This window comes from Simochromis diagramma, unplaced genomic scaffold, assembly GCF_900408965.1.
Source record: "Simochromis diagramma unplaced genomic scaffold, fSimDia1.1 OVJJ01000333.1, whole genome shotgun sequence".
Classification (NCBI taxonomy): Eukaryota; Metazoa; Chordata; class Actinopteri; order Cichliformes; family Cichlidae; genus Simochromis; species Simochromis diagramma.
The window spans coordinates 3,075,368-3,177,767 of NW_024386765.1; the positions used below are offsets into that span (position 1 = coordinate 3,075,368).

Below are 102,400 nucleotides of genomic sequence, written 5' to 3' on the forward strand. Positions count from 1 at the left end.
AATGAGGTGTCCACATATAATAAAACATAATATGTAGTTGCACGGGTTGTGTTTTTTAAAAAACCCCGAAAGAACAACCTGTTACACATTTGTAGTAATGCTACGTCTGTGCCATTAATGCTAGCGAACTGAAGGGGAAATGCTTGACAGATTGATGGACTCCATGCAGGAACAGCAACAGCTGGGGCAAACCACTAAAAAGACAAGCAAGCACAGGCTTGACATTTAGGCTAATTTAACATTATCAGAGGCTTGAAGTTAATGCTGCTTTGTGTTGGTTTAACGTTACAGACCGAATGGAGCAGGATTTATGAAGGCTAGTCACTCTAAATCTTCATAACTTTAAAAGAACAAGTATTGGGATTAAACTTCTTTGGCTTTCTATTATGCACAAAGCCCCAGAGGGCTTATCCTGACCTCACTTTTAGGAACCACTGCCCTAACCAGAAAAAAAAAATCTTTGTGTCTCTGTGAGATCTTCGAATGCGGCAGACAGCCGCCTCTGCCTCATAAAGGAGTTGTTGTTTACTACTAAGCTCTGCCTATCTCAGGTTTCATCCCCTCGGGCTCTGCTGGACTGTCATCTCCCTAGAGGGAGGGGCTGTGACATAAAACAAACACAGATATGCCAGGGTCGCAGCCTCCGGAACACCTACTGCAACCCGACACCACGGCCAAGCCAGGCAAGCCAGCAGACAAGCATTCCACATGGCAGCATGTCTGTGTTTGTGTGCACAGGAACAAATTCTCCCATACACACCCAGCCACACAGCTGATTCACATGTGGACCGTACACAGTGTGTTTCTGAGACATCTTAGAGGAGGCGTGTGTGGCTCATTCCCAGACTCAGAACAATGCAAACACAGGAGCAGCTAGTAAAACCATTCAGCTCGGTGACCTAAAGGTCAACCGTCTGACCTCTGATCTGACCTCACCTGGTTTCCTGATGTTTTATTAACGCTCTGTGTGCCCGGAGTCCTGCATCTTCTTCACGCCTGCGTACAGAAGTGACGGTCTGCTGCACATTTGTTATTTAAAGAACACATAATAATATGCACGGAGCTGCTTCTTCTCTCATCAAAAGATTAAAATCACAGCTCAGATCTTGTCAACCAGAAAATCCGAATAGATCATGGTGCCACTCCCTAGAAACTTGCTTTGAGGTGCTAAAAATAATTTTGTGGAGAGGCAAATTGGTCCCGCTCGCTGTACTTTGAGCAGCACAGATCGAACTGGAGCTCTCTCTGTGCTTGTCCTTTAGGCTTCGGTGCAGCACTGGATACTCTTCATCATAACATTTACCTTTTTTTATTAAAGTAAATGCTCTGTAATGGTTTGAATCTGTACACAGAAAAGTTAGACACAGAGTTCCACAGGGTTCTGTGCTTGGACCAACACGATTTACATTATACCAGCTTCCCTTAGGCAGTATTATTAGAAAATAATACCCAGTTATACCCAGTTATATATATCTATAAAGCCAAATGACAGAATGGCACGTCTGAAAGACATAAAGGCCTGGATAGCCCACAATTTGCTTCTAAATTCAGGACATTGTTATACTTGGGCCTAAAAATCTTAGAAACATTGTGTCTAACCAGATATGTGCTCTGGATGGCTTTACTGTAGCTTCCAGCAACACTGTGAAGAACCTGGGAGTCATTTTAAAATATGTCCTCCAACGCACACATGAAACTAACATGTAGGACTGCTTTTTTCTACATTCTCACAGTATCAATAAATCTGGAAACACTGTGTCTCAGAGTGATGCTAAAAACGAGTTCATGTATTAATTGCTTGTAATCTTGACTACTGTAATTCATTTTTTATCAGCTTGTTCTAAAAGCTCCCTCAAAAGCCTCGAGTTAATCCAGAATCCTGCTGTGAGAGCGCTAACAGTGACAAGAAAGACAGAGCGTATTTCTCCATGTTAGATTCTCTTCACTGGCTCACTGTTGAATCCAGAATTGAAACTCAAATCCTTCGTCTCACATGAAAATTCTTGAATAAGTCCCATCATATTTTAAAGACCTCATCAGTACCATGTTATGCTAACAGAGCACCAGACTCTCAGACTGCAGGCTTACAGGTGATGACCCTGAACCATCCCTTAGTTACGCAGCTATAGGCTCAGACTGCTGCCAGGCTTCACGTTGTGTACTAAACACTTCTCCACTCGGCTTTTTTCAGTCCACGCAGGTTTATTCACCACAGCAACATGTCATTACATTCTTGTCTTCTCTCTCCCTTAGTCTGCCTTCATATGCTCTGTGTTTTTACCTCTTAACCTCTCCAACCAGTCGCAGCAGATGGCTGCGCCTCCCTGAGCCTGGTCCTGCCAGAGGTTTCTTCCTGTTAAAAGAGTTTTTTCTTCCCACAATTGCAAAGTGATTGCTTATAGGGAGTTACTTGATTGTAGTTTTTTCCCCCTGAATACTGCAGGGTTTTTACCTCACACTTTAAAGCATCTCGAGGTGTCTGTTAATCCTGAACTGAGCATCCATGTGAATAAACCTGTCTCTATTTTTGGTTTTCTTTGCACTCGAAATGACAGCAAGAAAATAAAGACTGATTGCAGCCACAGCTCTAAAAGATGTAAGAGCCCCTTTTGTGGTCTGTGGGTGGCAGCGTAAACAATAAAGGTGTGGAGTCTCAGGTATATGTAAGGTGAGTTCCACCTCATCTACATCCATGAAACTTCCACTAATCCATTTTTAACGGCTTTCATGAGCCCTGTCTCTACCTCACAGTTTATTCTTGACCTTATTTTGAAGGTTAGATCCACGTGTGGCTTCCTGTTTTTTCCCTCTACAATTATTGTGTCGATTGAGTTTATTATTTATTTGGTGTGTATTTAATCTTCTCTCTCAGTCTTTGTTAGTTGTTTCTACGCCTTGTTCCTGAGTCTCCTCTGCTGTTTCCTAACGCAGCAGCTTGTTCCAGAAAGCAGGTTAAAGAAATTCAGGGTGTAACCTTAAACTCTGAGGTTGGCAATTCCTTTTTAATCAAGTTGACTGGAATCCAGTTTACATTTAAAAGAGAGAAGAGAATAAAAAGCTTATCAAAAGGTATAGGCTTGCACAAAATTTAGTGTTTTGTATTTAAATCAAATCTTAAGCTGGCAGGGACAAAACTTATGCGATGATAAAAATGTGGATCAGACGGATAAGCGACTGTTTACCTGGGCGATTTTAGGCCTAGTGAGACTTATTTGGGGGATTTGCAGTGTAACAGATGCTGAGGTTAAAACAGGGTAATTGTTTCAATGCAGGGGAGCTGGCTGACAACCTGGCAGGTGCCTTCATGTCTACAGAGTCGCGCTGTCCAGTGATTCCTGTCTCTCTATGAGTATAAAAACTAATGAACTGACATGTAAATGGTATTTCATTGTTTTAAAAGACGTAAACTTTTGCAAATGCATGCGCCTCGATATTTACTACGCTATTAACTATATGAATGAGGAAATGAAACAGAGTATCAGGCAGCTGGTTCAGGTGTTCAGGAGGGGAGGAGTCAGAGTTTATTGAAGAAGCTTGAAGACCTGCCAGGATAGCAAGTTAGGTTCAGAGTCTGTTATCACGGTAACCGGCTCTGGGTTCAAGTTAACCTTCCTATTGGAACAGAAAAGCCAAAGTCTCTTTCATCTGAGAAACATAACAATACATTTTCTGCTCTGGGGAAAAAAAACAATCCTTACAATTTGTTCATATTATATTCCTTTTTTTCAGCCCTACCCAAGAGTACAGTAGATTGAAAAAACCAAAACTTGTCCTAAAAGAGATACGATAAGCTTTGTATGCTTTGATCACAAAATAAGTTATTTAACAGAACAAATCGAATCTTTTTTAAAAAGGCAGATTGAACTTTTATTAATCTTTAAACCGATGCATTGTATCCACCAGTGTGTGAATGTGAGAGTGAATGAATAGTGGCATTGTAAAGCGCTTTGGGTGCCTTGAAAAGCGCTATATAAATCCAATCCATTATTATTATTTTTTTTTTTATTATTAATGGTTCTATTTTTCACTCAAATCCTTAAATCTGCACAAAAATATAGAAAATCTAAGGAGTAACGATCAAAACATCCATCTGTAAATTCAATGGAGCCCAACATAATTCCATCATTCTGTAAAAGCCTTCAAATCACTTGCTGCTTTGAAACACCTTTGGACACTTATTTGTGCAGCTGTTTTCGTGGAGTACCTAAATTAACTGATTTCAATGGTCACCAGGACATAACACCAAACGCCGAAATACAAAATCAGCACCACCAGCGGTTTAACCAGCAAAAGATTAAATCTTATTTTCTTTCCTTGTTTTTATGGAAATTCATATATGACTCTTTTAGAAGGAAATCAGGCTACTGTCTGAAGCAAATTTACATTTCCACTGGTCAGCACTAACAGCCGCATAAAACTGTGTGATTTTTACGGTCATTGGTCACAGCTAAGACCTTTGGACTTTATCTGTTGAAAAATTATATATATATATATATATATATACACATACTTACAGTGTTTTTACATATAAACAAATAAGATGTTCTTATGTAAAGAAGAAAAGCGTGGCACACCGCTGCTCAGTGTCTACGGTCAGTGTTACATTTTATTATGATGTTTTTGCAGATGTGTTAGAATATCCAGAATCACAGTGCAATTTTTTCTATAGAGAGCCTCAGATGCAAAGCAGAATATGCATGTATCTTTGCAGGTATAAGAGCACAAGCATGTATATGAGCAAAGGGAGAAGGAAGTTGATAATCCTCTTTGCATGTTTTGTGCAGATCTGGAACCGAACCATAAAAACATGTTCACCGATCCTGGTGCACGAGTTGTTGGCTTATTGAATACTAAACCCTGTAGCCGTGTTTTCACATCAAAAGCTGTGCTTGCGTGACATTGCACTTATTAGAAGAGGACTTAATCAAGGAGTTTTCTGCTGTTTGTGTTTCCATATGAATTAGGTTGCAAATATTTTTGGAACTTAAATGTGATTAAAGCCCTAACTTTGGCCTTGACATGTTCCCATTACTGAAGCATGCCAATCTGAATGGAGAAGAAATAAAAGTAACACTTGAGTGCAAAAATTAATCAAATGTTCAACTGATGGAATTTATTCTATTGCACTAGATGAGCCTCAAACATAAAAAGAAGCATAAAGTGCAGTAGCATTCATTACTATACAGCAACTTTTTCCTGCACTGAACTGCAGCCTTGAGCCTTCAGACTGTCACTCACCTGCACATTAGCAGCTATGATCCAAGGGGAGGGGTGTAGGTTTGGATTCAACCTTCACTAAAGTGTGTGTGCGTGCACTTTACAAGCCTTCTCAGACAAAGACCACGGTGAATACACCCACAGGCTCCAAGGCTTTATAGGATGATAATTTCTATATGGAATGTCACTACTTTTTACATTTCTTCTGGCAGCATAAAAATTCCACAAATGTCTGAAAAGCAGTTCATTTAAGCTTTTCTTTTTGTTTTTTATGTATGTATTGCTTTTTAAAACGAGTTATTTCATCAATAACAGCCTTGAAGCAGTCTGACAAGCTAAGACCACAAAGTTACCGCCAATAAATAATAGCGTTTTAAAGCTGCCTCACCGCACAGGCCACGCTGTCCTAAACACTAAGTAAGAGTGTAGATAGTGTTAATGTTGTCAAATTTAGCTGCTGGGTTTCCTGCCATTTCCAGATTTATGTTTTGAAACTTGGTAATCGTGTCGAATAGAATAAAAATGACAATATCAAGGGAGCTGGGACACAATGAGCGCAAACCTGTTTTACCTTATTGACACTATTTTACTCAACAAGGAAAATCAGCCTAATCAAGCCAGCGGTAATGATCAAATGACGGCCTTGGAAAATGATTAGCTGGTCCTGCCCATTGGCTATCAGAGCTGTTCTCAGTCCACGTATAGATCTGAAGCATATAGATAATGCAATCCTATAAGCCTGCTGTCTACACTTTGAATTTTTAAAAAGTTTTTGTTTAATATGTATAAAAGTCGCTACTAGTCCGTGTAGTGAGTGTGTTGTGTTGATCACACATTTTTCATTTGGTTTACATTAAAATTGTAAACTGCACCTTTCAATCATTTTATATTAATAGCTGTATAACAATGTATAATATGAAAACAGGTGCTCACGTTGTTCTGTCATTTATGAAACTTCAGAAATATTAAACTTCTTAAACATCTTAAACCAACGCGAATAAAGCACATTTTTGTGTTTTTAGCACAACTAATCAAACCAAATGACTCACAGAAAAACTGTACTGACATGCACTGCATGCCACCCACAACATGCTGATATCCTTCATTTTCCTTTCATTTCCTTCATCCGCCCCTCCCTGAGCCTGGTTCTGCTGGAGGTGTCTTCCTGTTAAAAGGGAGTTTTTCCTTCCCACTGTCGCCAAAGTGGTTGCTCATAGGGGGTCATATGATTGTTGGGTTTTTCTCTGTATGTGTTATTGTAGGGTCTACCTTACAATATAAAGCACCTTGAGGCGACTGTTGTTGGGATTTGGCGCTGTATAAATAAAATTGAATTGAATCTCAATCTAAATGCTTCTTTTAGTCTGCAGACGGAGACTCTTGTGGTTTAACAATAAAAGTTGAACTGTACAAAACGACCCTACATCTCACTTTGTTCTGTGACCTCAATAAACACTTTTCTAATGATTTTATGGGCTAAATCACTAGTTTAGTGATTATTGATTGATTACTGATTTGATTATTGATTTCAACATGATGGTCATTTAATAAATTATGGTCCACATTAGCTTCACAAAGGAGAATAAACGGGTTTACTCATTAAGTCCTGCTGCAAAATGCAAAAAGCACAGCTTAGGTTCCATCTGAACAAAACAAAAGACTTCTAGAACAATGTCCTTTGTACAGGAAGTCTGTATGACATGAGGTGAAGCTTTCTGTTTTCTCCGCAGGGCTCGGTTTTAATCGGATCTACTTTCTGAGGGCCAAGGTGACTCTTCCTTATGGGAAGCTGGCCAGGCTCCACTTTTTTTTACTTGAGCACAATAAATTCACAATGAACCCTCAACAGAGTGTCCTGCAGTAAAAAAGAGAAAATGGCAGATGGATTGTGCCAGTGGAACATTGGGATTCAGGTAGACCGAGCCTCCTCTCCTTTTGTGTTTTTAAACGCTCCTTTTTATACAAAGGGGGTGCAGAGCAGCCTCCTTTTGAATTTTTGACATTTATTTGATGCGTGGATAGCGAGAGCCATGCAGACATGAAAGATAGCAGTTACAGGATCGAGGTTTATGGGGCTCAATTTCCATGATCGGCATTGATCAGGCTGCTCGGAGAGGGACAGAGGATGAATGAACGAGTCAGAGGAGGTCCCAAGCGCCTTTGCTCTTCTGCTGATCTAATCAGTTTACCTTTTGTGTCATTATGTGCATGATAAGTGGTCAGGGACAACATTTCAAATAGAAACCAGCCTGTACTTTCCTGTCCTGGTGGGTTACAGCTGCAGGAGAGATGTTCCAGGGATGAACAACTGATTATTCACGAGATACTAGAAGGTTAACTATGATACAGCATATCTTACTTAGGATTTAATCTTTTAAGATAACAGACTGTCCAGCACGCTCATATCACGGTTATTGCTATCCCAGTCATACAGTGTATATATAGCTTGTTTAAACATCACAATATTGCATTGTTGCTGAAACCTGGACAACCTTATCTTTGCACTGAGGGAGCGAAATATGCTAGTAGGAGTACTTTGTTAGAAACATGGGTACTGTGGCATGTTAATAACGTATCTAGGCTTTTTTTAATTTGCTATTAGTGCGGCTCCATGGCAACACTAGCCTCTCGGCCCACTGTTTCAGAGCAAACTGAAATAGCTCAACAACTACTGGAAGCATTGCCTTTAAATTTTATAGAGACATTCCTGGTCCTGAGAGGATGAATCCAGCTAGTGCTAGTTTTCAATATGAAGTCTCAACAGTGGGTCCAGAAAGCAGCAGTCAGTCGAGGGGCTTCTTCAGGAAAAATCAACTATGCTGACCAGTCAAGCCAAGAGAAGCTTGCAGTAACATGTATCAAGAAGGCCATAATACAGATATTATACACTTTATGATGTCATCCATTGGTTTGGGGACCTCTTCTGAAGAAGTTTGACAGTTTGGTTGTTTGATCTGTTTTGTTTGGTGCTGGATGTGAATGTATTTGAGTAAAAAGCTTGAGAGGGGAAGTTATCAGTGATATTAAATAGGATGATAATTCTAGTTAGCAAACAACACTTTCCAATACAACCAAATGCTGAACGTGACAAAATTGCCCTGACCTAATGGTGATTTTCTAAAAGCCATAGATCATTGACTATACCAGTCCACACACACCAAAAACTAAAGAAGCTTTTTTGATGGGAGGTGAGATGCTCTGAAGAACCTAAAAAAAAGTTCAGTTGCTATCAACTCGAGTGTATAAGATTAGTGACCTGGTTCTCTTGGCAGCCATTAATTCTCTTCTGGTTTTCTTTTTTAGATGTTTTCTGACAAAGTCTAAATTGGAACTTCCTGCTTTTAATTGTAATCATTGGTTTGGTCATTTTTATTGTCAAGGTCCTTTTAGACCTCGACAATAAAAAGCCGACCTCGTCAAGAGTGTTCTTGTCTTGGTTAGATGTTGTGTTGTTTTTCAAGGAAATAACTCTTCGATCATCCACTCATAATGTGGATCATAATAATCCACTTTATTCAGTTTACTTGTCTTCTTTTTAAAAATGTATCAGATTCTTGATTTGGCCATTTCTTAATTTGTTGTTATCTTTACAATAAGCTGATGTTGGGTGTTGATTTACTTGCTTAACATCTCCTTGGAGCTCATAATGAGATTTTCACTGAACAGGTTTTAAATCAAGTACAAATCTTTTAGTGGCTTCGTTTGATATGAAATAATGAGGGAATGCCTAGTCAGGTTACTGTCCAATTACTTTTGACCCTCTGAAAAGGAGAGATTGTGTATAAAATGGCTTTAATGCATAAATAGTTAATGCAGTTATTTTGTTAAAGTCCCTAAATAAAAGCTGCAAGTCTGCACTTTAATCACATCTCGATTGCATGATTTAAAATCCAGATTTAAAAATTTACAGAGGCAAAATTACCCCCCAAAAAAGTATAATTATTCAAATACTTATGGACCTAGTTGTACAATCCCACCTCTCCAGTGCTGCAGTGCTTCATAGGTACTCTGTGTTTTATAACTCTTTGGAAATATAGATAATTTAGAGTGACCTACTTGCATTACATGTTAGTTCCCCATGTATAATAAGCAGCCTTTGTCTGCTGGCCTTTATCATGATATCCAAGAGCTCTTTCTGCGAGAGTACTTCACACTAGTACCAGGGACTGCATATACACAGAAACACATAATGGGATATACTGTACTATAGGAGTGTCATCTGATAATCTCTGATCATCTCCTGTTTCTCTGCCTCTTCACTGTGATATTGTCAGACAGCTGCAGCCGACATTCGTCCAGAAGACTGGACGTGAGCCTCGAGGAAATAAGAAGGGAAGCCAAGTCAGGGCATGAACATATAACATCAATACATTTATTACTGATGAAGCAATCCTGCTCTGCTTTGTAACATTACCTAAGCGGTAATGTTTAGTGCCAGCAAAACATCATTGGACTATATGGCTGACCCTTTCATCTAATGTCACATAATATAATAATGTGATACTTTATTGATCCTCGCTAGCAAAATAGGCTCATGTCTTGACCCAGTTCATAAAAAGGTCAGACGTCAATGGCAGCTGCAGAGGATTGTGGTGCCTCACTTGATGACAAAAATATGTCATGGAAAATGTCAAAAACGGATAAGAAAACTGTTTTAAAAGATTTATGACAAGCTTCAATATGAATCATGCCGCTGTGCAGCACCTTGCATTGTGCATTATCAACATTACACGTTATACTCCAGCCAATGCAGAAGAAAAACACTTAAACTGATGATATGATACGAAAACGTAACTATGACAGATGTTCACGTATTACTAAAATATGACAACTTAACACCTGAAAAACGAATAAATTGTGACTGAAAGGTGTGGGATGACTGACAAAGTACAAAAGAACTACAGAACTACAGCAATTCATGTTTGCAGCATTCAAACGTTTGTCAGAGAAACATTTTAAAACATTTGGATCCTTTTCATGGTCACTGTATCCAGACTGTCTCAGAGAGAAGATCAAAAAAGGCAAGATATTTACCCCAGCTCGCTTCCCTGGGATGAACCACAAGACCCTTTCCTCAGGTTTCTTCCTTGGGATGGACAAGTAGAACTAGAGGAGAAACGCTTGAAAGAAATGCAGAATGAGAGGAGAGAGAAGATTATGTTCCTGATGCAAGAAAATGAGAGAAAGAGCGCTGAATTTAAAAAAAATTGTCTGACCAGGTTCAAGAAAAGGAAGGTATTATTGAGGAGAAACAAAGGAATCTCCAAGGCATGGACAAAAAGAACCAGGAGCTCCAAGGAAAGCTTGATGAAGCTCTGGAAAAATCAAGAAATCCAAGAGAAGAAACAACAGGACATAAAACTGAGAGATTCAGGTGTGTCAGTACAAGGATGCATCTAAAAGCTGCAGGACAGTAGCTCACCTTGCTCCAGATCTTACTGTGTGACAGCAAAAAAAAAAAAAAAAACAGGTCAAAAAATTAACTCAGGATCACAGAGCAGAATAGTTTAGAAATGTAAAATAAATGAATTAACAAGTTATACAAAGTTAAACTAAAAATGAGCATGTGCTTTTTTTTTTCCTTCACTTGTCTCTTTGGACGATTTATTAAAAATCGAAAATAATTCAGGGTAAATTCATCCAAACTCAAAAAGCAAAGTGAAAACTACACACACACAAAGAAAAAGAATAAAACACAAGTCGGTGTAGCCATAGCCTGATGTTAAATAAGCTTGCTAGCGAGCAGCCTCCTGATCAAACTGTGTAATAACACAGTTTAACTACATTCATGCTCCAACTCTCGTAACAAATTAAACTTTTTAAACCAACATTCTCATTTCAAGGACTCCCCTATTTCTCCATTACTGCGGTGCCTTCAATCAAAGGAATGCGTCCGTTGTCCCCATGTGACCCCCGCACAGAGCGACAATGTAACGATAATACAATAACAATAATGTAACTAGGTAATAACTAGAGCAGCTGAATTGTTCCCTGGGCGAGGCAGCGGGGAGGAAATGATTCTAACATGCTTTCAGATCCCTCAGGATCTGTTGCAGACAGCATGAGAGCATCTGAGAGGGAAAGCATCACCGGATAATGTTACTTGTACCGAACGTCACGTCATGCTCGACGCACAATTACTTTATATGAGTTTGTAGCTTATTTTTCACGTCAATTACCAAAATGCAGAGGTTTTAAAAGCTTTTTGAAGGTGAAATACTATGCTCCATATAAAACAACAAAAACAACACACACATACAAAAAACAACAACATGCTGCTCAGGCTCTGTCTCAGAAGCCTTTTCTTACAAACTCTCAGCTGAGGATTAAATTAGAGCCAGCACAGGGCTCCCTCTAACAGTGTGCAAAAGGATTACTTGCGCAGTGTTTTAGGGACTACACACAATCACACAGGAGCTCACAAAATACAGTTTGTGGTCCAAAGTCTACATAGAGTATTCATAATAGACACAAATGTCATGGTAATTTTGGGCTTCTAATGATTTCTTTAAGAACAAGATTGGGATGTAGAGGTTTGAACTTTCTCTAACCCACTCATACACACAAGCTCAAATATATAAATACACCTCGTAAATCTTTTAATAAGTATGCTGAAGGTTCTACGCTGTCTTTTAACTTGACAAGGCCAAGGCCTATTAACTTCCCGTTAGTGATCATGACTGACTATAACTGTTGCCACCATAAAAAGGATTTGTTATACAGCACACACTGGACAGACCAATACTTACAATGGGATATTTCAGGGAACTCAGCGAAGGTCTAAAAAGAATTATAGAAGTTGTATATAGAAGTAGCAGTTGTGTAGAATTGGCTCCTGGAGCCATTTCTAAACAACTGCAGATCCCAAGATCATCAGTTCAAGCAGTTGTGCGTGAGTACACATTATTCAGGTGTGTCAACACTTTGCTAAAGTCTGGAAGAAGACCTTGGTAAAAAACTTTCCCCCCTCGGAGGAGAGGAAATTGGTCAGGATGTTCGGGAACACTAAACGAAACACCAAGGCTCAAGCTTGCCATGAACTGGAAATGTCACTGTCGAAATTGAAGCAACGTCACCATGAGTCGCAACCAGTGTTCCAGCACCGACACCTTTAAATTCGGCTGAAATTTGCAGCTGAAAAGTTTTATGGTCAGACGAGAAAAGGATTGAGCTTTTTCGCCACAAAGACACGAGCTATGTTTGGTGCAATAAAGGTGAGGCTTTAAAACCTAAGAACTCTGTACCAAGTGTCAAGCATGGTAGTGGTAGCATCATTGCTATAGGGCTGTTTTGCTACCAGTGGTACTGATATGCTGCACAAAGTTAATGTAATAGTAAAAAAGGGTTAGATTAATTAAAATTGGGTGTTCCCAGTGATCCCAAGTACATTAGAGGGTGTTGGAATGGATAAAACAGGCTAACTTTAAGCATTAACGAATGAACTGCCCACAGACCCAACCTCGTCTATGCTGCAGCGTCTGTGCCCAGAAACCAACCAGTTTAAATTTGCTCTAGCAATCCTGCCAAGAACAGCGGTTAAATATTCACCCAGAAACTTGCTGACGGCTATCAAGCAGTATTAGTAGGGCTGTGCGTATGTATACTTTTGATCCTGTGTGGATTAGACAAATCCAAACTTGTGCACACAATTCCTCTTTTCTAAAGTCATTAAATATGTAAGCTGTAAATAATTCCACCCTGTAAAAGGAATAGTTCAAAGAAATCAGTAAAAGCCCCAAAATACTGTGACGTTTGTGACCAAAATGAGTGTATTTGGACTTCTGATCACAACATAAACACAGAATAGTGAACCGAGATTGCCAGCAACACGTCTGCATCTACAGGATGAATACTGCAGTGCCTCAGTATTATCAATAATAACGTCAACACATACGCGGCATACACACACCCATCCCCACCCCCTCCCTTTCTTTTTAAAGGCTATTGTGGAATGTGTGAGGGAAAATGAACCTTTTCATCCATTCAGTAACTGTCCTATCTGTTTCAGTCTATGTTGGGGTCAGCCGCAATTCAGAAAGCTTTTACACAGCTTTTCTAACAGTCCATCTCAATTTAGAGGAAAGAAAATTGTTGTGGAGGTTCACTTGTCTTTCTGTGCGGACAAAATTGGAACCAATCTGACCCCAATTTTTGTTTTGTTGGAAAAGCTTTCCTTTTGCTTCCTTTGAGGGACATAAAAAAACGCCATTGCATTTAGGGATTGAAGTATTTATTGAATTTAATGCACTAAAAACATAAACAGATGCATTATAGAGAGCGTGTCTGCACAGATGTGACATTGGCTTGAAAGTAGAATACAACATACATTTAATATATTCAGTCAAATTTAACTGGTCTTATAGAAAGATGTGAAAACTTAAAAAGTGTGATTAATGCATATGCAATTTATACTAAGATAAATTTAACAATATAAAATACAGTAAAGCGAGCAGCTGCTGAGCAAAACAGAGCTTTGGTCAAAATGTTTTGAAAGGAAATCTGGAGCATTAAGACCACTGCGTAGCTGGTTAGCACAGTATCAACGTATTAAGAGCTGACAGTGTTCGCATGTTTAAATAAAGGCACTTTCCACATTTCATAAAAAGGAATATGAATGAAATAACGAAAGAAAAAACTGGAAAACCAAGTAGTGTATCAAAATGTACAATAAATACAATTAAACATTTTATTTTCTGAATTAAAAACGTACAAATCCGCCTCACAGGATTACCTCTGTGTCGTAGTCAAACACCAACAACGGCTGTTATTTAGTTCAATGTTCAATTCATATTGTAGAGTCAGAAATTTCAAAAATAAACAAGACAGACTTGTGTTTGATTTACTATCCAACAAGCAAAATGTGAAGCATGCACTGAGTTAAAAATAGTTTTTCATAGCAATACAAGGAAAAAGGTTTTAAGCTTCAGAACGTGGTCCATGTTATATAGTGTTCCCTGCTGATGCACGTCACGCTCAGTCTACGTTTCTGTACCTGGAGAAGAGGTTATAGAGGACGCGCAGTGTTGATTTGAGGTCACAGTTCACAATATCTGAAGGACAAAGGAAGGAGAGTTACACATGGGTACATATATTCAACAAGGGTTCAACCTTTTAAAAGCAGTCAGCAGTAGTGTGGCTGGATTTCAGTCGAGGTGTATGACTGTCCCTTTTTCTGCACAGCAGCAGCGTAATTAGAAGGAAAAGCAGCACTACGGATGATGGTTTAAGTGAGCTTAAGCCACTGGCACAGTTGGAGATGTTGTGGCACCACAAACTTATAAGTCACTACTTTGCACATGGGCAGCAACAGATACCTGGATGACATGATGATGATTTTCATCATTCTGGTCTGAAAGTATGGTTCAGTTATTGTGATTCATATGCGATTATAGACGAGGCACATACAATCCTTTATGAGGGATGCTGGAACTAACTTGGCTGTGTTTTAGCGACTCACCTGCCAAACAACCACATTTCAAACAAGTATCATACGTGCACGTTGGGTTTAAGCTCAGTGACAAAAAGATCAAGTTAAGCTCGAGACATTTAATCTCAAAAAAGTCTCAACATTATTACCTTCTTGCCATCACCATCTTTTTCTGCTTTTATGATTTTTTTTGGGTACTTTACTTTGTATTCTCATTATGATAATTCTGTGTTTTTGTTGTACTAAACAAATGATAGGACCTAAAAATGAATGACAACTGTTTATACTTTTTTATAAACAGTTGTCATCCAAAACAAAAAAAGCATAACAAATGTCAAGTGGAGGAAAAAATATCGATTAGCATGTTTGGAGCTACTTAGAGCTGTAAATGATATTTTGAGTCATGGGTTTGTGCAAACGAATGAAAAGTGGCCTACTTGAAAAAGAAATTTAAAAATAGCAGTTTAGTAGCTTTACAAATGATAAAATATTATAGAAAATATTTTAAAAATGTAGCAGCGGGTTTAGGATATGATGTACTTGTTTACACATTGTACACTCAGTAATGTAAAGAATTATAAAGACATAATAAATACAATTTAAATAATTAAAATTAAAATAAGACTTGTTCATATTTATTTATTTATTTTGGTCAAAGCCAAAGGAACATGGCAAAGGTTCGTAACCCCAACTCTAAGCTGGAGGGATCGTTATCTGCTTGTATGTCATTATAAGCAATCTGATCCTTGGCTAATAAAAGATGATTGATTACTGCAGCTAAAAAGTGAACAAAAACTAGTGGACCCTGGTGTGTCACCACATACAGCAGTGTATAAAGAAGCAAAGGTTCAAAAGCACAAATATGTTGAATGAACATCCTACCCTCAGGTCGGGGCTTTGGTCTCTCCAAACCTCCATCCTGCATCAGCTCAAAGGAGAAGGACACATTGTGAACCTGCAGACAGAGTGAGGAGGCTGCTGAAGGAAACACGTCGCATACACGCAGAAACACAAATCGTACAAACTGCACACAGGTCCTCGTTGATAAGGGAACATCCTCTGTGGGCCGACGCGGCAAACACAGCACGGCTCTGTTCTGTAAGATCATGAGCCTTCAGCAGCTGCACAAACAATCTGCTCCCTCATTTATCAGTGGATACATTACACCAGTGTCACTCAAAAAAACCCTCCTAATGCTGGGAAAGCGATACAGTCACTGAAAGCCACATTCTTCATGCTATCAAAGGTGAATGAGTAACAAAGTATAACAATATATTTCAAATAGCTGCTTGGATTTCTTTCCTGTTTGTTTACTATGATTTTGTTCTTATTAACTCTTCTAGGTGCCCCAAAGGAAACAAAAGAATCTTTAATGGCGGCTTTAAAGTCTTTCAGCTCATCTTTACGCTGCCTTTGTACATTTACCGAGCAATGTATGCCAGTGCAAAGTGGAGACATGGGATTTCTCCAGAAAACTGATAATTATGAAGCCGGGAAGCTGAGCTGATATTAATGTGGGTAGGACCGGACTTGTGTCCAGGTAAACTGCTTAAAGGCGGTTAAGATTTTTCACATATAGTGCATTTAGACGAGCAGATGTGCTCTCCTGTTGAGGAAAGACTTCTCAGCCAGTCTGACTCAAAAAATGGGAATCCAATCACAGGGAAGAGATGGCTGAAAGATGTTTTCCATTCTCCGCACATTGTGTCTGTCGGTGTATGCTCTCCCTGCTGTGAAGTACTAAAAGCTTTGCCCAACAAGGGCTTATTGTGTGAAAAGCGTGACCTTAGCCCATCTAATAGAAAAAAGAAAGGAAGAGCCTGGAGTAGAGATCCACTGAGCAGAAGCAGGAGTGCTTTCTTGATGCCTCGTGCTACTTTGCACAGCCCACCCCTGGTGTATCGCCCACAGGCCTCTGGGGCCTAAAAACACACACACACACACTCACACACCGAGTAAGAGCTGAGCCCCTAAGCCACTCCAGTGTTTCCCTGTGCAATAGGAGATTACAGATGCTGTGGGGCTGGTGCCTGTTCTTCCGGGCCAGGAATGTCTGTGTGTGTGTGTGTGCGAACGAGCAGTTGTGTACATTGAAGCACCCGATGCCCATTTTGCTTCGCAGCTTGGCAAGGGCAGCTGGCCAAAACCCAAACAAAAGGCTACTGTGGTGTCTCCGCAGATTGCCTGCTCAGAATACCGTAGTACTACAGAGGCCAATGGAGAGGAGAGATGGCTCTGCAGTGAATGGGCTCCGGGGAAAACGGATGGCATTTATCAAGCTATTGAGAGGAGAGAGTCTTGGCTCCAAGTATGTGAGGCTCCTCAGAAATGGAGTATCGATTTAGGCGTGTTCCCTAAACTATAGGTCAGGACTAAAGATTGGTGTCGGCCATGTTTCTCACAGATCTCTGAAAGAAAAATATTAGACGGCGGAGCTCACAACAACAAGTTTACTATCCTGCTTCAAAAACAAGCTAACAGTGCTGCATTTGTGTATTCTGTGACGTCTGTGCTGTTTTACGGGTGAACGACTCATCAAATGTCACGACAGCCTTTTTATTCAGCAACAAATACAAAATAAGTGAACTTTTCTGCATAAATATGAACCGACCCCATACAGATATGCACGCACATCTCTAGACACTGCACTACAGGGGGGCACCAACCATGCATACCTCTTCTAGTCTGACGCTTAAGCCCCGTACCTCTCTGCCTTATAGCTACAAAGGTAAAGTCCTTGGAAAATAGCGATCATATTGAGGTACCGTGTTTTTGGTGAGACATTTCTTTAACCACCGTTTACCTTTTGGTCAAAATTCTCTGGTGTGAGAAAAAAGTTGTAGAGCGGCACAAAGTATCCTTCCAGCAGCCCCATCAGCAGCACCAGATAAACACCATCTGCAAACTGAAACAGCAGCACAATAGCGGGGGCGTGTAAGATAATTGTTCAAACGAGTCGAACTGGTTTATAGACATGTGACACTGAGCACGGTGTTTACAGACTTAACAAAAGAGATGTGACATCATCAAATGGCTATTAAAACCTACAAATATCATTAAACAGTGAGCCTGCGTGTGTGTCAGCGTGACAGCTTTTAATCATCCAAACGAGGTAACAGTTGTCGTTGAAAATATCATCTGTCAACCTGAAAACCGATCACATCGTTTCTGTGTGTATTTAGGTGTGTGACGTACCTGCGTGTCCAGTTCAGACACCTCCAGGTTGAGCTTGTTCAGGTGTTTGTTCACAAATGTGATCAGTGTCTGAGAAGAGACAAAGGAAGGTGTCAGACACAAAAAACAAGTGCTTCAAAGATGAAGAGGAAATAGTCCCAAGAAACAACAAGACCCTGCAGGGTGTTCCAGACGGACCGGCAACAATACGCAAGGTTTTCACAACTGACACTAAAATATCCTCAAGCTTCCTAATTTTACAGCTTCTGAGCAAAAGATAGCTTTAGATATTACTATAGAATTTGTTGTCAAAGGAGCAAAAGCGTCTGGACTTCTTTAAGTTGCTAGAAGACGTTTCACCTCTCATCCGAGAAGCTTCTTCAGTTCTAAGGTCAAATGGCGGAGAGTCCATTTCACAATGAGCTCACCCGAAACTCTGGCTGATTGGGACCCACACCCGTTTTCACACCTTGGCTCATGTGATTAGAGGACTATCAGGGGGTCCTTTTGTCCCTCTTTGGGGGGATACTCCCACTGGGTTTAAATCTGGGACTCTCCGCCATTTGACCTTAGAGCTGAAGAAGCTTCTCGGATGAGAGGTGAAATGTCTTCTAGCAACTTAAAGAAGTCCAGACGCCTTTCTTTCCAAGCTCCTTTGACTACGATGACCTGGATGGTTGTGTCACGGTTTGCAGCTGCATTTCAACCAGCGGTGTTCACATCTTATCAGATTTGAACACAGAAAAGTACCATCAGATTCTTAACCACCATGTAATACCATCTGGAAAGCATCTGATTGGCAACATCTTCATCGTTCAGCATGACAATGGTCAGAAACACACTGTCAATGCAGTTAAAACAAACAAAACTACCTGGATAGAAAAGCACACAATCATGGATTGGCCTGCCCAGAGGCAGTGTGGGATCACCTTAACATAGAATGTAACAAAAGGACACAGACATCCAAAGAAGAGCTTCGAATGTCCTTCATGAAGCCTGGAGAACTATGAAGACTACTTCAAGAAATTGCTAGAAAGCTTCCTAAGAGAGTTAAGACTGTGTTGAAGAATAAAGGCAGTCACTTTCAAGCTCGTATCTCCCCAGACTCAGTTTTTGCTTCATCTACCGTGTTTCTATCTATGTTTTGCATGTTTAAATAAATGACTGCCCTTTTCACCATTTTGCCAGGAAAATAGAAAAAAATAAAGGGGTGGCTCGAGACTTGCACAGTACTGTATTTAGATTTTTTTGTAAAAATTCCAGTCTTCCATAGTCCCACATAGTACAATGCTACTGCAGAGCCTCAGTACCTTCTTCACAACACTCAGCTTATCAGGAGCGTGGTCAAACAGGGTGTCGAAAGCATCACGCTCTGTGGAGAATAAAAATAGATCACCATAAATAAATCTGGGGAAAAAAGTGTTACATAAATCACTTCTTTCAAGAAAACCTACCATGTCTGCCGGAGAAGGCCCTGAGAAAGAAAAAAGGGAAACAAAATGTGTCAGGTAAACTGATTTTTACATCATCAATTTTGCAATATTTACACCACACAAGAGGGAAAAAACAAAACGAAACACAAACGCTTCCAGTTCAATCGCAGAGGAATGCAAAAGGATTATGTCACAGACATAACAACACAATAATGTAGCTGCGGTCTCATAATTTGATTAACAATAGGCACATGTACACTTTGGGTATTCAAATAACCTGGGCATCATCAGTGGCATGGTCACACTGAGCACATACTGCAGCACAATACAATAATCTCAATAGGACAACAATGCAGGGAATTAATACAACGAATGAAGATGTGCAGGTTTTCTATGGGAATGGAGGGCCTCTTGTCTGTTATTACAATGTTAGCACTTTGGAGGACGTTGCTGTTGTTGGAAAGGGTCAGGTGGTTTTGGAGGGTAGGGAGCAAGTGCAGCACGAGTGTCCCGGAGGAAGAGATATCGCAGCGGGCAGGCCAGCAAGAAATGGCAGACACACACACACACACACACACACCCAGAAGCACTCCCACACACGTTTATGGTGTAATCTGTGATGGCAAAGGCAGGCAGGTCTGGGCAATGGTCCTGGTGGTGTGGTAATAACCGTATATCCACTGTGACCATGTGAGTGTGTGTAAGCCTCAGTGCATGTGTGAGTGCGTGTGTTTTATTAGCAGCCTCCATCTACCATGACAAAATGTGTGTGTTGGCCTGCCGTTATCACCCTCGTTGCTGCTGTCAGGCTGCAGGACAGCCTCACAGGGAGACAAACAGTGTGTGTGTGACAGAGTGTATGTGTGCGATTTAAATAGTCTAATTCTTCGGCTAAGGGTGCCATCACATCTCTTGTTCAGATACAATGGTTGCCTGCTCACCAGCGCACAATATTTCTTCTGAAAGCCCTCATAAAACACAGGAGGCTACTCAGATTCTGGTTTTTGGGTCTACAGTGCTGTTATCATTGGGACCGGTGTGACAAAGATACACAAATTCATCCATTCGCAGTCTTGTTTACTTCTTTGTAATTATATTCGGACATCCAGTATATCCATGGTTACTAACCTGGCTAGACTATGACAATCGACCAAAAATAGACAAGGGAAAGGATTTCTGTCGAGGTCTTTAGTCGGGCAGTGTGCTCCTTTTTATTAATGTGGATAATGTTTTAATGCAAAGAATCACATCGAGCTGGTTCCTTTTTATCGCCAGCACTAACATGTGTCAGGCTGAGTGCAGCACATGTGTTGTGAGGTGTAAAAACTGAGTCACACAGTGGAGCGTACTTACTCTGTGTTGCCTGTGATTTCCTCTTGAATTTGCCTTGATTGAAGGATGCCCTCTCTTTTCTGGAAAAGATAAAGGGAGGATAGTAAGTTCATGTGCAATACATTGTTTAGCTTAATACAAGTAGAACCTACTTTGAGCCGTTCACAAAGTGACACCACAGCAGGTAGCCCTACATGTTTGACTGATATGCGTCTCCTGCTGGGATCGAACCAGGAATCATTCACTTGTCAGCCTAATGTAAAAACCACAAGGATTACAATATACATCTTATGATGTACCTTTTTTTTATTGTTTCTTAATCCAATTAATCTATTTTTATTTTTAATTGTTCTCAAATTTCAGTGGATGTGCCTCAGGGTTAATTTTATTTTAATTACTTTCCTTTGTTTTGTCTTTTTAATTGATTCGAAATTGGTTATTTGTTACTTTTTCTTTTATTACTTTGTGCTCCGTCTTATAATCTGCTTGTCAGTCATCTGTGTACATGAAAGGCGCTATGCAAGCTAGTTTCACTGACTGACTGATTGACAGATATTATGCTAACTAATGCTACCTCAATGCTGGGGATAATTTAAACTAAATAATCTATAAAAACCACTGTAGAGTCACGTATGTAAATGTCTCCATCGTGCAGGCTGTCTGATGCAGCAGGTTTTTAATATACGAGAAAATGCTGACAGCAACTGTTACCTCAGGAAGTCAGTCAATGTTTGTGGAGTTTATATAGTTCGATATAACGATATATATCGGATGACGATATAAAAACGTCTATCGTTTCATTTTACGCTACCGTTTGTTTCGTGGTGTCGCAAAATAAACTATTTACGGCAATATTTTTTCATTGTTTTGATGGTCACCATAGTGGCTATATTAATTTCTTAAAGTTCTCTTATATTTAATATAACCACACTACAGACGGACAAGCGCCTGTGTTTATGTGTTGTCGTTAGCAGCAACGACAGTAAAACCATCGCGTGTCCGCTTGTTTATTTTCCACATAAACCCTTCACAATAAAGCTCAAGATCCTGTTGAGACTTTTCAAAATAAACTGAATCATGTGAAAAAGTATGAAGAGTATTTATGGATGAGAAGCAAAAAAAGAGCTGTCAGGTGCTAAAAAATAAACCTTAGACTCAAATGTTAGAACAGGCTTTTCCCCGCAGCGCGCCGTGTAATAAATACTCAAAGAAAACTGCGGCCGTTACAACTTATGTCTAAAAATGTGTAGTTTCATGCATCAGTTAAAACACTCGACTCCAGGTACACGACACGCAGCTGGAAACACTTCAGCTACCCAAGATTCACAGAATTTACAGAAAATGTTAAATGTGATTTATATCGTTATCGGGACGATATATGTTTTATATCAGGATATGAGATTTTGGTCATATCGCACAGCCCTATAAGATGCCATCTCTCCTTCTTTCTAATGATTTATTCCAAGTGTTGATTGGTTGTGGAAAGGATTAGTCCAGGAATATAAACCCAAAGGAGGCGGGGCATGTGATCGGGTCTTCGTCCTTCTCTCCTCCTACCTGATCTCCATAAGCACCAGCTTTATTCATTTATTGCTGCTATAGCTTTGTATATTAAGTACAGGCTGTGTGGGAGTTACTGGCAGTGTTGCTTATTTTTATTTTAGTTTTTCTGGACTAGGTTGAGGGAGAAGCTGGAATGTGACGGCCCATTATGTGGCTGGTTCATGGTCTTCTTCCTCTTTTGTTTGTTCTAGCGCCCGTGTTCTTTTGTTTCTTTCTGTCCTTTTGTGAGTAACTATGTTCCTGTTATTAAAAGCTTGATGAATGGCAGCAGCATCTCACATGTTGGGTTCCTTTGAGCCATAGATTTAGGGAGCGTAACATCAACAACCTAATTTCTACATCAATCTATCCTGTCACTGACTCCATCTTCATTGTGGTAAAGCCTTTATTGAAAAATTGTCTTCTACAGACATTTCAATCTTTACTAGATGTCAGATTTTACAGCTAAACTCAGTAAACATTAACGGTGCTGAGACTTTAGTGTGTCCCTGACAATTAATGGTGGAGAAAAAAAAAATTGATGTTCAGACCTCGTCTGAACATCATCGAGGTCTGAACCTCGTTGATGTGTGTGCAGAACAAAGCCCAGAAAACACAATCACGTATTTTAAAGTGCTAACTCGCTCGTAAACATGCAGGAGAGACACAATACGCCGTGTCTTGTTAATGTGCCCGTATGCTGCATGCATTCAGACTTATCCAGTGTTTAAAATAATACACAAATACTGCTCAGTAAAACCTGGTGCTCGTGCCGAATTAAGGAGAACATGCCTGATTTTTTTTATAAGCAGCAGATAAAAAAAAAAGAACGTTCACCAACCTGGACGACGACTACTTGAATCGAGACGTGGTCCGGCAATCTGATCGGTGCTCTGAAGTGTTGTGACAGCGCCACCAGCAGGTGCAAGATGGCAACTATGCTCTTAGCATGAACCGCTAATGTAAGAAAACAGAAATAATAGTCAGAAACAATAACTAGCAGATCTGTGAGATCAGGATTTTGCTTCACACGGGGGTTTCTGATAACGGTGAGGTAAGTCTGTAAGCATAACTGTAGCATAAAATGAGAACAATTAGTGTTTTATTTACATCATTATAGTTACATTATTATTATTTAAATGTTAAATATATCAAAAATCATCCCACAGATCATACTGTGGTGGCCCTGGAAGCAAGCACTCAAAAAAATGTGAACCAGAATTAGCACCTTTATATTTCTATTACAAACTTTCTCTGTCATATCTTCTATTTTTGTGGCATTTGATAGAGTTAAGTATTAGTATTTACAGTACAAAAGAGTTTTGTATTTGTGTTGTGCGCTACCGATTTAGTCAACAATTTCAAATGTCACATAATGTCGTCATTCTTCAACTAATGTCACCGACACACAGCTCTTTCTACACCATTTCTTTCCCCAATCTTTAGCCTTTGTATTTTTTAAATGTGAATACCTCACCCAAGGCATTGGGATGCCAAATAACAAGGCACATATTTTCAATGTTTTTGTTTTTTTTTAATATCGTTCAAGGAATTTAGAATGAAAAGTTTTACGTGGCAAGGTCGTGTACATACAAACACAAGATGCCAAAAGTTGCCTTGAAGCGATATTATAAAAGCTACAAAATACGAGCTTCAGTGAGGAGGGAGAAAGCACAGAAAAACAGAGTGAGAATGGCTGCAGTGATCAGTCAGAAACACTCAAGAGATGTGCAGTTAGCCATCCAAACAAAGATTTACCTTTGGATACATCAATCAATCAGGATCAATTAATTGTCTAAAGCAAGCCTTTGGTTGTTCCACATGGTATTGGCAAATAAGAGAGGAAGCTAAAAGCATTCATAAAACCTTAGATCCCTGCTGCATGAGGACCTAAATAGGCAGCATCAGGAAGGGTTTTCTACGGCCTCTGGATGTGAGATGAAAGCGGGCAAAAACAAAATTGATTAAAAGAAAGCTCCTCAAATAAAAGGACAGCCAAATCAATTACATTCTGTGCTATTAACTGTGCTCTTTAGCATATTTGAAGACATCTCGTACTTAATATCTTTTCAAGGACACAGTTTCTACAAGAGGCGCATTTAGGAAAGCCTGATTTTTCAGTTTTAAAAGAACACAACAAAATCAGTTGTGTTCGTTATCCTAAAGATTTTCTCTGTGTGTTATTACATCATTTTTTATCTTTCTTTTGTATTTCATACCACATAGCTGCTTTCGGAGGTTTCTGGGTACTTAAGTACTCACTGGGTAACCCAAGAGCCTGAAACATTTTTACTGCTGCAGTCTCATATTTTTCTTTTAGTCTTGTTACAATTTGTTATAGTTCCTTTGTAGCATACTGGAAAGCCTGGACTCTGTGCGTCCTGTGGTGGACCAATCAATGTACACAGTTCATCTAAAGACTAGAAAGTACTCCATTGGCGACTCCATTGGTTGCAAAAGACACAGCTCTCAGTAATCCTATTCCTGATCATTTTATGGGCTCAATCTCTCGTTTCAGAACATACAAAATGAACCTCATTCAGTAAATTATTGTCATTATTAGGATCAGAAAGAAGTTTTATTCAGGGTATGCTCATGTTCGAACAACTAGCTGTTAGCCAATGAGCCTGCGGTGTCCTCAGCTTCACAGTCAGACCCACATCTAGTTTCAAAACACCAAGTCTGATCTCAGTACTAGGGAGCCTCACTGTGCAAGTTCTCCTTGCTGCTTGGGGAAAACACAATCTGCCAAGTACCTTAAAAATCTGTAAGTATTCTCTGTTGCACTCGTGTGTGAAGTTAGCTGATGAACAGACTCCGTTGATGGCATTATTTCTGGGCTCATTCACACTTCATTGTCAACGTCCGACTTCCAGTACTATATGCTGCAGCTAATGACGAAAGTAAAAAGGCAGTGTGCAGGGAGCTCAACAGTAATTATTGTTACTCACTCTGTCAGATCAAAGAGTGCCATCAAAGGACAGATGGAGAGCTCTCTTAACATGCGCGGCTACACGGTTACATCTCAGCAGGAAGCATATTAATCCAATGGACAGATGAGTACATTCAGACACAAATCCTTCAAATACCGTTTTCCACACAGGAAGGAAACAATGAGGGTCATGACAAGCGCCAGATTTATACAGTTTTTCTGTATAAATAAATAATAATTCACAGAATAACAAAACCACCACTCCACCTTGTCAGTGGAGACAATGCGTGGTAGTGGCTGATCGATGGGTCAGTATTAGTTATCTGCTTATCTATCAACCCCAGCATTTATACTTGATGATGAAATTTAAAAGTAAAGAAGAGACAGGAGAAACACCTTTCTCCTGCTATACGTGCTGATTTGACATCGTTTATCCAACACAGAGGACTCTGCAACTCGTGTTTGGAAAGTCACAAACACAACAACCAGAGGGGTGTACTACAAAGCCAGATTAACGATTTGTGTCGATGTTAAAGCCCAAACTTATCCTGAACACATGACCTGGTTGATAGCCGGTTATGTTACAGTTTCAGTTCAAAGCTAGAAGATGGAAGCGGCGTGTTTTCGCTGGTTCTTTTATTTGCAGCTTGTTCTAAACTGCAAATAAAACCCCTGGATCGAGTGCAAACTGTCGATGCACTGTAACTGTATTGTGCATGCATTTGTTTGGTGATGCAGAAAATAACAATATACTGTGAAATAACACAGTATATAGTACATTACAGTGCAGTATAGCATAGTAAAAAAATCTGTGTAAACCAGTGTGGTTGTTCTTTTTAAAAAAAAATTTTTTTGCGTAATATTAGATTCTAGTAGAGTAACTTTGTATGTCACAGTTCAATATAAGCCTTATTTATCTGATATTGGGTGGTGTTGCAGCCCGTCAATTCAGCCTCTAATTGAAACAAGCTGCTTTAGCCGACCTCCCTTTAATTCGACTTTCTTCTGAAGAAACACGTCATTTTGGATTTGTTGGCAGTAACACGTCTTTTCCTCTTCTTTTAACAACAGTCTGTAAATGTCCATGAACTGAGGAGGACACAAGTCCTGGGACTTTTGGGAGAGAAATGCTGTCCCATTGTTGTCTGATATAAAATTCTATCACTCGACAATCCTGGGAATCTTTCGTCATATTTTACGTTTCATATGTTTTCAGTTGGTGAAAGTCACCCAGACTGCAGCCAGACTCTTCTACTGCAAACTCGTGCTATTAGAATAGACGCAGTATGCCGTTTATCATTGTCTGCTGAAACTTGCAACACTTTTCCTGAAAAAGACGGCCTCGGGACACTGATGCGGAACGAAATTAGCGCTGATACCAAGCACGGCAGTCGATTTCCTGTTTAGTCTGTTTAGTTTAGTTGTTTTTTTTAGACATGTTGCTGCAATCAAAAACAAAAAAGTACTGGCAGCGACCAGTGCTACCCCTCAGCCTCCTAGCAATTGCAGCTATGCTATCAATTTAAAACTCTCGAGTCGCCTCATTCTCAAGTTATCACATTCACAAACTCCGGGGTACAATTCACCTCATTAAAACTTTGTTTGATATGAGCATTCACTATTATAATCGTATATACATGACAGAAGATAAGAAAAAGCAGAAAAGAGCCACAATCTATTTTTGTTAGGGTTGGGTCACTAGATGATGGATATGAGTGAAAGATTTCTACTATGCTGTATCTGCTGTGTGTGAAAATATTTAGTTTTTTAAATTTTATTTATTTTTTGCCATCTATCCTTCGGCTGTTTTCCTCTTGTAGATGCAAACATCATTTTCCCCACAGGGATTCATTAGGTCCTGTCATATCATTACAAGTGTTACATAACAGCATATTGTGTTTCACAACAGTTGTTCAAATGACTGGAGGACAGATGGCTCACCATCTTAAAAGAAATTTCAATTTCATCAAATTAAACTAATACATGGAGATAGCGGTGCAAGGACTTCACACAGCACAAATACAAAATGCAGCGCATCTCACTGTAGTGTTTGCACTGCATTCTCAAGGCTAAATAACTGAAAGTGCACGACAACAAGACCAAAACCAAAAGCTGCCTTTGGCGAGACGACATTACTGCAGGAATTAATGAAGAAATAATGAAACTTTCTTACAGTCAACATTCCAGCGGATGTTTCTGGTGGAGAGTTTGAGAGACTCGTTGATCCGCTCTAAAACCGTCTGCAGCTTCTGTTTCTGGGCGATCTCTGATTGGGTCACCTCTGCCACGTTCAGTTTCTCGCCTTCAAGCTTTTCTAAAAGAAGAATTTACAGTAAATTTTAAACTCAGAATTTCAGCTATCAACTACTAATCTACTACTTATCAGATCGACCATCTGCCACCATCTTACTCTATCCCTAGCATGTTATCTTCATTATATCCAAGAATCTTTTCTTTTCTCCTGACTGGCAGCATCGTCTACAACATCCTTTGTCCAGTATATCCCATCCCCTCCTCTGCGCATGTCACCCTTGACTGCTGTCTTCAAACCGCTCAACCTGAGCTGCCCCTCTGATGTACTAATCTTGTCCATTCTGGTCATTCCCAGTGAAAATCTAAGGATCTTCATCTCTGCCACCTCCAGTTTGGCCTCCTGTCCTTTTCTTAGTGGCACCATCTCCAAACCACACATCACAGGAGGAGTCACAACTAGGGCTGGGCCATATCTTACCGTTCACGGTAATACCGGTATAATGTCAGGCAATGATAATGAAATATCGCAATAGAATATGGCATCCGCAGTGCCTTTGTTTTCATACGCACAGGGCTGAAAAAACATGGCAGTGACGGAGAATGAGAAGGGTGAAAACGGATCGTTGAATGAAACAGATGAACCAGGATTGGTTTGTAAAAATGCTGCAACTTCAGTGATGTGGAACTGGTTTAGCTTTCGTCCATCAGATACACACCAAAGCACATGCTAGCGGTAGAGCATGCTAGTGGGCCGTCGTTATTACCGTGCTTTTCAGAAAATACGGCACACTTAAAATCAGCCTTTGATTTTCTGAAAATCGACAGCGCCCCTTATAATCCCGTGTGCCTTATGTATGAATTCTGGTTGTGTTTACTGACCTCGAAACGATTTTATGTACACGGCGCTCGAAAATCTGTCAAATGTTTTAGTGCGACTTTCGTAAGCTACGAAGCCGCACCGCTTGATGGATTGTCGGAGCATTACGGCTATCGTAGGCAGGAGCCTGGCGGAGTGATACGTACTGTGCTTCAACATAATATTACCTTATTGTGTGTGTATAACCTCTTTTTAAGTTTTGTGGATATTATACATGGTTATGCTGAGGATATGTCGGCCAGTTTCCACTGGAAATGCCTTTTGGTTAAACTGTCAGCGAGGAATTTGCATTTTCACTTTTATATTTCTATATAACTTTAATGCACATAAAAAAAAAAACAGCTGCTTGTTTAACCTCCTAAGACCCGAACTCTTTCATGACATGCATTTTTAATTTTTCTTTGTTATTTGGGTTGATTGGGACCTAAAGAATGTAAAAACAAAGAATTACCTAAAATGAGATCCACATAAGAGGACATTTGTTTCAAACAGTGGCAGAATAATGTCCTCGTAAGTGGATATTTGGTGGAGGATTTTTGCACTAATAAAGTTGTGGAGTTGTACAGTATTTTGTCTCGTGTCAGTTATATCGTTATCGCAAATTTTCAAATGTATATCGTGATAAATATTTTTGACCATATTGCCCTGCCCTAGTCACAACCATCATGTAAACCTTCCCCTTCAATCTCGTCGCCATCCTTCTGTCACAAATCTCCAACAACTCCACCCTCCCTGCACTCTCTTCTTCACCTCTCTTGAGCACCGTCCTCTGTTTTGAATGGTTGAGTGACCTACACTACCTTTACTCCCTGCATGTTCACCTTTCACCTGTCTCCCTGTTATTCACACACATGTATTCTTTCTTGTTTCTAATGACTTTCATTCTTCAGCTCTCTAGTTCATACCTCCACCTCTCAAGGTTCTTTTCCCACCTGCTTCCTGCTCTCATCTGCAAACTCCCATCTGCAAACTCTTTGTCAAACCACAACAATGTGCGAAGGTTAAGTTACCAAACAGCTTCTGCAGAACTTGACCATCATACAGATCCTCAGCCAGATCTTTAACAATGATCCTCTCGCCCACCAGAACGTCATTTATCCAGTCGATCAACACCTACGCAGGCAGAAGAAGAAACAGGTGCTTCATTGGGGGCTTACAATGTTTTATTTTTTATGATACAGCTCAGCTACCTTTAAATATACCTGAATATATCCTTTAAAGAAACACAAAAAACAAATAAAACGTAGAAATTATTTTCAAAGCTTTACTCGGGCCCTTAGTCTAAGTTGTTAGGAGATGTAGCAATATAGAAATTCTTAAATGGTAGGTCAAAAAGAAAAACCTTCATGAGCTCCTGCAGTTTGCGGTCATTCTTGGAGTTTGGGTCCACCATGGTGCGCACCTCGTTCTCCTCTGTTGGATGAGAAAAAGTTGGCAAAATAAACCAAACAACAGTACAAAGCAATGGAGCATTAAAGTATCTCAAACTGTGGATCCCAAAATGCTTTGGGTTAGCTAAAAATACATTTATATCCTTCATTTATCCAGGTACAAGTTGGAAAAAATCTCTTTTCCAGGAGGCCCAGCCGAGAGGGCAGCAGAAATTACAACAAATATAACACGATTAAAGAAACAAATACAAGTGACATTCAGCACATTGAGTGATTTAAGCTGATTACCGAGCATGGTGTCCTCAGGGTCCAGCTCATAGTGTGAAGGGCTGAGAGGAAGGTTGATGGCATTTATCCCCTCCTCCTGAAGCTCAGACACTAGAAGAAATAAGTTACAATCACAACATCAGACTAAAACAATCACATAAACAATCAAGATATAAGACATGCTGAATTTTTGTTAGCCTGTTCTTTAAAAAACATGTATTTACATCTCATGTGTCAATAAACATCTAAATTATAAGAGGAGTGAAATTTTACAGGGTTTTTAAATGTTAGCCAATTGTAGAAGAATAACCAATAATTCAGAAGTGCTTCAGACTTTCACAAGCAGCTGAGCACTCTCATTTTAACAAATAATTATTAAGTAATAGAAAAATCATTTCCATTAACCATTTCTGCCATGAACAGACATACACGGACACAGATAGGCAGACACATACACAAACACACCCACTGGTCTACAAAAAAAGGTTTTTGTTTCTAATCACTGACATTTTGACACTTTTGAATATCAATGTATCAACAAAATGTCTGGAATTTCAACTCTTGCCCACCAAAAGTGTTTTAATGTCATTCTAAAAACAGGCCAGAACGCAATATCAGAGACATGCAAAAGATGTGTAGTTCTGTCAATTTAGCTCAAAATAAAACAAGCCCAGTATGCTCAAAAATCTTTGAGGCACCTGATTTTGTGCTTGTTCTGAACCAACAACATTTACTCATCGTGCTCGGATTCAATTTTCTCTGATATCAGTTTTTCACTTTTATACCTTGATGAAATCTTGCCCTATGCTCATCGCTGTCATCCAGATTTAGTGGGAATACAATACATGAGGATACAAAAACTGCATCTTCAGTAACACTCTGATACACTTTCAGAAAGTTATCCACAACCTCAGCATAATTCTCTGCTCCGGGACTGCCCCCCCCCCCCCCCAAAAAAAAACCAAAACAAAACTGTTGACAACCTGCACGAATGCTGCTGATGTAGTTGGCTTCAGTTTTCCTTTGAACCCATCGTCAAGCATCAACACCTTCCTTAATTTTAGCTCCACTTTTTTCTTAAATGCTGAAACGTGACGTCTTTTCTGTCCAGTCACACTAGCTGTCCAATACTTGGAACACCATAACTAAAAAAAACAGGACGTGCTAGACGAAAATAGTCACCAAGTGAAATTTATTAGAGGTGAAAGAATCCCAGCAGCACTGGCTTGTTGGCCAGTGTTATCAAAAGCACCAGGAGAAGAAATGAAACCAGCTTTACTTCAAAAGATAAACAGTAAAAAGCTGTGTGACACATCTTTGAAATGCCAATCAATCTGATAACTCTACATGCAGGGCACACCAGCTAAGACAAAGACCAGAATTATAATCATTTGAGGTGTTCAGCAGTAGTTCGGACGTCCCCCCGATTCCACGAATAAGTGTTGGGAGCCACTTGACGTCAACCAAACACAGAGCAGTGCTGCTTCCTGCTTCTCAGTGGGCTTTAAAGCAGCCCAGCATGCCCTCCTTCACAGCATGTCAGATACCTGAGGAGGTTTGATCGCTGCTGATCTGTGTGTGTGTGTGTGTGTGTGTGTGTGCACGCAGTGGAGTGAACATCCCGTGCATTACTCTGCCTTCACTGGAAAAACATCCTCTTAATCAACACCATCCACAAGTGCCTGGATGTACACTGTGTCTCCGTGAGCAGACATCACATCACACAGAGGTGTATGAGAATATTCCTACAGAGCAACACACACCTCACCCTTTTCAATCCGTAAATTACCACCCACTTACCCACTTTTGTTTCCCCTGGGACAACGTGTGAGTGTTGTGGAAAAACGTCACGCTTCAATGAGAAGGTACAGTCAGTGATGCAAGTGGTAATACCCTCCACCTAATTCCCCTCAAGAAAGTATTCAAGATTGACAAGTCGTTTGCCAGCGAGCATATCTTGAATCTTATAATGACCAGAAGTCAAAATGACCCCAATTTTCTTTTCAGTATGACCCCAAACAAACGACTGATCCCATAAACACATCAATGTTACCCACAGACTTACATATAACTCTTTTTGCAAACTTTGCAACTGTATTTTGTAGATAAAAGTGGTTGGAAATCAGGTGACAACGAGCTAGTCACCAAGGCTGGTGAACTTTTTTCCAGTCCTAGAGACTCGGGATGGGATAACCTATAAGTAAGCTTGAAGTTACTTAATTTGAATGCAGTCCAGCTAATATCTGCTGCTTGATTTACAAGGTAACACAAAAGAAAATACCCCCAAACTGAAAAATGTTCTCAGTTTGCTCATCTACAATGATTTAACATGAAGTTATAGCAGGCATACACCGGCCTGTTTTAATAGATAACAAATAGCTGCATTGCTGAGGGGGGCATGCTGTTGTATGTTTACACAAGATCTATCAGACAACCCCGTATGTATGCAGTGGTAAGACTACGAGAGAGGCTTTTTAGCCCTTTATCTCAGCCAGAATCATTTTAAATCATTTAAACCTTTGTAACCTGAAGTACACAGCAAGAGTACACTCACAAGGTATGCGTGCTTTCTTGTATTTTTCTGCCCACTGCAGATCTGCTGACAAAGATGCAGAAAGTCGAATGGTCATCAGGCCAATTAGGTCTGATTGTAATCTGGAAAACCCATCAGCTACTCTGCTCACTAAGTCTCTGTGGACAGAGGCCAATATTTCCGGGCTCTTGGTATAACCGGCGGATATCCGGGCAAGTACTTCCTGTACCATGTCCTAATCATTGTTTACAAATATGGCCTTAATTTTAAAAAAGCTAACAAAGAGGAACGTCATTCCCAGATGTACAGCTACACCAGGGAACAGCTAAAGCACCCACCCATTATTGGCCTGAGTAAGTTGATTATTTAGTGTTTTGTTTGTGTGATTTTTATTTCTTTTTTATGATGGCAGTTATTCTTATTTATATTTTCAATCCTCCAGGAAGAACAATGTTTCACTGTAAACCTATACAAAGAGACACTCATTCAAATGTATTTTAAATTATCATAAAAGTGCGATATTACAATTTTTGGTCATACTGCCCAGTCGGCCTGCACAATAAATCGAATATTTATTGTCATCGCGATATCAGCCTGCGCGATGGGCCCATCGCAAAAGACGACGTAAACTGCGATAATAGGGTACCTTAAAATGTTTACACACGTGTTTTAAAGAAACCCCTTTACACATTTGACCAGTCGAATAGAGCCCTTCACGGAATTAACCAATCAAATGGATTAGAGGCCCGCTTCCTACGCAGGTGGGGAGCGAACAACGCTGCAGCAACGAGTCACAGTTGTAAAGGCTGAGAGCGAGACGCATGACGAGAACGCTACTGACTATGAACTCGTGCCTAAAAATAAATAAATAAATAGTATCTCGCTTATTTGGAGGTACTTTGGATTTGATAAAGACGACGTTCTCCAAACACAGGTACTCTGCAAAACTTGCCGAACACTCGTGGCAACCACCAGAGGAAACACGACTAATCTCCACCATCATCTTCAATACAACCACAGAGAACTGTTTGAAGAGTTACAGAAGGACAGGGCTAGCCAAACAAAGGTTGCTAATGTTAAGACACAGAGCACAGCAGTCCAACAGCCGTCTCTGTATCAGAGTTTTTCAAGTGGAACAACTTATGAGAAAACGTCGAAGCGCTACAAAGAAATAACAGAGGCCATTACACATTTTTTCGACAAAGACATGATGCCTATAAATACAGTTAGCAGAGAGGGCTTCACCGGTCTGATACATAAAGTGGACCGGAGATCCCCTCACGAAACTACTTTTCCCACGTCGCCATTCCACAAATGTACGAAACATGCCGCAAGACCGTCACGTTTGAACTGAGCCAAGCTGAAAACTACGCAAGCACTACAGTAAAGTTTCCTCTCCAGTTTTGACTTACATCATAAGTACTTGGTGAGTGGTAAAATGATGAACAACTGCATTGAGATGATTTGCAGTATAATTATGTTTATTTAAAACTAATTATAGAGACCGGGAAGGATGTCTTTCAGAATTCAAGCCTCAGAAATTTTTTTTATGGGGGGAATGTTTCAATGTTAAAGTGCATTTTGTTGTTACACTGATAATACAGCAGCTTTCATTAAATAAAACTGTTGCAGTAAAATGGAAATTATGTATTCGTTGTTTTTTTTTTGCTATTTATTTTATCGCAAGTCATATCGTTATCGCAGTATTGATTACAGTTATCGCACATCGCAGGTTTTCCTAATATCGTGCAGCCCTACTGCCCAGTCCTACGACAAGCAATGCCTTTGGGACTCACAAATGCAAGATCTCTTTTGCTCTTTACATGGGCTCCTTACCTTTATACATCGAAAGCCTGCTCAAACGCTATTGGTCAGTATTGCTAAGAATACCGACAGATACCAGTACCAAAAAACTTGTCTCGTGCCTTTGGGTTCTACATATTTATTAGAATTAGATAATTAGATAATTAGAAGAGATGACCACGTTTTGAATCAGGTTATCAAACCCACCTTCAAACCAGGTTTCTCTCACATTATTATTATTATTTTTTTTGCAAAACAAAAGTGTATACTGGGTTAGTAACATGCGCCACTAGGCTACTAATCATCGCTATCATCACTGGTTGGTACCAAATTTACTAGTCGTTTAATCTAATCATTTAACATTTTAACTAACGCTCAATGCCAGTAAATTATTGTGTCCTAAACATTACGCAGCCTTCTGCCACCAGGTGGCGCATCGTTGTTGAGAAACATTAAAAATCTGTTAATCTAGGCCTCATCTTTTTGCTAACACTATTAGAATGACATCGCGGATACAAGCAACAGAAATTAGCTTTCTCCAAAAGGCAGACGGGCTCTCGCTTAGCAACAGTGGGAGGAGTTCGGTCTGCCTTCTGAATAAGGCGTTCCAGCGACCTCCTACCAGGAGTAGGCCCAGTTTATTCGTTTTTCATATGTTATTATTTCTTTTTGTAATATTTTAGTAATACGTGAACATCTTTTGTAGTAACATGTCTTCATATAATATTTAACATCAGGTTGTTTTAAGTGTTTTTCTTCTTTGTTGCCTGTTTGGAGTATAACGTGTAACGTGGATAACGCAGGATACGAGGCGCTGCACATTTAAGTGGCATGATTCATTATTGAAGAATGTGATTAATGGTTTCAATTATCTTTATTACTTGTTTTTGACATTTCCTATTAAACAGTTCTTAAATTTAACTTAACACCTGAGTGATTCTTAGTTTCAGATTAGTCGGTTAGTCTAGTTTTATTTTCCTTATTTAGTCGACTAAGAAACTAGTCGCCAGGAACATCCCTTATGGGGCTAGTTCCTCTATTCTTCTATTTCAATCACAGTTCAACAAAGACACATATGGAAAAAGGGAATAATTTTTGCTTTCTGTGGTCTACTCTACATTTTGTAACTTACAAATAACCTGAAGACCTGTGAAAGCCACCCTCAGCGGCTGAAACTACACAGTCTCATGTGGGGGTACAGCTGCGGTACAATAACACCATACTAATTAGCACAATGTGATATTACTGTTAACCACCACTTGTGCTATTTAAGGTAGAGCGACTTTGTTTAACCCTGGCTAGGTGCTGAGGAAGTATGGCGGGTAGATTCATCTGAATATGGCATTAATTCACTCCCCTGCTGGGATTCTGCATCGAGCAAGATTTTGCTCACCCCTTTTTGCACAACAGATTTCATTTAGTGACATTACGAGCGCACTGAAAGGGATTAAAAGGCATCCCGAATCTTCTCACCACACATCACTCCACTCCACCCCCTCCTCAGTCCACTGTCATAAAATGAGGAAACGTATCCATCCGCTTGGTTAAATAAGGGTAACACAATAAATAGCTGCATGCCTCCTGTCCAGTGCTACATATGGGGGAAAGATTGCATGCTGATGTCCTACCTGGAGGGCATAACGCTCCACAGCCCATGTCTGTCTGTCTCCGTCCCCCAGTCACAAGCATCCTCTCCTGGCTAGCAGGACCAGCTCTGTCCCCTGCGTCTCATTCTCCACAGGCTGAGCTCTCTAATAGCTTTAATACACCGACTGACCCCAAGATAAATATTAAAATTGTTTGATTTTTCACAGAGGATATAAAATTACCTCCCCTGATTCATGTATTGTATTTGCTCCATACTCAGTGTACACAGTTCTGCAGAGCCCTCGCTAATGCTCTGAAACCTCCTGACCTTCTCCTCTCTTTTCATACCACCTCGTCCACATCACATAGCTCTCCTTCCCTTCCTTCACATCCCCTCCAACCTGTTCCCTTTCTTCCTCTCATCCAGTCATTACTCCCGTTCCAGTCGGCGGCCCCTCTCTCTCCCCGGCACATGCAGTGACAGCCATAAATGTCACATGGACCTAAATTTATTCACTGATCAGTACGAGAGCGATCAGCCCACGTTTTCCATCAAATCATAGAACACACTGCAGACGTCCTACACACTGCTCTGTGCATTTATACTCTGTGTGTGTGTCTGTGTGTGTGTAGGGGACATGAGCCCGTATTGATATAATGAGATTGCATGCATGTCCTATGGGCAAAGCAAACATAAAATGGGGCTCAGCTGTGCAACAGTATCCTGACTGACAGAAAGTAATCATCCGACTGAAGGGGACCTTTCTCATTCCATGATAAAACCTGGCCTTCAACAATGAATGTCATCTGTGGAGCCTGTTGTATTTCCAGTGCAAGCCGGCATGGTAATAAACTGAATTGAGCATTTAAAAGAAGCCTTTTGGAAGACATTTATTTAAAGCACGTTCCTGGTAGTTAAAATAGAGCGGTGTTAAAGAACTATTACAGAGGAAGATGAAGCGGGCAGAGGTGTCCATGAGAAGTCGAGTGAATCGCTATGAGCTCCACAGCTGCTATTCTGTACCTGATCCTGACCTCTGACCATGTGGAGCAAAGCGAGTAAGACCGAGTGCATTACAGATAACTGCTGGTCAACCAAATAATCAGTGTCTTCACCAGCTTTTATGACAAATGTTTCCAAAGATATGCTGATGCTACCGAGACATCATTCATCGCTCACAAGCTGACTGATCTTAGTGTTTTGAAACCAGACGTGCTCTGCTATCTATTAAACCATTGTAGGATTCTACTAGAGCATCTTTAAAGGATTCACAGGTCGAAACAAGCTGTTTTACCTCTCCTTCCTTCAAGCCAACTTTCATCTGTAGCCCCTCACAAACAAAACTTTGGCCAGCAGGAGGGTGGTGCTTCTGTGTTACAAGAGCTGAGTTCCTGGACCTTACCATATCAATAAGCTTGAATTCCTTGTACATACTCAATATTTGGAACTTTGCCCATGTTTAATATGATCATCCACAGCTGAAATAGTGCATATATGACAGAAAGGTTCACTTTAAATAAATACAGACTGAGGCAAATTAAAACAAGCGAATGACGCACACTCTGTTAGACTTTTGCAAAGTGTCCTGACATCATAAAGGCTTGCATGGCTCTCCAGTTTTTAGAAGAAGCGGTTTTTGGCAGCACCACTCGCACCACCCCTATAGATCTGGATTCCTTGGCCCAGTATATCAAGCCAACTATCACAAAGCTAGGGGTCAAAGTGGACGCTGACCTCTAGCTTGACGTCAGGGCAGCTGGCTAAAATAAAAGCCAATTCTTTCTAGGCAACACTTTGACACAGTAATCCACACCGTTGTCACCACTCGGCTGGAGTAATGTAATGCACTTTATATGGGCGTTGGTGGTTCCTCCATCGCTCGTCTCCAGATGGTACAAAATGCTACTGCCGGTCTTTTAATTGGCACATGTGAATATGAGCACGTCTCCCTCCATTGGCTGCCCATTCCTTTTAGAATGAATTTATTTGCTAATAAAGCCCTCAGTGGTCTTGCCTCACCCTACTTCTCTGAGCTACTATGTCCCTATGTCTCTTATCTAGTCTTCTGTACAGCACTTTGGTTCCTTGTGGGTCGTTTTTAAAGTGGTTTACAAATAAAGCTAATATTGTATGGTAGTAAGGCATTACTCAGTCCTCCCTGGAAATAATTCTCCATGTTTTTGGAAATATACTGAAAGGAGAGTGGAGAGCTTGGCCTAATATATCAGACCAGAATGAATGAATGAATGAATGAACTAGGTTGCCAAAGGATCCACTGGACATGCAGAATATAATTTTTAAAACGGAGGACAAAACTGACATTTTTGGACTTTCAGCACCAGGAAGCTTTAAGCTGCAAGTCATTGATAATGAGCCCATGAGAGTGGTAACACAACAGTTAATTTCATCCAAGCCAGAGGTCTGAACTACAGATGTTTCCAAAGTAAGCTGGTTATGCCAAGCAGCTCTGCTGGTCTGTTTCTTTGTAATGACAGTCGACTAACTGAATGTGGAAAAACTGAGATGAAGTGTTGAAACTGACCGTATTTTATATTAACACATCTCAGCCTGTTTATCGTCTATTTAGTAAACAAATGATTCATCAAATGTGAACGTTTGTGGGATATATTAATATTTCCCTTCAGTAAAAGAAAGGGATATATTATTTTTTTAATTGTTTTCAGGATTCTACCTGTTAGTGACGAACTCAGCTGCCGCGTCCTTTCCACGGGCTATGTGTCTGTTTTCTTTATGAGTAATGCATGCCAACACATCTGTGTTTGTTACATAACAATCATCCTTTCCTCTGCATACCCAAAGACCAGGCGGACACAGACGTGAGGCTGTAAATTCCAATTTACACCAGACAGGTGGCCAATGACCTGCTGGATGTTAAGAGGTTAACACATCTCAATAGTTCAAATCAAAAGTTTTGTAAGTGGATGTTTGATTACATATAACAATAATCCAATAGTTTGGAAAAAAACATTTTTTTGTTACTATTTAACTGTTTTTACTGTTCTTGCCCACCTGAGATCAAATTTAGTGTATGTCACCCACAAACTACAATGAGTTTGAACAAGTGGTCCCAATTTGTTACCCATCTGCATCTGTATGTAGCTTGTAATTATGCTGAAATAACTGCAGCCTGTATGTCTGATCCAAAGTAAATTTCTCTGTTGTTAAAGTGAAATGTTTCTTAGCTGCAACACAAAATGTTAAGCTGCTAAAAGCATGATCCATAAAACCAACCTCACATGAACTCTTTATTACCTAAATTAAATTAGTTGACCCGGTGGGAGCACTCTGGAAGGAAAAAAAAAAAGAGACTAATCCACATATAAATTGTCTCTGTATATGTATACCTCCTTTAACAACTATTTTAACGCCCAATGTGTCTCCTTATTGCCTTCCAACTAAGTCAAACTAAAAAAATAAAAGCTGTTGTGAAAGCACGATGGGTGCTGCCTCTACAGTGGTTAGCGGGCCTGTGTTCCCTGTTGCCTCATTCCTCACTTATTACAGTAGTAGCGGATTCAATACCTTACATGGGTACAGACCACACAGCCTGCGGCCATGAAAGCACACACAGGACACCACACGTTGTAGTTAAAGAACTTCTTCTAAGCTTAAACATAACCAAGTGCTAAATATGTCGGCTCTCTGAAACTTCAGTGCGTAGTAGTAGTGACTTTTATTTTTTTGGAGGCTGTTCATAGAGTACAACGCTGTGTGCACATACTATAAAATGTGTCTGTAAGAGGGTTTAGTTCAGAAAACAGTGCATTCAGAGGAGCAGAAGAGTTGCTAGACTGTTAACTTTGTTAGCTGTTTACCTTCTTTGGCTTTTTTCCTTCTTACCAAAGTTCCACCAAGTTTCCCAAGGAAAGAGTCATCTTTCTTTCTGGAAGACGGAGATTTGGGCGTCGGAGACTTAGGAGACGAAGGGGACTTCTGAGGCGAAGAAGCCATGGCCGAAACGACAACTAAATCCGGGACAGTTAACTCAAAACTGTCCGAGTTGACGTGGAAATGAAAGTTTGTTAGAAAGTCAAAGTAAAAAAAAAAACTAAGGGAAAATCGCTGTCCACTCCCTAAAGCGGAAACGGAATTCCAGACATTTTCTCCCGAGGTTGGCTGGAGTGCGTGGCCCCTCCTCTGCGGAGGAGGGCTGGGAGCAGGCGGGAGGCTTCTGACCGCGGGAACAGGGTCCAACTCGGTCTAGAGCTGTCCTGGGAGCAGCAGGAGGTGAAAATAGGAGGCGAAAATAGGAGGCAACAGAAATAGATGCAAAGGACCCTAAAAGTGACCTCGTTATAATTAAAGCCCTTTAATTTTTACTTGGGGTTTTCTAGCTTCTCAAAGTTACCCAATAATAAACAAACAGGGCCATACCTAGAGGGGTGGACATGGGGTGTTACCAGCCCCTCCTGAAATATGACCCCCTCCCCCACCCCCCACAAGGACCTTTTTCTAAACTCTTTTTGTCTGATCAATTATTTTTTTAAAAATCTTTTTATTCCACTCACTTTATTCTTTGTTCAAGCCTCCAATTAAAGTTTCTTAGCGATGTCAAGTCCACTTTCTTTAAGAGTTGTCCGCTATACAGGATGGGGTACAACCACTGGTTCCTGTGTAGTCTCTTACTGGCTGACAGTGGTTCCTGGAGGTTGCTGCACCAAAAATCACCGTTGCTCATAGTTTTTACTAAATGCTAACAAGAAAACTTCAATTGAGGGGACGTGGTTGACCTTGAAAATAAAAGTTGGGTCTCAGCAGTGCAACCAGTGTGTTTCAAGACTGTTTGTGTTGCACTTTTTTATAGTTTCACTACAGCTTGGAGAGTAGCCGGCCAGTGTTTGTAGAACATTTCCATTCAAAGCACAACCACAGCAATATGCTAGCACCCACACCAATCACAAGTATGTTTTGTTAATAATATCAAGTGGCTGCCAGAGGGTCTGTAAGCCTTTGTGACTGGGGCTTTAGCAATTATTTTCCCAGCAACTGCCATCAAGCTCCAGCAACCACTCACAACGGGTAGGGGAATACTAATTTTTCCCTCATGACCGGTTGGGGACCAGTCTCTAAGCCTGTGTGGCTGGGGCCTTAATCACTTGATCCTACATCGTCACATGTCCAAAATGGCAGACAAGTTAACATCATGTGGTTAGTGGTCATGTGTCTGTAAAACCACAACAGCATTCCAGAAAGTTGTAGCATCAATGCCAAAGAAAACTGAGGCCCAACAGCTTTTTAAGACTGTTTATATGTCTTTATGTTGTTAAGCAGTAAGAAATAGGTTGCTTTTATAATCAACAGAGGAAGACAAACAATAAAACAGTACCAAAAATCCAAAAATTCATTTTTATTTAAGATAATTTCATTTAAAAACACTCAAAGCAGCATTAAAATAAAACATGAAAGTTTTTTGCTAAAGAAAACCAAACTTACTGATATTATTTAATTTGCATTCATTTGTATTATAAACAAAATAACATTTAAAGCCCGAGGACCGAGAGAATAGTATGGCAGTTTGCATCAGCATTAAAACTCATGTAAACACATTCATCTTTTCATGAGATGACAATTTGATGGCATTTTGACTCACAGCCCTTTACAGTGAATTGCAGACAGATTCACAGTAGTTAACAAAATGATGAATCCACTTTGGGCACGCTGCTTTCAGGATGTCACAGCTAGTGGCATACCTTACTGGAGCAAGGCCAGAGATATCTGCAAGTTTCAACAAAAGTACATGAGAACTCCCACTCTGTGGACTTCCAGTTTTCTACACGGCGGTTCAAAGATAGTCCAGAATGAGTGAAACTTTAGACCAAAAATTAAATTTTGTGGAGTGAAGATTTTTCCTCTTGACATTTTCTTTATGCTTGTGATAAAGGGGATCAAGAAGTGAGTAAATTTTTAGAATAGTCCTGATTTCAAATTGTAATAAATTACCTCTGTGTAACACTTGGGGACAACAAACAACATTCCAGCACTGACATTTGAATTTCACAGATGAAGCGAGCAACAGCAGCCGGTTTCTAGCAGCAGTTTTCTGATACCAGTCGTCTTCCTCAACCACGATAACCATTTGATTCTTAAACACACAGAAAGTGAATCCCATGTTAAAATGTACATTTTTACAGCAATAAAAAACACTAAACAAAAATATCCGGTTACAGCCTCCTGTTTTGGTCTTCATAGAAGTTTCTTTAATTTAATACTAGAGATAGGGTTGCAGCTGCTTGCATTGCCAGGTGTCCCAACACAGGAAGCTGCCGCCCATCTGTGTTTGCTGGGCTTTACCTTCTTTAGTTTAAGTCTCGGAACTGGACCACCACAGTGTTTGTGCTGTCGGTGCCTTGCTTACAGGGTGGTATAGTCTGTCCAAGAAGTCTGTGCTTTAGTTTTGGTGAGTGAAATTCAACCATTGTATTTGTCTGTTACTTAGCACTAATTAGCTTCAAGTCTGACAATATTAGGCTAATGAATTCCCACTCCAAACAAGATCACGATCATTTTGGTTCCAAAAATTTACACAGTGGTACCAAAATGCTGATTTTGAGAATTCAACACGAGGAGTAAGCGGCCCATCCATTTTTATATACAGTCTATGCTTTTACCATTCACTGTGGACTGTCTTGCTACTGCTGTTTGCTGCTTTTTTAGCTGAGCTCCAGCCAACTGTACAATGAGACAAATAGGAATGGAACGGCTCCCCTAGATATCTGTGGTTTCAGTCTGTGCAGCAGCTCCATGGCAGATTCCATTTCTCTGGTATTAATTAGTGCCTGAGCATACATACAAATATATTTTATTTGATCCAAAGAAAAGTGAATAAATTTAAAATATGCACAAGAGTTTACAGTCACAAACAAGGCTGCACATAAAGTGACTCATAGTGAAATACTTAAAGCATTTTTCTGGTTTTATAACAACTCACGCTGTGCAAGAGTCTCCAGAAAAACTTTTGACTCCTTCCATGTGCTATCCAGTGAAGATACAGTGTTACAGTAATAACCAATCTGCCGCAACAAGTCCACTCTTATGACTAGCAGCCACAAATAAGGCAGTTTGGTTTATGATGAGTGCAGGCATTCAAGGCAGTGGCTCACATTATCAGAGGTGGTTAAGCGTATCATACATCAAGTTTCAGGTCAGTATCAGCACTTCTGAGTGTTGAGAAAAGTTGGCAGAAAAGTTATTAACCCTCGTGGCTATACAGGAAGCCATTATCTAAGGGTCAATTTCCATTCTTTCTAACACAATCAAGTCTTACAATCTTCGTCAGTGTTTCAAGATTCCTTCAACATTTTTCAGACTTATAGCTTTGCAAAAAAAAGCCAAAAGCAAACTATTGTGGGAACCTGTTTTCCTTCTAATCTGTCCTCTTCAGAGTGAGATCCTCGGTTTTCAGCCATCACTCCTGCTTCTCTTGTCCCCAGCTATCATCCATGCGGGCCCAGTGGAACTCATAGCCCTTGGAGAGCACAAGGCTCTCGAGGTCCCTGTCCTCAGCCCTCTCCTTGAGCCTCTGCTCCTCCAGAATAGAGACCAACGTGTCTCGTTTCTCCACTGTTCTCATGATCTCTGCGAGGATCACCTGTTCCTCCTGCAGCTCTGAGGCACTCTTCTTTGTATCTAAAAAGAGTAGGAGGAAGACAGAAATAAGAGCAAGCTATATTATATCAGACTGCAGCGCTGTGTGCTCAAGGCCGTACCCTCTACTGCCATTTTGCGTCGCAGATCCTGCTGCAGCCGACTCTGCGTGTCCTCCAGCTCCAGCTCCTGAGCGCTGAACACAGAGGAGAAAATAGTGAGACCTCTACATGCGAGAAAAGGGAATTGCTTTCATAATGCATTCACTTACAAGATCATGAGTTCAGACTCATAGCGTGCCAATCTGTTCTTCTCTAGGACGAGCTTAAACCAGGACTGATAGAGCTGGGCCTCGTCACTGTCGTCCGTCTGAGGAGATTCTGTAAAAGGGAAAGAGGGAACGATGTAGGGAGGAAAAAAAAAAAAAAAAAAAAGAGGTTTGATAGGGGTCAAAAAAAGAAGAAAGACATTTCAGAATTTATATCAATTATTTAAAAACCACTGCAAGAAAAAAAAAAAAATCAAACTTCAATGACATACACATCATGTCACAGGGTCATATACTATTCACTGGAACACAAACAGAAGCCTGTATTGTAGAAAGATGAAGCAACAATAAAGTCCCTAGTGTCTATTGTGAGCACAGCCATTAACCGTATGTAGAGGCTTTTAACCAGACCAGGATTACAAGGCAGTGCTTTTCTCTAAATGGTCTGAGAAGTATGGGCAGTGCAATTAAACAGAACGAGAAGGAAAAAAAAAAAAAAAGAATGAAGCTTTCACTGTGGAATTCCATTGAGCTGTAGAGTAGAGTGAATCAAGGTGTTATGGTACAGACTTCTGTCAAATAAAAGCAGCTACGCAATGCTGAGACTCACGGGTTTGTAAGGCACTGGTCTGAATGTACCTGTTTCTCCTCTTATGATCTTTTCTATGGCCACTCCTCTCTCCTCCAGGTCCCTCTGCTTTTCTCCGACTTCCTCCAACTGTCTCTGGATCACCTGTGCAACGCAACGTCGCCGTATGACACATGTAGTTAGATGTGATCAAAGGAGATTAATCAACGGAGAAATCGTTCTTTGAAATTTCTGCTTTCCCCTCCATACAAAGGATCTAAATTGATTTGTGGTGTTCACAAATAAAATTAGCCCTTCTTTCTCTGAAGTGTCCTTGTTATCCTGGGTAATTCTGAGAACTTGTAATGAACAAGTTTAAAGGGCCCATTTCTTTTATAGAAAACACTTACACGAATCATTCGGAGTAAGAGATTTTTCTGCCGTTCTTCTTCTTTTTCTTTTTTTTTAAAAATGCAATTTTTCAATTCTGTGAGCACTGCAAACAATGTTCCATTTACCATCCTTGTAATGGGGTTATGGAAGAAATCTCAGACTGATATCAGCAGGGACCGTCTGCAGTGAAAGGAATATTGTGACATTCTTTGGGAAATAAACAAGGATAACAAACTGAAGGAAAAACCTGAAGCACCGACTCTTACAGTGAAGAGTGCTTCTGTTTGTGAAAGGTCACTGCAAATAAACATTAAGCTGGTCATTTTTATCCTTTGATGAAACATTTCTGTCACGGTGGGAGTAGCCTCTTCCCGGGTGATGATGCCCTCATCCATAGGGCAAACAGACTCCCTGAAAGGTTTGATGGAGAATGGAAATGATGTTTGGGGGGACGTGTTAGACAGCAGTCTTCACCACTATAATAATGATAATAATAATAATGATGGATTGCATTTATATAGCGCTTTTCTAGACACTAGAAAAGCGCATCCGTGTGGTAGAGCTCAGGAGACGTGAAGAATCACTGCCAGCAAACATTGACGTCTGGTGTCACATGGTGGCCCACTGTGGCCCACTACCTTATTAACATATGTTATATTGATTTTTTTCCCCCAATTTGTTCATGCCTGAGTCCTTTTATATAATCAGATGCATATATATAAATACTCAAATAGCATCATTATTAAATTCCTTTAGAGCGGCTCCATTTGTTACTACGTAGTCAAAGCATTTTTCCATAGCCTGCCCTGTTTTATTCCTTTTCATTCTTTATGGCCAAGAACCAGCTGGTGTCATATGTGAAATGAGAAAATCCTAATAAATACCACACCCAACCACCTGAAAACTGGTTGAACGCGAGCTCTAATTATTTCTTCTCATGGTTGGATTGATGGGGATTTTGTCACAACTGATTGGATTGTGAATGCAGAAAAGTGCCATCAAATTTTGATCCACCGTGCAATGCCATCTGAAAACATCTGATTAGCAACAGCTTTGTTTTTCAGCATGACAATGGTCCCAAACACACTGGCAAAGCAGTCAAAGCATGTTGGGACAGAAGAACATACAACAGAACACCACGAGTCATGGATGGGCCTCCCCACAGCCCGGATCTCAACACCATCAGAACCTAACATATTACTTATGTTAGGGGGAAACTGGCACGGGGTATTGCTGTCCTGTGGAAAACAAAGCAAATTTTGGCTCAGAAAGCACTGCACATATTATACGGTGCTTTACTACTACCATATATGAGCTATTGTGTAGAGGTCTGGGGAAAACGCATACAAAAGTAATACACAACCAATAACCATAACGCAGAAAAGAGCCATTAGATTAATAAATAATGCAGGGTACAGGGACCATACAAATGCACTCTTTATAAAAATGCAAGCCATAAAATTTCAGGACTTGGTGAAGTTTAAAACAGCACAAATAATATATAAAGCAAGAAACAAAATGCTTCCAAAAGAAATGCGTAAATTGTTTATAGAAAGACGAGGGGGGAGGAAATGGAATTTAAAAACACAAAGTGTTAGAACAACTTTAAAAAGTATGTATGTCTCAATAGTGAAGAAAGTAACAACATAAACCAGTTTAAAATAAAATATAAAAAAAAAAAAACTAATTTTAAACAAATATAAGAATGAAGAAAACGGGGTTGACCCAGGACAGTAACTGAAGTGATGTTTTGGTTTATTGTGAATCTGCCAATTTACATATTCTGTCTTTTATTATATGAAAGAAACTATATTGTGATGATTTGTGTTTTGTTTTTCTTTTGTTTCATTGTTTGTTTGATTTAAGACTAAAAGAAAACTAAATGAATGAGATGAAAAATTTGTGGGGGTAGGGACTAATAAGTGTATACTTGTGTTTACTCCTTTTCAAACAAAAGAATGGAATGATATCACAAAATGATGGTGAATGTACACGTTTGAAATAAAAATGAACTGAACTATTCAAGCAGTTCTAACGGTGAGGTCTGAATCCTCTGGACAGAAAATGGGACTGGGACTATACAATGAAGACTATAGAAAAAGCTGCCAAAGAGATTTAAGACTGTGTTGATGATACAGGCAGTCATACCAAATATTGATTATCAAGCTCAAAAGAACTGCACGAAATCAGTTTTAGACTTTATATTTCTTTGTATGTTTTCACATGTTTAAATAAAATCAATGCACCTACTTATTATAAAATTAATAACGAGGGGTGGCTCAACATTTTTGCACAGCACTAAAGATATAAATGTGCTCATAGACATAAATTAACTTTTGACTACAGCAGAAAGTTGAAACATAATAACACCTCTCTGTTAAAGTCATAACTGCTAGATATTCAGTGTCATCAGTGTGGGCATACTCTCAGATAAAAACATCGTGGATCTTTTTGAGCGAGCAGCAAACCTTTGTACTGTAAAAGCATCAGGTAAATGTAAAATGTATAACTATGACTGGTAGCAAAAAGCTCTTCAGTCAGGGGTTTTTACATTTTTGTCAGGTCAGACCAATGCACAGCTTTCCAGCACAAATCTCTCTATTAACCGCAGACTGAATTTAAAAGGAAATTACGATACCTGAGCTCTGTGAAGCCTCTTTAGCTGTTCTCGTTTAGCCTGTTGGGCCACTGTCTTTTCCTGCTTCCTCCTCAGTTTCTCTGAATGCAGCTGGGACAGGAAGCGTGGAACATTTCACAAAATGTACACATGGAAAAAACCAAAAAACAAACCCAGTACACGCGGGAATAACTGGAATGTGCCGTGTCTCACTCAACAGGAATGTACAAACCTTCTGACTGGATACCAGGTTTTCATTTTCATCATCACTTGAGGACTCCTCCAAATTCTGCTGACTGGATGCTGGATATGTAAGAGTGAAAAGTTAAAAAGTGAGGATAATTAGAAACTCTTAGCATTTTAGATTTGCAAGAGAAAAAAAGAGCCTTTTTGGATTATACAGATAAACTTTAAAAGTCAGCATGAAAAGAATGCATTTAAGGTTTTTTTTTACTATGATAATCCCATGGATGAAAAATTCTTCTAGGTGTTCAGAAGCCTGCACAAAAAAAATTGGCTCCAAAAAGTATGGAAACCACACAAGCATGAAGCAAATAAGCAATAAAGGAGGCCAAAAACCTCTTCCTTCTTTTCAGCAGTGGATACTGAAATTAAACATGGCAAGACTTTTAAATAAGGAGGCTTGAGATTGCTCTAAACCCTCAATTTCAGATGGCTTTCTCTATTGCTGGAGCTGTACAACACAGAGCAGAGGAGCTTAACGTGGTCATCTCAGGCACACAGCTCTGAGTGTGGGCAGTAAACCCCACCCGCCCGCTGTTTGAGCCTTCTGTCTATGAGGGGCAGCCAATTACAAGAAAGCTAGCCTAAATGGAGGGTGGTATTAAAGGAAAAGGTGCTAAAGGCTTGTTTCACACAGTGGATGACCAGATGGGCTACACTAAGGGCTAGGGTGTGCAAATCATGCAAAACTACTTTTATTACACCCAGTAGAGAAATCAGAGACCTAAAAATGAGGAGAATAGATCCCCTTTAAACCTCAAAAACACACGTTTAGTAAAACAAGGTCCTTTGATTCTGTCTGGAGGGTTTTGTTTAGTTCACTTCTCTGATCATCAGACATTATTGCAGTTGCAGCTGCCCACTGACCTGAGTTAAAGTGTGGAACTTGTAAATTGGATCACATCCTAGTATTGAAGCTAAAGGCAAAAAATCCAGAGGATTTAAAGCACTGTTACAAACAAGCTTCGGAGTCCCTACACTAACCTTTGTTTCTGAGGTTAGAGAGGATGTTTGTGATTTCTTTTTGAACCTCCTGGTCTTTCCCTTCACTCCCAGACAATTCCCTCTTCCTCAGCCTCAAGGAAGAGAACAAGTTGACCCTTTTGCGTGCAAATGGGCCAATGTCATCAGCGAACACCTCTCCAGAGTCTTTACGGCCCTTTAAGGACACCTGCTGCAACAGGGAAGGCAGGTCCTGCCCCGCCCCCCATGGATCTGCCCAATGAGCTTCACGCATGCTGGCCTGGTCCTCTCGGGATGACTCTGGCGCTATGGCACTGAAGCGTGAGCTAAAGCTAAACGCTCCCTCGGACATGGGCCGCCGTTTGCGGGGACCGTCGTGTTTAGGTCTCCTGTTAAAGCAGAGGAAAAGTATCAGAATTTAATCTGATTTGAAGCCCATAGAGAGCAGTAGAGAAGACAGCTTGGTTTATATAACAGCAAACTATGAGCCAAGTATTTTATACATTATGACTGCAGTGTTGGAGCTGCTGAGTTGATTGGTCCCGCTAAATGTCCTCCTGAAGGCGTTGGCTATAGCCTGGAAGGCTGAGGGGGATGAAGCTGAAGTTTGGCTCGGGGAAGCCTCCCCGCTCTGGATGGAGTTTCTCCGAGGCTCATCTAGTTGTGCCTCTGCCTGTACCTGATAAAACATGAGAGGAGAGGATAAATGTATTCAATATAATATAGGATTAATTCCTCTTATATCTCTCACATCACTGTCTGTGAGCCATTCTACATAGCATAGAAGGAAAAGATGAGAAAACTATCTTTCATATCCAGGCTCATCTTCTCTCAGGTTAATAAACAGATCAAGTCTCCACCTGGTCCTTATGTTGTGGTGCGTTTTCGGTGGTTGTGCTAACGGGAGTTCCCTCTGGGTTGACCTCCACGTCCCAGTTCAGAAGCTTCTCTTTGGCAGAAAAGGACAAGGCCAAGCGTTTCCTTGGCGTAGATGTTCTGCAGACGGCCGAGCGCTCCTCACTCGTCTCATTTACCTCTGGAGGATTCAGGGTATCCACTGAGGTTTTGGAACTGCTGTCCGAGTGCTGAAAGAAGAGCAGAAAATAGTCTTTTTTTGTTCACACTGTGCAACGTCAATGAATTACACAGACACCCTTGCTCTTAGTTATATTCCTTAAAAACAAGACCGTTCTGTATCCAGTGAATGTAAATTAGTCATAACATACAGGTTGTTTTTCTGCTGAAGTGATCTCCTCATAGTCAGAGTCGGCTTCAGGGACCGTATCAGGTCCGTCTTTGTCCAGCTGTGAGCTTTTGGGATAGCGCTTGATGAAAAGCAGAGGGAAGGCTACATAAAGAGACACAACAGGGAACACTTTACAACAAAAAAATATGCAAATACTGCAACCATTTTTCTGTTACCCAGCAACTATTAATTTACCTGAATATAATACAGGCACGAAACACTGTCTTTTTTCTTTTAGGTTCAGCATGCAAATGGAAAATGTGAAACACATCAGACATCAAAACTTCAGCTTCACATTACTTCTTACATCTTTAAAATGTGAATGATGCCACTGAAGTGACTGACACAATTCAACAGGGTTCTTACAGCTTAATGCAAGTTGTATGAATTTTAACACCAACTTTACAATATCCAGAACTAAAGAAAAGAAGTGCACCAGGTGGCAGCTCTGAAATAAAGCCCCTGTTAGCATCCACAATAAGCAGATCCGAGGTAGTGCGCTAATCCAAAATGGCTGATGTTTTGGCTTTCTTATCTGAAATGTATGCAAACGTATGTGCATCCTATGGGATTCCACTGCAAAGATTTCCACTGTGCACTTAATACCGCACACCTCTTAAAGAGTGGCTGGTACCACTTCAGTCATGCAGCAAAAACTTGGTTCAAAGCGCAATTTTCTTTCAATCTGTGCAGTCAGTACAATATGATAAATTGACCTGCATTTACACAATGCTTCAATCATAGTCGCTCACACACTGAAGGGCACACGAGGGGCAGTTTGGGGTTCAGTATCTTTTCTAATGACAATCCTTGGAAAAGATCTTGAATAATCAGACCCCAACTTATCTTAAAGACCTCATATCGCCCCAATAGAGCACTTTGCTCTCAGGCTGCTCTATTGGGGTGATAAGACTGTTGGCTTACTTGCGGTTCCTAAATTTTTTAAAAGTAGAATGGGAGGCAGAACCTTCAGCTTTCAGGTCCCTCTTCTGTGAAACCAGCTCCCAGTTTGGATTGGGGAGACAAACACCCTCTCTACTTGTAAGATTAGCCTTTAATCTTTCTTTTTTGATAAAGCATATAGTTAGGGCTGGACCAGGTGACTCTGAATCCTCCCTTAGTTATGGGCTGCTGGGGGACTTCCATGATGCACTGAGTGTTTCTTCTTCACTCCCTATGTGTTTACATGCCACTCTACATTTAATCATTAGTTATTATTAATCTCTGGCTCTCTTCCACAGTGTCTTTTATCTTGCCTCCCTCGCTCAGCCACAACCGGTTGTGCCAGATGGCCGTCCCTCCCTGAGCCTGGTTCTGCCAGAGGTTTCTTCCTGTTAAAAGAGAGGTTTTTTCCCCCCCCCCACTGTCGCCAAGGGCTTGCTCATAGGGGGTCATCTGATTGTTGTGGTCTTTACCTTACAATATAAAGCACCTTAGATGACTGCTGTTGTGATTTGGTGCTATATATTATTAAAATTGAATTGAATGGAATAGAGTAATATTTAGCTTTGTCCAACTCACAGCCAGTCAGTAAATCATTTCAAACCAGTTAGTTTTAAATTTTAAAAGTCCAGTGTCTGACAAAAGTATGCTAAGATATCACAATTCAATTGAAAGATTGATTTAAGAGATTTAACACAAAGTAAGCCCCTTGTTTCTGTTAAGACCTTTTCGTAAATGTGACAAATGAAAATACCTGCTGCAAGTTATTTTTAGAAACCTGTATCTTAGGGTTCGCTAACTAACGACAGATTAATGAGTACAAGTGTAGGTGTGTAGTCTTCAAAACCAGTGTGAGCCAAACCACCTTGAAACAGGTGGCAGATTGAATAATGCTAAAAATATATGTATGAACTGTAAGCAGCCATAACCACAAAATTATCAACCTGACACATAAAGAAGGAAAACTTTTTGTTTTCTGAGGATTTGTCAGTCATGGCTGCAGTTAGGAGGAGGAATACTGTCTGTCCATCACGTCACAGGAATCAAATCACTCTGCAGAAAACAACAAACAGCCCAGAACACTACAAAGTTGGGAAACAGTGACCTCTAGTGTTGAATACATTGGATGACAGTTTATCAACTACATAAAAACCACAAGCCTACTGTAACTGTAATTGAGCACTTTCCCCACTAACATCTGGTTTGTCACATCACGTTATTTGTGCACAGATATTGTAGAGTGAAATGTTTTATCAGTAACAGCCTGCACTGTAAAAACAACTAAGTAAAGTCTCACAACCAAACTATTAATAGCTGTCAGACAAGAAACAAGTTTTCGGTTCTCATTGAAACGATGACGACAACAACGGGAAGATTGATGATGATGGCAGAGGCAAGACCGGAGTGAAAATCTGAGCTACTCACTTGCTCGAATCTTCCGCTTCCATCTGTTGTGTTTGTGTTTGGGGTTACAGTGATCTGCAAAACAAGGGAAGAATTTCTATAAGTTGCAAAGGTTAACATTAAGCAGAAATGAATTAAACACAGAAAAAATGAAATGAAGGCTGATTAAGTGAATGTGGGGAATGCTGTCAGGTAAGAATCTGGTGTGGAACAGATCAGGTGTGGGTCACATGAAAAAGCTCATCTCACCAGGTAAGAAAAAGAACATTTTAATAATAATGTGCGACATTTTTGAAAAAGTTGGAATATGGTGTGAAATGTAAATCCAAACAGAATGCAATAATGTGAAACTAATTTAAAGGCATATTTCACAGAAAATAGCACAAAGGTAATATATGACATACCATTTGTAAAATATGTGATATTTTAAATTTGAAGCTAGCAACGTGTTTCTAAAAAGCTGGGAAGAGCTTTTTCATGCATTCCTGCAAGCCTTTGGTTTGCTGTAAAGGAAACACATTTTGCTTCTTTTCTTTATTTTAACAAAGAGCTTCTTAAACAGGTGGAAAAATATCCATTAGAAGTGGTAATAAATGGATTTGAGTGATATCTCAAGCACATCTCATGTTGCAGGTGTTACTTGTCCTATTTAAATAGGGAAGAATAGCGAAATTGAGATGTTCTGTATTCTGCTTTAGAATCTCTTACTGGATAAGAGGAGATACTCTGCGAATACTAAGAACCTCAGCTTTAAGAGTTTGCAATGTTCATGTGGAGAAATCTATGTAGACCAGAGAAGAGAGGTTATATTTCAAAAGGTACAGATTGCTCAGTGACACTTGATGAGCTGCACATTTAAAGATTGCACACAATGTCATCCTTTTTAATCACGTGTTGGATCTGTATATGATGCGTTTTGATAAATTATGTTTTTTCATATTGTGAAATGTCCTGCGAAACAAACTAAGCACACCAACTTTATGTTATTCAAACGTCGCATGAAAATTCTGGGAAGTTTTGTGCAGGTAAACAGCTTAGTTTGCAGGACTGTGGTGAGTTCGTAGTAAAGCCCTGTGTTGGACTGGTGCACAGCGGCTGCGGCGCAAAGTGTAGCACAAATTCATTTACATTTAAGTTGATGATGCTTTGATTCATTCACTGAACTCAGTCGTTATAACAACTTAACGTCTGGTGTAAAGACAATAAAATGGAACAGAACTGAAACATCTGCTTACATCTGGTTGAATTCAGTTGTGTAAATCCACAAAGAGTGTCTGCACTCACGTAATAATATTATATTGTATTATATTAAAAAAAAGCAGAAAGTCCAGTTCCTGTGTCCTTTTTCACTTTTACTTGAGCAACAAAGTTGAACCAGTGCTTTAACTTTTACTGGAGTATTTTTCAACACACTTCTACTCACAGTACGTCTGTACTTTTCCACCCCTGATGTGGACAGACTGTTACAGTGGTGTGGGACAAAAACTATAAAATCAGTCACACCCCTGTCTCCCACACATAACCGGAGGAGGGTCTCCAACACAAACAAAGTAAAGTCACGAGTTAGAGTTCAGCCAGTTTGAGATTCTCCCTCAGAGAATATCATGCTATGAATGAAACAACAAACATAAACTTTGGGGATTAAAAAGCCATCCGAGCAACTGGAAATCGTTGTTTTTCCTCCAGCCTACCATCCTCATTTCTTCTTCTTCAAAAAAAAGAAAATCGCACTGACCTTTGGAAGAGTCCTGGCTTTGACCTTTTGCTGCGGCGGTATCTTGCGTTTTGGGTTTTACTAAACAGGAAGCATCGTGAGCTTCCACTGCCACATCCACATCGTCGGGAACTTTTTTATCAAGCGGTTCAGAGAGTGAACTGGAGGCCTCGTCTGCAAGTAACAACAGTATGCAGCCATTACATTCAAGTTCGTGTTAAACTAATCAGCGGTACAATGTTATTAAACAGCGCGTTTCATGCTTGTGATCTTAAGAACAGACTTAAGAACTTCAGCACAAAAAGTTGACAGTTACAAGAACTGAACTACTAGTCCTGCATCTCAAAGTAAAGGATGCTAGGCGCTAATTAAGCATTGCAAAATTAAACAGAACTATTCTTAAATTCAAGAATTTAATCTGAACCATATTTTGGCTTCTTAGGGACACAGAAGCTGTTTAAACACACAGAGTGAGACGAGTTCAGTCAGACAACCAGAAATGTGCTGCTTCACGCGCACACGACTGGTTTGTTTAAGCTGCATTTTCCCATCTCTCCCCAATTTCTACATGCAAAATATCTACGTGGACTGTTGAGCTCGAAGCTTGAACGACTAACTACACAGTGCTGCTGTAAGAAGTAAAAGGTAAAGGTGAGTGGTCTGACTGAATTGCAACTTCACAGAAAATCTTCATTTCCATACAGGCATAGATAAAATACACAGTCACATATTCATGAGTACTCACAGAGTAACGAAGTCAACATTGTACAGAAGGGGATTCCACTTGGTAACAGCAAAGAAATGAAAAGATGTCGGTATAACCACAGGTATAAATGGGCCCCTAGGTATTTTTCTTATTTTTAACACTGATGGCACCAGTTATCCATTTTTGGTTTGGCTCAAAAAATTTACTTGAAAGGTTTGGGATCAAGTGAAAGTGAAACAATAATAATAATAATAATAATAATAAAAAACAAAAACAAAAAAAACCTTTAAAGCTAGGATTCAGAGATGTCAAATTTGAAGGAAAGGACAGAGAAGACCCGCTAGCAGAACCCATGAAAAAGCTAACAGAAGATTCACTTCAATTCTGTTTAGGTCTTGAGCTTTTTCCAATTATATGCAAGCTTTTGCATGAACCTTGTTCTTCCTTGTTTGCCTTTACAGTTATTATTGTTATTAATAGCCAGCATTTTTTGTCACCTTCTCAAAAAGCTCAAGTTAATGGTTAACAAAAGCTGTGATCGTGAACATGATTTGTGTGGGTGATGTTAGCATAAAAGAAAAAAAAAAAAAAAAGATTTCCTATAAAAGAAGTTGTGTTTGTTTTTAATTTAACTGCTCAATTATGAGACAACCCCTGTTCAACTGTAACAATAAATGATGACGCGAGTAATTTATGCAATCAAACTGATTTATTTTGAAATATATTTACAGCTTATAAATATCATAAATTAGCATTTTTACAGGAATTCTCAATGTGGAAAAAATAAGGCTGGAAGGCTGCGTTGAGATAACATAACTGCATAACACAGACAGTAGCCACAAGAAGGTCTGTGGCAGTGTGCAAAAAAACCAAAAAGCTGCTACTGGGCTGCTTCACTCCTGAGCAAAGACTAGGAGGTACATGAGAGGGACCTGGAGAGGGGCTCTGAGGGGGGGAGGCTTCCTTCTGAAACAGAGGGAACCACAGACAGACCACAGACATGTGGACACGTGTTACCGTCGAACGGGCCTAAGAAGAAGGGAGGCTGCTGCTGTGTTAGAGAACAAATCAATCCAGGGGCATTCACGTCGGTGCTTGGTGTTAGAGGAGTGAGGGACAAGCAGAGCACAACATGAGCATTACTAGGGTTAGCCTGCGCAAACTGGCTTAAAAAAAGGTGCTACATATGCATCCGTTAACCATAAGATTATGAAGTTTAATCCAAGGTTTTTAAAAATAGTGGACCTGCAACATTAACCTTTATATGTCCCTTCCCTTAGGTGAACAAATCCAATTAAAGCACTAAAAAATAAAAAGGTTAAATTAGATATTTCTATGTATCCAAAGTTTAAATACTTCAAAGAGCAGGTAGGAGCCTGGGTCAAACTGATACAGTCGGCCAATATCAGCCATTAATCCTGAAGCTCCACCAGTACTGGTGTCTGTTGTGCTGCATTATCATATGAAAGCTTTGGTATCATCACACAGTGATCTGCTCTCTCTGCACCGTTTGAAATTTCTCTCAACACTTTCTGCAGCACATGTAGCACCACGGCTGAGCAGAGAGTCAATCGCCATGTTTCAGTTCAATTTCTGCCTCGTTTGTGAAGTACAGTGGTAGAAAGTTGAACAATGGCCCAGCACATTTAATGGGGACCAAACATCGGACACAAAAATCCACCACTGGTTTAACTCTTATATTTATATTGGTCAATAGAAGGCTACATTAAGTTTGCTTATTTCATCTGTAGGCTCTGTGAAGAGAATCCCTACAAATGTTCTTGGTCAGCTGACGTCAAACCAATAGCGCCATCCCTAGATCCATAGACTGTATATAAATGATGAAAGCATTTTGTAAAGCCTCAAACTGAACATTTTTAGCACCTTTTTAAAACCAGAGTTCACAAGCAGAGGGTGGCACTGCACAGCCTGCTAGTGCTGGACACTAAAATATGCAAAATGATCAAACGTCTTTAGTGAGACTTGAAACTGGTGACAATGACCAAAAAAAGAAATGTATCAGGAAAGTATTTACGAAGGGATCGATCAACGGAGGACTATTTTCCATATTTCTATACAGCTGGACATGTTTTTGCAACTAGAAGATTGACCCCCTGCTGGTCATTCGAATTAATACTGGTTTATTACCATTTCACATTTGTTTCACTTTGCAAGTTCCATCTTTTATATACAGTCTATGCACGGGCCAAACCGCTAGCATGGCTAAAAAGAAAAGCTAATTTCAGTTTGATGCACAGTTTAGATACCAAAGAACTGAAGATAATGGCAGCTTCATCCTTTCATATAAGTATTCTTGGCGAGTTGTTTGCATGATACTGTTCATTGCATAATATTTAATATAGTATTTAACATACCACAAAGCTGCACGTAACACCCTTATCAACTATAGCATGCGATACGTGTGGTTCATGCTGGTTACTCTGGGTTACGCAGAGACAGTACAGAGCTACGAAAGCAGACAAGCTCTTATGGCCAAAGCCAGCCAATCGTCACCTTCCCAGGACTCAGCCAATCAGAGGGTGCAGCATTGGAAACTTGAACGGACTGAACAAAATGAAGTGAATGAGACAGAGGAAATGAATTTGGGAGGGGGAGAAAAAAGGGGACAGATAAGATAAAGGAGAATGAATGGAAAGATGGAAAAAAATGCACAATATAGTGAGAATTACAGGAAATGGTACAATCAGCACTGAAATTCTCACGTTAAGATATTAAGAACTGAATACACCTTAGGTATCATTAACAAAACAGAATATAACAAATAAGGCTCACATTTCACAAAATAAAAGCGCTACATTGTTGCAAAGCTAAAAACAAAGTGAACATTTTCACTGAGTCAAGAACTTCAGTAGGTTTGGATTCAATGACTTTGGCCAACAGGGAGGCCGAAAGAAAAAAAAAAAAAAAAACACCCCAAAAAAACAACAGTCTGAAATGATCATTATATAAAGACAGTCTTTTTTGTTCTCGTTTTATTTTTTAAGAAAAAGCAATAATGTGCTTTTGAGTTAATTTTATAACCCAATGCAAGAAAATACTGCAAAAAACCCCAACACAGAGTGGGTGCTCTCGTGACAATTAGAAAACAGAAGTAAAAAATTAGATGAATCGTCACCCAAAGAGAGATAAACGTAAATGATTAATTTTTTTTTTAATAATTTGAATTCCATCCATATTTTTAAAATGATTTTTAACAGAAAACAATACAATAAATAATGAATCCTGAATAAATAAAGGGACATCGGTGAATTACCTTTAAGAAAATACACAAAGTGAAATACTTTGAGATAAAAAAAAAAAAAAAAAAAAAAAAAAGAAGAAAAGTTTGGTATTACTATTGCACACTTTGGTGTTGCAGCGTTACGGGGCAGCAGGCAGAGTGCAGACACCACAATTACTGGTTTAGTCCACTGAGAAAAACCAACACTCAGTCCCGATGGCTTAAAAAGATTGAAGCAGAGAGCGTGTTCCAGGTCACTCTAGTGCAATTACTATAATACTGACGATATATTAACTAATCAGATTCTTGTATAGAGTGTCTTGCGGTCTGGGTTGGACATTTCTGTGACAGCCCAGTGGGTAAAAATCTGCCTGGAACAAACCCATGTGAGTCAGAGAAGGTTACAACACCAGGAGAGCCTGATGGTCAACAAGCATGTACCAAAAGAACCTGGGTAGAGCGCTCAACATGGCGTCCTGCTTCATAAATTACTGATGGCTTCAAAAACACAACACTAAAATGAAATGAAATGAAATGATGGAAAGCATTGCACATTTGACGCTTTTTTGGGAAATGAAAAAGAAAAAGAAATCCATCTGGGCTCCTATCTGGCCACCTGGCTCCATGACCCCCCCGTTAGTCTCCCTCCTAAGTGAGCTGGTGGCCGACGAGATGCTGCTGGGCCATCTGGGGCTCCTGGTAGATCTGTCCCAACACCTCATGCATCATGTAGAGCAGAGGACAGCCCAGGCTCAGCAGCTCAAACAGCAACACATAGTCATGCGAGTAGCTCCTTACGTGCGACCCCACAGCTGAGAAAGACTCACACACACTTCCCAACAGCTGTTGAGGCAACACACACACAGCCCGGCTAGCACGCCTCGGCAGGCTCAAGCCTCGCCTAAGCAAGGAAACCAGGGTACCTGGGGGTTGCAGCTGGGCGCTGCCCGTGGTGGCGGTGGTGTAGCTCCCGCCGTCCATGGACGAGGGTGCGACACGACTTTGGGGTTCCTATACAAAAACAACACACAGAGAAAGAACTCAGAAACACAACACACTCTTCTAAAACACAACAACAGGGAACTTTTCAACAAGAAGATTTAGACAACCACACAAGTTTACTCCACTAAAACTACTGTTTCACACCGATGCTCTAACACTGCTATTCTTTTCATGCTGAATATAGGGTAATCCAGAATTAGAGTATGGAGGACAGATACCCACACTGAAGGTTTGATTGTATCTTTTAAGCAGGGTGGAATGCCATCCCATAATAATAGGTACTCGTTCATATGAATAACAGTGAAGAAAACCGTCTGAAGGTTCTCAGTCATCCAGGTCATCGTACTCTAAAAAGCGTCTGGACTTTTTCCTTGAAGAAGCTTCTTCAGTTCTAAGAGTAATTGGTGGAGAGTCCCACATTTTAAACTCTATGGGAGTGTCCCCAGGAGGGTCATGAACCCCCTATTGATCCTCTACCTAAAATATCCAAATGTCCAAAATGTGAACATTAGCATCCTCTTTAGAGGAAAGTGTGAAAGAAGCAATCTATGTCCACCGTGAATGACCATCTTTGAACAGAGGCGGTGGCTTACGACACCAAGTGTCTGTCATCTATAATCCAGGTTTGAGATCCTTCCCAGACACCTTAACGCCAACTCACATCCTGGGCCATTTGACCACAGCAAATCACATCATAGGGTGGGGCTAGGCTTCACAATGGGTTCACCTGAAACCTTGGCCGATTGTGACCCACACATGTTTTCACACCTTGGCTCGTGTGATTAGGTAGAGGATTAATAGGGGGTCCATGTCCCTCTTGGGGACACTCCCATAGAGTTTAAAATGTGGGACTCTCCATTGCTCTTAGAACTTCTTGGATGAGAGGTGAAACTTCTTCAAGGAAACTTGAAGTCCAGACGCTTTTCTTTCCAAGCTCCTTATAAAACAGGTTAACATGAAACATTTCCTTTGTGCTATAAAAGAAGATATTTTCTAAAAGCTAGCTAATAGAACTGAACAGTGATATTACATATGGATATTACATTGTGTAATTAACATTTACTAATTTACTAATAAGTAAATGTTGGGTGTTGGGTTCCTTACCATTCTCCTCCTAACTCTTCCTGGGTTATTGCTGTACAGGCGCTGTGCATAATGCAGCTTGCAGTAGAATTTAGCTGTACAGAAAGCAGAAAAAAAATATTTTGAAGTGACGTCTCCTACAGGTTTTAAAGGCAAGTCCAGCAAATGCAACGTACCCTCCTGTGAGTCAAATGTGTGTCCTCCCAGGCGGAGAGTGCAGTTGCAAGCGTCGCAGCGGAAACACTCTCGGTGGAAGAAGTAGCCCTCGGCGCTGAGTCTCTCCATCACGTACACCCGCTTGGAGCAGAAGTGGCAGATGTCGCTGCCGCCCAACCCGGGAGGAAAGTCCTTACGCACCACACACTGAGAGGAAGAAGGCCAGCATAGGGTTAGACTTTTGAAAGATTCTTTCAAGCAAGCTTTTAGGACCGTTTTCTTCCAAGAGACACCTGAGGAGGGGAAGAAAAAGAACCCCCAAACAAAAAACACACATATCAGGAGCAAACAGCCAGATTGCAGCATAAAGAAACTGTCAAAGCTGCAAAGCTGGTCACAATCACAGAAAGTGTTGCTCTTGAGAGCTGTAAAGTTGCTGAAGCAGTATATGAAAGTTTTTAGGGACACACAGTATAATTTTGTGCAAGAGTCAATAACAAGAATAAAAAAATAAAACAACCACTTCCAGTTCACAGGAACAGTCTGGATACTTATTCTCAGGCGATATTACAGGATTGTAAAAAGAGCAGAAGATTCATGGACATTTAGACCTGCTCCAGGCCTGGGTATGTGTCAAAGCAGGGAAGCAAGTACAGTCATTTTTTGTTAGTTATGAAAGATGCTGTTAAAGAGAACTTCACCAATTTAACATTTTATTATTCGTTTAGTTGTCATAAAGGTTCTAAGTCCTGTACCAGAACCAGAGAGGACATCCTGCCTACATCACCCAAAATGCATCTTACACCCGTGATTATGGCGTACACATTTCCCATCAGTTCATGAATATTAGTATCTGGAGTTGTGTTTGCTTTGATGAAATACTGTTAAATTGAATGCAAGCTGCAGTTTTAAATGAACCCCGGCAACACAGACAAGACAGACCCGGGGCTAAAGCCACATGCATCTTACCGGTGGAGCACTGGGCCTGTGGTCTGTCTCATAGAGGATGGCCAGTATCTGAGCTTTAGCATCTATGGCTGATGATACCTTTCCAACTGTACGCTAACATTAATGACAGGTGAAGAGGACGGGAGGACAAAAAGACGAGAAGGGGAAAAAAGAAAAAAGGAGGAAAGTTTGGGAATCAGACAGGAATTATCAAGAGGGCAGAAGGAAAAGGCTGAAAATGGATGATTTGTATTAAACGGTATCAAACTGTATTCAGACTGAGGCACTGCTTGGTACCTCTTTGCTGTAACGAGGAGCCCCAGTCGGACAACTTATGGAGCGAGCGAGCGACTTTGGAACGATTCTCCTGAGGTCCTCAGGACCAGACCTCTCCGAGTGCTAAATGAGCAGCAGAATGAGCAACAGCTTGATTCATTTCATAAAGAATAAATGTGTTATTGAACACATGCGAATGTGAATACAAGAGGAAACACAACGAGCAGGACCCCCATGCTATAAACTATAAACCTAATGCCCCCATGGGGTTTATAGTTCCTGGTCATGAAGTCAGTTTATAAAACAAGCTTTTTTTAAATAAATTAATTGGAAGGCAACATTTTTACTTAATAAGCAGGTTTAAGGTTAATAACCTTAACACTTTAATTTTAACAGAATATTTTTTACATTCTCGTGAAATGTTTCCATTTTTCTTTATCCATTGGGGAGCTAGCTAGTATAATTAGTTTGTAATGAATTAGACTTCCAAAAATAATATTTGTAGGTTCACAATAAAGCAAAAAAGAGGAGACTTTAATTTTTGCAAAAGAATACTGTGAATTTGAATTTTCATTAACATAATGTGATTTCTTGCTGTATACTGAATGTTGAAGTATGTTAGAGCTGTTAGTTTTCTTCCGTGACATTCACAAGTTAATACAACAATGGAAACTCATGCAGGAACAGAAATGGGTTACTTTGCAGAAGGTTTAAAGCTCATGCAGCTCAGGCAGCGTTACATTTATATTTTGTTAGATAAGCAGTACCGACTACCAAGCGGTCTTCATGCAGGCCATCGACGTGCACAATGACTCCGTTACCTTCGTGTGATTATTTTCAGATGCGTTACTATCATCAACTGTCACAGTTTTGTGAACCTTCTCCTGCTCATTTTCCACATCGTTCTGTGAACTCTCACACATATTCTCATAATTCTGCTCGAGGCCTGACGAGCCGCTCTGTTCATGTTCACAGCCAGCGTCCGAGAGCGGAGAGGAGCTCTTTTGGGTCCCAAGGCAAGGCAAGGAAAGAGCAGCAAATGTTTCGCTGTTGGGTGCAGAGGAATCAGGATGAAGTGAACAGATTTCCTGTGTTTTTTCAGAGTCAGTGGAAGAGGGAGTGTGTGTCTTGTCCTTGTGTCCAGGAGTGCAAAGTGGGACAGAGGAGAAACCAGCCTGGGCTGTGGGGTCAGGGACAGGGTGGACCACAGGGTAGACGGTGGAGCTCTTAGGTATAGACAGAACAAGAGGAGGTGTTGACAAGGAAGGAGGAGAGGAAATGGATGATTCCACCTAAAGAAGAGGAGTCAGAAATATTAGGCTGAGTAGAATAAAATGATGAAAGCGCAGAAACAAGATCATTAAAGGTTATCAAACTCTAAAGTGAAGAGGAGCAGTGTAACATTTACCATCTTAGAATCACTGCTGGGAATTAAACTGAAAGTTGTTGTTTTGCAGGACTTCTAAGTGTCTAAAACAAAAACTGCAAACTGTCTAAACCTCCCAGATGATGTCATTTTGTCAGACAACCAATTAAAGAGCAGAAAAGCAGCCAGCTGTACATCTCAAACATGCATTAGTCCCAATTTAGAATTTTTCAAAGCCATCATGAACATGCAGCAGTAAAATGATTAAAGGATGAACATTTTCATGCCAATAGTGTGTATAATACACAACCTGTGGTAGACAAAGAGGAGCTGCTGAGGGTGATCTGCTCGAGCCTGGAAACATGGAGGAGAGGAGGCTAGCTCTCTCTTTTATACTCCTCCTGGAAAAGTCCCTAGCAGACAGTCTCTGGTCTTTACTCTAAAGGAACAGCAGGTGGCGGTCAAAGTTGGAACGGATTCAAAATAAATAAATACTGTAAAGAACTGCTATGACATTCACCTGCCGCATAACCCCCCCTGATCTCTCAGAGGACTGCCCAACACCCAGAGCAGACTGAGGAGAGGGAGAAAGACGAATAGGTGAGAGGTCTGGAGAGATGCGTTCTGGGTAGTAATGTTCAGGAGTGTCAGGGCTCAGTGAGCGAGGAGGACTCAACGGGCTCTTTGAGCGTGGGGGCGATGGAGACCGACTGCAGGCGCTCCGAGTGTGAGAGAATTTGGGGGAGGAGAGGAAAGTAGCGGGATTCTCAAGCAACTGAAGGTAGATGGAAGGCTGGGTCAAAGGCAAGAGGAAATGGATTATGCACAGATGCGCACAGATGCTACATGACATAATGGAAGAAGTTCAGAGGCGCTCAGAGGAAAGCATACCTGCCACTTGGGGCGAGTGGGAAGCAGACTAGGAGGAGGAGGAGTGTCATCTTTGGGCTTTGCAAAACGGGGATTTTCTCTCTCCACTTCCCCATCTTCCTCATCTGATGAAGGAAGTGGGGAAGTTGGAGGAGACTGAGCAGGAGAATAGGATGGATCTGATGGGTCCTGATCAGATGGAGGCGTGGATAGGAAAATAAAAAGGAAAGTAAAGGGTGAGAAAAGGGTGTGCAGAGCATGAAAGGGTTACTTCGCAAAGAAGCCAGTTTGTGATATGAGGACAGCAAGTAAATGCTCCATCATGAGAAAGGAAGTCTCATAATATCAACATACCACGTTTACCATAAGATAGTATTATTGAATTTAAGTGAAATACACTCACAGAAAATACTTCAAAGATGAAGTATTGAGTCAGACACTTTTTCCTTCTGGTGTACCAATAAATAAACCTGCAAACAGCATTCTTGAGCCACTTTAAAACTGCATCACGTTCTCCGTCAAAGCTAAAAGATTACAGACAGATACAACGACAGCCAACTGTTCTGCAACACATCCGATGCAGGCAGGCAAATCCCAAGTAAATTAACAACCTTTAAGACCCTTTACATATTCAGAAAGGCAGAAACCCCACAGGCGACACAGACTGCTCAGACAGCAGAGGAAGTTAAAGTGGAGGAAGGATGAGGAAATAAATACCAAAGCAGCTCCTTTAATGACAAACTCACCTTTGTTCGAGCCTTTACTGTTGCGGAGTTCTCCTCAAATTTGGCCAGCAGCTGAGTTGCCATGGAGCGGACTTTGTTCTCCCGTTGTTCCCCATCCTCACCAGCAGGGGGAGCACTGTGACAGGACAACTGGCATCACACAAAGGAGAAAGAGAAAGTGAGATCAATTTGAAAAGCAAAAAGTGGCATTACTCACATCGCTTGGAAGAATGAAGCCATTTCAAAGAAGAACCTACCTCTGTGAGGTAGTGGTTGCCCTTTCGCCGTTTCTTGTTATCAGAATCTTCCTCCAGTTTCTTGTCATCCTGCAGCATCAGACGACACAAACATATACAAAGTGCATCTCACTGTCATCAGTTTAAAAAAAAAAAAAAAGGCTTTAAAAGAGGCAAACGTGTGGGGAATTTCAAAATAAAAGGCTGTTGTACTCTCAATAAGCCAAAACTTGCAAACCTGCAGGAGTATTAAACACAAAGCAAACCTATTTATCACAACAGATGCTCTACACTAATACGCCTTTTTCCTCCGGCACTCATAAATCCTATGCACACTAACAGCTAAGATTCATGGTTAGATAACACACGCATTACAAACACTACTTTGACCTTTAATGCTACCTGATCTCTAATCTAATTTATATGACTACTGTTGAGCAGCAGAAATGTTCAGATCAAATCAATAACACACAAAAAGCAAGAATCAGCATTTCTCCTTACCCTGGGAATCCTCTTTCTGGGCTGAGGCAGGTTTAGCGCCTTGTGGTTGGTTTTAGATTGATAATCTTCACCATTTTCATCTCCTTCTCTGGAAACTGGAAAATAAGCACAATACAGTTTACATACAAATTATCCAATCTTTTCAGGAAATTCTGCTAAAACAGTTCAAGAAAATGTAAAATTACTATTAAGATCAAATGTCATTAAAAGGCTTGCTGGAAACAGTAAAATTCCCATTTTAGAGGTGGATTTGTTTGCAAGTGTGACACTTGTTGATTTGAGTAATGAAAAAAACAAACAAACAAAAAAAAAACAACAACCTGTATGCGTCACATACAAGGCAGTGGGAGAGAAGGACACAAAAGCTCCCTTTACATGAACAACCACCACTGACAGGTGGAGTAAAAATCGCTGATCACTTGTTTTCAGAGCAGCTTTCATCGGACTTTTTGGGTCCTGACAACTTAGAGGAAAAATAAATTGATGCAGACACTACCCTGCTGAAACAGCAGTCCCCAGCAACAGCGGTCCTCACATAATTAGACAACACACTGGACAACACTGTCAAAAATGGTTTAAGGAAAATAGCAACACAGAGGACTCAAAACTACCAATGCCCAAATCGCAAATTCCAAAAAACTAAATCTCAGAAACTACAGGTCAAGTTCATGAAAATAGAGTTTCATTAAAGAAGCATGACTTGTTTGGACAGGTTGCCGGGAGCAAGTTTATTTCTTAACATGGCAGCGCAGCCAAGTGTGCACAGTCGCATCTGAACAAACCACAAGGCTTCTGGAACAGTGTCCTTTGGTCAGACGAGACCAAAGTGGAGATGTTTGGCTATTAATGCACAGAGCCACGTCTGGCAAAAACCAAACAGCATGTCAGCAAACACACCTCACTCTAACTGTCAAGCACGGCGGTGGAGGGATGATGATTTAAGCTCGTTTTAAAGACACGGGACCTGAACATCTTCAACCACAGACTCCTCTGTAAGCCAGGACGGCACTGAACACAGAACTGTGCACAGAACTCTGCCCTCCTGCATGATCCAGTCATCTTGAAAAAGAAAAAAAAAAGCAAAAAAAAAAAAAGCGTAAAAACCATTAAAACCCCAGGAGGTCACACTTTAAGCACCATCTTTGCTATTGTGGAATTGTTTGAGTGCCGTGTAACATTAGCATAGGGGAGGTGGGCGGAGATCCTTATTCAACAACTTTTATCAACTCCCTGAAGGCCTTTTCCCACAAAGCTGATGCCCAAAGCGCTTGCTTCACATTTAGAGTCTAACTCTGCTCTACATGTTTATCTCCCTCACTATTTTTTTCTACTTTTGGTTCGGTTTGATGTCACTAAGTGCAATATTCTTTATAAGGCCATTTCAGGCTCGCTGTGTTGGCTATGAATACAGAAATCCTGCCCACCTACTGCTCAAATCTGCCGTTTGCAGAACCCACTTAAAAGTCAAAAAATGGGAACAACTTTTTTTTTTTTTTTTTTTTATTAAAGCTAAGGGGCAGCAGCATGGCCTAATTTCAGAAAAATGTGAATTATTTTGATATAAGCTATTTTATTTGAGTCCAAGAATAAAAACATGGGACTGGAAACAAGTCCTGTTTAAACTTAGATAAGTAAACTTAGATAAGGCCAAGTCTGAGCAGTGGACTTAATTAGACCAGGGTTCATCCTTAGACTCCAAATAAAAAAAAGGAACTGGAGTAAAAACCACTAATGCATCTTCCCAAAATAACCCAAGGCTATTCAGCAGCACAAAGGGGCCCAGTGTAAAGACTAAATATAACTCAAGTCATGCACTTAAAGGATGGAAAAATGACTGACTTTCAGTTTATTTGGTGGGAATTTAGGATATTTGAGTTCAGCGGTGACAGCAGAGGTCTACAAACACCAACATTAAAGTGCGTTAGGTAAAACGTGGCTGAGGCTGCAGCTCGCAGTGGTGCTGGACCTGAAGACCTCCAGAGTTACGCCAAGCAACTGGATGTGTCTTCCACAGACATAGCTCGCATACCACTCAGGTCTCTGGCAGGGACCAACTCAACCACAGTTGTGTAACATGTAACTTTAGCTCATGTAGAAGACTCAGCTGGGACTATAATTTAGCAGAGGGACTTCTCCACAATTTAAAAAGACAATGAAAATGTGTCCACAGCAGCAGTAAGCAGCATCATTGTCTACCAACCAAAACACTAGAAGGATCTTGATGCGATCCACGTGAGGATATTTTCTCAAGTATCGTTTTGCCCTTTAAGAGAAATAAAGCGAATGGAGAGCCTTGTTTTCACAGCTTTTTTGGGTTTCATACAGCATTTCACATTTTTTGGCAAATTGATAACTGCCTCGACCGCTTCCCCGTCTGTGTGTTCAGGGTTAGATCAATACACACGGTTAAATGTTAAATGATCATTTCCTGTTCCTAAACTGGGGTCGGGAGGTCAGGTTTTAGGGCTACCGTTTCCAGTCCAAGAAATTTACATTTAAAGATACGATGAAGACTAACTTTTTTTTTTTTTTTTTTAAAAAAAACCCCAACAACATTGGGTTGTTCATGATTGAATTTAAAAAATTCATGTAAGAATCTTTGTGGTTCTGTGAGGAAGAAGCTGACCTTTGTTTGCTGGCGAGTTCCTGAAGGCCTCGTAGAACTTGGAAAGGTACAGGACCATCAGCAGCTTATCAGGTTGAGAATCTGCAGCCATCTCCTTTCCTGTCGTCACCGGTTGGATGCCAAACTCTCGCTCAGCCACATCAAACGCCAGCTGATTGTTCCCCGCCACGTCCTCCTCGTTCAGAGAGTCATAATCACTGAAATGGAAAAGGAGATGAAGGTGAGGTTAGGAGATGTGTGTATACGCTCAGGAGGTTTCTTCATATATATTCCATATACTGAAAACAATCTAGAGAGAGCCGTTTGTGGAGGCTAACTCAAGCCATTTATTTAGCTTCTAGATTTTACAGATGTCCCGTAAATGCTTCACACATTAGAGCAAAGCTGAATAAAAACAACTAAAGGAAAATATGACAAAAATATAAGTCATTAACCAAAATACAGATCTGCACTGTGTTCAGAACAATTTCAATAAGCCAAGATGGTGACAGCTTGAGGCTTCATGACAGCATACATAAAGCAGTCTATGCTTGCTGACTATTTGAGGGCATTCCAGTGACTGCTGACGGCTCCACTACAGCAGGAAATCAAGCAATTAATAGTTCGAGACCCCTGGTTTAAATGAAGGCAACTCAGTTAGCCTTTGTGCTAGAGAGAAAATGATGTGCTTCCTGAAAGATGGGGATTTTTTTTCCCTTTTAAAGTCAAAATGACAAAATAAGTCTGTTAAGTCTGCTGGTCAATAAAGAGTTAAGGTGCACTGCATGTGATGAGATGGCTTGTTTCACTGGTGAAAGTTAGAGGCATGAAAAAAATTCATCAACTGTGCGAACATGTCAACATCTCTGCACGTGGAAATTGATGGCATGTGTGGAATCAACAGCTCAGCGCTAAGACAGCCATGCAGGTGACGCGTGTCACAATTTTCAGAGTGCTGATGTCATTACAACCCATCACTGTGACAGTTTACATGCAACTGAAAGAGCCAATAAAACCGTTGACCGTTATGTGAGCAAGAAATCAAACAAAAGTCAGTGGTTCTGGATCAAGGAGTTGCCGGTGACTTTGCATGCAATTTAAAAATTGAGCATTGCACAAGAAAAGTCAATTAAACTGTAAGTGAGGAGAGAGCCAAAGAGACATGGCTCTGAAAGGTTTCTTTTGTTTGTTTTTAATTTGCACAAATCTCTCAGCAATCATATGACTCAATTACTAAGCTATTCTAAACCAAACATTGCTCTTGAAGCTGTTGACGGAGCATGAGTATGAGAAGCAAAAATCGTCGCTTGAATTATCACGAGCATTAGTGCAAGTGTTTCCTGTTAGCAAGCTTTGGCTCTCCTTACATGAGCTCAGGCTTCTGCCGATGGATGAGAGCACAGAGGGCCAGGCCATTCCTCCAGGAAGACGCGAGGTTGGTGACATCGACTCCCTGGTACCCATGAGTCTGCCTCTGACACCAGTTCAGCAGGCGGCCAGGATGGACCTCAGACTCTACGGAGAGAAACAGTCTATCAGCATGCAGCATCACAGGAAAGGGCATCTTCATCATCACCATTATTTCCTCAAGGCTGGAAATGTTCCTCAGACAGTGCTGACACTATGGCACGTTAATAAAGTACGGGTTGGTTTGAACTTGCAAAACCTGAACGACCTCCCAGGCCCGAAGCAACACTGGCAGCAGAGCACATGCAAGGACATGCTTTAAATCATGACCGTAAACTCAAGCAACACAAACAAGAGAAGGAATTAGAGTGTCCAATGGGTCCCAGTACTCTTTCTGCAAAAACACTATAGGTAGCGGGACTGGGAGCAGTGGGGTATCAATGCAATCCCCTGCTTCTGAGAAAACACCAGTGTCCTCTTCAGTGCATGATTTTAAACAAACTTATGAAATAGCACAGGCTTAGTGAGAATTATTTATGATTTTACATGATAAAAAGCATGTGATACTAATATGTCATGTCTTCCTTCCTAGCACAAATAACAAGACAAGCCCATGCAGCGAGAGCTGCTTGTCAGCCTCGGACAACAACTTAAAAGAAAACAAAAATGCAAGAAAACTGTTCCTGCTAAAGGCGGAAACGGACCGGATTCAACAAACACCGAGTACAATCAGATCACGAATCCTTCATATGATGTTAAGCTAACAACAGCCAGTTCTCCATTCTTGGTGCACTAGTTAGTTAAACTCCACACGACAGGAAGAGCAACCTGTGGGAAACATTTATTGTGCAGCTCCTGAAGAGCTGAACTTGACTTAGCTGTTAAACTAAAGTTTTAAGCACTTTTTCTGGCAAAAACACTACCTTGGCTACGTTTGGGCTTGACTTATGCTGTGTCACTACTATTGCTATATAATATGTTGCTGGCACTCTGTGGCCACAGATTTACAGAAGCTCACTGCTCTTAATTTTGGTGCGGCCTGCAGCACAGCTTTTATTTATTACAGATTCGATCCATTTTTTCCAACATTCTCAAAAGTATTACAAATTTCCTTTGAAATAATACAAATATAATTTTGAGGCTCTATTGCAAAACCCTAGTCCTAATTAGTATAATATTCCCAGGATAATCGCAGCTCTTTACCAACTCCATTTTTTTTTAGCTCTCCAGTTAATCCTGTGCTCCAATACTGCCATCATATTATTACAGGGAGGCCGTCCCAGGGCGCATTGTTTATGGGGGCAGGAGACATGAACACTATTAAAATTGTTAATATTTACCTGTTTTTTTATTTTGTTATTTACAAATGCAATGTTTGATTACCCCTGCCTCCCAAGTTTTAGAACAGATACTTCCATAGTGCCTCTGAAAAGTACGACTTCATGCAACATAACCAAAAGTACTAATATTACTAAATTGAGCAAATTTAAATGCAAAGCCCTACACTGTGTGCGTCTGCTCTTCCAGATCATATCAGGTCAGCTCATGCATGAAAGAGGCCTCATGTTGGACCCTCGTGCAGGTGTAATGTTATCCACCTGTATTGTCTGCAATGAGGCGTGTCGAGCCTGTGACTGAGATGGAGCTAAAGTTTCCCCTCAGGAGGGCTGAGCAAGCATTCAGTATGATGTCAGCAGCCTTCCTTCTGTGAACCAATCTGAGGAATTTATTCAGACTCTTTTTTTTTGGGGGGTATTAGATGACATTGCCAACCGGTGCTGAGATGTTTTTGGAAACCTCGTATGAGCTTCTCAATTTGATGTTTCAAAGAAAGCTTTCGTGCAGTGTTAATGAGGCTGCAGATGCATCCAGTCTTACTGATGAGTCAGAATGATCAGATTACTATTAAAAGAAGACTGGGAGCTTTTACAGACTAATTAAGTCCCACCTGAGCAGTTGGCAGCAATCCTTTATGCCGCTACATATTAGGCACATCTACAATCTGCTCTTTGTTATAGCTCCGTGAACAAAATAGATTGGCTGGGACTGTAATCTCCAATTTGTGACTATTAAAGACTCACACAGCAGAAAATGAAGCTGTTCGACATGCTGGGTCTGTCCAGATGCATCAAATGCTCTCAAAGTGCAAAGGTCCAAGAACACTACAAGGAGGGCTCGATTATCATCAACTGTCTTTTTCTGTAATGCACTATAACGTTGAGGTTCTTTGATGTTACCATTGGTTACAACTTGACACGATTATAATTAAATCCATTATTCATGTTTGATGGTTGGAGTGCACTTTGTAGCTTGGAGGAACATCTACCTTTCCTGGACAGGTTGACTGATCGACGTGCTGGTCCTCCTCTTTCTATCTGACCTGGTCCCTGATGACCATCAATGAACAGGTGACGCACCTGGAAGTACAAAAATCAGGAGGCCTAATGACATATAGGTTCTAGGGATGTGCAGATAGAAACTGTAGGCTGTCAACTAAAATTTGTATATTTTTTTCTTTAAATGTTACATTGGTACATGGCATTTGAACTGCAATATATATGATACTGACCACGAAGGTTTCTGTTGGAAGAAAATGTACTTGGCACTCTTTCATTTCTACATTCAGTGGAAAGATTACATGATTGTGTTGACTGCACAAAAAAAACATTTTGGGGTTTTCAGAGTCTGCAGGCTTCCAGTGTCACGAGAACCAATACTTTGAGAGATGTTTTCTCATTTCCTGTTTTGATCTTATGAAACTGATTGGCTGCGATTGTCCAATGGCTATGAAGACGAAAAACAAAAGACAAAATTTGGGGGTGGCTGTAGCTCAGGCGGTAGAGCAGGTCGCCTACTGATCGGAAGGTTGGTGGTTCGATTCGCTTCCCCCAGTCTGCATGCCAAATATCCTTGGGCAAGATACCAACCCCAAATTGCTCTCCGATGCATCCATCGGAGTATGAATGCGTGTGTGAATGTTAGTTAGAAAGCACTTAGAAAAATGTGCTTGTGTGAATGGGTGAATGCACAAGTTGTATAAAGTGCTTTGAGTGCTCAGAAGAGTAGATTTATAAGAACCAGTCCATTTACCAAATCCAGGAATATTTGTGTGACCACGAGTTTGAAGATGTTTGGTGTTGATGACTACTTATTTTTTTGTTAATGCAATGAAACAGCCACATAAGTTTGCTTATATCAATGTAGGGATGTCAGATTCCACCCTTCTTGATTTCACCAGACAGTCCCCATATTTTCATATTCAGAATCATAGCAATTACTCCTTGATGACCCCTCTCAGCTGCACCATAGTGCTGAATCATCAGAATTTGTGATGGCAAATGCGATACATTTGCATAGTTCAAGTGAGCATACAGAGTTTCCCCAGTGCCCTTATTTGCAGAGCTGAATATTATCGATGTAAACCTAGAAACGCAGCTCTCTGCGGGTGTAGTTGGTTGGTGCCAAAACACCAGCAGCAGTAGAGATTTGATCTCACACTGCAGAATTTGTAGAGAATTTGCTCAGAACAAGTTTGAGCTCGTTGTCGATGCCTTATGGAGAATAAAGTAAACATCTAAATCTCTTCAAACACGGGTTTATTTATGTGACATCTACCATATTAATGTGGAAATGATCCCCTAACATTCTAGTTTATAATGAGGTAGACAAGTAGAGATTTCAATCCAGTATTTCTGTTAAGTGTAGACGGCAACTTCATTCCTTCTTTCTTCACAGGTACCCTGTCGAGCACAGGACTCACCTGATGTGGGCGCACACAGCTGGCGTTGAGGTTGGGGTAGCGGGTAGCAGGGTCAATGGAGTACTGTTCAAAGTTTTTACTGATGTTCTCTGGGGTGGTCTGGGGTAGAAGACGGTAAATGCTCTCCCTGGAGTAGAAAGAAAGATTTAACTATCAGACTTAAGAAAGAACAGCTTTTAAAAGGAACCCAGAGTTCTATGACTTAAAAGTGCATTCATGTGGAAACAAACCAGCTCAGGCATTATTAGAAGACATAATCCCGTTTGAATCCATGAACATGCTCACACACCTCTCAGCCAGGATCTCCAGTGGGCTCTTTCCTTTTGCCCAGCCCTTCACCATCCATGCAGTGTCAAAGGCAGCCAAAAAACCCCGAGCGCAACCCGTACCCATCGGCCAGAACGGCTGTAAACAGAAAGCATGACACACACAAGCTGAGCCTGGCACACAATAAGAGCAGTGTCGGACAACTTTCACAACACTGATAAATAAATACATAGGTACATTTTATTCTAGGCACCTGTCAAAAACACTCAAGATCACATTAGAAGACTTAAAAATATACATCTCATTAAGTCAATAAAAGATTCAATAAAACAGTTAATAAAACAAGTTTACAATACATAAAGTCATTATGACCAGAGTAGCAGGTGGGAAACGATCAGACTGGGTGTGGAGTTTAACGATTGTGTTTGGAGATGGGATCTGAAAGCAGAGAGTCGGTGTTATGGATGTCTGGTGGGAGGGAGTTCCACAGGTGATGGACGGACAAGGTGAAGCCTGTCGAGCCCATAGCAGTCAAACGGGTGGATGCCACAATGAAATGGAGAAACGCACCCAAATGTTCAGGGAGGCACTTAAGGTTAGTGACTGCCTTGAAAGCTGGGAGCAGAATTTTGAACTCAATACAATATTGAACCAGAAGCCAGTGAAGCTGCTGAAGGACAAGCATGATGTGGTTAATGGATGAGCTGGTGATGGTGCGAGCAGCAGAGTTCAGGAACAGCTAAAATTTATGGATGAACTTGAACACGCGGGCACGGCAGTACTGTTGGGTGAGACGGATGGAAGCGATTAATGTTACGAAGATCAAAGTACGATGTGAGGGTGGAAGGACAGTGCGCCGTCAAGGATGACACGCAGACTCTTAACCTGAGCGGAGGGAGAAACCGAGCGACTGTCAATGAGAAGGGAACGCTACAACTTCTCGTACCTCAAGCAAACTATCTCCCACCAGTGCAACCAGCAGCTGGTGTCCATGTTTCTCCCTGATCAAGGCGGCGTTTTCTGAGGCGTACATGCAGGTGAAGTCAAACATGGCTACATCCGGCTGTCCGTAGTGGTTGATGGCGTAGTCCAGGGATGGCAGCTGGTAGTTGGTGCCAAAATCAGCCGCTTCACGAGCATATGAGAGCAACGCTTCCTGGTTGACGTTGTCAGGACTCAGAAGTCGTTCAGTTTCCATGTAATCCTGCATTAAGAAGAAGGAGACTGTTTTAGGCACACGGCTGTATTGACATGTGGCATCGTTCAGCACTGACGGGCAATGTAAGACGAGAGGGAGACCACTGAACACGCGCGTCTTTACCTATATTACTCCCACTGTGGGGGAAAACATCTGCCTTCTTTTACACTGTGGGGACCTCATCGTCACAAATTATCTTAAAAGAAATAATTACATTTTTTAAAAGAAACAGTTGTAACAGGTTTAGGGAGAGTTTCCAGGATCTTAAGAGAAATCCATGTAATGGTCTTGAACTGGTAATAAAGGTATGTGTGAGAGGGGAGAGAAAGAAAATTAATAAATAGCCCTCATACGTATGCCAATCCAATACTCTAATACTCTCCTACGTGTGTGTGTGTGTGTGTGTGTGTGTGTGTGTGTGTGTGTGTGTGTGTGTGTGTGTATTTTCAGATAATTGGTTTGGCAGACATTACTGGGTGGTTAGACTGAGGGTCACATGGAGCCTTTCCAATATGATCCAGTTGATGTCCTAATGCAATTGTAATAACCGCATTTATAATGTCTAATCTCTTTAATGGTGTGTGTGTGTGTGTGTCTGTGTGTGTGTCTGTAGCGCATGAGCGTTTAATTAGAACCCCATTCATCAACCTCCTCTATGCCGACCCGTCACTCACTGGTCTGGCGAGCACGCACACATTCCTGTTTGGGAACGGCCTTTGAATCCTGGAACCAGGGTTAACCACAGAGGGAGGGTGTGAACTGTGACCCATTGGAGTCTGGAAGAGTCGAATCTATGTTTGTGTGTCTGATTAAATCAAAGTCAGCTGAGTAAACTTACATTAATGATGACCCCTTTGTCCAGCAGGCTCTGCTTTTTTGCAGTCATGACAAAGTAGTGGGTGTTGTCTTTGTAGTAAACTATGTTCTCCAAGTCGATTCCTGCAAACATGAACATATTTACGTAACGGAGGACGTTTAGTGCAGGAAGAGCAGCATTTAGAGCGGGAGAAGCTGTCATTTTCCCACTGCAACATTCTTTCCTGACTCACCCGTGTCCTCTTTGAGTTCCAGAAAGAACTTTTGGTTAAAGATGAAGGCCACGCCACTTATTTCTTCTACTTTGGCCTCTGCTGTTGTGTTCCTATTGACAAAGTTAGCCGTTATAGCGATTGCCAGCTTCCCACGAAACTCCTTGCGCCTGAAACCTGCAGAGGTGGAGGAGGGAAAAACAAAAAACAAAAAAAGGGTTCAAACATTTCAAATCATTTATTATTTCCTGAAGTTGGAAAATCAATACAAAAGTATTGAAAATACAATCCACAAAGCTTCACTTTGTTTGTTCCAATAGTGGGAAAACAGTAAGCCTGCTCCTGATGACCTCAGTGATCTGGATGTTTTGTAAGGCAAAGGGTGAATTAAAAATGTAACTCAGTAAGAGTCCATTTAGAGCTTTACACATGAGAATGATTTTAAAAGTTATTCAAAGGGAATGCAGTGATTTATTTTTTACTGAGTAATGCGCTCCACCTTTTTGATGTTTGTTAGATTTCTGCAGAATTATGAATGAGCTGTAGTTTTACTATGACTACTATGACTACAGGTCATAGTAGTTTTACTATGACCTGTAAAAGACACTGTTACAATAATCTAATCCGCTGAAGATGTGATCATTTGAATACTGTGTAAACAAAATTTTCTGCATCTGCTTCAGACTGAAATCCTTTAATTTTTCCAATAGTTTTCCAATGGTACTAACACGGTAGGGCAATGGTTAGCACTGATGCCTCACAGAAATAAGGTCCTGGGTTTGAATCCAGGCTGGATTTACAAGAGATGCCTTTTGTGTGGAGTCTCCAGGTACTCTGGCTTCCTCCCCAAATACAAATGAGACACCAGTTATTTTAACCCCAAGTGGTTATAGGTGTTTCTGTGAGTGTGTCTCTGTGCCAGCCCTGTGATAGACTGAAGATCTGTCCAGGGTATACCCTGCGTCTTGGCCTATGACAGCTGGGATAGGCTCCAGCACCTCTGATGTAAGGCTGATAGTAGGCCAAATTAATGCATCATGTTTTCTAGATAGGCTGTTTTCTTTGGAGGTGAAAACAACCACTGATTTGCTTAATGCACTTTTTGTTTAAGTGTAGGGGAACTGCAATCATGTGGTGACACTGATGTGTAGAGTTGTGTGTCATCTGCATACTTTTGACAATAAATGTTATAATACTCTGAATGAGAGGGAGCATGTGTTTGTTATTCCCTCAATACCGCTAATTTACTCTCCAAAATCCAAAAGTACTTATCAAACAGGCTCCAAGTGTACATCACATCCTTTGTCCCAGGACAAGACTCAGCGGTCCATCTGCATCTAAAGGACAGAGGTCACTCTTTCGAAGATGCCAATGTTCCCATTTTGGACAGAGAGGACAGATGGTTTGAAAGAGGAGTGAAAGAAGCCATCTATGTCCACTGTGAACGGCCATCTTTGAACAGAGGCGGTGGTTTACGACACCAGCTGTCTGCCATCCAGTGTTGAGATCCCTTCCCAGACGCCTTAACATCACTTCCTGGGCCTTTTGACCTCAGGAAATCACATGATAGGGTGGGGCTAGGTTTCACAATGAGCTCACCCGAAACCTTGGCTGATGGTGACCTACACCCGTTTTCACACCTTGGCTCGTGTGATTGGGTAGAGGATCATCAGGGGGTCCAGTGTCCCCCTCACTCCCACAGGGTTTAAATCTGGGATTTTCCACCATTTGACCCTAGAACTGCAGAAACTTCTTGGATGAGAGATGAAACATCTTCAAGCAACTTAAAGAAGTCCAGACGCTTTTCTTTCCAAGCTTCTTAGACTCTTTGCCATCCTCATCATGGATATGTGGAATTACTCCAAGTCTGAAGAAAATCCCTGCAGGGCCTAACCATTGGGGAATTTAGTATTTTTAATACAGAAGCTGCAATTCTTAAGTTATCTAGTGTAGATGACAGTCAGGAGTTAGTCATAATGTTGTTCTTTCCCTAACAAATAATTTGCACAAACATCCCCCCCCCCCCTCCTACTAGTCGACCATTATAATCCTATTTAGAATATTCCTTGGAGGAAAGTCCCGGAGCAACATGCAGTTGAAAGAGTTTCTCTGCAGTCATGGAGACACCAAACCTTCAGGAGGATGATGCTTCCCATCAGTCGTCCTTATGGGAAAGTAAACATGTTTATAACACACACATATGCCACACACACACTCGCACACGAGCAGAAAATAAACACTGCAACTTGTACGCTTTGACAAAGCCAACAAAGCTCTCCAGCAGTTCATGAACCAGAACACCCCTCTGACCCCATACGCACCATTAAGCCTCCAGCTGAAACTATGTCAGCAGGAAATGCTTTACCAAGTGGCCGAAAGCAGCTTTGCGCCACCTCACCTCATTTCCACAAAAAACAAACAAACAAACGGAGCTTTGACTCCTGAAATGTAGGTCCATAACAAAGTATGACCCACAGCACCACTCGCATCTGTAACCTATAATCTTTTCTCACCATCTAATGTGCTTCTGCGTCCGTCAGCTCCAATCACCACGTCAAATTCAAAGTCCGAGACAGGATGGCCAGAGGGTCGGATCTCTGCCCGCCAACCATGACCTGAGGAAGAACACAAGGAACCATATATGATATTCAAGGACAGTGCAAGAAAACACAAGCAGGAAGGCACGCTCAAGTGCTGATTTTAAAGAAAAATACAAAACAGTCAGAGCAGATGAGGTTGGATCTCAACTACCCTCTCAGTGTCACATAGTTGTGTCATGTTCCTTGGAGTGTTAGAGTGAGAAAGTTTCTGGACATGCTGTGTGGGACATGCTATTTTAAGACATTCAGAAAACCCAGCACAGAGTTCAACTAAAATTTAACAGCACACTCAGTTTATCTTTATTCTCCACACAGTTTATTAGAAATACTCTATATACACTTCAAATGTGCGATCATTTTAACATGCCCTGTGTGTAGGGAACTTTCCTTATATAGCCAAGATATGCAGGCGGGTCCCAGCATGTCACTGCCACTCGTGACACTTTAACATACAGATAATACCACAAATACACACCCACAGACACACTTGTCTTTCTGTATTTGTGAGGATACTTACTGACTTTGGAACTGAAAATGGCTTCATAGTAGAGCAATGCAGTGACTCACACACTGGTGTAATGAATTTGTTCATGAGGACATACTCACCGACATCTGTCTGCTCCTCTGGTGGCTCCAGCAGTTTGATGAACTCAACATTGACGTGAATCTCGACACCAAGGATCAAGCTCACTTTTACCAGCATCAGTTGAAGCTGGCGGATACCTGGAGCAGGGGCAAAGAGACAAGTATGTTCACAGAGCAAACCAAGAAAAGAACCATCTCTACTGGCAAAAAACAGCAATTCTACATACTTAGTAGTTATTAACACACATCAATTAAACCTCCAGAATAAAACTGGGAAATTTAAAAAAAGCCCAACGTCCTCCAAGATCCATGATCATAAAAAAGGCATTCTTCTAACCAAGCAGCAACTTACAGGGATAAATAGAAATTATGCCAACAGAGAAGTGCCAAAAATGACCCGAGCCCATTCCAGGGTGGATTTTAAAAGTTAGAATGAACTTTACAGGCTGTAAACTGTGCTCTAAAGCCTCCATAACAACGCTATGGTGGGTGGATTTTCAACAACTAACCCTTAAACTTTAGGAAGGCTTAAAAACAGGTGGCTTTTCGTTTATTGTCATTTAGCACTAATTAACTAATAACCAAAAATGGTTTAAAACCCCCAAAATCTGGGTGTTGATGAGCAGGGGAACAAATATAACTAAGTTTAATATATACAACCTTTGGTATGGAATGTGGTTTACTGATGCTTTCGTGCTGATGTTTATTTTGCTGAAATTGGACTCAGATGAGTTTTTAAATGTTATTTATTCATGAAATAAATAGTTTGGGGGTTTGAACCTTTTTATGCTTCTTAAATAGGCCATGTCACAAAAGTCAAAGAACACCATAGGACACCGTACTTGTGTGGATCTGTCACATACAAATCTGGCACAACAGAGTACTGCAACCAAACAGACCATAAAACAGACTGACAACAGTAGATACTTGCAGAGACATGGCAACAGACTCTCAATGAGTCAAAATTTAAAATCAACATAAGCATAAGATTTTTTAGTTTTTAGAATAATATAATGCGAGTTGTTTGTACATGTTTCCACTTGTGCTCCACAATGAATTAAAGTTAGGAGAAGGACATGCAGTGGGTGGGTGTGGCGGAGGAGGATGCTAGGGATAGGATGAGATGGAGGCAGATGATCTGCTGTAGCAGCTGGAAGAAGATTCCCCCTGGACACTACTGTAAGAATCTGATATGTCAAAGCATTTACACTGTACTCACATGCATTAGCAAAGAATGCCCGTACAGTACAGATGTGACGAGAAGTGAAGAGAGTCAGCAGACCTCATCTTTGAAATGAGATACATGACAGTTGCTAAAGCTGGAGAGCAACAAGTGCGAATGGAACTGTGAATGGTAAATGGCCTGTATTTGAATAGCGTTTTACTTAGTCCCAATGGACCCCAAAGCGCTTTACATTACATACAGTCATCCACCCATTCACACACTGGTGATGGCAAGCTACATTGTAGCCACAGCTGCCCTGGGGCACACTGACAGAGGGGAGGTTGCCGGACACTGGCGCCACCGGGTCCTCTGACCACCACCAGTAGGCAACGGGTGAAGTGTCTTGCCCAAGGACACAATGACGGAGACTGTCCAAGCCGGGGCTTGAACCGGCAACCTTCCAATTACAAGGTGAACTGCCAACTCTTGAGCCACGATCGCCCCGCTACTTGCAAACTGCAGCAAATCAGGCTGCAGGAAAAACAATCCTCCTCTCACATGACACAGAGTCACACATCCACTTCTGTGACGTTGGCTTTGGTTTTGTGGCCAGACAACATCACATTTACTGCACAGTAGTGATTTCTCACACACACACAGTGCACTTACTCAGAGGCAGGAACCATTTACATGTTATGGCTTCACAGTACTTTGCATGTTTTCTCTTTTTAAAGCACTACTGCGGTGCCACTCTGAGGACTTTACAGCCCATTTTATTTTTACAAATGTGCTTCAAACGCATCACATGCAAGAAATCATAAAGATACCGCTCCAAACAAAAATAACATTAGAAATGAAATTAGATTAGAATTTGAAAAATCAGATTAGAATGAATAAATTACATTAAAAAAAAATATCAAACCAATATTAGAAATTTTTCAGAGCGATTAAATGTTCTATAACGTAGAACTTTTGCCAGACTTGTTTTATAATCTGACACCTCTTCAGCTGGCATAGGAAATTCACGTTTAGTTAAGACTAAGGGGTAAGAACCCTGGGCATCCACTAATGTCTGTGCCCCACCCCTTACACACAGAGTGGAGAAAGTAGCAACTTCCTCTGGGCTAAAGGATGGTACCAACTTTCAGCCAAAGTACAAGCCCGACATCAAAGCTGGCACTGCACTTCCTCAGATCTCACAAAAACCACATTAAGAGATAAAAGATGGAAAATTTCCCAAAATATTATTATAGCTTAATAAAATTTCAGACAGGCAGAGCAACTGAATTTTAATTCATTTTTCTTATGTCTCAAATGAGATCGTTTCATGACTATATTATCAAGATACCATGGGATTCGTGTTTTGTTTCCTATTACAACCATTTAGAACCTGGTCAGTAAATAACTTTAAAAACAGATGAATTATTCAATCATAAATTGGAGCCATTTGAAAGGAATTAGGATGCGTCTTCCTTCCTAGAGCTAAAAATCAAAGAATGTGTGTCACGGTTTAACTTTCAGTCAACTCCAACAAGTCTGCTGCGCTCTTTGTTTGGCAGATTATCGTCAAAGCTTAAAAAAAAGGAGACAAATGATGTGTGCACGCTCACTGATGTGGTCGATGGAGCCAGCACAGAACTTTCCGTAGAACTTCTTGGCCCCGAGTCCCCTGAGGTCGTGAATGGTGTAGGGCCAGAGGTGGAGCACATTGTTCCTGGAGAAGGTGTCTCTTTTTTCAATCACCACCACCTTGCAGCCCAGCAGAGTCAGCTCGATGGCCGTCCGAAGGCCACACGGACCGCCGCCGATGATCAAACACTGAATGGGAGAAGATTGCAGCTGGAGTGGGAAAGCATCATTCAAATGTCTTGCAGCAGCACAGCGCCTCTCTTTTTTTAAAATCACAGTCAGCGCTTCATTTCCAGATTGGCACGCAGCTATTTTACAGCTACACAGGAAATTACGTAGCCAAACAATTAGCACAGCAATTTGGATCATTTTTGTTAGGGTACATTTCTAACGGCTACCTTATTAAAAAGAACAAAGAAAAACCGATAGAGTCACAGAACTCTACAAAGTCCCAAACTGCTAAATCCTCTGCCCTCATTTTGAGAATAGATACAGTTTTAAAAGAGAGATCGCCCACCCAGCCTTAGGCCCACCATTTTTCTCCTGGAAAAAAAAAAAAAAGCCTGAAATAATAGTTTGTTATTTTTGGCCAACTCTCAACCCAGCCCTTCTGTGTTAATCTCCCCTCTGTGAGTCTCTGGCCTCATTTCCCTCCAGACTTCTTATCTTCTCCTTCAGAAATGAGCTTTCCAGTGCTGCGTTAAACACTGTGCTCAGAATATCCATTCGTTCATGGCGAGACAAAACTCACGTGACAGAAAATAACAAATAGGAGATCCTTATTGTATCACATGAAATGCATATGTGAACTTTCATAATGTTTTTGAGCAAATAATACTTAAAAACACAGGTTACACTAAGTAAATGTTTCTGCATGCATCTCAGTCATCGACTTATATTAATTCTACTCAGAGTTTGGATCATATGTTTACTGCTGTTCAACAGCCTTCAACACCATCAGAACAACATCACACAACCACTTCAGAACCTTCAGAGGTCAGTCGTGCTTGGTCTTTCTTACCCTCGTGCCTTGGCAGGCCTTATTCTGGTTGTAGACCTTTTGCTGAGCTCTCTTGTCCAGTTTGGTCCAAAGGGCTTTGACTTTCCAGGTGCTGACTGCCGCCTTCAGTGAGTTATAGAAGTTGCTGTGGTCCAGTGGATCCAGCTCCAACTGCCTGCAGAGGATGCTGAAAGCCTGCAGAGTCCCTTTACAGGTAGATGCCTGGACAAAGTTCTCAAATAGCTGGCTGGCCTGAGCCATACGCTCATCCTCTTTCTCACCCATCTGCCCAGTTGATGACCGGTGTGTCCAGTCTCCTTTAATCATTTTCTTCCACCTTTGCTCTCCCGCTTTTTTATCCTCTCCTTCCACACAGTCAGCGCGGGACTCCCAGCATTTGTGCAGTGTTCAGCTGAATAAAAGAAAACAGATTTTTAGAAACAGACTCAGGGGAAGAAGACCAAGAACTTGTTACAGAGTTCACAGAAGTATATCTGTCAGCGAGGGAAAGGTGAGGTTATCATTTGGTGCAAAGTCAGCAAACTAAAGTTTTGTTTTGTTCCCCAGGTTTAGCTGGATATTCTATATATAGAGAGTTTTAATGTCCTGGTGATTTCTGAAATTAAAGTCAATTTAGATACAATTTTAAAATAAATGCACAAATAACCGCCGTTTAAGACTTCAATATTTGTCAAAGGTGACGAGATTACTTTGTTATAATAATTACAAAAAGATGAGGTGCTTATGCCCTGCTCCGTTCTGGTCATGTTTGCGACTGCAGTGACATCTTTCAGGTATTAATTTTGCATCACTGTCTGGAAACACCCTTGTAGTTCCTGCAAGGTCACGTTTCAAATGTAAGGAGTCTGAAAATAAATTGCAGAGGTCAGCATGTTGCCTCATATAGCCAGAGTGTCATGTCCTGCATTCTGTGTGAGGTATCCGGGGACTAGCACTGCTTTACCAATACATCCCTGTACAGGCCTACACATCCACCTCCAGCCAACGACAAGCCTGTGGAGTTCAAACAGTCTTAATAAGCTGAACATAGTTTTTGTCCACTGTGCAACAAAGATATTTGCCCCGACTACCTGATAGGATTATGACCCCATGTGCATTTGGAGGGTTCAGCTGAGCAGTCATGGGAGCAGCTCAAACCCTGTAGCTGCAGAAATACAGAGAAAACACTTTCACAGTTATAATTATGTGCCAGCAGCAACTCAGGGAGGCTCAAAATGTGGAAAAAGCAAAAGCTAAGGAAGAATACATCACTTCTTCTAAACCGTGCAAACTGATTTATGTTCATAACTAAGAGCTCATGAAGATGACGACCAAATATCAAGATAGCAGCACTTCTCTGCTGAGTATTTATCCTGAGACAGTTCGTTCCATAAGAGATGTTATAAGTATAGTCTGCACATGTCAAGTCTGGACATCCTCTGTCCCAAATCCATGAGTCTCTATTGTTGAAGTCAACAGTCGCATCATAAAAGCATTGATAGCGGCACTATTCAATTCTTTAAGGATGGATTATGTGAATATTAACAACTTAATCCCAAAGTTTGAAGAACATTCATCCACCCTGTAAAAGCTTATAAACGGCTTTCTGGGAAATGCTTCTCAACTCATTTCTCACAACATGACCAATTAATCACCACAAAATGTTCCTATTCAGGAAAGTAAACAGCCACCTTGTCACTGTCGATGTAAATGCAACGCTGAAAGAAAGCAGCCTCTAAATTTGTCATGTACATGTACTGTTCAGCTGGTGGATGTTCATGTTAAACATGGAGAGTTTCAGATTACTAGGTCAGCGAATGCAAAACTAGTTCCTGTGATCCAAAGGCTCAGGTTTTAAACAGAGCGCTCTGACAGTTTCCCAGTAGTTTCGTTTTTTTAATTTCAGGAGTTCAAGAATTAAAATACGAAGCTTGAAAATAAGATTAATGATATTTTCACTTTAATATCTCAGTCATTAATACTGGACCTTTGTTTTTGATGTCACACTTTTTTTTAAATAAATGATTAATAAGTCTAATGTTCAGTGAGACATAGGCTCATACTGCCTTTAGTTAACGTGTACTTGCCTTCATTTTTGGCGATTCCAGTGCTTTGAGGGCCAAAAGTCGTCAAATGTCACAACATTTGACAGTTAAATTCTACGCTTCAGCTGATTTCTCTGCATACATAACACTTCCAAGCATGCACACCACATTCACTTCAATTGTTTGACATTTCAAATGACGAGACATCTGGCTGAGAATCCCTACTGCTGACTAGTGCATTCAGCAGAGCACCACGGGAACATCAGCATGAGTATAAATCCTCAAAACAGTACTAGTCACTTGCTTAAGATATGTCATTGACCCTAAATTAAGCTTCCCTCATCTCCACAACTACATCCCTACTATCAGGCACGTGGCCGGCACCAGTGGATGAAAGCATGAGCAGGACAGACTCACAGGATCCAACAGTACATGCACTCAAGTACTTACAGGTAATGTTTTAATGCACTTGTATTTCTACGTCTACTGAATCATATTTTGCCATGCAAATGTTGTGCTTCGTACTATTTAGATGCCTGGTAACTCTTTATTTTCTTTATTTAACTGTTAAAGATTCTAAATACTCATTTAACAACTATTCAGTGTTTAACTCTTGTATTACTTGCTGTGTAATTCCATCTGTATGAGGGCACAGGGTTGAAATCAGCTTTTCAGACTTCCTGTGGGCCCCAACGCTTTTCTGTTAGTCCTCCATTGGCCACGCTATGACACCCCCGACTCTGTTATGTTTGTTGGAACGTGCTTTGGAGCTGCTCGGCTGAACAGACCATCTTAAATTACCCCAAACATCTTTTTTTGCACTACTTCCTCCACAACAAACTGTAATACGCAATTATCTCTAGCTTCAATCTCTACTCTTTAAATAAAAGTTTCAGAATTTTACTTTGCTTAATACCTCCTTGTATATGCTTCGACTCAGTAACTTCCTTAATATTAAAAAGTATTTTTTATTCTATACGTCTCAAACTATCCCAAAAACAGGCTTGCGTGTTATTTGAAGCCAAAGCCAAACCATTTCCTGGATAACGTCTCTGTCAAAGTATCACATCCCAATCGCTGGAAGCCTCTCAGCATCACTGTTACAGTCATGGAATCTGCTTTCCTGGAGGAGCTGCGAGAGGGATCGCATTTCTTTCATCTACAGACGGGAGCCGACGTGCGCGCTTACGCACGCAGCACACGGCATCCAAACGACCTGAAACAGAATCGCATGAAAATCTGTGTTTGTACAGGAGTGTGTGCGTCACGGCAAGGGATGTGCATGCAGCAGAACACCTGGTGGGGCCTTCACTTTGTGCCAGTCACATTCCCCACACTCTGCAAGAAAGACAGACCTTCCCTTTAAATCCTTGAGTGGCCCAAAGGGGGGTTCAGGTCTCTGCTACCGAACAGTTTGGCAGCAGACAGTAGCGTCTCAATTACTATTCCTCCCCCGAAACACTCACACATGCTTACTTTAGACCCTTCGTGCCATTTTAATGGAGAAAGTTTTCTAAAGCTTTGTTGCCGGTTTTCCCATCTAATTGAAATAATACATGAATGCATTTAGCAGTTTGCCTAGCAAAACACCCATACTAGTTTCACATTTAAGCTCCCTTCCATATCAATTCTAAAGGAAACTTGAGACACGGCTCAGAGCAAATAAAATAAAAAAATAAAAAAATATCGAGGAATGTGTTTGGAAACTGCGTCCTGTACTTGCAGCTCCCACTGACCAGCTGGGTCAGGAGAAAAATATAGTAATGTGTGTGTTGAGATTCACAGAGCTGGAGGGTTATGGGAAAAGTCCTAACCTTGGAAGCTGTACTACTACTGTATATAACCACATCTGGCAGGGTGCATTCTGGGAAGCATGATAGAGGAAGTGGTTTACTTCTGTCTCACAGTATATCCATATCAGCCTGCATTTCAAGGCCTGTTTCAGCCGAGTCACAAACTAACGCAACAGATGAATGTCTGCAGCTTTTTTAATGCCTTTTCCTCCTAAAGCAAGAGGAGTAAAGTTTACGGTGCAAGGTCATACTGAAGTATCGTGTTCCTATTTTATGCAGTATGCACTTAAAGTTTACAAATGAATGCAATTTGGGCCTCCAAGTCTCACCTCCCTGTAAGTGGAACCTACACCCAACAGCCCCTCCACACACACGTCCAAGTCTATTGACACCAAGCATTCATACACTGTATATTTCTATTCCCGAGTACTTGAATGAGTGACCTTTTAATTAGGTTAGTCATTTTAGTTGTGTCGGGTGTCCACAGTGATGATGTGATATGAAATACAAGAACACTTCAGAAGTAACACAAGGCTAGATCACTTATGGATAGTTATTTATGCACCGTATGCATACATTGTGTGTTTGTGATACCATCCTGATACATGTTAAAGGCATGTGTATGTGCACTTGTGCAAACTACAGAAAGGAAATGTGCGTTTAAAGAGTTTCTTTGAGACAAAAGAACCAGCTGCATCTAAAGGCTCCATGTCAGATTTTTTTTTTTTTTTTTTTTTATCCTTATCTCTAGATGATGTCAATGACAGTGGTATTCCTATCATAACTATCTAAGGAACACAGCACTGGCTGTGCATAGTACCCCACCCAGCAGGCTCTGTTTACAGGCAGCAGCCAGTTAGAAGACAGGTGGCTTAAAGGGAGCTTAAAACGGCTCGTTTCAGACTCAGGGTGAACTGAGAGACTGCACCAATGACCAAAGTAAGAGAAAGATTATTTTTAAGTTAATTTAGTACAAACTAAGCATACATAGAAAGAAAATAAAAATCTAAAATGAATTTAAAAGCCATTTTCTACTTTTCAAACTGGTTTTGTAGGTCAGGGTTGACTCAGCGTGTGAGTGTGTGTGTGTTGGGGGAATCTGTTTAACGTAATACTATCCCTCTTTGAGCCTCTGCTTAGTTAGCAGTTGATATCGGAGAGACGTCACAGTTTATTTTTTTCCACACCATGTGGACAGAACCTAAATAATTTGAGCTGCACTTGTCAAAGTGGGTTAAATGTCTTGATGCATGCTCAATCATCCAGGTAAGGAAACCCCAGAGAGTTGATTCTGTTCATGTGAATGGCAAAGCGCAATCAAAGCTAAACAACAATTTGTTCCATTCACAAATAAAAAGACTATTTTGCATGATTACCTTGTTCCAGGCTTTACTATATACTTCAGCTAAAAAAAAAAAAAACTATATGCTTTTACTATAACCATTGTTTCTTAAAGTAATGGAAAAACACTAAATGCATCCTATAAACTTATCATCGTGGCTCTTTGCACTGATTGTTCTGTATGTTAATGAATGCACAAAGTCAATACCTGTGGAGACTATTTCAGGCATAAAATAAATATATATCCAAAGGTTGTCCATTACATTAAATGGGCTGAGATGGCTCTGTAATGACATGAGAACAGAGAAGGCCTGAGGGAATCTGTGTGGTTAAAAATCAAGGGCTTTCCTTCACTTAGTATTCATCTGAATCTTGTCTTTCAAGAAAAGCTGTTGCAGCATTATAAATCTTGACAGCAAGCTATATCAGCTGCTTTCAACGTGACACACCCAGACAACACCCAGGGTTTGGGATTCCCAAATCCCAAACCCTTCACATCTCCAGGAAGTCAAAGGAGGTCAGAAATCAGAGCAAGTTTAGAGCTACGTCTGTTTACCTGATTGCAAACAGCACAAGATAACAAGTCCCTTAGTTACAAAGAACTGGAGCCTACAGGTGACAAGTAGAGCAGGAGAAATGTGTCCCTGGACTTCAAACAAAGCAACACTTCAGTCACAATGACAACACATCATTACCCATTATAACTGCACTTGCCGACTCTGTTTTCCTTTGTACCCTCTGGAAAACGTGTGATCTGTAACACTTCTCAGTTCATTTAAAACAATACAGAGTACACATTGCTCTTTCCCATGTGACTGATACCACGATCTCTGGTACAAATGAGCATCTTCCATACGTCACATACTTCGAAGAACTGGCTAGTTTCTGGATTTATAAGATGAAACGCTCCCAAAAGTTACAACACTGGTGGTCATTTGTAAATGTAATGCAAAGCTGTATACTACTTTATGTTTCATTACACAGAATCCTACATTCATGTGGAGGAATAACTATAAGGAGCACTGACAGTAGATTAAAGCTTTTAACTTATAGAAATGATTTTTTTTTGGATTGATTAATCAATGGTCAACTTTCAGTTTGAAGGATTTGTGGACACTGTCACATATTTTTTATAAATTTGAAATAGTTTGAGGACTTGCTCGGTCAAGCAGCTGGCATGGGCACAGTCAATAACTGTATTATAAAAAGGGACTGAGCTTTTGCAGCCTAAATAGCCAAGTTTTAGGATACTGACCTCAGCTGCAAGTCATGCTCCTTATAATCATCCTCCAGTCTCTAAATTCAGAGAGCATGATTTTTCTAGTTAATATCAAATTACTGGAACAAAACAAATGTCGAGCAAAGGTGGAAAACTGTGGAAAGAAACGTTTGAGTCAAAATCGGTCACTTGGTGAGTCAGTGAGTTAGCTCAGCAACTGCAGCAGCTCAAACTAGTCCTGTGAGTATAGTTACTAAATTAAAAAGCATCTAGATGCAAATATAAGCTCCAGAGAAAGTAAAGCTACCCGTACCTGTGTTTAGAGCAGATTAGCCAACAGGTATTCTGAATGTAACGACTGTCTGCTTTCATTTGTTTTACATTATAAGTTTTGCGCTGCACGCGCAATCTGAAAGGATCATCTACTGAAATTGTGTTGGACACAGACTAAAGGACTAATTAACATCTGTACTTCTGGCGTTACCCATTACAGTTTAGTGGTGTAGTAGTAATGCTGGTGTATGCAACAGATTTTACCGGGGCAGGCAACCCAAGTGGCATATTTGGCAGCTAATCGATTGTGTGGTTTTGTTGTTGTACTCTTTAAAATAAATAAATAAATAAATAAATAAATAAATCTGTCAGAGAATGAAACTATTTGTGGTCAGTTTACAAAGAGACGGTGCTTTTGCTTTTATTTTGAAAGTTTTATTGTCTAGCAGTCCTAAGTATAATTCAAGAGCAAATCTTGTCTTATGTTAAGACTTGAACTAGAACCCAGAACTTGCATCAGGGGGAGAACCGATCCCTGCACCTTATCAAAACTACAGAGCAGAACATGACCGCTGTGGCCGGCTGCAGTCGGGGTTTGTTCTCGTTTCACTGGAGAGGCAGCTAAATATATCGCGCCATTTATTCATCACAAAGTAATTTGCAAATAAAATATTTCCAGGAAGCTTTATTCCCTCCCACCCTTGGGAACAAAGAGTTTGTGTTTTTGTGGAATAGGATGTTCACAGAAACCAAAATTAGACGTTTACATTTTATGCTTTTTGAAACTGACCTCTGAATTACAACAAAAGATTAATTGGAAACTCACTGACAGAATGACAAAGATGTATATTGAACCCAGTCTCCAACCCTGAATGACAGATGAGGTGTTCAAGCCTATTTTAATAATCTGCCACAAACACTGTAAAAGCTTTTCAGTTGTAGGTCACAAGACTTTGTTTGAAAAAAATTAATTACTTGCCACGTAACAGAACTGTAGTTGTGTGAAGTTAATGGCCTGTCCAAGAGTGCTCTGAGAGAGGGATCAAAGCCGAGTCAACACGTTTCTACCCAGACAGACTGGATGCCAAAACAGAGCGAGAAAAGACAGGGAAAAATACAAACTGGGGGTGTAGAGTTCAGAGAACTGAAATTTAAGGAATTTGAATCTGATTGGAGTGCAGGACTTGGCCAGGAGACAGCAGCAGGGATTGGTTATGACAACAGGAAATATGAACAGCTGGAACGTGTGGAGCTGCTGTCTTCTCAGAGATGCATCACACAAAAAGTGACTGCATCAGACCCTACACTAGCACAAAATGATCACAAATGAGTGAAAATTAAATAATGAAAGGACAAACACCTCTTAAAAATCTTACAGTTCGAGAGACACACAAGCTAAAGCCATTAAAATGACCACACTAAACCGTGTCAATAAAACCTCCAGGTGAAGATTTGATTTATTGCAGGGTTCCTGGATCCAACTGCATTAGGCTTACATTAGTATCATTTAGTATTAGTATCATTTCTAGCCATTCATTTAGTAAGAACTGAGCTCAACCTTCTGACTACGTAAGACCTGAAGGACAATTTCACAAGGAAAACAATTTCCCGTCTTCCTCCCATAAACCACTCACAGCCTTCTGTATTTCTAGTCCATTGTTAGCCTAAATCGCTGCTGTAAGATCAGCAGATTGAATCCATCAGAGTTGGCAGTTCGTCTTGTAATCTGAAGGTTGCCGGTTCGAGCCACGGCTTGGACAGTCTTGGTCGTTGTGTCCTTGGGCAAGACACTTCACCTACTGCCTACTGGTGTTGGCCAGAGGGGCCGATGGCGCGATATGGCAGCCTCGCCTCTGTCAGTCTGCTCCAGGGCAGCTGTGGCTACAACTGTAGCTGCCTCCACCAGTGTGTGAATGTGAGAGTGAATGAATAGTGTATTGTAAAAGCGCTTTGAGGGTCTCGAAAAGCGCTATATAAATGCAATCCATTATTATCATCATCATCATCATCATCATGCATAATATAATAAGGAAAACAAAATGACAGTGAGTATAATTTACACATTCATCTGTGTAGCACCCAGTCCCTGACACCTACTTCCTAACTACCTGGTGCGTCATGAAAAGACTGTAAATAAAAGCTGGACATAGCCACTGCAAAAATCACTCCTTGTGTTTGGAATCTGCAGTTAGACGTCTCAACATCAGCATTTTCACCATTTTGGAGCCAGAAGGGTCCATATTTAGTTATCAGCTAACGCTAGCAAGATGCATCCATAAATTGTGTAGCTTGTGTAGCTGCAACACAGAGCAGTGCACCAGCTAGTAGAAGGTGAGCTACTGTAGCACAGAGGATGCTAACATCAAAGGGTTACCATCTTTTGTTGAGTTCTTTTTATTACGTGGCCTCCTATTTCACATAAGCCTAGTTTGTTAGTATAAGAGGAAAAGAGACCCAGAAAGCAGCCTTGGTCCTGCTTCCCCCCCCCCTCACATTATTGCCATTAGGACAAAAACAGACAAATTTGCACAAGAGACATGAGACAGCTAACAAGGAGACACAATAATGTGCGTGCAGTTCAGACTTGTCCCATAGCAAGAAGTTGTTTTAGATTTTCATTTTATTCTTTACTCTCACTCAGACGCTTTCTGAAGAACTAAAGAAACATACAAAATCATTGCTGCTCACGCTGCTAAATGCCTTTCACAGGGACAATATCTTATAGGCACATCAGTTAAGCCCACATCTGAAAACGACACACCCATACTTAACCTACAGATAAGGAGCTCAAAGGGGGGCCAAACTCTTCGTCAGCTACATATTTGGTATCCCCTGGGTGGCAGACACAGTGAAGTGGGTCATTATGTAAAAGTACAGGATACAGGCAAAAAGGTATTTGTGCATTTGTGCAAGTAGACCTGCAAGTGTAAAATGAGTTAAATTAAGCAAAAGGTTTATATTGTTAAGCTCCTTAACAAAGACACATGGAGATACTGGGGATTCTGCTGCAACTTGGATCATGTGATCTGCCATTGGGTAAGTCATACATGTCATTTTAAATGTACACCAAGCAACAACTCTGAGGCCTATAAAATTAAGCCAAAAGTGCCAAAAACATTCGATCCTAGAATGGCCACTTGAGGCTTTTCAAGTGCCCACCTCCAAAGCTGAAAAATAAAGCAAAAGCTGTGATTCTTCTTCACTTTTTTAATTAGACAAAAGCCTAACACTACAACTATTATGCTAGCGTATGTACTTTATTAGAAAACTCTTCCTGTTAACCATTTTATCATAGAAAATGGGGGGAAAACTATAAAGCAATTAAACAAAGGAATAAGGAACCAAGCAAATGTTATGATGATGTAACAGATTTACTGATATTCGTGCACACTAATTAAAGGGTTAAAAGGGTTCAATTTAAATCTGTGCCCTCAACAAGCGCTGTCCTACTGTATGCAGAGCTATCAACACACACTTAAAAATTAGTAGCAGTCCATTTACCCTGTGCAACATTAAGTTGTACTGAATCATCTCCCACTGTTTGAGTTTCTGGCAAAAACCCTGTACATCCATCTTTTATGTACAGTCTGTGATTTCTATCTGCAATTTCACAACCTTCCAAGGACAACCACAGGAAGAACAATGAGGTTGACACGTATCCTAGCACACAGGGGATACATGATTACACAATCCTGTGTTGCAGCGAGTTTGATTGACAATGAGTAAATTAACAAGAATGTATTCTAAAAGAATATATCAAAACAATTATTGAGCTTGTTCCAACACAGAACAAGATTTACTAAAAGAGACTCACCAGTATGAAAAGTGTTACATTTTTAGGTTTATAACGGCACATCTGAAACTACTGCTTCCTGTTGCATCTCAGAACTTCTTACGTTCCCCAGTGTCCTCCTTAAGTATTGTATTTTAATACTGTCCAGGCCACACGAGTCAGAGATACTAAGAACTGTGTTTCTTGAGATATCATACACATGCTTATCACAGCTTAAGAATTTCACTTCTGTAAGTTACCACAATGAAACCAATAGTGAGCATAAAGCAGAGGGGCCACATGAGGAACTGGGACTACTGTGGAGCGCCATACAAAGAAGCTGAACTCAGTTCTGCTCAATAATAATTGCATCTCTACACATTTATTCATGTATTTTTGGCCCATTTGACAAATTTTGTTGCCCTTCCAGCTCCAAGGATACAGCTGAACTTTTACAGCATAACTTCCATGATGGTAAAGTTCAGTCATATAGCATTTCAAGTTTCACAGAAACTGCTGCCGACTGAAACAAACACAAAGTTACAAACTGAAAGCAGGATAACAAAGTGCCACGAAAAAAGTAAAGAATCATATAGGAGTCCAGCAGACTGTTAGGCTCAGAGGATTGTATCACCATATTGATTGATTTTTCAGGAAGTCTCAGTGAATTTAAAAAAAACAAAAAAAACAAAACAAAACAAAAAACCCCAGATATACTGACCAAAAGCATTCAGGAAAAAAACATGAATACAATCGGACCCATCATTGTTCCTTCTTCTCCTTACAGATGAAAAAAGGAACTACGTAAGGAAGAAAAAGGAAGTAAGATTTGCATTCAGTCTGGCTCATCGCATGTAAATAAGGCAGCTGAAAGCTCCAAATATCCACAATTCAAATGCATGCAAATCCCTCCAGATTCATATGTACAGAAAAAGCAAAGTCACAAACCAAAATCAGATAACACCTGCTCTCAAACTCAGGCCGATGGGTTAGTGCCATCATCATCGCACTTTGCAAACTACTAACAGACCAAAACACAGAAAATGTTTTTGCAAAAAACTGTAAAGATTTAGACTTTAAGTCACGAGCGAAAAATCTCTGAAAAACGCAAATAACTATTTTCTAATCTCTTTAAAAAGATGCACAGAGATATTTTAAAGGAAATTTTTTTCAAGCCACCTAAAATCTTACAAAGGTAGACTGGGTCTGCATGTGAATGAAGCACTAAGATAATACCAAGCAGCAGTAACCAACTACTACATAAACCACATGATTTACTTGTTTACTTTTACTTCAGTGTTTCAGTACAAAAGAGCCGATTCTTTAGAGCTGATTAAAACTCAAAAGCTGTTATTCAGTGTTAACATGTTACATTTTGTACATACCATGAAGTGAAGAATGACACATGCTCCGAGAACTCTGAATGAGTTCTGCTCTTCAGACTTAACAGGGATGTATATCAGGACCAAGATAAAGTCTGTATTCAACAGCCAGTCAATTTTCAGAGTTTAATTTGAAGAGCTGAAATTTCCTTTTAGGGATTTACTATACCACAATGGGTTTGTTTCTGTACATACAATCTACTAATAAAGGCATCGTGTTGTTAGTCCTCTTTGGTACAAAGGTTGCACCAAACAACAGGGGAGTGTTCGAACACTCAGTAAACAGCAATAAAACTAATCTGACTGTAAAAGGAAAGTCTTAGCGACATAAATTGCCTAAATTGGTATTGCTGAGACCAGAAGCATCGCAACATGTTCTGTGACATCAGGTGCTTTATTGACAAGGAACACCGCAAAGGTGGCCGAAGGTAGTAGCAGGAAACGGCCCTTTGTTATGGAGTGTTTTCCAGTCTTATGGGACGACTGAAAGCCTTTTTCACCATGCAAACAATTCAGCTTCAGCTAATCTGACTTTTATTTACCTTCTTCTTCCTCCTCCTCCTCCTCCTCCTATCTTCTAAAAGAATGACTGTAAATGAGATCAGCAGCAATTATTCCTCGGTGTGGAATCTTACACAGATACTTGATCAATTTACATGATGGAACATGTCAGAAATATGCCCAGCAGCAGAAGCGCCAACAATAGCAGGGAGTTTACAGTGTGTAAACTGTAGTATTTATACAGCACTTGTCTCAAAAGGGGAAACCCTGTGATGTGATGAGCTAAGTGAGTTCAGCTGGTAAACCTGCATTCATGTGGATGTTGATGATTGCACAAGCTTTGTGTCAGACCAGGTGGCAGTGTAATTCAGCATGCATCACAACAGCAAAACTTGCTCAAGAACTGCGTGAAAACCAAAAAGATCTCAATCTGATCAACACTGTGAGATGTGCTGGAAAAGCAACTCTATGCAAGTCCCACCTCGCAACTGAAGCTGCGCTCAACACTCAACTGCTATCTGAAGAAGACACGACACATCTAATGAATGTTTTCACCGACTGCAGCAGATTGTGCTCTTTGATAGTCACAGAGCACTAACGACTGATATAGTCCACTACAGAAGCACAGAAGGCCTGAAGTGTGAAGCTTACATGGAAGTGCCTCCAAACCTGCATTCTTTTTAGTGGCCAGCAGGGGGCGACTCCAAAAAAAGACTTCAGAAGAAGTCTGAGAAATGGCCGTTTGTCTGGCTCACTTAGTTAATACTTTCCTGATAAGTTTGAGGGCTAAATCAACGGTTTTAAGTAATTAAAGAATCATGAATGCATGACATTTTGTAAATTGTGGACACAGAAAGGAAGATTAACCAGCTAACAATGTGTCAGACATATTAGCCAATGTGGGCTGTACTTTGTTTCTCAGGAACCGCCTCAGGCTTGTGCCGTCTTGTTCAAAACACCAAAAACCAACAGCTTAAATCAAGTGGGTGGCTTCAAGTTGGCCATGTCCATCACAACACAACACAAGACAACATAACACTGGAAATTCTGTTGGTGGACAATCCCACAAATAAAAAGCAAATACGTAATGTCACAACATGAATTTACCATGTTGTGAAAAGGTTTCAAAATAATGAGTTTCTTTGCATTGGTCGGGGGAGCATCAAGTAAAGAATTACATAAAGTAATCGCACATGGAGAATTAAAAATCCATTTCCCCAACACAAGCCTGCTTCACGTAAAACTTTAGCTGCTAAAAAATAAACAGAAGCGCTTTCAAGTAAATTAGCACACACAAGTCAAAAGTTTTAGTGTCAAAAGTTGGGACCCAAAGAACATTTATACATTTACCATAATATTACTTTTGTTATTTGTACACCAAATAATAGTATATTTGTGGAATTTCGTGCCTTCTTATTGGGTTGGAACCATCAGTTGTGTTGTGGAGAAGTCAGGTTGGTACACAGCCAACAGCCCTATTTGACAACTGTTAGAATTCATATTATGGCGAGAACCAATCAGCTAAGTAAAGAGAAACGACAGTCCATCATTACTTTAAGAACTGAAGGTCAGTCAGTCAGAAAATTACTCAAACTCTAACCTTGTCCCCAAGTGCAGTTGCAAAAACCATCAAGCACTAGGACGAAACTGGTTCACATGAGGACCGATCCAGGAAAGGAAGACCCAGAGTCCCCTCTGCTGCTGAGGATAAATTCAGAGTCACCAGCCTCAGAAATCACAAGCTAACAGCACCTCAGATTAGAGCCCAGATAAATGCCACACAGAGCTCCAGTAGCAGACACATCTCTACATCAGCTGTTCAGAGGAGACTTTATGGTCAAATAGCTGCTAAGAAACCAAGACTAAGGAAAAGCACCAAGCAGAGGAGATCTATTTGGGCCAAGAAACACAAGGAATCGACATTAGAACAATGGAAATCTGTGCTTTGGTCTGATGAGTCCAAATTTGAGATCTTTTGTTCCACCTGCTGTGTCTTTGTGTGACACAGAAAAGGTGACCGGATGGTCTCTACATGCATCGTTCCCATCGTGAAGCATGGAGGAGGTGTGATGGCGTAGAGGTGCTTTGCTGGTGACGCTGTTGGGGATTTATTCAAAATTGAAGGCTACCACCACAGCATCCTGCAGTGACATGCAAACCACCCCATCTGGTTTGCGTTTAGTTGGACCATCATTTAACTTTGAGGAGGACAATGACCCGAAACACACCTCCAGGCTGTTTGCGGGCTATTTGACCAAGAAGGAGACTGATGAGGTGCTGAACCAGATAGCCTGGCCTCCACAGTCACCTGACCCAAACCCAGATTATTTGGGATGAGATGGACCACAGAGTGAAGGCGAAAGGGCCAACAAGTGCTCAGCATCTCTGGAAACTCCTTCAAGACTGTTGGAAAACCATTTCAGGTTTTTTAGGACCTCATGAAGCTCATCAAGAGAATGCCAAGAGGGTGCAAAGCAGTAATCAAAGCAAAGGGTGGCAATTTTCAAGAATATAAAGCATGTTTTGAGTCATTTCACACTTTTTTGTTTACTGCATAATTCCATGTGCGTTCATTCATAGTTTTGATGCCTTCAGTGAGAATCTACAGTGTAAATTGTTGTGAAAATAAATAAATAAACCATTAAATGAGAAGGTGTGTCTAAACTTCGGACTGGTAGTGTACATGTTTAGCCTGATCAAAATGTGCAAACACAGAGATTCTGTTCAGTTTACTTCTTACAAACATTTAGCAAAATTTCTCTTCCTGTGTTTGTTCATCTTCTCCTGGGCAACACCAACTGCACTGACTCTCAGTGTAAAGATGTTTTTGAGAAGTCTTAAGAAGAGAGGACTTGCTTTGATTGTTCTTAAGAATTAAGACTGGAAGCGCTACACACAGTGCATGACTTTATTTCCCAACTGTTAACACAGACTGGGCTTGATCAGTCGTCACATCCAAATCGCATTCGCAATCGGCCCGACAGTCGTTAAATGTGCGCCCAGCTTTAGAGGACTTAAAGGATCTACTGCTAATGTCTCGGTGCCTGATACCACAGGAGACCATCAGAGAGCTTGCTGAAAGCTGTTATTGCACGAAGGGGACCCACGCAACTTTAAGGAGGTGGTAATATTAAAAGAGTGCTGTACATCACAAATGAATGAAAAAATGTCATAAACTGAAATGTTGCCTATCCATGCCACTTATCCTTCCAACTATTATTGCACAATTAGCTCACAAGTAGAGCATCACAGATGATTCACATCTTAGTGGTGAGTCGAACCTGATTCAGTCCCAAAGGCTACTGCAAATTGGCTTCAATGCCATATGTTTGTTTGTACTGAGCAAGGCTTTAATTGGTTCGTGTGAGCCCTGAAATCAAACCCTTAATCCTCACGGGATTAACACCGCACACTGTTGAGGTTTAAGGCTTGATTATGTCCACAACTTGCAGGCAGTTGTGACATTAAATGCCAGACAGTATGTCCATACTTAAAAGGAAGTGAATGACAAGCTTTCAATAAATTACTTGCAAGGGTCCAACATCAAAGCATCTGTAGACATGATAACGCTGCAGTAAATACTAACTTCTACAGATTTTAAATGGGTCTACAGTAAATTTAAGACCACAACTTATGGGAGGATTTAGACCCATATGTCCTGCAGAGGTATAAGATTTTGCAGGCTAAGAATTAGACCTGTGGACTGCTGCTGTACAGTAGCCCTGCCAAACTTAGCTCTGTGTTATAAGGTAACTCAAACCTCAAGAACCACACAGCTCTGAACTTTGACTGGAAATAAGATAAGATGCTTTGGAGCTACAAAATAAATAAATAAATAAAGGCATGAAGGTGAAAAAATTGAAGCAGTTACCACCAATATCAGTCCAAACCTACAAGCTGCAGGCTATATTCTTTAGTAATCTTAAATACCATGCGCTTAACCAATTTAAGTTCTCAGCATAACCTTAGAAAAACCCTCTGACACACTCAAACTAAACTTGGCCTCTCTCATTTGATAGCAGCACCTCTGGTCAGCCAGTGACAGTGACGCCCGGCTCCCTGGTGTATTTTTGTCTCGCTGCCCCCCGTAGCTGATATGTGCAGTGGCACCCCCTTATAAGTCAAATGTTCATTCCAGGAAGTGAACGCTTGTGCAACAGCTTTTTTCCTTTCCCCACTGGCATCAGGGGAAAAAGGAAACACCAGTTTAAAAAGGGCTGAGATTAACATCTGAAGGGTTGGCATCAGGATGTGAAGATGAAAGTCTATGGAAAAAAAAAAACTTCCACAGACTGTTACTGTCACATTTAGGTCAGTTAGGATTTACTGAAAGAAAAGGAATCTCTGCCAAGGCCATAAAAAGGGAATCTAAACAACGAATGACAAATTTCAGTGCCACCAATTAAAGGACAAAAGGTTAAAGGTTTTATTTTTTTAAATCTCCCAGTAGGCCAAGGGCAAAACCAGCATTCATGTACAATAGTGCTTCACACTATGAAGCCTAATACAGTGGAATTGGACCCCCAGTGTAGGACAAGAGACAGCTGACAACCATAACAGCAACCTGTCCAGCAAACCAACCAGAGGGGCAACACGAGAGGGAAAGGGTGGGGAAAAGAAGCAAGTGGATTGTCCACTAATAATTTAAAAAGGATAAAATGTTAAACCTGGAAACCCTGTAGAAGCAAAGTAAGGTCTATGTGTGGAGAAGGTTCACAAAGATGTTCAGTTTCACATCAGAGGCAATAACCAGCAAAGAAATGAGATGCATCAACTTTTTTTAATGTAACAAAATGGTAAATGGGTAATGGACCCATACAGCGTCATTTAATCCTATATTTGTCACATGCAAAGTTACACGTACGCGTTGCGTGTTACGTACAGTTACATGCAGTGAAATTGGTCCCATTCCGACCATATGTACAAAGCACAAGCATGACATTGGGAAGACCGGTCGGAGAGAGGTAGAATGGTAAGCAAAACAATGAAAATACACAACATCAGGGACAAGAGGGAAAAAGTTCTCTACTCAACATAAAGATTCAAAGCACTTTATATAACTTTCCTCATTTACACACTTACACAAACACTTTTTTCCCCTATGCTTTTTCTACACAAGTGCTTTCTATCCAACGTTCACAGCGCAACTTGGGGTTAGTATCTTGCCCAAAGGTATTTGGCATGCAGCCTGGAGCAGCCAGACATCAAACCACCAACCTTGCAGTTAGCATATGACCTGCTCTACAGCCACCACGGTGCACTGTAGCTCAGGAGCGTGCTCGTTGGAGCAAAAGGATACACAGAGCATGTATGAGTAACATTAAACGTTCATTTAGTTTGTTGGTAACAGATTTGAGTCAGCTGCTGTGGGCAGTACAGAGTGTGGAACTGCTGAATTTAAAATTTGGTTTCCTTGTTCAGCAGACAAAAACACCACCAACAAAAAAAAACCCTGGAAGATTGAGAACAAAGCAAAATGTGAGATTCAGAACAAATACCAAATAATAATTTGCCTCGTCTATACACAGATTTGTTTGTTTTGTTTTTTTAACGTTTACCCACCACTTGTGACAGACCCAGCCAACGATATTGGTAAATGCTATCTTATCTGCCGCCAAGCCAATATCAGTCAGCAAAGCCAACAACATGAAAGCACTTCGAGTGTTCAACTGAGTACAAAGACACTATATTAAGTACCAGTCTACCTCACCATCAGCTAATTTATCAGTGCATTTTCCACTTAATGTTGCCACTGGGATGTCTCTACAACTTTGTGTGGCTGCAGACGGGTCCGTGGTTCCTACTGATGTGACAATCTCAACTCCTGCTGTGGAGTTGATTTCAGGTGAAATGAAACAAACTCTTTTCTGAAGTTCTGCACAGGAGCACAGCCAACAACAAATATTTTCCTCCCTGCAATTACTCGTGTTCAGAACAGTCATTTAGGTCTTATCTAATTCCTGCAACTCTGACTTTTTAGGCCTCCATGGTGACCAAGCTGCTTCTGACCAACACTCACATTAAAAGCTGTAAGCTACTTGCAATAGGTGCTACTAACAGCGTACGAAAAGTTGGCTCCCAGCTTTGTTTTTCTCCTCAAGTCCAACAACTGAGAACAGTCTCTTCACACCATGGCGTGGTTATGTAAAAATGGAGCGCGTAAATCTTTATTGTAATGATACTAATCCATTGTTTTGTTTTTTTTAGAAGAAGAATAAACTGAGTGTAATTCTGTCCAACTACTGAAACATTAATCCACAACAACTGGGCGGTTCTCAAATGAAACTAGTCATTGGTGCCTGATTGAATTTCACATCTCAGAGGACAGAAGGAAAAACACCTCACTACTTAAAAAAAAGTTTCAATGCACCTACACTTGTTGGAAACTTCAGCAAATTAGTAAACCTCTTTCCTGTATGTCTGATGGGAGAAGTTTGCATATGTTAGTCTCCACTATAGAAACTTCTCTGCTTTCAACAATATAAAGCCTTGCAAAGGCTCTTGCTCAAACTCAGTTGTAAAACCTCAAATTTAATGTCTTTCTGGCTATAAATAATTGCAAGAACAGAGAGAAAAAAGATAAAGATAATAAACGTCATAAACACGGCATTTAATTGATGTATGGAAATTGTGTTGAGTCATATAAATGCATTCAAATGTTAAAGAGCAGTTCTGTAACAGGCCACGCACATTATTCACCGGTCTCACGTAATATTTATTTTCTCGACAGATTTCAAAATAAAAGTTTAACTTCTTCCTTTTTTCAGATTCCCTGTGATTTGAGCTTGTTCTTGGCATGCCACCTGTTGCGCGCTTGCAACGTGTTAAGTTGCAGCAAATGCTAAATAATTTACCAACAGCAGCAACAGCAAAGCCTCATAAATGAGGGGGCTCAAGATCCGACTTGTCAGCAAAGTCACCAAAATATAAACCCGTGTTAACCTGCCATCCCCGTATGTGTGTCTGTGGGTGTGTGGTAATAGTGTGGGACTGTTGCTAAATAAATAAATTACCTGCAGTTTCTTACCAGCACCTTTAAGGTATTAAACAGAGTAAGGAAGACTGTGTGCGGTGAAAGTTAAACATACGAGGCGTTTAAAACCAGCATTCGTGATTAGCGCTCAGTGGTGCGTTCGCTGTCAGATACTCACACCGGAGACTCCATGAAGCCCAGCGGCCGGTGAAATGTCAGAGGTCCCGCCGCAGTCCTCCACGGCTAACAACGCTCAGCTTTCGGCCGTGGAGACGCGGCTTTATGTACTCCGTGGGCGGTTAACAGTGCAGCGCGTCCGTGTCTGCAACCTGCTCCTCACAGCACAGTCACCGTATCAGCACCGATCCCCGCGACGAGCGTCTAGTTAAGAGCGAGACTACAGCGCGAGGTTAGCACTTCCGGTTACTGCCCCCCCGCCCCGAGGCACACTAAAACCTCAACTAGGCAACTTGGAAAGAGATTCATTACACAGAAGTGTGAAGTTCACTGTTACACTCCGAATTTAAAACGTTTAAAAATAAACATTCAATACCTTCAACAACTTGTGACGATGTGAGCTCCACTTTATTATAACATAATATGAAAATACTGCAGGGTCCTCCTAATGAAAAAAACAATTTTGTCTTTTTATGCAAATGTACTGTTTATAAGATTGGGGAAACCTGCAGTCAGCTGAGACTGAAGAAGTCACTTGGATGAGTGATAAAAAGTTTCTCCCACTGAAAACGCTACGTCCAGATGAACAGAAATAAACTTTTGGAGACTTTTTTCTTTTGTGTGCAATATCTTCTGCCACAGTCTGTCTGAGCTGGGTTTAAAAACATATATGAAATTACATTCTTGTTTCAATTTGCATCACATATGGAAATAAATGGTTGAATGGGCTGCTATTGGCACGTTTCTACTCAGTTTGACCAAATCAAATACAAATTCAAGTCTCATTTACCCAATAATACACACATTCATACAGGGCTTTTATCTAACATTTCCTCAC

The 102,400-nt window shown here is 40.6% G+C and overlaps 2 protein-coding genes across 6 annotated transcripts; both read right to left on the reverse strand.

The window, feature by feature from the left end:
• Positions 1 to 13,430: 13,430 nt before the first annotated feature.
• parvaa (parvin, alpha a) lies at positions 13,431 to 39,925 on the reverse strand. Its single transcript, XM_040036110.1, has 13 exons — positions 39,606 to 39,925; positions 29,867 to 29,956; positions 29,530 to 29,600; positions 29,198 to 29,300; positions 27,231 to 27,371; positions 22,967 to 23,082; positions 20,605 to 20,663; positions 19,273 to 19,292; positions 19,129 to 19,190; positions 17,840 to 17,908; positions 17,448 to 17,549; positions 15,527 to 15,599; positions 13,431 to 14,267 (listed from the first exon to the last, which is right to left on the reverse strand). The coding sequence occupies exons 1-13, from the start codon at positions 39,739 to 39,741 to the stop codon at positions 14,191 to 14,193; spliced, it is 1,119 nt and encodes a 372-aa protein (XP_039892044.1). The 5' UTR covers positions 39,742 to 39,925; the 3' UTR covers positions 13,431 to 14,190.
• A 1,449-nt stretch (positions 39,926 to 41,374) lies between these two features.
• On the reverse strand, positions 41,375 to 101,780 carry mical2b (microtubule associated monooxygenase, calponin and LIM domain containing 2b). 5 transcript variants are annotated; one of them, XM_040036003.1, is made up of 34 exons: positions 101,564 to 101,780; positions 82,108 to 82,498; positions 81,068 to 81,275; positions 78,314 to 78,430; positions 77,621 to 77,722; positions 75,129 to 75,284; positions 74,918 to 75,018; positions 73,828 to 74,085; positions 72,904 to 73,019; positions 72,615 to 72,741; positions 71,181 to 71,271; positions 68,815 to 68,962; positions 67,469 to 67,665; positions 64,843 to 64,937; positions 64,363 to 64,431; positions 64,127 to 64,255; positions 61,966 to 62,436; positions 61,166 to 61,267; positions 60,890 to 60,982; positions 59,941 to 60,127; positions 59,786 to 59,859; positions 58,603 to 58,690; positions 53,754 to 53,906; positions 52,040 to 52,093; positions 49,653 to 49,774; positions 49,287 to 49,511; positions 48,930 to 49,105; positions 48,448 to 48,815; positions 47,453 to 47,523; positions 47,242 to 47,331; positions 44,282 to 44,375; positions 43,646 to 43,754; positions 43,497 to 43,570; positions 41,375 to 43,416 (listed from the first exon to the last, which is right to left on the reverse strand). In XM_040036003.1, the coding sequence occupies exons 2-34, from the start codon at positions 82,411 to 82,413 to the stop codon at positions 43,196 to 43,198; spliced, it is 4,992 nt and encodes a 1,663-aa protein (XP_039891937.1). In that variant the 5' UTR covers positions 82,414 to 82,498; positions 101,564 to 101,780; the 3' UTR covers positions 41,375 to 43,195. The 5 variants fall into 5 exon arrangements, 4 of the variants coding, with proteins under 4 accessions (XP_039891937.1, XP_039891946.1, XP_039891955.1 ...); XM_040036012.1 differs by lacking the exons at positions 60,890 to 60,982; positions 61,166 to 61,267; positions 61,966 to 62,436 and having other exon boundaries at positions 101,564 to 101,774; XM_040036021.1 differs by lacking the exons at positions 41,375 to 43,416; positions 43,497 to 43,570; positions 43,646 to 43,754; ... (7 more) ...; positions 52,040 to 52,093; positions 53,754 to 53,906 and adding an exon at positions 54,909 to 55,404 and having other exon boundaries at positions 101,564 to 101,779.
• Positions 101,781 to 102,400: the final 620 nt, after the last annotated feature.

What these genes read in the sequence shown, in the direction of transcription:
- parvaa (XM_040036110.1), bottom strand. Translation starts at nt 39,741, where the DNA reads ATGGCTTCTTCGCCTCAGAAGTCCCCTTCGTCTCCTAAGTCTCCGACG. An exon ending in CCCTGAGGACACCATGCTCG is followed by an intron (nt 29,601 to 29,866) that starts GTAATCAGCTTA and finishes CTCATCCAACAG; the next exon opens with AGGAGAACGAGGTGCGCACC. An exon ending in TTCAAGTAGTCGTCGTCCAG is followed by an intron (nt 20,664 to 22,966) that starts GTTGGTGAACGT and finishes TATCTTTTCCAG; the next exon opens with AAAAGAGAGGGCATCCTTCA.
- mical2b (XM_040036003.1), bottom strand. Translation starts at nt 82,413, where the DNA reads ATGATTAAAGGAGACTGGACACACCGGTCATCAACTGGGCAGATGGGT. An exon ending in CGGCAGAAGCCTGAGCTCAT is followed by an intron (nt 67,666 to 68,814) that starts GTAAGGAGAGCC and finishes TTTCCATTTCAG; the next exon opens with TGATTATGACTCTCTGAACG. An exon ending in CTGAAAATAATCACACGAAG is followed by an intron (nt 61,268 to 61,965) that starts GTAACGGAGTCA and finishes CTGCTCATTTAG; the next exon opens with CACTCGGAGAGGTCTGGTCC.